Source organism: Rhamphochromis longiceps, linkage group LG13, assembly GCF_057381845.1.
Source record: "Rhamphochromis longiceps isolate RC_006_pf linkage group LG13, R_longiceps_female_GT1.1, whole genome shotgun sequence".
NCBI lineage: Eukaryota > Metazoa > Chordata > Actinopteri > Cichliformes > Cichlidae > Rhamphochromis > Rhamphochromis longiceps.
Window position 1 is genome coordinate 14,738,961 of NC_140569.1, and position 144,179 is coordinate 14,883,139.

A 144,179-nucleotide genomic window follows, 5' to 3' on the forward strand; every position below is an offset into this window, starting at 1 on the left:
ACAGTCGAAAGTTGAGGTTTTTAGCCAGTGTTCTCTGTGATTGAAATTCTCAGTCAGCCATCAATCTGCATTATAGACTGGTTTCCCCTTGTCTGGTGGGGGCTAACTGAAACAGATTGAGACAGCTCTTGCTCACTGCATCACTAATGGCTGGCAATGAAAGACGTCTCTGTGCAGTTGACCCGTATGTGGAACAGGATCACGTCGCAGCTCAGAGCGATGGGGAGAACGCAGCTCAATATAGGGAGTCTCTTCGGCATCACTCACCAGTCAACAGCATCCTCATCCTATTGACTAAATGTTGCCCAGAAATAGAATCTAATCACAGAGTTTGGACAGGCTCTAGTTCTCCTAATGGTCCACCATTAGCTGACTGGAACAAAGCCCAAAGTATAGAGAAATATAACAATATATTTTTGCTGTATGCACTGCATGGCAATAATGGGATCGTTATTATTGCCGTGACACCTGCGCACTCTTCTGTACTTATACTCAACAGCAGAGATCAGAGATGTAGCAAGACTGATTACTCACTCACCTCTGCTTTGAATTCTTCTCATTATTTTCTGTTATTCAAGCCTCCATTAACCCCAAGAAAGGGCCACAGAAAACAGCAGGTAAAATTTGGGGAATATGCATTTTCTCCATTCGGGTGTATTGAATGGATAATACAGGAGCAAAGCCTAAGTGAAACTATTTCCAGCCCATTTTGCAGGCAGGCCACAGCCGGGACTTTACCTGCATGACATAATTGACAGTGAACACAGGCAATCTTGTTAATTGATTACTCAGACCTGCTAATGGAAAATGCAAAGCCTCATTATCTTCCATAAAGCTCCTGTCAGTAACATTTCCTCACAAAGACTGCCAGTGGCAGACCCACTAATGTTTCCAGACTTCCCCCCCAGGGACCCCATACATCACCTTTCAGGCTGTTTTGATTCTGTGCATAATTACCAAGATATAAGATGATTATTAAATCAAATGTTTTATAATGAAATACTATCTGTCACACTGTTGATCAGGAATAAACTTAAGTTACACCCAACCCCCATGCTTGTTTTTATTATTTTGTTGTTCCTTCCTTCTTCTTCTTCTTTTTTTTTGTTTTAATCCAGGTTGAGATGATGATGCGGGGTATTGGCCCCGCTCCCCTCTTGTGCAGGATTCAGCCTCCAGCTCCTCCTCTGATGCATCGTTTGCATCAGTACTTGGGAGCACTTGTCCGCGCGCTGCTGCACCTCCTCACAGTACATTCAACCACTTTACCAGGTGATGACAGACACTCGCTCAAGACTAAAAAAAATGATATGTTTTTAAGTAGGAATCAACGTAGAATGGAGACGCGCCTCGGTCACTGCCTTTTTATCATTTTCTCTGAGTGGATTTGGATCTTTACCCTAACTTCCATCCTGGGCGGAACAAAAGCGGAGGTAAGGTGCATTCCGTCTTGCCAGCTGCCGCTCATTTCCGCAGCATTTCCCCGGGAACTCTCGGCGCTGGATTTGACAAATTTTGGAGAGGCAACAGCTGAAGAGTTTCTTAGATTTACCGAGGGGTCGGTCACCCCCCGAAACGAAAGGCACTACGATGCAGAACTGACCGCGAGCGAAGAAAGTTCGTCCAAAGTACAGCCACGGTTTGGGGGAAATATCTCAAGTTCTCTGCATAAAGGCGCCCCAAGCAGTAACCAGAAACTTTCCCAATCTGAAGTGTCTTCAAGCGTGTCCTCCCCCTTTCTCAGCAATGTAACCGAGAATAACACAGACGATGGGGGAAATAAAATTGGTGATGTGACGGAAAACGAGGACAGGAATGTGACCAGTTGGAGACGTAGTGCGAGGAGCACAGAGACTTGGTCCGGATTCAGACCCGAGGGCGGGGAGGATGCCTCGGTTTCGGACCAGGAGGAGTTTCACCTCACAAGTTCGACATTTGCGCTCACCGAGGACACGGCTCATAACCAGGCGATGGTGCACTGGTCCGGACAAAACAGTAGCGTAAGTAGTTAATGTGCTCCAGATTTACGCACGGACCTCTTTTTGACGCAGTGTGGTCATCATTCATCCACAGGTCTTACGTGGCAGTAAGACTCATTCAGATGCGTCTGAAAAACGCGATGAAAGATTAAAACTGAGAGCTTGCAGACTTTAAAGGAATCAGTCTCTGCCTTTCAACCTCTCCCTTGCTCTCCCTCTCTCTTTTTCTGTCTGTCTCGCGCACGCGCACATACACGGGCACGCACACCCTATTTATGCTGTTGTTTATTGATCGGCTGACTTGGCAGATATGGTAAAGAAAAAGAAAATAATGTTAAGGGGATTATGCCCCATTTGCTCTTTTGTGCGTGTTTCTCCCATTTAGTCACTCACAGAAGCTCATTTTGCTTTTCCCCGTTTTGGTCAGTCACTCATTTGTAAGTTCTCTGCATACATATTATTTGCAAGCTTAAATCAATTAAACTATAATTCTCCTACCACCCATTATATAAGAATGGCTCAGATAAAGTATAGGACGAAAGTTATAATAGCGTAATAATTAAGAATCAATATAATTACAATCATGCAAAGAACCTAAACCTGGAGTCCTTTAGACTAAAAGACAAATTAAGGATAAATGAAGCATGAAATAACATCATAATACAATGACATGCTAAAATAAGGACTTGGAGACAAATGGATTTACAGGTTGAAAGATAACAGAATGCTCAGTGGGGGTTATTCCCTGATATCCAGAGGGACATACTTTCTACAGTTTGGACAGATCCAATTTTCTTGGGTCTGATTGTGGTTCTGAACTTCAAACAACCTACATGGAGGATGTGAGTAAATGTAAAGACACTTAAAACAACAGGGAGCCTTGAGGATGGAAGCTGGTGAAACACTGTCGTGCTTTATAGACAAACAAGTTATTTAATATCTGTAAAATATATATGGAGCTATACCGAGTTCAGCTAAAACCAGAATCACTCAGTGTTCTCTTCTTCTTGTTCTGGTCAATATCACAAGAACCCGGATTTGAATGATTTATAATTGACAAATCAAATTCTCAGCAAGACCACTGAAATACACAGTAGGCTTGTCTAGTCTACTGAGAATTAAGCACAAACTGGGTTTTTGATATGGCAATATTACTCAGCTGAGAGAATTACAATTTTATGGTGTAATATAATGCTATGATCAAAGTCCAACACACTCTCACTAATGTCTTTTGCTTAGGCTTGAACTGTGGAAGCAGAGAGCTAAGATTTTTGGACAGTACATCTCTTGTGGCCCTGAGGCAAAGCAGAAGTATTTTTACCTTGCTTGTCTTTCATGAGTCTCACAAAGTTATTACTCATCAGACTTATTGTATCATTTGGCTGCACGGATGTGCATAATTCTGTGTCATCAGCATAGCTGTGGAAAGTTCCTATTTGAATACATTACCTCAGTATTGCTCTGCTTTGACTTTAGGGCAGTTACACCTATTGGCTTTTTTGCTCATAGTTCTGATAAGGATCCTCTCTCCTCTGCACATAAACACTAGTTAGGATGCCAGAGCCAACTGGTGGTTAGCCGAGTTTAGCAGTAAGCCTGGAAACGGGGGAAACTGTTTCCCCAGCTTATCCAAAAAGTAACTGGTATGATACATCTTGTCTACAACAACAGCAGAATATTTTTGCTTTGTGGGGTGACTAGAGTGATTTCTGAACAGTTTCCCCCCAGTTTGTATTCATTATGCTAAGCTATAAGCCTCACAGCACACAGTTTTCTACCTCTTGCCAGGAAAGTAAATAAGCTTATCATCCGTAATGCAGTATAGTTACAGTATAAGATGGGGAGTATCTTGGGGTACCAAAGATCCAAAAGTCACACAGTAATAAAAAGTGATTAAAGTGCTTTTTTGTGTATTTTTGTCTGCTTTTAATTAATAGTATTAGTTATACTCCAAAACCTATTATTGTATTAAGTCATTTTCAGCAGGATTTGGCACTATCGTCTTCACAGTTGCATGGCGAACTTTCTGCTTCAACAAATTTCCCCCTTATGCAGAATCTCATCTCGCCTACTCACAGTCTAATGTGTTTGTGTGTGTGTGTGTGTGTTACTTGCCACACCCTCTCCCCTTCTTTCTCTCTTTCTCCATGTGTGTAAGTGGAGGCCAGGTGGTCAGTAAGAAAACGTGTACATTTTCCAGCTGGTCTACTTTTTAAAATAAATCTATTTAAAGCAGTAATCTATTTCAAAATGAAGCCTTGTCCTAATTAAACATCTTTGCTTAATCTATTAACACTTACAGTTTAGTCATAAGGGCTTTAATCAGATTCCCTGGAAACAAGAAGACATTTAGTATCACACATCACAGGCCTAAGCAACCTTGTCTTACAGGCTGAATAACACATTTTGTATTATTGACTGTCATACAAAGAAAGAAGAACCGTTTAGGGACCCGTGTAACTCAGTTTGTATGGGAACCTGCTTTGAGAATTTACACAGTTATCACATTATATTTGTCGTCCATGACATTATATTTTTAGTAGTGCTCAAAAATGTAGATATTTGTTTGTTGTGCTTGCTTGAAAACTCTGACATATAATAACTGATGAAGCATTACATCTAAAGAAATTCAGTCAGTTTGTACGGTTTGTTACACACATTGTCCGAGCTTGATGTCGACATGCCTTGATATCTAGTTTTTCTGTCCAGCTCAGGCAGATGCTTTGGTACTTATTTGCTGAAGCCTAGTTGATGGATGGTGCCATTCATTTATCATTTGTCCAATTATCACGGTTCACAAACGAAGCTGCAACATCATTTCAGCTTTTCAATCAACACAAAAAAACAGACAAAATCAAAAGTAGTGCTCAGTCCACGCTGCTAATTCATGTGGTTGTTGTCTGTCACATTTAGCATTTCAATACCAAGGCTGCCTTCATTAGAGTTGAACAATTTAACTGTAGCGGTTAATTAGCAAGCTTCAAGGACTCTATTAAGAAGAAACTGCAATAAATTGAGATATATTTGAATGTTTGCTTCACGGTGAATTGTAGTGTAGCATTAAATAACTTTCAATGGTTTACCTGCATTAGATTATTTCAATAAACTCTTCAGCACTGGGTTTTTGAGTGGAGCCAAGGGCACAACGTGTTTTGCAGGAGGAATTATAACAGCTTAAATATCCACAGGTGAATAGTGTTTGATAAACCATATTTGCGTTAGACTTTGTCGCTCTTTATTTGAACAAACGAGGTGTGTGTATCTCCAACAGGCTGCTTCTTATAGTCTGCTTGCATCTTTTTCAGTGCACTGGGTCTCTTCCAACACGTCCTCCGGATAAACGATTGTGATCAATCTGTTGTTTCAGCCGTCATAGCACAAGTCATCACCATTCCTGGCTTGAGACAGGGACGCTGGAGTAAGACTGTTATCTAATTTTCAGAATTTGCTTTAAAATAGAGCCTTTTAAAACATTAAACACATATTTCAAAGTTTCATTTTGTAGGTTATAAGGGTGCCTAAAGGTAGTGACTCTCTCATTTAACAGCTGTTTTCCAGGGGAGGACTGTCTCTTCTCCTCTGTTCAGTAAAATAGAAAAAGCATCTTAGCTGAGAGCTTAGACTGAATTTTGGAATCTACAATATGGATGGAAAAATTGTGGGTAAGGCTTACAGCAAATATTTCAGGTCACTGGCTTATAGAACATGTATAAATTGGACAAAACGTATACATCCAGAGAGCACAGGTAAACCAGCGATATATAAGGTAAATCAATGAAAACTTGCAGTTTTAGTCACACTATATAAAATACTTATTTTAAAAACATGCTTGCTGTAATTTATAATGGATCTTTTCATGGCAGCCATGTGGAAAATCAGACTGGAATTTTGGTGAGCAGTGTTGCTAAAAGTGCAAGACAGGTGACCAGAAGTTAATCAGGTAAATAATCGGGCATCGTGAGTCCCCATCAACTAAACATTTAACTTCAAATGATGTGGAAAAATCACAAAAACTGTGCGACAGAGGCAGCACTGCAAATTACTTCTGCAGAATATTGCAGGATTGGGCTGTGTGGGTCGCACCCAATTTATCTGAACAAACGATGTGTTAGTTTAATGTTGAACGTTGTAATTTTAGAGGGTATGATGTTCAGGTTGCGTGTTGTCCTTGTGTTCGAATGGCTTCATTCAGGTGCTCTAGTTTCCTCCCACAGTCCAAAGACTAGCAAGGTGAATCGGAAAGTCTAAATTGCCTGCAGGTGTGAAAGTGCTTGTCATTCTGTTTCCCCTGTGAGGCTGTCAAACCTGTCCCAGGTCTTACCCAGGTTACACTGGGATACGATCCAGCATCACATGACCTTGAAAACATCTGTTCCGTTTTATTTTCACTTTATCCAGCTGTTACACAGAAGAAGAAGAATGCAGGATGCACATTGTGTTATTTGTTTTGTGAAGGAAAAAGTTAAAAGCAGAAAATTATTGATAGTATTGTTAGTAGAAAACACATTTCCCCCCCACCCTTCCATATTTTCAAGGTCAGGATAGGGAAGAGTGCTACGACGTCCAGGAAAATTCTCAAACATTTTTGTCCAAAAGAATGCTTAAATTACTAGTAGATAGATAGAGAGGCTCCTAATAAATCTCCCAGTCCTTGAGCTTTTCAGGGGTTAAGACATTTAACGTGGTTCATAACTATTTTATCATGGTCAAGCTTGAAGCCTTCTGTGCATGTAGTGTTGAATTTCTCTGTGCTTCTCTGCTTTGAGCAACCTCGAGGAGAAGCTTCGCAGTTCATGACAATCCATATTTTCAGCTTTCCCATTTTTGTAGAGGGCATCCTCCTCTTCATAGATCACGTTCTTGATAGCTTGGTGCGCAGCTTCTCCTCATCTGCCTCATTGAGTTTTTGGTGAATTGTCTCATCCGCTACTGCGAAACTGGAGGCTGGCCAGGTATGCAGTCAGTCACCAGTTTCATCCGAGTTTTTAGTCGTTTCTATGACTCACTGACTGAATCACAGATAAAATTTTGTCATTCTCCAGTTCCACTTTATGACTGTCTTCTGTGCCCTTGAAAGTCAATATGGGTAAGCATCACTACAGTATCTTTTTAACTGTAATGTTCCTGAGCTGAGTCTTTGTGTATGTTAGGTTTGGGCTATAAGAATGATGAGATGAGCAAGCCATTTGTGTATTCACAGTCAATACAAACATCTGTCCTATAATTCACTTTTATATGTATATAAATCTCTGCTGTTACATGAACAGCGTGAGTCTACCGCACCCCAACTACATAAACCTGAAAACGGAAGATAAGATTTAGGGTTACAGATATATTTAAGTTTGCCAGCACCTGTTTTTTTGAGGATAAATTATCAGTTAAATGGTAAATGGCCTGTATTTATATAGCGCTTTACTAGTCCCTAAGGACCCCAAAGCGCTTTACATATCCAGTCATCCACCCATTCACACACACATTCACACACTGGTGATGGCAAGCTACATTGTAGCCACAGCCACCCTGGGGCGCACTGACAGAGGCGAGGCTGCCGGACACTGGCGCCACCGGGCCCTCTGACCACCACCAGTAGGCAACGGGTGAAGTGTCTCGCCCAAGGACACAACGACCGAGACTGTCCGAGCCGGGGCTCGAACCGGCAACCTTCCGATTACAAGGCGAACTCCCAACTCTTGAGCCACAATCGCCCCCGTTAAAGATGAGGTTATGTGGTTTCAGTCATACTACCAGTGTGAACAAAATGATGTGATTTCCCAAGATAATTAAGGAATCAAAAGCAAAATGTTGATGTTAGAGCACTATGGAGGTATGTAAATTAATACATCAAAATTAAGGCTGGAAACTTCATGCTAATAAAACAAACAAATAAATCTTGAGGGTGCTGAAAAACGTGAAAATCATATCTCTTTCCTTTCTAACTTCCAGGCCTCTTCTTCTCTGTTTTCCCATATATACCATCATCCCGGAGCCACAGCGAGAATACTGTGTTTGCCCAAAGTGCGATATTTTCAGTACAAAGCTGGCCTTACTCAAAGAAAATGCTAATGTATCAGCACCAGGAATATGCAGGATAAAATTGGATGAAATAAGCAGTATATGGTTAAAAAAACTGCTGTGTGGACCTGAAAAAACAGTCAAAAATAAGTGAGACGTGCAAAGTGTTGGAAGGAAAGTAAATAATCATATTTACCAAGATGTTGCATTTTTGGTTTGATGTAAAGGACAGGAAAGGCACAGCAAACATACAATATGCCATGTTTTTAAGAAAATGAGCACACGGGTCAGAAAAAATTCAGAGGTCTTTGGACCTTACCCAAAATTAGCTCATTATTAATAAATGTAATAAAGCAAAAATAATGCTGTCATTCTTTCTTTCTTTAAATCTATACTCATATAAGTCAATGCTAAATTAAATCTTAATGAATAAACAGTGACATGAAAGGGATTTATGACTTCACATCTCCCTGTTGATTAGTTTGACACAATTTCCTGTCCCACTTCTATCAAATGCCATATTGAAGTAATTACAAAAAAAGTGCAGCTTTCTCTGCAGCAAACCCAAATGTGGATCATATTGCTGCTGTTCTGCCATTTTTATTTGTGCTGGGTTCAAAAACTAGTCCGGTCATTAACACCTTTCCACTATTTTATCTCATGTAAATTCTGTCTCTTCAGCAAAGCATCACAAACAGCAAACAGCCTGTTGACATGCTCAGACATCCTCAGACAGCCCACTGACCGACGCAGCCAGAACGGACCTCCACCAGCTCTGCTCACTCCTGGCTGGGATGTGGAGCCCGAGGGGCTTGGTGTAACATTTCGGGAAGGGAAACATCACACACATAAATAAATTAATGAAATACATAATGATAGGAATCGCAACACCATGACTTAGCATAAGACAACCGAAGACAACAAATTCATTTTTCCTGACAATTTATGGCTGTAGTACTGCCTGTACTGCATGGATAAACAGAGAGACTGATTTTTTAAAGCTCAGCACTGCACAGAAACTACTGGCAGGATGAGTTCAGCTCTGCCGAGCCACCAAGCCTTCCTGTGGTGAGGTTCTCTTACGCCTTGAAATCCTGCTGAGTGTGTTTTTTTTTTATTGGCAAGCTGCGTTCCCCTCCTGGGTTTCCTTTCTTCTGCACCGAGTGTGGTCTAACAGAGCAGAAATTCCAAATTCAAATCAGGTAACGATCTTATTCTAGACAAGGATAAAGTTAATTTGCCGGGAACAATGCATAATGAGATGTCAACTCTTTCTTTGTTATTTTTTTCCTTTTTTTTCTTGTCACAGACACATCTTTTTGTTTGCACTTCTTTTTGTTTGCTTAAATACAACTTATGCTGTGCAGGTCCATGCTATTGTTATGTGTGCTCTGGCTGTTTCCACTGTGACTCAGTGTTGTTTCATGAGCAGCTGCTAAAGCTTCAGAATAATTGGAGTACCAGTTGGTAAGCAAAGAGTTGGCCTATTCATTTGCACAGATATCTTCACAATTAATGTTAAAATTACCGCTATATTGTTGAAGTGCTATTTGAGTTGTCGGCTGCTTGGTGTGCCTCAGCGCCTCAGTGCTCCAGCTCAAACACTCTGCCAGTTGGTTGCTGCTGTCAATATTCTTTTGTCGACCATTGCTCAGTTTGCACCTCATTTTGTGGTTCAGAACACTTTCATTTTACAGTGGCCACCTGCATTACTTGTTCATATACCATCTGGCTGCTTCAAGAAAAGCATTTTGGCAAACAGAAGGATCAGCTGTTTTACTTTATTTACGTCAGAGGAAACATATTGAAGAGTCCAGGGAGCTTTTAGGTTTGTCAACACACTGTCAATTTTTTTACCTTTTCACTCAGCACTTCCAAATTTCAAAGTGAGTGCTGAAGATTTAAAGAGAGTTTTGAAAAAAGAAAAAGACAAATCCTCCTCGCACAGCGGGCGTAACTTTTTGGCTGAGTTGGAAACCTACCCACTTGCTGTCTAATCTTGCTTGCATTGATCAGACCCCCTCCTCGTGCACACTGACTCACAAGCTTAGCATGCTGCTGCAACCCAGCTGCTGGACTAGCCTGGGCGTTCATTTATGGTGAAGAAGCAAATGATGCGAGAGCGTAAGCTGAAAGAGTAAGGAAGCCGTTTCAGATGACTTGCCAACCGAGCTTCTACTTCGACACAGTTCCGTTGTCTCGGCAAGAGAAGTCCAATAAAGTCACATACTTGCTGCTCTGCTCAAAAGCCGAAGCTGTAATGTGAAGCTGCACTTAAAATGCTGATTATTTGATGTTTTCTGTCTGCCAGAGGAACAGAGTACTGCCATCAGGCACATCGTAGATGAACTTTATTTCTGCAAGAATGAAAGTAAAATGTGCATCCTTGTTAAAGCAGCGGTCAGAAAGCCTTTACTTAAATTCCCAAGCAGCACATTTACTCCGATTAACACCTTCTTGTATTTATACATCATTCTCATCAGGACACGGATAGTTTATGTTGTGCAAAGTGCTGTTGAGCAGTTACTTCATAATTTATGATTGCAGTGACCTGGAATCCATGGGAAAGCCAACAGCCCTGACTTCAAACAACCTAGCTCCAGCGCAACATCTGCTCTACGAGGAAATGTTGCCTTTGTTAATGAAATGATATAAATTGATGTGGCAGACAAAAGGCTCTGTACATTGTGTGTCTCACTCAGGTGGTATTGAAGTGTATGACGGCATGCCCTCCTGCAGGCTTTTGTTGCCGCGCAGTGTGTCGTAGGGCAATAAACACCCTAATAAAATTAGACAATGCTTTCTTTTTTGAAGGTGTTAAATGATGCTGTTTAATGTGGTAATTTCATAAAGTGAAGTTTCATAATTTCTGCTGTGCTTCCTCTGGGAGCATTGAATTTGCTTGCTAAGCTTTGTTTTTTTTTTCCATTCCTTAAACAGCGTGCACTCTAACATTGTTATCACCTCTGTGGTGTGGATATCTAGGTGTTCTCACATTTCTTCTCCCAATTAGTTTGCCTTATTTGTGAAAATCAGTGCCACCAGTTGTCACACCTTTAAGCGTCATCATTACGCAAAATCTTGATGCCCTATGACAACATGCAGTAATTAAATTTGCTTAAATTGTGTATTTGTGTTAACGGCGGATCGTATGCTTACTTGTGATGCGGATGTGTTACATTTGAGCATGCAGCAGGGAAAAAGGCTTCGACAGTGACCACTTTTTGATGTGTAATATTTGTCTTTATTATTAATATTCCAGTGAGTAACTCCTGTAACAACTGCTTTTATGGAATCATCCATCTGTTTAATTGCTGTGGCGAAATGTGATGACAGTTTTATTGATGAGGCGTCTTAATTCCAACAGCTGATAAGGCCTGATCAGCGGGTTGGTTAGAGTAGGAATGAATTGCAGTGTGCACTCTGTTGCTCATTTCATTTGTCTCAAGTGTTCATCCTTCAGTAACCGAATCCTCACACTGCTTTCTACCACCACACCGCCCCTACCCCTCCGCATACAACGCCTTCATTTCCCACCAGTAATCTCTTCACCCTAAGCTCTTTAAGTCACCATTAAGCCTCCATTCATTCTTATATAATGATCAAATTCATCCCAGGCCATTTACCTTCAAGGTTTAAGATTTACAAAGGATTAAGAGTTGAAAAATCAATTTGCTTGCACTTGGATGTCAAGTAATCCACTTTGGAAACATGCTGGAGTTACTGCAGCCTATGTGCCACACCTTAGCTGCAGGAGTAGGTTGAGGTTGATTTGCAGTGTAAACATGCGTGGTTTGTCTGGTGGTACACGATCTCGATAAGCACTCTGCAAAAGGTTGTGATTATTATTATTAAATCTGTTATTTAGACACTCACCTTACACATCACGCGTGATTCATTCACAAATAAAGAAAAGCAAATGCAAGGTTAGTTCAAGATAAATAAATATAACCTTTTAAAATGTTTCTATTAAATCGGGGAATGTAGTTTCCTAGCTTTTTGCAGCTCTTTCCATTTATTGACAGCAAAGTATTTAAATTCAGTTTTTCCAGTGCAGTATGTGAACAAGAAGTCCAGCTAATGTTAAAATTATTAGCAGTCCTGGGATTGGACATCGTAATTACAGTGTTTAAATTTAATTAAAGAGCATATGCAAGCAAGGAGTTTTTACAGTAGGACAGTAAATACAATCATAGAATGATGCTATCTTTTCTAAGCTTGTTCATGTAAAATATATAAAAAACAATCCCCACTGTGATACACACAATCAAGAGGACTTAAGGTAGATGAAGAAGCTTGCATGTAAACAATATCCCCATAGTCAAGTGCAGACAGATTGCTTAATGATTTTACGACTGCTGAATGAGAAGCAAGATTTGTTTATCTGCAAAAATCCAATTTTTGATTTTGGCTGTCTTGGTCCACGTGGGCCTAAAAACTGATTCCAGCATCCAGCCACTGTTGTAAAAGTATTTATAACAACAGATTCAGTTTTATGACCATGAATGGTTTGAATATTGACTATAGAGCTGATACTTCTTTATCTCCTCCAAGGAGGTTATGTGGTCTATCTGTTACTCAAAAATAATTCAATTCAATTCAGTTTTATTTGTACCAACAACAGTCACCTCAAGGCCACTGATGTTGTGCTTATATACAGTTGTATACAGTTGTTGTTGTTTTTTAAAGCTGGTAAAAACCAAAATGAACCATTCCACCTACCAACCTGCATAAGTCATAAACCTAAATAGAGTCCAGTAACATTATCTATATGGTTATTGTAAAGCTGAAGCTGGTTTACTATTCAGCTATTCACCATTTTTATTTTGTTGTTTGTTAGGTTTATTTATGATCAATTTGCTGTTACTTAATAATAGTTATTATAATGTGAGGGCTTGAGTACATCAAGATCTGCTGCGTTCAGGATCTAGCATTTCAGTTTATTTTTCTTTCATTTATCCATCTGTTAATCTATAGGTGCATTTCTATTATATCCATGGGAAAAAATATTCTTCACCATTTGTTTCTTATTCACCCCCTCTCCCCTTTAAAACAAGGGAAAGGACTGAACCAAAGCCAGAGTACAATATGAGCCAAACAGTGAGTTAGAGAGTTGTTTTACCCCCAGGTAGCTGACACCTTTGTTCAAATTGAAAGGTAAAAATGTGCTAAAACAGATTCTTTTACCATTTTCAGAGGATAAATTACCATGTGGTGTATTCATTAAAAGAAGAGCCTTCATCTGGTGGTTTGAAAAAGCAATTTAATAGCTTCTGTGACATGTTAAGCACCTTTCTGACACAGACATGCCAACAAAGTGAATATTGTATCACTTTATTGACGTGTTAACTGCAGCCATCAAGTTTCACCTTACTTTCAGCATCACTCAGAATACAGGACTCTTTTCCAGCCAGCAGGAAGGTAGATACACATGACATTTTGCTGTAATCCTGGAGTCTTTCCAAGGAAATGCATAAAGCTAATTGCCATACAGAAGAGGGGGTGGGAGTGTAATTTGTCCTAATTTTCAGACTGCTGCAGGTTGTTTTATTGTGTATGACAGTGTCCATGAGGCTATGACTTTTGGAAGGCATAAAGGCCATTTTATTGGAAGACCATAAATCTCTGCAAGCCAGTCTGGACACAAAGTTATAACAAGCTGTGAGGATTATCTTAGAACTACCTCCCATAAAGAGAATTTTTATACATTCAGCACAAGGTAAGAGCAGAGTCAGAGTTTTCTGTCTCAGCCTATGCATAGGGGGAATACAGTCTGGAAAGAAAGTAAAACCGTGAATTTACAATTTACTGCATTAACGGTGTGGTGTTAGGTAGAAGCAGTGGGCTATTGGTAATATTCATAATATATCAGATAATGGGGTTTTCTCTTGGAGAAACATAAATTTGCTGTTTAGAGGTTATATACAGTAATTGCAAATATGATATCTCTGAGAGGATCTTTCATTCAGCTCAGAGTAATTGTGATAAAATATTAACTGATCTGTAGACAGCTAATCAAAGCAAATGATCACTGATTTCAACCCCAGTCATATAATGTCCAAAGTAAACTGCAATCGCATAATAACACAATAATAACAATAACAATATGTACTTGAAAAAAAGTCCAGAATTTGTTGAAAACATAACTACTGTACATGAATTTTGTAGTTTTTTAAAAATATGTAAACCACAGTGGATTTTAATTAAAACAATTGATATGTAACCAAAATGCAGATTTTTAGCTTGATTTATTTGTTAAATTTTTGTTAACGAATCGCAGCCATTTGAATACTTAGTCTTCCATTTGCACAGACTCAAGTAACAGGGACTGGATGACTGCCTGTCTAATGCTATGTTTCCTCCTCTGAGATGCTCTGCCAGGCCTATACTGCAGCCACCTTCAGTTAATGCTTGTTTGTGGCTCTGTCTGTTTTGTACATAATAACTGAAAGCATTCTCTACTGGGTTGAGATCAGGTGACTGACTCGGCTATTGAAAAATGGCCTTGAGAAACTCTTGGGTTGCTTTGTAGTATGCTACAAGTCATTATCCGTTTGCACTGTGAAGCACTACCTGATCAGTTTTGCACTATTTTTCATGATTCATCTTGGTGCTTCTATCAGCAGTCACATCAACAAACACGAGCAGTCCAGTTTCATATGCCCATGCCATAACATTACCATGATCCACCAAATAATGTGGTATGCTTCAGAACAGGAGCTGCTGTTCTCTCCTTCTCTATACTTTTCTCTCCCCATCATTCTAGTACAAGTTCATCTTGGTTTCATTTGTCCAAATATGTTTTTCAGATCTGTGCCTGCTCTTTTAGGTGTTTTCTCAGAAAATCCAATCTGGCCTTCCTGTTCCTGAGTGTAACCAGTGGTTTGCACTTTGATTGTCTAAACCATCTGTATGCCCATTTTTGAAGGCAGGTCTTGATTGTAAACCTCGGCAATAATATGCTTACCTCCTCGAGTGTTCTTGACTTGTTAGATGCTCTGAAGTTGCTTTTCTCCCAAACCTTTTGCTATCTCTCTGTTTATTTTGTTGTTTCAACCTAATTATGGTCTCGCTCGCTTGCTGTGACACGTCTTTGCATCTACAGTATATTTAGGAATTATAAGCATATAGAGAACAAACTTGATTTGACTTCATATTGAATAATTTAGCTTTGAAAAATACTTTTTTTTTTTTTTTTTACAGAAAATATGGTACATGATTCACCTGAAAGTGCACATTTATCAAATAGAGATGAAAAGAATTTGTTTGATTTTAACCTGGTAAATGAGTTCTGTTTGGCCTTTTTATATGCAAAAGTTTAATAAAAAAAGTTAAAAATTCCTGTTAATATGATGAAGTTCTTAGTCATCATAGGGAATGTCACCCCAAATGCTCATAACACTTGATAATTAGAAGGTAGCGGTGAAAAGCTCAACAAGATGCCTCAAAAGGCTTCCCGAGAGAGTTATATGAGCTGCTGGTTTTATGATTCCCTAGTGCACAAAGGGCACTGCTTGAGCAGTTAATTTGCGTAAAGGATGAAGGGCACCATGTGAACTGCTGTTCACGTGGTGCCCTTCATTAGCTCACAATGACTGTTTAGCAGACATTATTTTTATTTCTGCATTTGTTTCTGCTAAATATATATAATTATATGTAAAACCGTTTCTTCACTAAAAAAAAAGTAAAAAAACAAACAAGTAAAGAGCATGTAAACACGCCTTCATGCATCAGTAATTACATGCACATACAAACACACTGGCTTTGATTAAGGTTTGATACGTTCTGAGAAAAGCAGGCAAATGATATTCCACAGCAAGCCGTTTATTAATATTAATTTGAAAGACAGCAGGAAATCTGTAGTTTTTATGTGTTTGGTAAAGCCCTGTGAACTGTAAACCACACATGTAAGTGACATTTTTTATGACTCTCTACAGAATGGATGTCCTATATATTTTTAAGGTCTGCCTTTCTATGCCAAGAATAAATTATAGTGTTTACTGATTTATTCATTTAGTCATTGTTCACCAGTGGTTGCATTTCTTGGTCCTCTACTCTGTCTTAACAATATATAGGTATATAAAACGCAGTATATCATACATATGTGATCAGATTTTTTCCCTTGAGAATATGCACAAGGCTTCATGGCGTACGGGGGTAGTGGGTTGACAAGGCATCACGGTTTTGTTGTGTTTTTAATAAAGCATTGTCTGTCAGGGAGATTAAAAGACACATGCATGGGCGGCTTTTGGTTCGCTATCTGACACTTTGTGGCTGCTATTGAAAACTGATGATACACACCTTCACAGCTGGTAATCTGTTTGATCTGTTTTCTAGGTGATTCTCATGTTGACAAAATACTACGACTTTAACTCTGGCAGAGTAACGGAGAGTTCTTTATGGAGGTAAGATCTCCTCTCTGATATTACGCTCTGTAGTTATACAGCAGGACACATTGATGTTACTGTTATGTTGATGTTAATGTAGTTGCACACTGTTTGGACCCTTGGAGAGATCAGCACAAAAGCATTAACACTGAATCATTAACTTAATGTCATTGTTGTGTCCACAGTGACGCAAGTTACTTTCCTGTCAGTAAAAGGTGAAAGATTTAATTTCGTGTAATAGAAGTTGGTAAAGTCTACACTTTGTCATCAAATGCTGAATCTATCCATTTCCACATATTTATGACAAGCATTTAAATTTTTGTTGTTATTAAAAGAAGTGCCCATTAAAATAAATGTTGACAACAAAGAATTTAATTAAATGGGAGGAACAAAAATTACTGACAGAATAGTTGAAGGATGAAGCTTTAGCTTATCGTGCCTATCCTTTATACAGAGCAAATTTGAAATGGCAATGCTTTTCTAACTCGATTTCATTGAAACAAAAACCAAATGAAAAATAATACATTTGAAACAAATGGTAAACAAGGACAAAAGCGAATGTTTCACAGACAATAGTAATAAGGTTTTACATTTGTTCATCACCTGGTTTTTGGAATTTAAAAAGAGAACTACACAATCTTAATTCCTTGTCATACCTATTCCACAATGGTTACACCTATTTGATTTAACCTTTGAATACAGTTTGGAGGTAGATTATTTTGTGCTTTGTATATTACCAGTGCAGTGTTGAGATGGACTGAATAGTAACATTTTAAGGCATGTAGTTTAATGAATAGTTGCATGGTTGGTTTATGGTTGGTTTTTAAGTCCTGTAGTATTTTTCCCCTGTACCATACGCACTGTATTAGCTCTTGTTTTGAATGTGTTTCTCCACACCTCCACACAGTAAGTAATGCACAGTATGTATAATGATTTTGATTTATGTAAAGTTTTATGTATATTTAGTTTTGGACCTTCATATTTTTACATTGTTTATATTTGCCTAACAAGTGAAAGTTCAATCCCTTTCAACTTTGGGAACATAGATCTGTTTGGGCTTGTGTCAAGAACGGCATCTGTCGTAACAAATCTGCCAAATCTGACATGTGGAGTTACCCGCTGTGGCGACTCCTTTGTGGATAATGGAGCAGCCAAAAGTGGTTTTCATATGAACCTTCCAACATCATTTATATACAATTATCATGCCCGGAAATACATTTTTCTTGCCCTCTTTATACTTATAAATTTACTTTTTTTATTTGCCTGTTACAAAACATCCTCTGCTTTATTTTGCTTTAATTTAGTGATAATATATTTTTTTAATTTCAGCCATTTTCTTTCAGTTTTCTTTCCACTATATTGTTCCAAGTGTTCCTAGGGAAATATAAATTAATCATCAGCAAATGAAGTGAATTTTAACAATTCAGACATGTTACATGTCATTTCTATACAGCATGTTATGTTGGTGTTTAATACAGTCATCAAGAACTGAAGAAACAAAGTGATTTCCTAGTTATTATTATTCTTAGTTCATGAAGTTTTGTGCAACATTTCAGTGCATTCTCTTGCCAGGATATCAAATACTGGTGTTTATCCTCTAAGACATCCTAAATCCACAAGTTTTTTTTGTATTATGCAGTGCAACGGCTATTTTTTACTGAAATGTCACCAACCACCTAAAACCGATATCTATTTTGGTGAAAATAATAGGTATTCAAAATGAAATCTGAAATAGTGCCTTTGTTTTGAGATGAAAAAATGACTTCAAAACCCCATTATTAAGCTTTCAGGCAAATATGTCCTTCATTTGATTTCTAAAACACGACAGAGTGGTAATTAAATGTAAGCATCAATAATAACACAATAATAACACTTATAATACCACTACTAATTAAAAGGAATAATAATATCATGCCCCAGCCACACATGCAACACTGGATTTATTGTTTATTTTAATAATTAAAAAAATCTCCATTCATTTAGCAAATTGCTTCACGACTTCTGCTGTGGTAATTTTCTGCTTCCCTGAAATGCTTAATGATACCATCAGCATCTTAACTAGTAGGTGTTGCGCTGTTCTTCTCTTCTCTCCAGCAAAACCCATTTACTTTGTCCTGTAATTGAATTTTAGGTCAACTGATTATGGGACCACGTATGAAAAGCTCAATGAGAAAGTCGGGACAAAAACCATACTGAGCTACTTGTATGTCAGTCCAAACAACAAGATGAAGGTAAGTGTGAACGTGCATGTCGTGTACGTGGATTCATAAGTCTGTCAGCAGGGTTATTATGATCTTTACCCTACACAGCCCTGCAGGAGTCTGTGCCTTGCGTCTGTTGCACAAGCACTCTTTAAGCCCTGTGGAATGGATGCTGTCATGGTGGGCTGCTGATTCCCCTGTCTCTTGTCTTGTCTTGTCTTAGATCATGTTACTGACCGACCCAGAAGTGGAGAGCAGCTTGCTCATTAGCCTTGACGAGGGGGCGTCCTATCAAAAATACAGCTTAGCCTTTGATATCCTCAGCTTGCTTTTTCACCCCGAGCAGGAAGACTGGATCCTGGCTTACAGCCATGACCAAAAGGTAGAGTGTAGCTGTCAGATGGCATGAAATAGTTGCAATAAAATCTGAAAATGTGACAGAAAAACATCTCCATATGAGAATGTGGGCTGTTGTATACAGATTACTTGCTGCTTTTTATTCTTTTGTTACTTTTACTTGAATGTTCTGCCAGACTGAAGTCACCGTGGGGTCACATTGCAAGTAATCTCTCTATAAAATGATACAGAACATAGGTTGCCTTCATGGTCAGATGCATTCATTTTAATGCCAACGTTAACTCTCATAACATGGTCTTCACAAGCACAGATATCTGCCGCTTCTGCAGCCCTTAACAGGTCATAAGGTGCAGCTACAGACAGCTCTGAATGGATGTGTCCTCAGAAAGCACAGGGGAAAGTTAACAAGTTAGACACGCCCAAACAATGCACAAACTCAGTCACACACAATAGCGAGCATAAACACACACCCTCCATTACTCTGTGTGAGAACCCTGCTGTCTGCTTTACTCAAAACCAGAGGCATCAAACTCGGACTCCCAGCCTGCTATTGGAAGACTTGATTTTCAGAGAGAAAAACAGTCAAGGTCTGAGAAGTGAGATAAATGATGCAGGGAGGAAGATGAAAGCTGAGTTGAGAGCCACAGATGGGTCAAAATAAAGATGCTCCAGACACGTTTGCCTTTAGGTCATTCTGTATGTCTTTGTAAAGCTACATTTCAGTGGTTTTCCTTGTTCCTTTTATCGCAGCTATAGCTGGGTTTCATTTTACATTTATTGATTGCCTGTCATGTCTTTTAAAAGTTGTAAGTACTTAGATAACTCAAAAATGATATTGCCGATCCTTGTAAGGCTGAGAGCTTAAGATGCACGCTGCTCAGTCATTAAGGAGAGATGACAGGCTTTCGGACTGCTTGAACACAAGTAAAATGGCTTTATGGAGAAAAATTACAATGACAGCTACAAGACGGATTTTAAGATGTCAGGTAGGAATCCTGCTGTGTTACTTTAAGAACAAGACGCTGTGGTTTTTAACTCAGAGACCACTTTGTATATCACTTCCCTCTTATTTAAGCCATCACAGTAGATATACACCATTCCCTGTGATAGGTTTGTAGCTTGAACCCATCCGCTGGAACGTTGAAGACAATATAATTACACTGCTAAGCAAGACACAAATAGGCAAAGTTCTTCATGTTACTCGTGCACAGGAGAGACCGGACAGAGCGCCCAGTTGCTCTCGTCCGTTCTCCCGTATCACTGTCCTTTTATTGAGGTTACATGAATATGCATAGGTTCATTAACATATGACGTCTACATACACAAAGAGTACCGTGTGTGTGTGTGTGTGTGTGTGTGTGTGTGTGTGTGTGTGTGTGTGTGTGTGTGTGTGCTACTGCTGATCAAAGGGTCATAAAAGCACACAAGCAAACATCCTTGGTCAGGAAGAGGGTAGACCCCCCCTCATCCTAGATAACACAGTAAGGAAGTCTAGCAGTTCATTTATACACAAAAAGCACTTAAACTAAAACAAATGTAACTACGTTAATCCTACCATAACAATTAAACAAGGTACGAACTTTCCCATGCTCCCAGTGTGGAATGCACACCAGGCCTCTGTAGCCTGTTAAAGATCACACAACTTATCACTACACAATTGATTATACACTTCTAAGCATCTATGGTTAAATATTTCTAAGCATAAATGAGTAAATGTTTCTAAGCATAAATGACAATCAACAATACAACTCTATCACCCTGTTTTATTTTTAAAATCTGGCTTCTAAGGGTTGCTGCATTTTTACATGAACTGGTGGATCTCCGCATAAAGCATGCACTTAGTAGTGCTGTATTTTTTTAAAAAAACAACTAAAAATCTTAATGCCACAAAATTTAAAGATTTGGCAGCTGCTTGGAAAAGAAGTTGGACATAAATCTTGAAATAATCCTTTTGGAGATTCTGAAAAAAAATCATCTTTATACTGTACCTCATGCCGTAGACATTTGATTAATGCCTTCCCATTTTTCAGCTCTATGTCTCCGTTGAGTTTGGAAGAAGATGGCAGCTTGTGCATGACAATGTCGTCCCCAACAGATTCTACTGGTGAGATCAACATCCAGTCATTTGTCATTCTGGTAGAAACATGCTGCATTATTTTCACACAAAATATGTAAATTGAGTTGTGTGCATTTTTAGCACTCTGCTCACAACAGTAGTACAGAGGGGAATGATCAGTCAGCAGCTTGTTTTCAGTAATGACAAAGAAAACAAAACATTAATGTTATCAAGTCAGATTTAAACCTAACATCTAGAGTCTTAAGTGTGCCATTTTTTTTAAAGTTTTAGCTCGGGCCTGCCATTTTTATTTTGTCTTGTAAAGCACTTTGTGGCTTTGTTTTCAAAAGTGCCATGTAAAGCATTTTTTTAAATAAAGTTCTTTGTAGGAAGTGCCTTGGGTTATAGAAAAAACAACATGTTTGCATTTGTCCTTTCAGAAATGGTAAAAATGAATTAAACTTAAAGCCTTTTTCTTTAAATAGCAAATGCCAAGCAAGGTTTCCAGGAAGGCAGAGCTTGGCTTGTATTTATAAATATTTTATATTTGCTTGTCGTTCTTTTTATTTTTTTACATAATGCGCTGTGTCTAGTTTACACACACTTATAAATATTTGATCCACTGAATACAGTCTCCTCATGAAATATTTTTGGCATATTTTTGGATTACCATATTATGTTACAAATCAGGGCTTACCCGAACATTATCCATCAGGTTTTCTTTTTTTTGGTTTCCTTTCTTTCTTTCTTTCTTTCTTTCTTTCTTTCTTTCTTTCTTTCTTTCTTTCTTTCTTTCTTTCTTTCTTTCTTTCTTTCTTTCTTTTTTTGCATGCATGTACCTGATGCATAGAGTCAGGACTGAGGTTGTGTCCTGGGGCTTTTGAGCTTCTCTTAGGAACCGATACAGGGACTATGGTCGCTGATATGTGTTAAATTTATGACAGTTTTTATAGTAGCTGGCTTCACACTCTTCTCTAAATAAATAAATAAATAAAGCCATATTAATCAGGAAGTTTGAAATGACGTACAGTGGAGTGATCTGCAGGTTTTTGTTAGTCTTAAATCATGTTGACAATATTATGGTAAATACAAATCTGTAGGGAAGAGGTAATGACTAAGTAGAATTCAGGGAAAGTCATGAAAAAGGCATTTTAGTGCCTTGTTTAATGATGCTGATATATTTTTATCCTCAAGCCTCATTGCTTATGGTTGTTCAGGAGAAATAGTTAACTTTCTAATTTGTTTTTTCTAGTCAATACAATTAAATGCAGAACGATGGACATCTTTGGGTTAAAGGTACTTCAGTTTGCAGCTAGGTTGGAAAATCTTCATAAGCTAAAACTGCTGCATGAAGTAAGCCCACAGGATTTACTGTGTGTGTGTGAGTTCGGTATTTATTGTGTCAAACTCCCAGCCCACAAGGACTTAAAATACACTAAAAATACAATTTGCAGTGGTGAAGGAGCTTGTCACACAAAAACATTTTATTGCCAACACAGAAATCCTGTCCCATGTTCAGGGCTAAAACACAGCATTATATTAACCAGCCTTCTACAAGAGTAGGTTATAATCCCTTTATAATGATGTGTAAAACATAAAGTAGACTGGATCTTTCCATGTAACCTACATAATGAACTACACCAGTACTGTACAAGGTCTTTCATAATTTTCCTATAGACTATAGGCTATTTTTCACTCATTTTCAGTCCAGTACTTTTAGAGAAATGTTACGTAACACTGACCTAATTATCATCTAAGGATACCAAAAAACTAACTGAAGGGATGAACCAGTCAACTTGACAAATAAACAATTTTATATTGTATCTTTAGGCACTTTGTTACTAAATCCTCTCTCAAACACATTAGTTCCCATTTCTTGAGCTAAATATGTGATACATGTCAAACATAAAGCAGTTTTACAAATGAAATTGTATGTTTGCACCAAGTTGATTGCCAAATTAGCTGAAAAGTTGCCATATCTCGATGTAGTGTGCAGTGTGTACAGGTGTAGTGCAAGGATGGGCCAAACTAATTTGGGCTGGAACTTGTAATCACATAAAATGCATGTGTTTGATACTATTCTACCACTTGTGTTTATTACGAGTGAATACATGCACATGCATAATGTATGAAAACAATACCTGATCTATCACCATTGTGAAGACCATCATAGAGTATTCACTCTCTTAAATACTGACATTCAAATTGTAACTAAATAAATAATATAATAAAAGAAAGAAAGCAAGTTTATCCTCACTGTATGTACTCAATTATCAGTGTTTTCATAGAATTCACATTTAGCCTTTTGTGCATTTTAATACGTTATTCTGATCATTAAAAATTAAAAACAATATTCTTATGGGCAGTCAGAATGGGCTCATTGTAGATGTGGGTGGGCCCTCTCCCATTAGACATTAAAAAATGATGAAATGCAGAATCTATGATCTAGAAAGCATCTGACTGACAACAGCTTAATTTTTCAGCATTAAAATGATCCCAAACACACAGTGAAACACGGTCAGTTATGAGTGGCCTCCCCAGATCCAGCCAAAAAACAGCCAATATTCAAAGAAAAGCTTTAAATGTCCTTCAATAAGCATGGAAAACTATTCAAAAACATTACAAGATAGCTTGCCTAAGAGGGTTCAGGCTGTGGTGAATGTAATCCTACCAAATATTGACTTTCAAGCTTGTTAGAAATGTGTTTTTAGGCAGTTTACCTTATACACTGTAGATCCATGTATGTTTACTGCACCTGTTCCACATCCCCTAGCAAAATATAAAGAAATGAGGGGCAGCTGAACATTTTTGCACAGTAGATTAGTATATAAGTACACATGTTTGACTTTCAAATTCTTTCTTACATGAGACTGCAGCTACTCTTCAGCAGAGAATGTGTTCATAATTTAGGTTTGTACAAGACATCAGCAGATGGTCTTTCTTCACAAATCACCAAAGGTTTGGTGTGAAAATCACTCATAACAGTTGTTTGTTTTAAAAAATAAAAACCAAAAACCAAATAAAGAATTCACCTCACTAACACAGAAGCGTCAATGCAACAAATCCTAGTTTTAAAGATACGTTTGATTTTTTCCCCCCCATCATCTGGAACAGTGAGTGATGCCAAAGGATTAATCAAAAATCTAATTTACAGTGCTCAAATGTGTAAGCACATCCTTTTGTCTTTAAGGAAATACATAAACCCAAATATGCAAGAAAAAAGCATCCCACACTGCTCAGTTTAAGATGATTTACAAAAGCATATGTTAACACTTATCGTGAATTCATGACCTCTTGCATACTGATATGAAAAGTTGAATATGATTTATTTTCTGCTGCTATTTATCATTTGCTTTGCTGTGTTAAAGAAGGACAAGGCTGCCTCTTTATCGGAAAGGCCAGGCTAAAGATACGAAGAATGAAAGCTCTGATATGTAATTATAACATTTGGAATTCAACCAAAATCGCTCAATGCCATTACTTCAATTTCTTTAGCCCATCCTACACCATGATGAAGACATTAACATGATTTGATAATTCACAAATCTTTGCCATTAAAATTCCCTAAATTGTTGCGTTAGATACTATTAATTCAGGTATGTTACTTATAGTTCTGAAGGTTTTAATCAAATATTTTAATCAAATGTGTTTACTCAACCACAAAGCGGTCTATGAATTCCTTAAAGGTCTTGCGTCCTTGCTGTAAAATGCTACCAAAAGGCGTTAGTTATTGGGGAACATAGTGTAACATTGCAGGGGTTATTTAAGACCAAGTGCTGCTGTTCACTGATAGAATTGGATGAAGTATTTGACAGAAAGTCCATTAAAAGAGATGGAGCTGTGAGGCAATTACAGAGTGCTGAGGGAAGCAGGATTGGAGCTTTTTATATTGTAGTTCAGACACAGTATGGAAAATGAGAAGAAAACCCATCTTCTGTCACAACAGCTGCTGTGGTCACTCCAGCCACTCTTCACTTAACCGCTACCGTGAAGAATCTGTAGTGAAAGTGAATAAGATAGCTAAGTATACTTTACAGATAACGAGTGGTACAGGCCAAACGACCCATCAGTGCGCTTACTAAGGAGTTTTCTCAGTTTTCTTTGTTTCTGTTACAGCCTGATTATGTACAAGGCTCCACTTTATTCAAATATATTCAGTGCTTTTTGTCTCGCTATTTTACTAAGCTACTTGATACAAAACACTGAATGTTAAAATTGGGGGACCTACAATGAAAGCCTAATTTAGGGCTTCAGGAGTCCCAAAATAATTTATTAAGGGGATAAAATAAAAATTAAAAAAGAAAGAAAATTCTGTTCTTTAAGTTAAACTAACTTTTAATCCTTTGCAAATGTATGCAAGTCAGTACAATTATATTTATATGTAAATAAGTTATTTCTCAGTTAGCATTAGTTGTTTTCATGCAGTTTATAAAAAAAACCATGAAACATATGCAGCAACTATCAGCACTAGTGGTGACAAAAAATAGTAATACTCCAATTTAAATGTAACAACTTCTTGATTTTGGAACTACTGGGAATAACTGTTTAATACATAACTTAAAGGCGCATGCAGTGTAATGCTTGCTGCTTTATATTTTATTGTCAGTCTGTATTGTAGTAGCTTTGGAGGAATCACACCAAAAAAATCTGATAAAATATAAATAATATAAAAGCTGATATTACTTCTGAACTCTTTAAGTCCTTCATCTCAGACAGCCTGTTGTCTTCTGATTGGCCAACTGGAAGCCTGGGCAGCTCCAGGTGCTTTGGAGCAATATCACATCTGTTTGGCAGCGTGGAGTTTCCAAATACACATATGTGTGTATAAAAGATAGATGTACCCAGCATGTCATTGTTTTCTGTGCTCTGTGTTTTGAAGCCTCATTTTGGCTGCTGCCGTGTTAGTTTTTGGACCCAGAAGAGACCAGATTTAGAGAAGAAAGCAAAAGTTTAACAAACCACCACCACAAACTTACTGGACAGACATGTGTACCTGCTAATTTGTTTTGTATCACACTAGTAAAATACCAGAATTTAACTCTTTAACACTAAAGGGCAAATTTCTAAACCTTCTTGCACAAGCTTTACCACAGCCACAATGTCAGTCAGGTTATTTCATGAAAATGCTCCAGAAGACACTAGCAACAGACAGTGGAGGGCTTGAGTCTGTGACTATAGTGTTCCGCAGGCTGCATCAGCACACATCAGTCAAAGCAGCCACGTCCAGAATCCAGAAGGATGAGTTATAAAGACCCAGTATATATTTGTTATGATGGAGGAGACTACCTCTAAAGACAAAAAACAGTGTATTATGTATTTTCTGTGCCAGGCTGTAAACAAGGTTTTTATTGCTTCTAAGTTGGCCATTTTGCTATAGCAGTCTGTGGGGACTGACTCGCTTCAAGTGGCCTCGGTAGTTTTTTAAACACTTTTGTGTTGGATTCATTTTTCTAGCCTGGAGGTTGTAAACCTTCTAAACAATGTACATTGTTATTTACAACTTTTTAATATTCATGTCAGAGCCAGAATCAAATATGATTAATCAAAAAACCCATTGCTACAAACATGACATGAACATTTTTTCCTGCATCTTCATAGAGATTAAGTAAGCTTATCACAGATTTCTTTTATATAGATTTCTCCATATATTGCTTGTGATTGAAACTTCAGTGTTATATCATACAGTCAGCTGGTAATTAGCTTAACCAGTCTGTTTTGAAGCATAGATGCCCTGCTGCTGTCCTTGTTGCTGCAGATCTTCTCATATACCAGACTGAATTTGAACATGTGAGAGTAGATTGGAGAAATTGCCATTTGTAGTTAAGAACAAGACATTTGTGTTCATCTCTGTTTTTACATTTTGCTCTTGGAATCTCCTCACCAGGAACAGGAGGAGGCAGTGCTCACAAGCAAAGGATGGTAACTCACTACAGGCACCGGAAAGCTGGCCAGTCAGAGCACAGTAGGCTTATAGAGAAGAGGTGGGGCTCAATGAGCCCAGAGCTAATATCACCTTTTTCATGAGGAGGCTTCAGCAAAGCCCATACATCAGACGAAAGTGGGCTTTTAGGCAGCCTGTAGCTCTTATATGTGCTTCAGAGTAAGAAATAAATGAGGAATTCTTCAGACAATGTGAAACGTTCACTTTTCTTAAGGGTCACGGGACAGACACTGATTATAAAACAAAAAGTAATGTTTATCATGATGTTACAGGTCCAGACTGGGCTTGGACAAAGAACAAGGAATGATTCATCTGGAGATCAGCGTCTCTGATGGGCGTGAGTAATAACAACATGTTACCTTGGCAACACAGAAAAAAAAATTGATTTATCACAATTTAGTTTAACAATGTTTTTTTTAATATAATAAATATATATGAATAATTTCATTTAAGTATATTATTATTATAGTGAGAAACAAAGAAAGTAGTCAGTGCTGAAATTCTTCTTCCCATCTGGCTACATGAAGTCTTCATACAGTCGAGCTTATTCATTTTTGAAGGGCTGGGCTGTGACTTGGCGCACTCGGCTTGACTTTCTTGGCCACAATGCAGAGAGGGGGGCACTTCCATAAGGGCCTTGTGTGTTAATGCCCTATCTCTGTAGAGAGTACTTCATTTGGCTGATGTTAACAAACTGGGACAGCTCTCTCTACTTTATCTATTAGTAAGAATATTGGCTTCCAAATTTTTGCTTCTATGCTTCACTTAATACTATGAGCATAGGCACTGCTAAGCTTTTACTGTGGGCTACAGAAGGTTGTTTGTTCCTGTATTATGTTGTCTTTTTAGCACTAATTTCTTGCTTACCCACAGGATCGCAGTACATAACTTGTAAACTTCAGAATTGCTCTGATGGAAACAAGAGCAAACCTTTTCCTGGGTTTATCATCCCTGATTCCCTTGTGGTTCAGGATGAATACGTTTTTATCCAGGTGGGTTTTTATTGTGAGGTCTGGTTTCATTAAAAGACAATTAAATGCTGTAAAACCAATGTGTTCACTCTTGTCTTAATGTACAGTCATGTTTTTCATTAACTAAAAGGGGCCATTATCCTGTGAAGGGATGGGGTAAAAATTAAATTGCAGCGTTGTGTATTACTACAATGCCACTCTGGCATGATGCACAACAACCTAATTAGCAACAAACCCAGAGTTTTGATGGCTGCATAAATTATTTGACCCGAGCTTCGGGCAGTTAGTGTCTTCATTTATGTTTATGGATGTTTACTATGGATAAATGTACTCTATTCTGCTTTTGTAGGTGCCAGTAGGTGGCCAGTCTGTCCATTATGTGTCCTATAAACGAAATGCTTTCTACCCGATGAAGCTTCCCAAGTACACTCTGCCAAAGGTAAGGTAACTGGAAAGGATGCAGTGTTTGATTGAGAAGAACAAGTAACATTAATTTAACTATGAAACATTTATTCCTCTGGGATATTTTGTTCTATGATTATAAGTTTTAGTTGGGTGATTATTTCCAAATACTTTCATCAAGTTTGCTTCCAGTATTATTTACTGACGGATCCATTAAATTGTTTTCTGTGCTTTAATCTCCTGAAAAATGATATAGGATTGCATAATTATGTCTCTGTTTATTTAATAGCATTGCACTGATTTTCAGTTTTCTCATCTATATCTACTTCGCCTAAATTACATTTACTTAAAGCAAATCTGGAGTTCCCGAGGGCTCCCCAAAATGTTCTGAAGCAGAAAATGTCAATTTAGCATCTGCACAAAAATGCACTGACTTCCATTTACTGCAAGCACAGCAGGGTGGCTTAGCAGTTTGAGAGACTGTGTTAGAACAACAGGAGAGATTTAGTTCCTGCAGTGTTGTTTCAATAAATCTATCCATCCTGCCTTGTATTCTGTGACCATTTTTTCTGGGAAGGGCACATCTTGTGCACCATGCTGGATAAGAGATTCAGTAAAATTAAAAGGAGCTTGGCTTCATTTTTAGTGCACAGCGTGAAATGCCTTAGGTCTAATTGCTACAGACCCAGACTGAGTGATGTCAAGAAGTGACAAATTGTTAGCTCGCAGCTTTGTGCACATCGCTAAGCGGATTTACACTTACTTGTTCTTTAAGCCATTTCCTAAGAAACATATTGGCAAATGAGTAGTTAAGTAATCCACACAGAGGCATCCACTCATGAATTCTGCTTATTTAGGACTTACAGATAATCAGCACAGACGATAACCAGGTGGTGGTAGCGATTCAGGACTGGCACCAGAATGATTCCTACAACCTGTACATGTCTGAGTCCAGAGGGCTATTCTTCACCCTGATGCTGGAGGACGTTGTGAGCAGTGGAGGTCCCGAGGGAAATATAATGATAGACCTCTATGAGGTAGGCAGTGAATGTGCTGCAGGGGTGGTGCTTTTATCTGACTACATGGTTTTGTAATATTAGGGCAGTGGCTTTTTTTGTAGTTTCTCCTTTTATATATTTCATATATTTATTATAGTCTGTCTGTCTGTGTGTGTTGACATTAATGCATTACTACTTAAGAATGCTTTATGGAGCACTAATTGAGCTCCTTCAAAATGTTAACCCCAGAGTGTTATTGGAGTATATGGTTTTAATTTTATGTTCCAAATTAAGGTAAATGAAGGTATCATATATGGTTCCTCGTTTTATTTTCTGAACATTTTCTTGACTGGAGTCTTGTCCAGTCACAGGCACAGGCTGCTGTAAGGTGGCAACATTTGCAAAATGTGGCTAAAAATATATACTTTTCTTCAAAGGTCTGAGGTCATTTGAGTTCATACACTGAACTGAGCATGCATATACACACAAATACAGGTTGTGCCCGAACAGAATACTTCAAGTGAAAAAACAGTATTTTTTTGAGTCAATACTGAGCCCACTTTGAAGAAAAACAGTAGCAGTGAAGTATATCTCTACTACAAACAAAAAAATAAATAGCATGGTGAAACCATGTGAAAATCAAGGAAAACTAAATAATTCATAAACATTGAATTACTAAATCAATTTTAGCAGTAATAAAATATAATAACACTATGTAACTGAAGTATAATAAAAATACTATAAGGGTATCAAAAAACCAAAATCACACATTTCACAGCTTGAAAATGACTAAAAGTGGGATAAATGTCTCACTGGATCACTGTATGATGTTATAGGAACTTGTGGCAACATTCAGTGTATTATTCACTACTACTATCCTATATTTATAAGAGTTTTTTTTAATAACACAAATATGGCTCTCTAGATGCATCTGGTGTATGTCTCAAAGTGGACTTATGGAAATATGATCAAATATAGTGCCACCACTTTTAGCCATAAATTCCACTAATTTCTAGAGACAACACCTATCTCAACATTTAGAACAACTATTGAAATACATAATGTAGAAGACTAAAGTCTGAAATACTCCCAGCCACTGCTGATTGGATGCACTTAGACCCCCGGAGAGCAGTCATTTTGGTTTTCTACCTTAGACCCCCGCGGAGTCATCATTTTGCGTTTCTACCTTTAAAAGCCGGAGAGCAGTCAGTCAAATGCTGGAGTCATATGTATATTAGGTTGTTACCTAGGAATTCTGGAGGGAGGGGAGTGGGGGTGAGTGATTGAGGGGGTGGGGGAGTGGAGTGTTTCAGTTTGCCATCTTAGGGAGAAATCAACACATGTCCTTTGTATGTCCTTTGTTGCTGACATTTATTGATGAAAACAGTACAAAAAACCAACCATTTGTACACATATTTACAAATAATGATAAAAAGTGAGTGAGTACATTTCAACATTTTCAGCAATCACTCACAATCCTGGCACTGCCACGGTATCTGTCGTCTGCATTTACCACATGTGTACCTGTAGCAGTGAACACATCGCACAGTGGCCTGATTTTTTTTGCATCTGTGTTTGACCTGACACGTGGCCCTTTTTCCAGGGCTCGGTGTGGAGGGTTGTGTCCGAAGCAACTGTTCTTTTCTTGCCTTCTTCGCAGCTACATGAGAGCGAGCCAACTCCCTTGCAAGCTCCACCAGGAAGTCCACCCGTCTTTCCTTCGTCCCGGTGCATGCTTGATACAGCACATGTGCATTCAGTGCTGCCATGTCAATCATGTTATAAAACACGGCAACTGGCCAGCGCCGTGTTCCTTTGCGGACAGTGTACTCCCGAACCATCTGGTCCATCACATCCACGCCACACTTTGTTTTGTTGTAAAGGGTGACAGTGTTTGGCTTCCTTTTGGTAGTGTTATCAGTCTGAACCACGCTGTGCATGCTGCTAAGAATATAGACTGTCTTCTTCCGTTTGGCCGCATACGCCGTCAGCGTGGCAGCAGAGGTTGAAAACACCTAAGAAATAAGATAAATTGTTATTTCCATAGCCCTTTTACACACAATGAAACACATAAACATAGAACCACAAAAGACCTGCAACATACCTGAGTGGTGAATTCATTGCGATCTGTCTGTCTAGTGGATTGAGGAATTTCCCTGCGAATCTTGTTGACTGTGCCGAGGATGGTGGTTTTCCGTCCAAGAAGTTTTTGCGCAAGTGAAAGCGATGTGAAGAAATTGTCCGTGGTAACATTTCTGCCCTTGTCTAGGAATGGTTCCATCAGCCTCATTACTACATTTTCAGAAAGTCTCTCCCCAGTGGGACGATTGGGGTCCTTGCCAAGATATGGGAAGACATTGCAAATGTACTTGGATTTTAGGTCGCAGGCCACCCAAAACTTGGTTGGTGCACAATCATCTCTATGATTGTGCACCAATCAGAGCACTGGGTGTTTTTTGTACTGGGTATATATATGACACAATCTCACTGTTTTCATCAATAAATGTCAGCAACAAAGGACATACAAAGGACATGTGTTGATTTCTCCCTAAGATGGCAAACTGAAACACTCCACTCCCCCACCCCCTCAATCACTCACCCCCACTCCCCTCCCTCCAGAGTTCCTAGGTAACAACCTAATATACATATGAATGACTAGCCAATTTAGCTTCCACTTCCAGCATTTGACTGCTCTCCGGCTTTTAAAGGTACAACGGTAAAAGCCTGGCAATCCCAGTGAGCATTGCATTCAAATGCACTTTTATCACTATGTGTCACATACATTAGCCTGATGTTTGCTGACTGACTGGGAGACGTTTATATGGTTCCACAACCTCACAGTGAAGCCAGTTTTAACGTCTATTTAAGTTACCAAATGTGGTTCCTTGCCCCAACAGAGGGTTTGCTTGACAGAAAATCAAAAAGTCACAAACTTTCATCACATTCATCAAGTCAAAATGTCAGATATTTACCGAGTGTCACGGTCTGGCTGGGAGACCGTGGGGATGTGGGGAAAGGAGGACCCAAAACGCAGACTCTGCGATGCAAACAGTGCTCTTTATTTACAGTGAAAAGGCTGTAAAAACAATAACTCCCCGTTGCTCCCTCGAACCCCGTGTGCGTGCTTCCCTCCGATATCTGTGCTCGTGCTCCCCGCTGTTGTGTTTCCGCACCCCCGTGCGTGCTGCCTCTCCGGACCACTCCTCCTCCTGTAGGGAAACCAGAGACGCAGCCGTCAACACTAATCTTCGGCGGGCATATACGCACAGCACAGACCTACGCTAACACACACTGACTTGGTAAGATAACTCAATGATCCCGCGTCGGTGGGAGCTCCAAGACTCTCCTAAGTAGCTCCCCCGACGAGCCCTGATCAGCGGCAGGTGTGTGGCTTCGGGTGTGGCCAGTCCCTCCGCAGGGCCACACCCCTCAGGCCTGCAGGTGGCCGAGCTCCATCCTCCAGGCACACCCGCAGACATACACACCCATACCTCGCCTAAACATATGAGTGGGACACAGACTAACACAGCACAGAGAAGGAGAAACGACACCAAAAATACATAATAATAATACACAGGTCCATGACTGCCCAGGGATCCTGGGTCGCCCAGTCCCAGGACCCTGACAGTACCCCCCCTCTAAGGGTCGGCTCCCGACGACCCAAAAACACAAACCAAAAACAGTACAACCAACCCAGGGCGGGCGGCGGGAGGTCCAGGACGGAGGGCAGAACCAAAACAAGCAAAAACCCCCAAAGAAAACAACCCCCCCAAGGTCACAGTCCCAGAGTCCGACCGCGCATCCCGCAGCGGAGCAACAAAAAGAAAAAACGCCACAAAACAGTCTCAGGCGGCCCATCAACATAACAAAAGAGTTCAGGGGGCCTACCTCGAGCCCAACGGCGGCGACGTAGCAGCTCCGGCGGACGGCAGCAAAACAGTTCAGGGGGCCTGCCACGGGTCCGGTGGCAGCGGCGCTGCTCCTCCGGCGGCCTGCCACGGGTCCGGTGGCGGCGGAACGGTTCTGGTGGCCTGCCACGGGTCCGGTGGCGGCGGCGCTGCTCCGGTGAGCAACAGCGAGGCGTGGCACCAGGTCCATGACGCGCCGATCGCTGACGTGGACGCACCGGACGTAGATGGCGAGGAGGCCGCGCTAGACGTGGAGGTCCCTCCGGTCCGCTGATCTCCTCGGCCGGCAGCGAGAGCTCCTCCTCGGCCGGCAGCGAGAGCTCCTCCTCGGCCGGCAGCGAGAGCTCCTCCTCGGCCGGCAGCGAGAGCTCCTCCTCCGGCTCGCTGAGCTCCTCAGCTGGCAGAGCGGGCTCCTCCGGCTCGCCGAGCTCCTGCTCGGGCATGCCGAGCTCCTCCGGCTCGCTGAGCTCCTCAGCTGGCAGAGCGGGCTCCTCCGGCTCGCCGAGCTCCTGCTCGGGCATGCTGAGCTCCACAGCTGGCGATGCGGGCTCCTCCGGCTCACTGAGCTCCTGCTCGGGCATGCCGAGCTCCTCCGGCTCGCTGAGCTCCTCAGCTGGCGGTGCGGGCTCCTCCGGCTCGCTGAGCTCCTCAGCTGGCGGTGCGGGCTCCTCCGGCTCGCTGAGCTCCTGCTCGGGCATGCTGAGCTCCACAGCTGGCGATGCGGGCTCCTCCGGCTCACTGAGCTCCTGCTCGGGCATGCCGAGCTCCTCCTGCTCGCTGAGCTCCTCAGCTGGCGGTGCGGGCTCCTCCGGCTCACTGAGCTCCTGCTCGGGCATGCCGAGCTCCTCCGGCTCGCTGAGCGCCTCAGCTGACGGTGCGGGCTCCTCCGGCTCGCTGAGCTCCTGCTCGGGCATGCTGAGCTCCTGCTGCAGCTGGACGAAGTCTGAGGTTTCCCGAGCTTGCACTACCCCCCGGGCTTTACGCAGGGTGCAAAGGCAGGCGGAAACTCCCTTGAGCTGGCCGAGGTAGGGGTTTCCCTCCAGGATTGCCTCGATGGCGTTTAACCCCACCACTCTTGCCCTTGTGTTGGTGGTGTGAGTTACCCAGTCCATCAGGCGTTGGACGCGGGTGAGGTCGCTCTCTCCGGACAAGGCCGCTGGAGTGGGCAGTGGAATGGAGGCTGCTGCTGGTGGAGAAGATGGCTGAGCGTGTGATGTGGATGGTGAACAGGATGAAACGGTAAGCGGTGAGGTAGATGTCGCGGGGGATGATTCAGCAGGTGACGGCTGGATCACTAGCCGGGCGATAGGCTGAGGTACCGTGACCAGCTGGGCCGCGGGCTGCGCTTTGGCTACCGGCTGGGCAGCTGACTGTATAAACATAGCCCCAGAGTAAACAGTTGAGGTGAGTGACGATGAATTGTCCATATGACTCACCACAGCCGGCTGTTGAGATGTCTGTGGATTTAGCTGCGGTGAGGAACGCTGGCGGCGCGAATGTCGTTTCCGTGTCGGCGTCGGGGCCGGCGTCTCAGGCAGTGAATCCACCAGCTGTCCGAGAGTGGAGGTGGAGGGTGGAAAGTAGGAAGTCCAGGACCACCGCATTAAGGGAGTCCACCAGCCAGGGGAATTTAAAAAGCATCTCCTGCAGCCGCCTCTCCACGGCGTGACGCAAACCTTCCGCAGGCTTCTCCCACCATAAGTCACACATGCGGTACACTTTGTCCATAATTTCCCTCCTGAGCCTCTCCTCGGAGACCGCTGGGTCCATAAGTGGCGGGATCATTCTGTCACGGTCTGGCTGGCAGACCGTGGGGATGTGGGGAAAGGAGGACCCAAAACGCAGACTCTGCGATGCAAACAGTGCTCTTTATTTACAGTGAAAAGGCTGTAAAAACAATAACTCCCCGTTGCTCCCTCGAACCCCGTGTGCGTGCTTCCCTCCGATATCTGTGCTCGTGCTCCCCGCTGTTGTGTTTCCGCACCCCCGTGCGTGCTGCCTCTCCGGACCACTCCTCCTCCTGTAGGGAAACCAGAGACGCAGCCGTCAACACTAACCCTCGGCGGGCATATACGCACAGCACAGACCTACGCTAACACACACTGACTTGGTAAGATAACTCAATGATCCCGCGTCGGTGGGAGCTCCAAGACTCTCCTAAGTAGCTCCCCCGACGAGCCCTGATCAGCGGCAGGTGTGTGGCTTCGGGTGTGGCCAGTCCCTCCGCAGGGCCACACCCCTCAGGCCTGCAGGTGGTCGAGCTCCATCCTCCAGGCACACCCGCAGACATACACACCCATACCTCGCCTAAACATATGAGTGGGACACAGACTAACACAGCACAGAGAAGGAGAAACGACACCAAAAATACATAATAATAATACACAGGTCCATGACTGCCCAGGGATCCTGGGTCGCCCAGTCCCAGGACCCTGACACCGAGTTAGATTTCTTTAATTTGTTTTCTAATTTGGGACTGTATTTGTGTCCTTAAAAAATGATAAAAAATTACATGAAATAACATTAACTTGATGCTGCTTAGGAATGAATTTTTTTTAGATGAATAATCAGAAAAACACTTGAATTTTTTTTTACCCATATACTGAAACTGTTGACTATAAGAGGACTCTGATGGCAACATGGGGAGCGCTAACGGAGACACTATGTGTCTCTAAGAGTACCATACAAAAGTCAAATCACTGGTTTGGGATCTTTCTTGAGCAACATAACAGACTCTGACAAGTAAAGCACCAACAGATGGACAAAAACTTTCATAAGAGTTCTTGTGGATTTTCTGCTGTGTTTTCCTTAAGTGCACTGAGATGTTTTAGATGCCCCTTCTATAATGAAACAGATGTTACACTGCATTCATTCTGCAGCATCTGGGTGCTTCTCTCATATCTACTTTATGGCTGCTTTATCATCTTTTTCATGCAACATTACAGTTTCACAAGAAATCATTTAACAGGTTTAGTCATTAGATAAGGTATCATTCATATACACATTTCGAAAACACAGTCAGTGATGGTGCATTGGCACAGTGCAGAATACTGGCTTTAACTAGTGCCCTGAACATATTATATCTGTGCTGACAGATCTACTACGAGGTTGCAGCAGCTGCACATGTATACATCAGCCTAGATTATCCTCATCCTTAGCCAGCAGTAAAAGCATCATGTTGTTGAAAGCTAAGATAGCCATCAGCAGTAGTTATGCTGCTCTCTGCCCAGAAACACTTAGCTGCAGTGACCAGTAGAAGATATTAAATGGTCATTCATACTTTGACAAAGATTTGTGGAAATGAAAGAGAAATGTGAGCTCAAGTGATAGCTGCAGGTGAGAGTCTGCATCTCTCTGCACATAAATACAAAGAAGAAGACATATCTCAGGGCTGTGCCATATGTTGTTTTGATTTTGCAGAGTCCTACAGATGGTCCAAAATAGTGCTCCATGTCAGGAAAAACTATCACTTTCAGACATCTCTTCCTTTCCAAACTAGGTCTTCAGCTTTACTTAAGTTTGAATAATTTACGGTTATTTTTTTCCTCCCTTTTTTGTTACTTTTCCCCCCACTGCTCTCCTTCTCTCATGTTCTCAGGTTGCCGGGATTAAAGGGGTGTTCCTGTCAAATAAAGTTGTCGAGAACCAAGTGAAAACTTATATCACATACAACAAGGGGAGAGACTGGCGTCTTCTTCAGGCTCCAGCAACCGATCTCCAAGGAAACAAGGTCTATTGTGAACAAGTAAGTGGGCCACTGACAAGAGGTACATTTGGTTATTTGGATTTCCATTATCTGCTTGCAAAAATACCGCAGTGAATCATGCTAGACCATGGTCAAAGTCTGCTGATAACTATGTGCCATAGCAACGCAGTTCTGAATGTGGCAGTAAGTGAAGAGACCTGTTATGATTAGGTTTACCTTCCAGTATTCATTTATATTCAATACATATTACTACAAGTAAAGGGAACATACCATACCTTTCCTTATTTTAAGTCATACTCAAACGTGTAAATGTAATCCCTATGAGCCAAGGCTCAGGCTCCAGACTGCTCTGAGTACTAGGTTCATATTTTCGTCTTATGTGTTGCTCAGTTCCTGGCACAGAACTTAGATGAAGTCAAACATGTATGTACGCACTCTCTCTAGACAGTATTACTACAGCACTGCGTACGCAGTAGGGGTGCAACATTTGCACAAATCTATACGGGACTGGGGAATGACTGCAGGCATGAGCACTTGATCATCGTAAATCACGAACGAAAAATTGTGATGCACTTTCAGGCCACTCTTTACATTAATCCCCTTTAAAAACTCCAGTTTTGCACTCAGATGTTGAATTTTAGAGTGTGTCTGTGTCCCGTAGAGGCTTATATTATTCATGCAACAAGATGTTAGCAGCAGTGGCAACGAATAGGGTGTAAAACACTGGATGATGGAACTACGACATGAGTAAATTCTGTAAATTCAATATAAGTTTTAGTATTATTTCTGTAGTACTGAATGTGCAACATAGACATTTTACTTGCTGCCTAACCTTTGGTGTTTCCTGACATTTTCCTGCTTTTCCATGTCAGTCACATGTTATTATAATATTATGAAGATGATTTAATCATCAAGTTCTAGCTTTAAACATGTGGTGATTAAATGATTTAAAAATCACTGGATTTTATTTTTATTCACGTTTTGCATAGCATCCCAGCATGCTTTGAAAACCAGACTTTACTGTATTGCTCTGTACCATAGATTTTTGGATAGCTTTTTGTTTGTGTGCTAAAATGCAGCACATTATTGCATTTTTGCTTTATTTTTCTTTCTTTTCTTTAAAAAAAAATAAATCAGTACAAAGCTTCACATTGTTTCTTATTCCACCAGGGTAGGTAAAGTCAAATCATAAAAGATAAGGAGCACAAGCATAAGTGGCAGACTTAGTCAACGACAAATTAAAGGAAAATTAAAACTTTTTTTAATTTAGAGAGATTCTAGGCCCATAAATTAAATCTAAAGAGGCACTTAATCCAAAAAGGTCCCACAAACACTTTCTGTCGTCCAAACTGCCTTTTAATCTACCAAGCGTACACTCGTAAGAGATTTATCTCTACTGCTGCATCTCTATCTCTAGCCATTTTCCACTAATTTTGGGAACTGTAATAAGACAATATTTACTAAGCATTACTCACTATGTGAAATAGCATTAGTTGGGACTCATATTGCTTCATAAGCTTTGATTCCACTGGGCTACAGCTGCAACTAAAATGTTTTTTTTTAGTTGTTGTAATTATTTTTGATGCTTGTTGTGTCTTTTTACAACAGACAAAAGCCCAAATATGGGCTTTGAGTTACTCATGTATATAACAATCAAATCTTCACATCATCTCCTGCGCATAGATCTGATCTATATTAACGTTTCATTTTGATTTGGAAAACTAATGTCCTTCGCGTTTCGCAGCCATACTGTTCGTTGCACCTGCACCTTCACGTATCAGAGAATCCTTACACCTCGGGAAACATTGTCAGCAAAGACTCAGCTCCAGGAATCATAATAGCATCAGGTGAGACGATATTTGATTATTTTGCACATCCATACTGTTGTTTACGCTCTGCCTTAATGCTGGTCTTTGCTCACATCCTTCAGCACACAGTCACATCTGGTTTTTTTTAGATGCAATTCCAGCTCTGTCTTTCTTAGCTGACAACAATTTAGAATATAAAAGGAAATCTGTTTGTCCTGCACATCTGTTGCATGTTCTTTAGTGGAACGACTAACAAAAGCACTTTTTTGTTGGTTCTGAATTAACGATCGGATCTGAAAACGTGACATGCTTAAAATAATTGAGATTAAAAATCTTTTGTATTCAGGCGTGGTTGGACCTGAGCTGACCAACGCTAATGTCAGCATCTTCATCACATCTGATGCTGGGAACACCTGGAGAGAGGTACATTACATTAACTGTTAGATTAGGGCTATGGGTACATTTTGTGATATTAGTACCTGTACAATGTCTTCATCTCGATAGGTAGTGCTTTCTGAATGTATTACTCTGTTGAGTATAATCAGGTTTTCCTTTTGAGTCTTTTTATCCATTCAAGAAACCAGTAATGTCTTCCCCATGACTATTCACTGAGTGTAATACGGAACAAAAGTTTTAAAACATATGACTTTAGTGAGCTATTATCTGAACAAAGAAGAAGAGAACAAAACAGGGAATCTGAGCTTTCATTGCCAACTTTCATTCCTCAGTTTTCAGCTGCTGTTGCTGCAGTCACATTTTCAAAAAAAACCCCTACAAAACAAAAAAAACAAAGGCGTGAAGTTTGACAGCCAGCCTTGTGCATATCTGATCTTTAAAACAAATAAAACAAAAGGAGCATTTAGACTTTTTGCCATTGGCTTAAGTCTGAAAAAAATATCAACAATAAGAGCAACGCTCGCTTGATGCTTTCCTTTATTCACACAGCTGAGACTCTTGTGTGTTCCTGCTTGTTCGTTGTATAGGTGTGAACATGCATGTTCTTGTACTTTGTGCAGACTTGAATTTTTCTCTGGAGTTATGAAGTGGAGCTGATTATGTCTGCAGGTTTTTCAGGAAGAGTACAGTGTGTTTTTCCTGAATCAAGGAGGATCTCTGGTGGCCATCCGACACACACCTCTGCCAATTAGACACATATGGTAAGGCTCTCCAAGGACGCACCACATCTTTTTAGAGACTGTATTCAATCTTCAAAACAAGGGAGTTTGGGGGGGGGGGGGGGGGGGGGGGTGGGGGGTTGCTTCCCCTCTGATGCTTTTCATACAGAATTCAACTCTATTTGTGGCTGGTCTGTCTGTGATCCAACCATTGTTCTCTCCCTCAGGCTGAGTTTTGATGAGGGCAGAAACTGGGACAAATATAGCTTCACCTCCTCTCCGCTCTATGTTGATGGGGTGCTGGGGGAGCCTGGAGAGGACACCCTTATAATGACGTAAGATTTGAAGGAACCATGAAGACTCAATGTGTTTCATTTTAGTTAATTACCGTCCTTGCTAATTATATTTTACCCAGATGAAGACTTAGAAGAGTTCACAATATTCTTGATTTTATTTGATATGGATTTTGGGTTTCGTCAGCCAAGATGTAGAAGAAGGGTTTCTCTGCTCCTGCAGAACATGGGTTAGAGTCAGTGTATTGTTATTATTATTATTATTATTATTATTATTATTATCAGTGGAGTTACAGGTTTTTCACATATTTCTTCTCAAATCTACCCCGCATTTGATTAATTTTCTGGCTTTTCTGACTTTTTTGTGTAGAATATTCGGTCACTTCAGTCATCGATCTGAGTGGCAACTCGTCAAGATCGACTTCCGGTCCATTTTCCAACAGCGGTGCACATCTGATGACTATCTGACGTGGCAGTTGCACAATGAGGTAAGGCGGTCTTTCTGCTATTTGACTAATGATAACGCTAAGATTCATCCATTGATTAAAGCCAAGAGAATCACTTTGATTTAGCTGCACAATAAAAGCAAGATGGTAAAAAAGAAACAAAAAAAAGAATTTCTGAAATGTTTATGATGCATTATTAATCACAGGGTGAAGTGTGCATCATGGGAATGAAGAGAATCTTCCAAAAACTGAAAGCAAATGTTCGATGTGTCAAGGCCAGAGATCAGTATATTTCCCAGATGTCAGATTCCTGCCTGTGCACAGAGGCGGATTTTGAGTGGTGAGTTCTCTTCTCTGCAGCTACACTCTTTTCACTTCATTAAATCCAATGCACAACACTTTATCAATCTCCAGAGGCAGAGTCTGTGAAGTAAACCTAAGGCACAACAAGAACAGTATTTGAAAAGATCTATTTTATAATTCACTACTTGTTATTCCTATTTCAGTCATGTTCTTTTGTAAATTTAGGACATAACTTGGTAATAATAATAATAAAAAAAAGTTTCACGAACACAGATGTTTTTCTGCTTCCTAGTATATTGTGCAGTTCATTTATCATGTCACTTTTACCACACGGTGTTACCCAAACTTATATTTATGATAATATGCATCGCAAAAGTATGAAAAATCTCAATTATAAAAAGTTTAAACACCACATGATCACGAGATAAAGAAAAATGTGGGTGCCCAGCCTTCGCAATCACATGAAAGCAGGTTCATTGCTGCATGATTCAAGTGCCCTTGAATAGATTTCCATAATGAATAGCAGTAGTGGTTCACTCTACACTCTATTATTAGCTACTTCTGTATGTCTAACAAGTATTGCTTCGATACTTGTTTATCACTTCAGACTGTCTCATCCTTTCTTTTATCTTTCTCATCTAACCGGTGCTGATTGAGCAGCACAAACTAATATAACACAAGCTTAACACCACTTTATTACTAGATGACTTCTGGCTCCTGAGAGAGTGTTTCCCTGATCATGATGAAAGATTTCTGACAGATCAGTCTTACTGATGAATACTTTGCAGAGGTATTATAATTGTGTGTTTGTGTTAACACAGACAATGCTTTTGCTGCCTCAGAAATTTGATGCAACCCCCCCAAAAACATCAAAACTTCAAATACTGCTTTGCTGTGGGGACTTTTCTCTAGCCCAGAACATTTCTGTTTGAAGGATGCATGTAGTTATTGATTTTTTTATTTTTATTTTTTGGTGTGGGGTTTGGGTATTTTTTTAATATATAAATAAACGATCCGTAATCTTGATAATAGTGTCTTTTTCCCTACTGAAACAGCGACTATGGGTTCGAGAGGCAGATCGATGGCACCTGTGCTCCAGCTTTCTGGTTTGTTCATTCAGCAACATCTAGAGACTGCATCGCAGGGGACAGCTTTCTCAACACCACAGGGTATGCTTGAGTCACTTGTTCATTATGTTTTTGATTTAATTCAAGTTTTATTTGTCAATGCAGTTTACATTGCACAGTAAAGACCATCAATAGTAGAGAGATCAAATATCCCCCACCGAGCTAGCACTTGGTGGCAGTTTTCACAGGATGAGATTTCTGGTAGAACCAGATTGAAATGATGCCAGAAAAACAAGCAGCAGATGCACAAATGTTTTTAGTTAGTTTCAAATCAGCCTTCATGAATCACCAGTTGTTGTGTTAAAATAGTAGTTTTCATACAATGTAATTTCCAAGGTTAAAAACAGATGGAAAACATGCTTGAAAGAGACGTGTGTGGAGTTTAGGTAATTAAAAAGATCAAACCTCTGATTTTCTTACTTCAGATTAAGAGCGAGGCTTGCTTATATTTATTGCCACTATTTAACTGTCAGCCAAAATAAGCCAGCTGTATAGCACAGGCTTCCCACCACACTGAACATCACGTCACATGCTGCTTAAAAACTAGTCATTAAACAAGACTAAACCAGCCAACATATGTGGGAAATATGATTAAAAAAATATCCAGTAATAAATCTGTTTGCATTAATATCTATTCATAACAGGCTAATTAAACTCACCTAATACAGCAGTTAAATATGACAAACAGTCGTATCCACTGTCTACATGGGTTGTGCCTGCTTTTATGCTCATGCCGTGTCTGACAGTCCTTTATTTTAGAAGTCCTCTCTTTTCTTTTACGAATTCTAGATATCACAGAGCTTTGTCTAACAACTGCACCGAGGGAAACCTGTTAAAGTACAGCCCCAGACGACAAAAGTGTCCCAGTCAGGCTCCCAAGGGCCTCCAGCTCTTCACCAATGAGGGAACGCTGGTAGCAACTTTGGGAAAGAATGTCACCTTCTTGGTGTTTCTGGAAGAGGTGCTGAGTTCACTTAAGAAAAAAAAACCCCATGTACTTTACATTATAGGGTGAAGCTTTTAGGGTGCATGCTCTTTTATTGGTGTACTGTATACCAAGATGCTGTCATGAACATATCACAGAGGACCGAGCAGCAGCACATCAAATAAATATGCTGTGACATGATTTACAGCATGATCTCATTCCAGTAGATATTAGAGAAAAAGCACACGGTTGTGTGTCAGCGAGAATGCTGACAAACAACCAAGGTTACAGCGTGAGTGACAGTATTTTCTTTTCTTTTGCAAGGGTCTTGGCTCCATGACAAGTATAACAGTGGACTTTGGTGATGGAACCGCTATATCCTATGTGAATATAAGCTCCATCGACGACGGGGTCAAGCATATCTACAGTAAAGTTGGCATCTACCAAGTTTCTGCTACAGCAAACAACGCTCTGGGCTTTGAAAGGATCGTGCTCTACCTCCATGTCTCCTGTGAGTGGAAAAAAAGTAACTTGTCCTGGATAAGCTCCTGCTAAAGCATACAAAATCATATAATGCATACACTTCCACTTCCATGCTAGATTTATAGGCATCATTCATAATGCAATGCTCATATTAAACCTTAAAAGTTCACATGATTCACACAGTTTTTTTCTGATCTTGGTGTTGTATGATGTCAGTGACATCTTTAATACAATCAGCTCAGGCAATACAGCTCTAGCTCACAGATGCCCCACCCACCTGCTGTTCAAACCTTCTGTTAATTGTTTACATCAGACGAAAGTTGGCTTAAAGGGAGCTAAAACAGCTTGAGGGTCTACACCATGGCCCAGTGTAAGATAAATGAGGATTATTTTGAAATCTGAATCATGCAAAGCCATGTCCAAAAATAAAAATATGGAGCTGGAATATACACGTATATAATACAGCTAACTTTGCACCAGCCTTCAAATAGATCAAAACACTTGGACTTTTGAACCTTTAGAGTGAAAAAGTGGTTTGAAAATGCACTCACGCTCCTTCTGCGGGTTCAGATCGGCTCATTAAAGTAAGACTTCACCGAAAAAAAAAGAAAAAAAGCTTTGAGTGTCATTCATCCAGCGTGGGTGTGAAAGACAGCTGTTTGTTGTCTCCTTGTTGACAGAAAAGAGCGCCACTGGTCAGCTTGAATTTACCTCATTATAACAGATTCCAATAGTGGCACTTTCATGGGTGCAAAAACATCAAAACATCTGCAGACACTTGTCAAACCACTCCTGAAGCGCATTCAGCTCCATCCTGCCTGTCAATGTGTTCCAGGCCGCCATTGTTGTGCCAGAATACTGTGTGATCAAATACGTGGTTTCTCTTGAAATTTGGAGCACCATGAAAGCTTTACGTTTACGCATTTTAACAAAAGGTACGACTTTGGAGTTTCTGTATTTTCCCTCTAAAGGTCAACTCGAGCAGGTCCAGCTTTCTGCTCCGTCAGTGGTCATCAAGAACAAAGCAGTAAACCTTACCACAGTGCTACAGCCCAGTGATGTGGGAACAGTCACTTATTACTGGTGGTTTGATAACAAAACGGAGGTAAGCCATACTTTCTCCTACTAAACCATGCCGCCTGTTTACTGAGCAGCATGATAGATAGTAGACAGTTTCATCTCATCTCATGCCTCTATGCCTTTTTAGCCTGTTGTGACCCTCAGTGGCGCAATGCCCTTCACTTTCTCCAAGGAGGGAACTCACACTGTTACTGTTCAGGCTTCAGTGGGCAACACTGTCCATCAAGATCAAAAGAGGGTATCAGTTTATGGTATGTATCTTTTTTATGTTACCATCATTTTCTTCACCTAATGCACTTAAGTAGCCATTCGATAATTGTTTTGCCTCTAGAAATTGAGAGTGAATAACTTGAAAACTTTATGGCTTCTGACAGCACAAAAAAAAGGGTTCAGTGATGCTTCTTTCAGCCACATCTCGTGCCATTCATGAGTGAAGGACGCTGGCTGTGTTGCAGTAGAAATTGTTTAGTTTAGTAACTACAGTTTTGATCATGTGAAAGCTCTGTAGGGGTTATGAGATGTGCCAGAAAACATAAAAGCATTGCTGCAGTGTTTCTATGATCCAAGTTTAAGCCTGGGTAAGCAAGTGAGACCAGTTCATTAAGTAAGAACTGTTCTTACTTAATGAACTTAATTCTATTTTTAATGACTTGGGGGCATTTACTTCAGGCTCCAGATGTTTTGCCTGTTGTTTCTGGAATTACAATTACTTTTACAAAGATATTCATTTTTTACAGACAATCAACTTTATGAATTTTGGTTGTTTCTGTGTTTTATTTTTATTTTTATTGCTTGCAATTAACAATGTGTGTATAGTTTTGAATGTGTATGTGCTACTAAATTATGCAACTTATGATTGCACTGTTGTCTTTCTTGGCCAGGACACTGCTATTTTTTTCTAGTATAAATGAAGGTAATTATAAATAATGACAGAGCATTTCTTTAAATTTCGTTCACTTTTTATGCTAGTTTGCAAAGTTAATTGTACCACATATGGAACTGGCACATGAACAGGACCCATCACTCAACTTTAAATGCATGCATTTTCTTCTGCTTATCCAATTAAAGTTTCGAGCCTATCCCAGCCATCACAGGGTGAAAGGCAGGGTGTAACCTGGACAGGCCACCAGAATATCGCAAAGCTAACACAGAGAGGACCAACCATTCACACTCACACCTGTGGCCAATTTTACAAAGAATTTCCAATCAACATGCATGTCATGAGCTGTGGGGGGAAATTATACCTGGAGTGTACTTATGGAGGCAAAAGGCAAACATGCAAACACCACACAGACACACAGTGGATTCAAACTGAGGCCCTTCTTGCTAAACAGCAGTGTTAACCACTGCACCTCTGTGCCACCCTCACCATAAACAATAAAAATACATGTAACACAGACAAAGACAGCAGAAACTCTGCACAGAATTTCTATTTATTTTCTTTTTGATATAAATTGTTTACTAACATTTAAAAAGATGTAAATTTTAATGAAAATACCAATTTTTGAGGAGTCCTGGGGCTGCTCTTTGAATCTAATAAAACACTTAGCGCTATAGCAGATCTCCAGTGTGAAGCAGTTCATTTTACATTCTGCCAGTAGTACAATCAATACATTTTATCACTGGCACTCCGACTGTCTTTTCTTGTAGCAGCTAATAAACAAAGTTGAGGATTTAGCTGCAGCTAATGATGCATGCACAGGAATAAACAATGTATTCTAAAATGAAATAAGAAGGTCACCAGACCAAAAAATATATGCAAGAAACGACACTTTTGCCAGTCAGTGTAAGGGTTATTTGAAGTGTGTGAAGTGGATAATTGTTTAAAGAGTTTTTTTTTTCATGAAGTAAGAAGATTTCTGCCTATATTTCAGATTATTTCCGCTCACACGTGTTGGCATTTTCATCTAATTTGGATGAGCTGAACCCCGGGGTGTCTGAGTGGAGAGAGGACATCGCCAGAGTTGTGAAAAACTGCATGGTTCAGGTCAGTTTTTCAGCTGCTGGTGTTATAAAGGCTGTAACATGAGTAGGAATAAACTAAACTTCAGAAATCTCATTTAGATTCTGGCAATTAGCAGCTTTACACTAGTGTGGAGGAGGGAAAAAAACTCTAGTCACTGTCTAGTGAGCTGATAACACTTAAGATTTTGGTTACGCTACATTTGTAATGTATGCATGTGATCTTGTCAAGTGTTTCACTCCAATAGCTGCAGTGTCTTTAACCTCAGTAGCTGTGTAATTAGTCGTTTCGCTCTGAACGCTGACATAGCGCATCACTCGAAATCATTATTACGAGCGCAAGCTTTCAACTGAACATGTCAAAACACTAAAGGGCAGTAAAAGTGCTGCTATGACACTTGCCTTTTGCCTCTGTGAAGAAGAGAATGACGGTGAGAGAACACCACAACCTCTAGTAAAAAAGAGCCACACTGTGGTTAAATGTGCCTGGTTTTCTCTTTCAGACACTGTGGGGATGTCATCAAAGCAGCGGGTTATGTAAAAGACCTGGATACTGAGCTCTATATATATCCGACAGTAGCCCTCAGTATGAAACATTCACTTTGACCTTCTGTCTTGTCAGATATGACCACAGTTTGCACCAAGAAACTGACAGCAGACCTCTGGTTACGGCACAAATGCACTAAAAGCTCTGGCCTTTACCAAAGACTGTCATATTGAACTTGCATGTTTAACTTGATTCATGCATTATACCTCGACAGTGACTGGTGCTTAGGCAAATGATATATGAAGCAGAAAGCAGAAAGAATTTACTCGTTAATACAGATGACCCCCAAGGATCGTATTTCAGGGCCGTAGTGCACACTATCACCTCAAAGTGTGTCAGTTCAAAAACCTTTTTTAATGAGGTTTTGTTGTTATTATAAAAGGTCACTGGAATCAGTGAGGATCAGCTCCTGGTCACAGTGCTTCCAGGGCTACCAACTACAGCAGAGATTTTCATTGTACCTGAGAAGAGGCCAAGTGACAGAGCCATGGATGAAAAGTGGGCACACCTGGATCAGGTACTGTCTCATAAATCACTATAACGGTCCTTGACAGATACTCAGTACACTTTGGTTTTCTGTAATCCACAAAAGAAAATAAATAAATACAAGAAGTTGAGGAGTTAAGAGACCATCTCAGGAGAGAACATCTCAGGAGAATGCCTCCTTTCCTTCAGAGTGTCATACAGGATTGTTGAGCTATCAGTATAAGCTAAGTATTAAAAACATATCTTTCTATCACTGCAGCTGTCTAGCAGGCAGGAGAGGACCCAAAAGTAGCACTCTAAAAACACCACATAAACTCACTGACTGGACTGAGGACATAAATACACATGAGGTAACAAGAGGACAGGCCACAGGTGTGAACACAGGTGACACTAATCTAGACAAATGAGACAAGGGAAGCAAAACTGAATGTGTTAGGAGACTATTGAAGTAAAACAGGAAGTAAGATAACCACAGAGACAAAACTAAGACTCACAGGCTTGACACCGGGACCGGGGACAAGACAGACTGAGGCTGAATCACAAAACTCTTGATAAACTAGAAAATAACATTCGGAAACCAGACATCATTATCTCCTGCTTTCAAAAAATACAAACCCAGACGAAAACTCAGAACAGTTTCTGTCACCACAGGGTTGCATCTTGCTTTGCAGATACACAGAACATTGTATTTACCATACCATAGTCTTAAGCTAAAGGATAAAAATGAAAGTGGTCTGCAATTTTTTTTTTCACCACACTGCCTCCTGCATTGATTTTTTCCCCCCCTGAGAAACTCTTTGCATAAATTTCAGTTTCTCATATATTGCTGCAATCATCCCTAATTATCTAAGATTCTTTCTCCAATTTCCGATTGATGTGGAGCATCAAGCTGTTTTTAGAGTCCTTGGTTATATGTATTGGAGAAGTGTTTTAAGGAGAGTTACATCTTAACTTCCCTTTCTCTCTGTTTGTCCACAGTACTGGAAGTATGTGTGCGCTGAAATGAAATTGTATTTGCACAAATTCCCCCTCTCTTATCTCTGACTACTGACTATTATTTCCTGTTTCCAGTTTTTCTTTTCTTTTATGTGTTTGACAGACAGAGTCTGTTATGCGAGAGACTACCTAATTATTATCCAATTATTTTATGCTTTTCTTTATTACTTCTTAAAATGTCTTCTGCCTTCTTTGGTGCCACAGTTTCCCTTTTTTTTTCCATTCCAATCATCAACTTGGGGAGACTTGAAACTTGTTCTGGCAAGACAATACATCAAAATGAGCATAATGTCTGCTCTTATTTTTGTCAGAGTTACATTATAGTTGCATAGTAACACAGTTTTAAGTGCAGCTTGACTTGGAAAGTCTGCACTCCATCACCACCTAACATTAAGGTTAACTCTGACAAAAATAAATGCAGACGTGATGCTCATTGTGATGGATTACCGAAGTCAGCCAAGTTTAAAGTCTCTGAAAATGCATTTTCATACCATTGTGAAATGAATGGATGCCACTGGCTGCTTGGTGGTGAGGAAAAATATGATGTTATGCCTTGGAAAAGGTCAGCCGTAATGAGGACTGTACATTTTTTGTGGTAATTGGGCTAAAGCATGCACAAACTCTGGTGTAGTCCATCAAGTGAGAACTCAGTGAATAAGAGGAATGTGTTCCATATAGGCTCATTGTTATTATTATATAGACCCCATAGGCTCTTTTCTTACACGAGCCAATCTTTCAGTAGCGTCTCAATAGTCTGTCCTCATGCACTTTCTTGTTTTTTGAGTATACCCCTATTTAATCAGTATTTCTCTTCCTTATCACGCATATTATTTCACAGAACCTCCAAACTGATTTTAAATCTGTATCACTAAACTGTTAATTATTTCAGTGTTTCCACTGATTCATATTGTATTTCAGGCACTCCTAAAATGTAATACTTTATGTCAACACTAGAGGGCAATGCCTTCCCGTGTAAAAGCACTGCTGCATCCATCAGCGCACTGAAATAACACTCAGAGTATCTCAGAATGTGTAATTGGACTGACAGTCACCTCTGTGAAGTTTTGAGACTTGCATAAACCTTTGGGTAACGATAACAACTTTATTTTAAGCCGCCCGGGCTTCGTGGTTGTTATTTTCTTGCTGTGAAATAATATTCCTGGAAATGTATCGTGCATCATGTTCGGAAAAGCTATCAAATAGGTAAACAAAGCAATAAAACAGAGATGTTTTTTTAAAGCTAGACAAGCTCATTTATTCATAACGGAAGAGACTACAATGTATCACAAGTAAACATAATTTTGCTGGCTCACAGTCAGTCTTGAACTACGTTAATAGGTATTTAATTACATTGATGCATCATATAATTGGCACCATCGAGAAAGGAGACAATCTGGGGCAGGCGGCTGGGATTGGGAATTAAAGAGATGTATTTATCTAAAGCCTGTCTGATTACCTGGCAGAACCTCACAGACAATAGGGTAATAAATCTTCAGTTCACTGTTCTCATCTCCAGTGAATGACTTGCAATGTGGAGGCACTGAGTGAGCGCCAACACATACACATGTGCATCGATGAGTGCATGTGTGGAGGAGCTTATTAAAATGTGTAATAGATTTACTGACCCTGATATGCCACTAGAACAAAAAGTAATTATTCATACTGTGTAGAGCGGTCTAATTTTAACCAGTGGAAAGATTTTAGAAAGAGCGAGATGGAATTAGTGAGGCATGGCTAAGGACTCAAATGGGCACTGGGAAGGCATTTTGGTCTCTTGCTAAATGACTGCTTCATCAAGGTGTGAAAAGCAGGGGAACTTGAGTCTCTTCAGGGAGAAAAATTAAAACAGCAATTTTAAGATATTAGAACACACTTTGATTTCCAATAATGTTGCCTCACTGAACCTATAAATGGGCAAATCACATTCCCTTTAAAAGGAAGCATGACAAGGAAATAGTTTGAAAAACTCCCCGCTGTGATGGAAATGGCAGAAGATTATTTTTTAATGTCGCTGCCACACCATAAGCAGAACACCTGGTTACCTGATAAGGTTTTTCCCCCACCATTAAAGCCTGTTAGGTTTCAGTGCAGCAGGTTTGGTTTTCCCTGTGTCACATCACCATTTGCTCCTCTTTAGAAGGAAGCAAAAACTCTGATCCATAATTCAAGCTGTTGGATGGAATGGCTGTGGTTGAAATATTGATGACTGTGAAATATTCCTATACAGCTGCCGCTAACTGAGCCTTCTCCGCTCTGCCACTTCTCGTCATAGCTTTCTCAGGTTCTGCTAAGTGCTCTGAACCAAGACCTCATCCAGTTCACACTCAAACCGGGGGTGCAGGTAAACGTGTACGCCACACGGCTGTCTCCAGGTGAGCCTGCTGCGTCTGTCACACACCTACCTGAACAAATGGCAGGCAGTCTGATCCATTTTTGTTAGAGATGTGTTCCAGACCCCATTTCTGGGGTCGTGTTGGGGCCAGACTGTGTGCGGTTCTTCTAGTTTGAGGCTGAAAATGAGATCTACATGTGAACGAGCTTTCAGCTTTTCAAATGCTTATGTAATTTGTCATATTGTTGTATTCGTTTTCCATGTTCTCTCTGTTTATACTGCGCTGACTGATATTTAACAGAATTGCTCATTTTCTCCATCTTTCTGCTTCAAAGCTCCTCTCGTGGACAGCAGTGATAGTGGCCACAGCGGCACGGCGGTCATCATGCTGGTGTCAGTTGTCCTGATGGGCCTGGCTGCCTTTGTTATATATAAATTTAAAAGGTACAAAATACTTGGGTGACAGAGCACAGTCAGAGAAAGATAAGTTAGGCGGAGTCATAAAAATAAGCCCTCTGATTTGCAGACGCATCCATGAAGTTGTCTGCGATAAAATACGTTATTGCTTTGTTTGTTTGTGTGTATTCGCACGGCCCTATTTAGGGTTGCTCCCATTATCTAGAAGCAAGCACCTAACTGCCGAACTCCTAAAACTTTCCAGAAGTATTCAGACTCCATATATCTCTGAGTTATGGACATCCACGACACAATAATAGCTTGAGAAATAAGACAATTCCCCTCTGTCTCAATCTGCAGAATATTACAGGGAATGACAGGCTAATCAATTCTCCCAGAGCGCTGAATGGGTGTCAGAGTCCTGCAGTTATCAATATTCATCTATCTGACAATGTGAGGGTTGACCTTTCGGAAATGCTAAACACAGCTATCCAAGGTGAGGCATACTCTGCAGAATGGCAGGAAAGGTTGAGAAGATGAATCCTGAGACAACACACATTATACAGTGAGGGACATACAGTAAATAGCATCCTCTGCTGGAGGTAATCCCATGCCAATCACAGGGGGATGGTTTTGTTCGTCAGTAGTTTGTGGAATTTTACTCATTATAAAGCAAACACTGCTGAACTTTATGGATAGTAATTACTACATTAAGAAATCAACTTGGAGTTCTTAAGCTCCCCCAAATGTCACAGCACCAGCTGCAGCACAAAAACACAAGGGGGTGAATCTGAAATTAGAAATGCAAGATGTTAGTTTTAAGCAGAATTGGGGATGCATCTGAGGGGATGAAAAATTGATTGAAAAGTGAGGTGAACAATACGAAAAGTGAGAGAGCAATGCCCAGTGGAATGCAAAATGCCCTAGTTTCCAGCTTTCAAGCAATCCTCTCCCATCCTTAACAGTTAAAAATAGTGCGTGACACATTATGCCTAGTGAAGGCATTAGTGAAACAGACCTGATGGCAGGTTTCCATTAACTTGCTTCCCTTTCCCCACCTTGTGCACGACCTGCAGGAAGATCCCAGGCATGAACACATACACGGCAGAGCAGCCTGACAAAGAACAAGAGGTCATCCCGTCAGTGACCTCCATAGCCGTCCCAAACCCTGAGGGGGACAAGCTGACCGCACTGGATCACGTGGATGTACAGCTGGACTCAAAAAGCAGAGGTGTGTAGCGCTTTGTTAAAGCTACAGGCTTTATTCAGCTTGTATCAGTTTTTTAAGCAACAAAATAGGTGTCATCTTCCCAGGCAGCCAAGCCGGCGGTGTACTTGTCACTAAAACTGCATAATTACTTACCTGATAGAATTGAGGTAACTGGAATTTTATTTGTAGTGCTAAGAGCAATAACAAAATGACATTTAGAAGATTTGTTTCTTTTCTGGGACATTATCGCCATTAATTTGGAGATCCCACAGAAAGCACTGTCAACAGTTTTTTAAATTTTTTTTATTCAGAATGAACTATAAAACACGGTTTACAGCAGTGTCTGTGAAGAAGCCAAAAAGGGCACACTTACTTTACGGGCTATAATTGAAGGGAGCAAATGTAGATAATGAGTTCAAAGAGGATTATCCTGGTGGAATCTTCTGGACAATCATGGCAGGAGCGAAAGTGAGAGTTACTTAAAGTGGAAATTCACAGAGAAACTGAAATAATGAAACTGTGCAACATAAATCTGGTATTTCTTGTTGACTAGTACGCTCTTCCATTAAGAATCATAGTTTTGAACATGTACATTGACAAACGCATGATGCTACACCTGATACATTTTTATTGTATGATTCCCAGAAGACGTCTTGTTTGATACTGTATGTAGCAGTGTCTTCAGTAAAGATGAACCAAATGTTTGGCAAAAAAAATGACTAGCCACGTGCTAGGAAATCAGAAAGCTATATCTTAATCGCGACATGCTAAAACTGTGTTCACTGAAAGGCATCGTGTCTTTATTTGTAAATAATAAATATTTGAAACATTAAAGAAAATTGTCGCAGTCAGGAGCACTGGCCACAAGTTAAAGCTCGCTGACTTGATATTCGCTTACTATTAAGTGCCAATTCTATTTTTCCTCCCCGTGTATTGTCAGACGAGTTGCCAAGACAGAGTTATTATTTTGTGTTATGTATTTATGTATTTGCCAGCCTGACTTTGGCACAGTGAGGTATTAGCACGCACAGGTAAGCGAAGCACAACCAAGTGTGAGCTAAAGTGATGAGAATGTCTCGGTGAATTATTTGACCCAATAAAATAATTAGTACAGCTGCAAAGAAGCAGAGTGGTGAAAGCATTTTCATCAAGAAATATATATGAAGTTCCGGTTGATTTACCTCCACGCGTAGCTAAACAATCGACCCATCCAAGATAAATGTGTTTGCCTGCAAAAATACACCCTCATGCAAATAGCATACATAAAATTCCTCCCGTGTCGCTTTCCTTTCTTCTCCCTCGCCAGGCTACCTGCCATCTCACACAGACATCAAGCTCTCTGATGAAGCACCCCATGTGTTTTAATGTTGAGAGTCTATGACCGACTCGAAAGCAATACATCTTCTTTGGCAGTTACTTCCAGCAAGCTATGAAACCACGGTCACAATGAATGGTCTCGAGTGTTTTGCTACCCATGCATGGATGGACCAGTTCACACTGTGCTGCCTAATCCCTCTGAGGAGACTGTACAGATTTATACTTGCTTCTTGAAAAGGAACACTTTTTGACTGAAATACTTGTATTTTTGCAAGGACACTGATCTTTTTATGTAAATAATGTACATCCATAATGGAAGAAGTCTCAGCTGGTTACAGCTGCGCCTGCCCAAATATGAAAATATCAAATGGGAGTGATGTGTAATCATATCTCAAAATATTCTACCGTTTCTGTTTTTGGACTTGTGTTTGTGGAGTTTACTTTATTTAACTATGTGGAAATAGCTTATCTGAGTAAGACAGTGAGGGAAGCAGATTCATTAAGCTCTGTACAATCAGTAAATCTTATCAGGAGATTCTCATCAAATGAAAGCTTGCAATATCCAGGAGATGAAGGAGAGCTCCTAGTCCCAGATCTGTGTATTCCATCAAACCTGCCTCTGTGCCGCTCAAAATGTTATAATATGTGTCATAACAAAAATAAGAACAGAAGATTACAGTAGATGGGTATGCACAGCAGATGAACATCTGAGCAATCCCTCTTGTCTAGTAGACTCAAATAAGTCATTTTGGTGACAATGAAGGCAGCGGAATGAATGCTAACATCATAAATGTTACCCTGCTTTAACGCGAACAACACATTAGTGCTCTAAATCATTGTTTTGGGCTATTATTGCAACGGTAGTCTTATATTTGATTGTCATATGGTCAACTTTAACTGTTGCACAAAACAGTGACTTTTACACTTTGTATTTATTCATTGCCAGAAGCATTTCTGGTGTATTCGGGTTTCTATACAGAGAACAAAATGTAAATTTTCAGAATAATAACACTGCAGCAGACACTCACTGTAATGCAGTAAAAAGCGCTAAATTTACACTTTAGTTATTAGATCAAGGTTTATTTTCAGTTTGTCGCCTCCTTGACACAATTATTACTTACTTTTCATATTTTTCTTTGAACTGCTGGTACTGTGAAGGATGTGGTGCCTTTTTATAGGAAAAGAGTGAAACTGTGGATTTTTGGATTATTGTAATTCACTTTTTATTTACTCTGGACTGTTTATGATATTAAGATGATACCGACATCTACACATAGCATTTCCTCGGTTTACTGCAATGCACGGGAGCCTGCAGTCTGTTTAAGGTTTACCCCCAAGGACTCGGCGGACAAAAGCCTGCAGATTTGTTCATCTCGTTCGCTGCAAGGGACACAGAGATAGAGAAGACATATCTCCTGTCAACAAGGCTCAGCCTACGCACACTGCTTTGGTCAGCTGCTGTCTCTTTGGGATAAGTACTAAAGTTCTTCTTCATCAAACTTTTCTTTTTAAGTGTTGTCAGCATCATATGTCAGTAAGACAAATTGACTAGAGGCTTCTCCATACTTCTTCCCTCCAATCCTCCAATTGAGCCTGAAGCATAAATAAACTCGTCTTCAGACAAACTCTCATCTCTCCACATGGTCATCTGAAGATTTTTTTTTTCTTTGTGCTTGTTATTTATTTAACAACTATTTTTTGTTAAGTCCGAATAATTAACCTGTGAATACGATTGTGAACATATTTGCATGACCTTTTTTTTCTATTTCAAGCTACCTAAATATGTCTTAGGTAAAAAAAAAAGAAAAGAAATGTTAACAATGTGAACTGGAAAATGTTATGTTTCTCAACGGGCTAGACTAATCATTCATTATAAGTGATGTGATTATTCAGTGGGTTGTTACTGTGTTTTTCATTTGATCTTGCAGAAGTAACCATAATTACATAAATAATAAAGAAGAAACACAAAAGGATTGCAGTGTGGCTGCTATATTTCTGCTGTTTAAACCACGTAGTTAACTCGCAGGCTATGCAAAGTCAATCAGCAAGGCTCATGAGGAGCAAAAGTAAGGCTCTACCCTAGCCGACTGTGAGTCTATCACAAATTGGTACTTTTGATTGATAGGCACGCTCACATTGTAGAATTAGTTGCTTCTTCTTCTTTGTCTCTTAACAAGTGTTGCTTAGCATGCCTGAAGTTTCAGTGCAGCCATTTGCATAATACAATGGGGCAGAGCGAGAGGACAATGAAAAGCACCAAGTAGCCTGGAGTGATTCTAATGGGATAGTTCCTTGGCTCTCCCACTGTGCAACAAATTAATTATCCCCTCTCCAGGAAATCAACACACACACACACAAAATCAACAAGGAAGATTTTCCCAGTCTGGGTAGCACCTTGAATGAAAAATGTCCCACAACAATAACCCACAGCAATATTGTGTTAGCCACAGTGTGAAATTGATGAGCATGTTTCCTTTCATTGAGTGCTACATTACAGTGTCTGGCTGCAGCGAATCATCCATTAGTGATTGTCACCGTTCAATTTGATTGTGCACTGCCGAACATCCCAGGGCAGTTAGAGAAAGGCCTTGGTGTTAATTCAGACTGAGAGCAGGAGCGAGAATAAGACTCTCGGGGCGTTGATGGCTGTTGGAGTGATGAAGATTGGTGTGCGATATGAAGCCGTTGAAGTGGCAAACAAAATGCAAAACACAGAAACAAGGTCCTGGTTGCTGCAGCTTTGTGTGTGAAGACATATTTCAGCCAATCAACCACAGTGTTTTATGCTCCAATCTCACTGTCTTTCACATTTCTTTTGTAACTCAGAGAAGAAATCATACTAATACCCCCGTACTAACATCTGCTTTTCATCACTTGACCACAGCCGTAGTAATTGTTCCCATTAAAAAGAAACCAGCTATAACTGGCAACTTGAATGATAGAGTGTTAGAGGTAAAATGAAGCTCAGTCTAAATGTCAGATGGGAATCTTCACATGGGTGTTATCACACTTCTGCCCATTAAATCTGACTTCAGAGCCTCTGTGGGATCATTAAAAGTGCTGTGGTGAGCCTGATACACTGGCTGCTACATGGCACCTGTGTTTCAGATAAGGCTGTGGTAGTGCTGTTAAAGAGAAGCTTCTCGAACCCTTTGGTTTTTAGGTTTGTGTCATGACAACCCCAACATTTTTTGTAAGCACTGCGAGCCATTTCTTAATCTTACATGTTCCACTGTTAGGCTTACTGTGGGTGTATGCATAATACAAAACATAATTCCATATAAAAATACATTTATTTTGAACAATTTCAAAATGGCAATTTGTTCACAGTAAGAAATGTGATTCCAAACAAGACGATTTTATATAATCGACAAAAAGGAACAATATCATAGAAGTTTCATGTTTCATGCACAACTCTGGGCAAATGCACAACTAGACTATAAGACAAGGTGTTTAATAGTTTGTTTAATGTGTCAAGTAAAGTTTAAAATCACAATGATATATATTTATATATATATATATTTATATATACAGTACTGGCTCACCCCAATAAAAGTCTTTTATAGTCTTATCACAGATAATTAGGGCATGCTACTGTAAAAAAAAAAAAAAACAAACGAAAAAAAAAAACCCCCAATGAAATTAAAAAAGTGGACATACATCTTGCTGTGAGACTTAAAATCAAGGAAAGACACAACTGCCTGCTCAGTGGGCTGCCTTAACGACAATGTATGACGATGCTAGTGTACAGATTTAAATTCCATCTTATTCTATGTACATGTTGTCGATATTTCCCCTTGTAAGGCCAGACTTTCATGATGTTGTATACCATATTCTGAGAAACAGTCATTGAAAGCACCATGTTATCTAACAGAGCAGAAACATACATCCCTGTCTTATACTCTTTACCAACAGTCACATATGTATGCATAAGCATTATATCTACAACTCAAAGACCTCTAGTTTTAGGATGGTAACGTTTAGCTTGAGCATAAAGTTTAAGAGGTTAATAGAATAAATTATATGATTTAAAAAAAAAAATCAAACAATCTATTATATTTTTGTCTTATATTATAGTCACACTCAGGAAAACAGTGACGTGAGCCAAAATTACTGAGACTGTGTACAATGATGATCTTGTCACCTGAAATGATTGTTTCAAAGACAGGGACCAGGTTTGCAACCACTCGCAGTCAGTTGCCTTTGGTGGATGAAGACAGCAATAAAACGGTCAGTCTGCTTTCAGTTTGAATGTAGCTGGCTCTACATACACAGAAATTCACATCAAACGGAAATTCACACAAACTATTTACAGAGTTCAGCCAGAACCTCATAGATCTGAAACAGAATTTCCTCCACAAATAATGACATCATTGCTGCAAAATGACAGAGATGGTCAGCAACCTTGCTTTCATATAGAGATATAACCAGAATACAACTTGTTGGCAACCAGTTGAGTCATGTCTCCTATTTCAAAGAGATGCGCCGCAGATGAGTTGTGCTCATTGGTGCAGACTGACTCAGATTGATTGCATTGTGTTGCAATCTATGTTTATAAATGAGACTGCAGTTTTATGCAAACCTTTGCTAACCTGTCTGAAGGTGACTGCACTCAGTCTGAGTCAGGCCATGATTGTTTAGAGACAAAGGTTGAAGGTGTTGCATGCTCAACTTCTGCTTCTTATTTGCAATTGGTCGCCAAATGCAAAAAAAATCTGATGCAATCACAAGGCCACCACCCATTTTTCATAGTCATAATGGGGTTGCAGTGCTAGTTTTATACTAGTGCAACTGAGCTATTATGAAGGAAGAGCAGAATGTAATCTGCCCCATCATGCAAGTCTTTGTTGGATGGGTTGACTATCCATTAAAGCTGTGTCCGCACAACAAGTGATTCTCAGCAGTGCTGTGACCAGAGACCACAAAGTCAACCTCAAGTGACTATAGATCAAAAAAACTGCTAACAAAGCAAAGTGGACAAGTCCAAGATAAACTTTTCTCAAAATTGAGGCAATCGATTGAAGTGACTACCAGAGAGATGCTGGTGATTGACTTACAACCTGGTAATCAATACAGAGCATAACCGAGGCAACCAGAGCCTGGAATGATCGCTAGCAACCAACTGTTGGTTTCAGATGCATGAATTGCTCCCTGTGTGGACACGGCTCTTCAGGATGTAATAAAGAGGAAAAAGTAAACAAAAAGTATGAATAAAGTAAAATATTGTAATTGACAGAGTTGATCATTTTTAGTCAAATTAGTATGATAGAGATAAATATGAATGCAGCAGAACCTTTTTATTAGATGGAATCAGTATTTTCCAGCCTTGTTTAGTAGTATTCTAATATTCCCACAGGGCTGTCTCCTTACGACAACCACTGAGAAATCAATGTCGAGTTTACAAACTATAGTAAAGCCTATCCATCCTCTCTCTAGTACTAACCTCTCCATTAATAATATCCTCCTTCTTATTAACATTATACCCATATATTCCTAACACTGTTTTCTCTAGAAGGGCACCTACCAAAGCTTCCGGGGTATTTGTTTTCTAGTGCCCGGCCATGTATTTCCCAAATACTATACAAAAGGAGTAAAACAATATTTAAAGCAGCACAACATCATCTGAGTATTCATAATATTAATAATGTTCATATTAGCAATGTAGGATCCATGGCATGTGGTAAAGAGCGAGGGAGTCTTGACGCCACTTACTTTTTGCTTGTTGCTGCACTTATTAACACATTTCAGCATTAACTGTCCCCAAACTAGAGGCCCTGTAGTCTGGCTCAGTGGATTCATCTTTATCATCTGGTATTGTAAACTAGATGCTTATTCTATCCACATGAATAAAAAAAAACATGTCTCGGAACGATAGCAGCTATTGGCATGAAAACAAAGAAGGAAAAAAAAGACCAGTAAATAAAACTATTTCAGCACAATTGAAACACAACAATCAGTACTTACTCTGTAACAGAGCTCATGTCTTAGACATTAGTACAGTTAGGAAATTCCCTTGTAACAATTCTCTCCATATTTCTGCCAATTCCACCTGAAAAAAAGAAGAAGAGGTGAACAAATTATTAAACTGAGTAAATAAAATAGCAGGGGACTGCTGTGGCATGATTTGGTTTTTTTGTGTTTTTTAATTAAATGGCTTGTAGAGGCTTTTATATTTAATTGCATCATTCATGCATTTTGCCTGAAACACACTAAAAGAACATGGCTTATCCAAGCACGGCTGAGCTGGTGATGACGGTAGGCTGATAAGATACAATCGCCGTGACAAGTGCGGTCATTCAGATCGTGCAGACACTGGCTTATTCGAAAGTTGAACTTCAGCGTCTCAAACATCTCAGTTCAATAAATTCAGCCATTTGTATAGAGCAGCCTGAACCTAATTTCATGTTCATTCTCATAAGTAATAACCTGCAATAAATTCATTAAGGTGGAGACCTGGCTGTCAGTTCAGATTTACAAAAGACATACAGATTTTTTTTAGCTTTAAATTAATCTTATAAGAGGGATGTTTTAAGAGTAAAACTTGTGTAGCCTGCAGCAAATTGAGTATTTAATATAAAAGATAAAATGAGCTTTAAAATTGAGATCGGAATTCTAGTGCTTTTTAAAATGAACCAGAAACAGTAACTGTATATTAACTAAAGGGAGCTCTTTCACCTCTATAAAGCTAAAAGCACAGCTCAAAGAAATGAGCAGAACACTTGATTGTCACAGTATAACACAGTTGGTTAAACATCAAGTTTATCAGTCTGTTCAGTTAGGAAGCATAAACTATTGTAAATCCATTTCACCTGCTTTGGTAACAGTGAAAGTGACAACAGGTTCACTGGAGAGGCAACAACAAGACAGCTGCTAAAAAAGGAATGTTTCTGCAGGAGGTGGTCACAGACAGTTGCTCTCTCCTTATCCCCCCCGACTGATTTTTCTCTTATTTTGCTTTTTATTAGTGTCCTTGTCACTACTGGTAGCATGAAACAATACCTGCAGCCCATTCAGGCTGCACAGGTAGCTGCCCCAGGATGGCGCATCCATACATGCCATCACAAAAACTTTGGTGTATGTCTAAGGACAGTCTCAAGATTGTGGACATGATACCAAAAGACTGGCTAATACATGCAGAGAGGTGGACAAGACCGAAGAAGGGCATCAACCAAGAAGCAGGATCGGCCTCTGCTCCTGTGTGTGTGGAGAAACAGGGGGAGCACTGCCAGAGCCTTACAGAATGACCTCTAGTGGGCTCATTGTGCATATTTCTGACCAAACTGTCAGGAACAGACTACGGGAGACTGGGATGAAGGACTGAAGTCCTTTAGTGGGACCTGTGCTCACAGCCCACCACCGTGCAGCTTGGCTGGCATACGCCAAAGAATGCAAAAATTGGCAGTATCCACCTCTGATCCCCTGTTGGCTTCACAGATGAAAGCAGGTTCGCTCTGACAATGAGTCAAAGAGTCTGGAGACACCATGGGAAACTTTATGATGTCTGAAACATCATCCGGCATTACAAGTTTTCGCGTGGGTCAGTGATGATCTTATCCTTATCCTTGCAAGGTCATACAGACCTGCATACACAGACTGCTGTTTGGTACCAGGAGGGAATCCTCAGAACTTTTGTCAGACCCTATGCCGGTCTACATTGCTCTCATGTGTCCAGAGGGCATTTAAGGCAGTGATACACTGACTGGCTCTCATATTACCAGGCCAGGGCTGATGATTTTGGTTACAATTGATGTCGTTGCATCATTTTGTTTGCAACAAATTATAGATTATACATCAGTAAATAGTTACAACTTAGATATGTCATTCATCAAGATGTGGTGTTTGACTTAAGCGTTTCATGGATTTTTTTTGAGCAGTATACTTATTTCCTTCTGTCTGGATGGCTGCTGTAAAGAGACAGAAATGAGTTAATATGTTTTCAGACATGTTAACTTCCATTTCTATATCAAATGATTCTTATTCTAGTTAGGTTTTGTTTCAAATCTAGATGGTTCTATTTTATTTCAGACCAATACATAACAAACATTACTAATGAAGCTGCAATGAACCATTTTTGTGGTTGCTTTGGAAAGCAAAAATAATTAATATACAGATCTGTTCAGATTTATGTGGCCAATTGTTTTTCAGTAAACATGTTACTTTGCACAACCAGTTGTTACAAAATAACACGATCCCCTCTTTCAGCTCTGTGTTTGGTCTCCTATAAAGTTTTTATAGCTGCAAAATGTCTCAGTATTTTTGCCATCTAACTTTTAATCTTGACTACTTGCTGTTTGGTGCTGAGCTGCTGGTGTTTTTAGAGCTTTTCACAATAACAGTGGACTCAACATGCTAGTTGCAGATTGCATAGCTAAGGTTAAGTCCACTGTAAAGCCCTGCAAAGCTGAGGGGAGCTGCAGAGTCAGAGGTTAATTCTCTGTAGGTTCATCAATAAGAACACCTTTCAAGCTGTCCTGTCACATTGCCTTTTGACACACTATTATTAGAAAACAACTCAGAATCGATTTAAGGATGTCACTTAAGAGTAACCATCAATGGAGCACATGCAGGATACACCCGAGACTGATAGCTGTGACCAATTATGTAGCCGAATGAGAGGTGCTCTTCAAAAGTTACTGCTTCAGTGTTTTGTCTCTTTGACCAAGAGATGACATTTGATACTCCTACACTGAGTCTAGTGAATTCAGGTGTAATTTTTGGAGGTTACATGCAGTACAAGCCTCATCCTCCTTTCAAAAACAGTTTCCTTTTTCCACATACAGCATCAATTTTGTACGTACAAATGCTAATCAGAGAATTCTAACTTGTCTTCCTTAGTTGATTGCTAGGAAGACTGGTCCTGACAACTTCCTGTCTTGTATAATGTATCATACATGAATCCCCTTTCCAGCATAATTAATCCCCATTTCAACTCAACTGTAATTTTCTACGGAGCCCATATGAGCTGTCATTTTAATCATTTAGTATTAACATATATCAAATGAAAGTCCTTAACTAAGCTGCCAAAAAAATGTTCATTTAAGTTTGTCAGATACTGCTTGAAACATTCAAATCTTCCTTTTAACCTTCATGAATTCTGACTGTAATTTTACTTAATAGCTTCAGCGGCATTGTGACAGCTACCAGTGATAAGAGATTCTTCTTCGTTTTAAAGCATGTAAGGATATTTGGACTAAAGTGAGGACACATAAAATCACTGAACCCACACATTAATTAAATTAAACTCTCTAAGGAAATATTTCCCACTGGCTGGTGGAAGACCTGCCTTACAAGACATGGAAGGTTCAGTACTGTATAACAAATGTGCTCTATTTATTCCACATTTTTAAAAAGAGTTCACAAAATTGTGTAGGTAAATCATCGATGGCAATACTCAAAACAGATGAACAATCATATTAATCCTGCAGTAAGCTGAACAGCGACTTGGACTAACAGATGGTAGACTTTATAACGTTCCTGTAAAATAGTGAAAACCGAATACAGCAGACTCAGCTTTCTGGGAACATTTATATCTCAGCCAGAATTGGAATACATGAAAATCAAACCAAGCTGATGAGTACTAATGAAATCTTTAAGCAGCAGGTTGTAAATTCATTTAGCATAGCGAGCCACAGATTAAAGGCCCCATGCTGCTCTGCCCTTTTCTAAATAAACACTCTCGAAAGCAACTAAAAAGGAGTCAATTTGTTTCAGATCAGCAAGGACTTGGTTGAAACAGCTGAGAAATGAAGAACAGCCAAAGTGCTGAGTGACCAGAAAAAAGGCCTGCAGCCCACATGTCTGTGTCAGGAGCACTGCAATGCTAGTTTTGTCAAACAGTCCACACCGTCTGCAGGGACTGAATAGTTCTCATCTAAAAGACATCACAGCGGATGTCAAGCATAGCAATCAAAAAGTTAACTTGTCATGGTGATATCTGGTTTCTGTGCAGATGCTGCAGTTGTGCTCGGGCTGTGCAAATTGCAAAAATATGACACACAGCATTGATAAAGACGTCGCAGCACCTCAGACACGCACTGAATTCTAATGTATTTTTGAGTAGTTTCACTAAAAAAATAAAAAACATGCCATTTTAAATAAGAGCAAAAAGAACATCCTCGTATTTTGAGTCTACGCTATATTAAATTTCAGATTTATTCAAATGCTCAGTGATGTTTTTTAGGGCAATAAAAAGTTAATCAGCATCTGTCTTTTACAATAACATTCAGCCTTTAAACCCCGTATTAATAAAATACATATTATTACATTAAAAAATAATCACAGTAGGTTCTCATATACTCTTAATGTGGGCCTGAAATAAAAGCTTGCATCATGATACACTGTCTCTTCAATGATTGAAAGCAACAAAGTACATTCGTGGGGAACTTATACTGTACTTGACTATTTGACATTTATACTATATGTTTACACACTATGTTTTAACATAAAGTAGGTCCAGCATTTTATTGAAATATATGATCTAACATGTTAATACAGTATGTAAGGCAGAAACAGAGCTTGCACAATTGGAACAAGCTTGAAAGTGAATATTTGACCTGATCATCTTTAACTCTCTTAGCAGCATTCTTGTAATTTCTTTAAGTAGTCTTCAGGAATAGTTCTCCAGGGTTCTTGAAGGACTTTCAAAGCTCTTATTTGGATGTTGGCTGCCTTTTGTTCCTGTTCTCTATCAAGATGATCCCAAAATCCTTCAATAATGTTGAGATCTGGACTCTGAGGAGGCCAATCTGTGACTGCTACTATTTCAATTTGTGCTTTTTCTATCCTGTAGACACTCACTGTTGTACCTCACTTCTGACCTCCTCCATTCATATTGATTATGATTTGAACAGAAAACTTCAAATGTGGACTGATTACTCCATGAGACCAGTTTCCTCAACTTTTTTTAAGGATACACTGCACAGATCGCTGCAATCTGCCAGGTTTTTAGCTAATAGCACCATAAGAATCACCTTGTTGTTGCAAAAAGTAATATTTTGTGTTTTTCAATCTATATTGTTAACATTTTTCATACAAATTACATTTTTTGACAGGCTAACAAAGTGCCAAACAATACAATTTAAAATTGGTTCTTTGTTAGGTTTTCTGTGATGTGTAGATACAACACTGTTAATTCTGTAAGCCAAGAGCCTTTTTAAGGTTAAATGATTTATACCTCAGTGTTAAGTGGTTCATAAAAATACTCTGAAAATGGTCAGGTACAAGAGCTGCACTGAAAATAAGTAAAAAAAGCAACCAATGTCAAAAGAAAAACTTTGAAAGACCTTCAGAAAGCCTGGAGAATTATTGCTCCTGACCATTAAAAAAAATTAGACATAGCATGGGTACTTGGAAGCAACATATATAGAAAAGAGGGATGCCTCACAACTTTTGCACAGTAGTGCAGCCTCATTAGAATGTAGATTTTATGTCACTACTCCATTAGTAATAATTACAGCACATTTTTCAACAACACAGTCACAGTTTGCCTGCAGTAAAGGCATTTTGAAAGGATTACCTATGTTCCTCGCCTCCAGCTCTTTTTCCATGAGTTCTTTCTGGGAGGGAAACTCACTGAGCTTGACCTTGGACATGGTGTCATTCTGACCGACTGTGCTTATCACTTCTGAATCCTTCTCATGGCTGTCCTCAGTCTGAACGTGGACCCAAGGGATTTTCCTAAGAGACAGCAGAGCAATAAAGATGATTAGCTTTTGATTATCAAGTGAGTTCAACAGTATTTACTTCGTTATCTCAGTAAACATACCTTTTGAACTTGTAGATGAAGAATGCAGCTAAACCAACAAACACCACGATGAGCAGCATCAGCATGGCCGACCCACTGGGAAGTGAGTTTGAGTCCACAAGTGGTGCTGAAAGCCAAACACCATAAATGAGCACCAAACTTTTTACATAATATGTGTTAAACTCATTACTTTTTCCTAAACCATGTCCTATTCCAAGGATATTACTTCATTACCCAATGTCATGAAGAGCATATCCCTACATGTTATCCCCTCAGGGCATAAAAAGCACCTTTAGGAGGTCCACTGCTTCTCTCCAGGGTTCATACTGCATGCAGCAGTAGCTTATGCATAGTCATGGCTTTATAAATGCTGAGATGCAATATTCAAAGTATTTCCTCTCACTGCCCATCTTTCTCCCCGTCACAGAGAAGCCTATGAAGTCTTTGACCTTTCCCGATCATTTTAAAGGCAACCCAGACCTTTGTATGCAGACACAAATGAAGACAGATCCATTGGTGGATGAAAAGGGTAAAGACACGCGAGGTGATCGACACGTTTTTACGATATGCTAATGACCCGGTGACCCTGTGAATTTCCCGTGCATATCAAACACCTGCTTTGTCAATCATGTGATTGATTGGCTGACTTCAAAGAGAGCTACTGTCTCATAGCCTCAGGTGCAAAACTGGCACTCTGTGAAGGATATTTAAATCCTGTGATATACAGCATTGTCCGTCTCTCAGGAAACACTTTGTCTTTGCCTTGCTTTATTTTTTCAGAGCGTTGTTAAAATTCAATGTCAAACCAGTCTAACGAAGACACATCTTATCTAATGCTCTGTGGATCTGTAGACATGCTGTATTAATCTGCCGTAAAATAAGCCTAGGGCCTGTTTGAGTGTTTTGTTTTCACATATCTCTAAAAGGGTTTCAATGTAACGACTGCTGAAAACTTACCCAGAGTTTGCTGAGTCATGTACACAATAATGCGAATGTCAGCTTTCAGTTCAAACTGGATCAGGCCTTGGTTCAGTGCAGTGACAAAAATATTTGATATCTGTCACAGGATTTTAACAAAAACACACAGAAAACACAAAGGTTTACATTAAAATTTCATGAACAAGCAAGACATTTTTGGAAAAGAAAAGATTGATACAATAATTAGCTCAGCTTAGCATAATGGCCGGTGGCGCCATTGACTGGCTCTCTCCATTGTTCAAAGATTCGCCCGATAATTAACACATTTCAGTGCATTTGTCTTGCGTTTTGCACTTACTTTGTTTGAGTCCTAGCAAAATAAGCAGTCTGCGGATCTTTTGTGAGCTCAAAAGCTTTTGCTCAAGATCATTTAACAAAAAGAAATAAAAATCAACTATTCTGACAAAAAGACAGGAGCCTGAGATGGAAGTGGCAGAACTGAAGATGTTAAGAGTTTTACTGAGGATGTAGTGAAGGAGGACGTGCAAGTGCTTTTGTGACAGAGGAGGATGCTAGGGATACGCTAAAAGAAGAAGAAGGAAAACAGAAGAAATAAATACCAACTATGGAAACATGCCATATGAACAAACAGTCTTATTATCCTATTAACAGCCTTTAGGTCCTCTTAAATATCTAGCATAAATATAAATACAATGTATCTTTAATGTCCAGGAAACAGCAGCTCTACATAAAAGCTGACATGATCTACATTATTGTGGCTCTTACCATCTCAAGAGCCGCTTCGCTCCCACTCTTGTGCTCAGTAGATGTCTGCTCATCAGGCAGAATAAAGAGCTCTGCTGTAGTTGGAAGCCCTGGATACAGAGATACCAGCAGCTGATCTTCATGAATCCCAGACACCTGCAGTGACGCGAAAACACGACAGCCAGGTATGGCTTTACTCTGAAGGCTAAATTCACACTAAATAATGTGTCTCCTAAACAAAATAAAAGAAGAACACATGGGTTACAAAACATCATGACTGCTGTGTCATTTTAGCGCACCCGTATAAAATAGTAATGACCCTGAAAGCCATTGGTGTTCGCTGTCAACTGCAGGAAAGATCTCTTAGGAACTGATGTACCTGTGATAGAGCTGTCCGCACCACACGGCCTATGTCCTCCCTCCATTCGGGGATGTCAGGATTGTGCTCATCAAGCGCTGGCGAAAACGACAACAGCAGTGACCTGAAGAACTCTGGAAAAAAGGTGAAGTGATGTCTGTTAGAATATTAACGCTACTTCTAGTTTAGGTTTTGATTAATCTGATGTGCAGTTTTGTCCTTTTTCATTTGGCAACATCTGCCTTGAAGTTAATTGCTCCTCGAGATTTCGTGTTCGCATACCGTGACATTTTATTCATTAGATTAAGTCCACGTTGACATCAACGTGGCGAAGCTTGCAGCGCTGACCGAGAGGCATCACACTTTCCCTGAGATAGCATATTGCATATTCATGTAACAGGCATCTCTCCAATTAAAGTGCTTTGAAGACTGTCTCCCCCACTCACCTTTAACAGTTGTAACTTTTGAATCCTGCATTACAGTGCTCCCAGAAGCAACCTGGACCGTGACCTTGCTTTTTCCTTCGCTCTGAAATGTGTGTGAGATGCTTCCCTCCAAGGTTATAATGGGCTGGATTTCAAAAGGAAAAACACAGAGAAATGCACAGAAAAAGCTGCATCCTCATGGCTGAATATAGAACACTACGTATATCTACTGTATAATGAGGGGATGCTGCGCTGAACACAATCAATCTCAGGCAAATATAATCAACCATCCAAGCTGGATCCTCCAGAATGGCACAGGGCAGTCACATACTGTCACTTTTTCCATGATTTGTGGGGAGATCTGTGTAGATTTACACTTTCAGATTACAAACAAGAGCACAAAGACATCAAGGGAGGAGTGGGAAGATGGGGAAAAAAGCAGCAGTAAAAAGGATAAATGCCTTGTGTGTATAGAAGAATGGTGGGAGGAGGTGGAGGAGGAGAAGCGTCTCACCTCAGAGCTGTTGTCAAACCACCAGAAGAAGGTCAATGTTCTGGTGTGGCTCGGCCAAACCACTGCAGTCAGATTAGCCTCCTTCCCTCTGACGGCTACAATGGGAGCGGAGAGATACACCCGCTCTAGTGGACCTGCGGCGATGACAAATACGCCATCATATATCCATACATGCATCGAATGAATGCAGCCAGCAAGAAAAGTATTATTGTGATCGCAGTTGATGTACATTTAGCTTCAGGTGTGTGCTTTTGCATTTTCCAAGGTTAAAATGCATAAAAGTAGTAAAACCATGACTGAAATGCAATTCAGCGGGAACGTGACTATCCATGAAAGAAAAGAGGTTTATGCTATCTGCACAGCCTCAGGAATCAGTAATGATGTTTCTTATTCACATACTGGTGATGTGTAAAAACAGTGTGCTGCTGTCAGATCCTTGGCTGTTTTCTGCAGTAGCTGTCACGCGGTAACTCCCAGTCGTTCTGTAGATGTGCTTGATGCCATCATCCGCCCTGCTCAGGTTAGAGTACGTGATCTTGATGCCATCTCCAAAGTCTAGCTGGATGCTGGTCCTCAGCGAGTCTCCCTGTGGACAGATGGTATTACATAGCATCTGTCATCATGGCTTAGGTCAGGATACTTTCACTTGGACCACATGCAAGGGAAGAACGATCAGTCTGCCGCTGAAGTGCTGGAGCTGAGATGTCATATAGGCTGTGTCATAAAAACTTTGAAGGTGAATATGAATGGAAAAAGACAGAAATTCAGCAGAGAAAACAAGCAGAAATGTGAAAAGAGAGACGCAGAGGCAAAAAAGGTCATGAAAGAGTCCCAAAGTAAGATGGAGGAGTTTATAATCTGGTGTCATTTTTCCAGCTGATCACTCAAAAACAGACACATTGCCATCACCAAAGTGTTTTTCATACAAATTACAGAAACTTTAACAACAAACTTTTGGTTTTATTACTCAGGCTTTGAGCTATCTGTAGTGAGATGCCACGCTGAAACAAAAGATCAAATAAACTTCATTTGTGGTGATCAAAGCTATGAAAAATTGCACTTTAAAAACATTCAGCAACACCCTGTCAGGCATTTCAGAAGAATCTAGTTCCAATTAAATTAGTTAACAATAAGATCTCAGGACTAACTTCTTCCTTAACTAACCTCAAATTGTTTCTTTTTCTTACATTTAATGAACTTACAAAGAGGTGCAAATCTATGTTATGTTAAAAGAGGTAAATTTGAGTGGAACAGGGAACAAGGAAAAACAATGTTTGAGGTGATATTTCATAAATACATCCATTTTTCAGGCTAAAGGTTGTTTTTTTTGATAACCTTCGAGTTAAAGCCGTTCAAGTTTTTGGGCAATCTATGTAAATCCTACAAGGTACACACATTGCATTCAGATCTGGTTTTTGGTGCAGTAATGTGCTGCTGTGAATATATTAGTCATAAATACATCAACGTTGTATATATTAGTATTTTGAATATCACACTTTTCTCTTTTCTGCATTTGTCTTTTGAAAAAATCAATACATATTTCCCAGAAGAGAAGTCTTACAAAATATTCCTGAGAATAATTTGAGATTTCAGATTACTTTTAAATGAGGTTGATAACTACCATCATCATTTCCAGTTCCATCCATTTTTGTAACTGCTTATCCAATTCTGGGTAGTGGAGGAGGGGGCTTAAATCGACGTTCTTCTCTTTGGGTTAGGGTTAGGAAAATGAAACAATGAACACCTCGGAAGAAATTAAGAAACCGTCTTCCTTCCTTTTATGTGGTCTTTTCTATCACTGGCTATTATATTCTTTTTTTCTCTCTCCTCCAAAATGAATCTCAGTCGTGCCTCATGGAGAACTGGATGATGATTCCTCGTAGGCTCCCAGTTCCCGCCGAGCGAGCCAGACCGATGGACGACATCTGGAATCTGATGCTGTTTTCTGGCAGACGATGACGACATCAGCTCAAATAGCTTCTTCAATCTCTTAAACTCATCTGAACTGATGCAGATCCTATTGCCTTTCACATCATGATATTGTAACATGCAGCTTTCCCAGCCCCTCCGTTTTTTGCTTTGTTTATCTTTTTAAACAAGCTTATATACGTTTCCTTTCTGGAATCAACTGTACATCAGTTGTTCTATTTTCTGTCCTCTCTGTTGCATAATTTACTATTAATTATGTTTTGTAAGGTGACCTTGATTGTCAGCGCCATTTAGTAAAGTTTTTTATTATTACAATCAACTCTGAAACCAGTTTTCACATTTTTCTTTTACATCTTTTACGTCCCTAATTATTTCAGATCATTTATGCTAGCCTGTAGGCCATCATTAATTGAGAATAACATCCTTTGTAAATGTGTCCATCTCCAGCAAGGCACATTGTTTCTTACAGGTTTTAATAGGAGGTTCAGTTTGTCACCATAAATTATATTTAAACAACAAAATATAGTAGCTGAAAAAGAGGACATAGCATGTCTGATTTAATGGGCACTTGAGCAGATCTTTTCTTTAAAATTTGCTCCTACCACCTCCTACCACACACAAATGGAAAAGTATTCAACATAACATCCTCACTTCTATATAACAGCAAGAGAAAAGTAAATGAGTCATTCATTTAGCTTAGGAATTAGGAAAAAAAAAAGCAGGAGAGCACTAGCCTGGGTTTGGTTCATTATGCAATATCTGCTTCTTCTTACACTGCAGTGACTTTTAGGTGTAATAACTCACCTCATTGAGGGAGACCATAAAAGTAACGTTGCTTCCAACAGGGGAACTGAGCTCTCCCTGACTGGTAGACAGCTGGAGGCCCCGGGGTGCTCTGGGATGACACGGCTGCCTCCTGGGCGAGTACACATTCCTCCCTGCCTCCTTACAATTATTGGACAAAACCTTCCGATACCTTTTGAGCATAGAGTAAGTAAAGAGCATTGTCACATCGCATAACAGAACCCAGCATTAGATACATGTTTTACCAGTTTTCAAAAAACATAAAGACTTAACTGTTAAGTGCCAGTAAATTTTCATAGAGCTCACAGCTATTTACAAAAAGAGGGGAAAAAAATGTTTTTCCCAAAAGATTTTTTTTCTTTGTTCACCACTATCACATTTATTTTTTATTTATTTCTGCTTGGAAGATGCTCCTCAGTTTTATTTCTGCAATTTAGTGCAGGAAAATAGCACCCAGCAACAGCACATACTGTGCATTTGGCAGGCTGAAATACAGACCTCTATGAGCACACTTAATTTTGTCAGTTTCCTGAATGTAAAAAAGCTTCATAACCAAAAACCTGTTTTGAATTATTATACATTATGAATTATTATATATTTTAGAATTGGGAAATAATGCAGATTGGGCCCTCCGAGCCCTATTTCTCAACCAATAGGAAGTAAACTATTATTTTCTGTTTATGTACTACACAACATGACAAAAAAGGTGTAATGGGATATTGTTTTGTGATGGACTGAACACTGGGGGCCACTTACCCTGTGCTGTTTAGGAAGCTTTGGCTGGTGCTGCAGCTTTTAGCCGCACCGTTTGGATTAAACCAAAAAGCAGGGGAGCAATTCCCATCTGCCTGGCGCTCCCATCCATAATCACTGCCAAAGCAAAGCAAAACAAAACAAAGCAAAAAAAACTTCATGAAATGATAAACACTGCTACTCAGAGTAATCTAGCTATCCACGCTTTTGTAGTGGGGCAAATGCTTTGCATTTGGAGCTTCATGGCATATTTTAAGACCATAACTAGAGACATGATTGTCAGACATGTGGGATCAAACAGAATTCCAGACAGATGGATAAAAGATATTTAAAATTCATTTAACGATCCATTATTAATTGAATTCTAATAAGTCACTTGACATTATGCAAATCACAGCAGCGCGATGAAAAGTTCTTAACTCCGATCCATATTTTTCAAACTATAATTATATCCGATGAACAGAGTCATATTGGTTATTCTGTAAATATGCCGTGTAAGAGGGATATTAAGCCTTATGAAGTTCTGCAAACTGATACTTTTGTTCTTTTATTACAGCCCTAATTACACACAACTGAATTAGATGTTCAAAGTAGAGAGGCTGTTTGGTAAACATGTGATGAAAGAAATTAAGAGTCACTGGGGATAAAAAAAAAAGTGAGTTACAATATATTCCCTGCTAGGAACACTGAATACAAGCCATTACCATTCGAAATCATAAGCTGTGCAGGGGCATGGCTCTGAGGAATAGATCCTGGAATAGTCTTGGGCCAGCATGCAACGGTTGCCTGGCCTGCGCTTCATATAGATCTGCTTCTCACCCATCACACAGAGCTCTCCCTATATCGCAAAGAAGGAAAGAAAAAAAGCTTGTCTTCTTTTTCACAAGTCTGAAAGAAACAAATGTGCAAACACGCGCTCGAATCGTTAATAAATCAGAAGTGATTAATAATCCTGTTACCTTGTTGTGCAGGTACCATGTCTGATAATCTCCATCCATGCATCTCCTGCTAAAGAGGCCTTTGTAGTCAATCTTAATCAGTTGCCACTCTGACCGATGGCTGAAGTGCCCAAAGAAACTGAAAGATGATGCATAAGAAAAGCAAGATTATCTTGAGACATAGACACGCAGTTTTCTGATATCATATTCAGCACCTGCAATCTGAAGTCTGTCATTAATGTTAACAGGCAACATAAAATTCCTCTTGATTAGAAGTCTAAGTTAATCAGTTGAACCTTTCCTTGTTTATATCAACACAAGAGTTAATTCTTCAGATTTGATATTGTTCTATTCCTCTTGGACGCTACCCATGTGTCTCCTTACGTGATAATATGATTGTCAGACTCTGGCTCCATTAAAACTCCATCCACATACAGAGGAGCCAAGGAGAAGCTGTGGCGGTCCCATTTCTTTCCTTCATCTAGACTGATCCTGCGTAAAGGAAGACAACAACTGTCAGTGGACGAATACAGGTTACAGAAACAAAAAGCAAGAACAAAGAAATATGATAAAATATGATAAAAGATTTGAGTTCATTTAGCTTTTGCCGCGGGTGAAAAATGAAGCACCTTGAATTCTCTTCAATGTGAAAAATTATCTTGACAACAGACTGAACAATAGAACAAATGTTCCTTGGCCCAGGTAGATTTTTGAAGGTGACAACAGAAAAGAGAGATATGACTCAGGTTGTAACATTAGAAATAGATTTGGGGGGTTTCAAATCACCTCTCTCGGAGCTTAATCACATTTGACAGGGCTGTAGTGTGCAGGGACATCAAAGTAGATAGTGTTACAGAGCTCCCACAATATGAGGGACTTATGAGGGCATTCTGAGTCTCATATTTCCACCCTGCTCTACTCCTCATTTACATAAAAGCACTCAAACCATCATATCCAACTACGAGTACAAAGCTGTAACAGACTCTCTTCCGCTGGAAATGACTCTGACGGTTCTGAAGCTGCAGCACCGATACAATAATCATGCAAACTTGGCCCATCAGCATTTTAAAACATTAAATATAATCATATGCAGCACCCCCCCCCCCAAACAAAATTGCACTCGTGTAATTTCCCACTACAACCCCAACACCTACAGTTTCTATCTACAGTATTTATGGGATTAGAGATTACTGAAGAAGCTTATACCTACCATAAGTGTCGAATTGGCGCCGCTGCTTGCAATACCGCCAACAAAGCTCCTCCATTGTCAAGAAACCAAACGTTGTACTCTTCATCAAAAATCTGAATCGTAAATTTGAAAAAGAGACACATTTGCTCATTTTATTAGGCAGCACCATTCTTTAAGGTAACCATGCAAAGCGTGTCATGGATGTCACCTGTCTCCAGCTATTTCCTGCGTCAGATGTTATAAACATCCCAAGGTTGGCGGAGGACAGCTGTGTTCCAATATTCCCTGAGTCCAAAAACATGCATAATTTCAGTCAGCATTTACATAGCAAAGACTCACTATAGCTCATAACTCACCTATGTGCACAATCAGCTGATAGAAATCACTCAGAAGCTATGTACGTTCTCATTTTCCACTGCAGGAAAATGACAGTTTACGATTTAGCCTGATCTAATCATCTCACCTGAAATATCAGATTTAGCCTGAGAAGTTTTCATATTTGACTTCAATGACATAAAGAGGGCACTGTGTGATTAATTGTGTGTTAGCTGAACTGCTACAATGTATTTACCTGAAAAACAATGAATAGCTACAATACTGTGCAAAAGTCTTGAGCCATGGCTCATTGCTTTATATTTGGCTGCAGAGGATACGGGACTGTCTTGCAATTTTTATAGGGGTCTTCAGCGATAGTTCTCCAGGCTGTCTGAAGGTATTTCATAGATTTCCTTTGGACATTGGCTGCAATCGTTCTCCTTTTCAGTCCAGTTTTTGTGCCTGACCATTTTCAGCAATAAAACAAATATCTTACCCAAAACATGAACCACCGTTGTGTCTCCACATCAGTGGAAGCAAGGAACCAATTTTAAACTATTATCGTTAGCAATTTTGTCACAATATCATGCAATTTATTCTGAGTTCTTTAGTTGAATCTACAAAAAATGTCAAAGATAACACATTTTGACAGGTATAAAGTAGTAAATGAAAAAGGGAGAAAAGCCTGAGGTTTGTCAAAATTACACGACACCTGAATGGGTCTGGATAGCAATGACACTTACCAGTGAAATTGAGTGATATGAAGTTTTTGTTTCAAATTCCTCTCATCTCCTCAAATTCTCAATATTATCAACATGTATGGAGGAGGTCAGGAGAGAGGTACTACACTGAGTGTCTTATACTAATCTGTAAAACATGGTGGAGACTCTGTAATGGTTTACCACAGCATTGAGGATCTTCTCAAAACTGATGAAATTATGAACACAGAAAAGTACACATTTCAATTCACCATGCAACACCATCCGCAAAGTGTCTGGAAAACAACGGCTTCATTTTTCAGCATGACAGTGATCCCAAACACACTGTCATTATAAAAAAAACATACCTGGGTAAAAAACAGACCGTGGAATACCATCAGCCATGGATTGGCCTCCCTAAATCTTAGGCCTCAACATTAGTGAAGCCATGTGGGATCATCTTGACAGAGAATGGAACAAAAGGCAGCCAACGTCCAAAGAAGAAACCTGGAGGAGAATTCCTCTATAATACTTAAGGAAATGATAAGGAAGCTTGCCTAACAGAGCTCAGACTTTGTTGAAGTTCAAATCAACTACTGACTTTCAAGCTCAAATGAACTGTACAAACTCTGTGCTTCTATATTTAATTTCCATATAAATGTGCACATGTTTCAGTTCTCCAGTGCATCTATCTCCTATTTTTCTATCAAATTATTTAAAAAATGAGAGGAGACTCAAGCCTTTTGCACAGCACCTTAAATTCATGTCCTAATGTAACTCTACCTGTAGCCACAATGATTCCTGGAACAGACTTTTTGCTGGTGATTGGTCCGGATGTGTAAGGATTCTCTGACATCTCCAGTTGAAGATGCAGTGAGCAAAATGGCTGTCAACAAAACGGATTCAAATACAGCACAAGTTGAAACAATATATATCTCAGATCTTAACAGCAGCAATTATAATTAGTTCGGCTTTCAAACTATTCTTCCCGTTGAGCGAAAAGTGTTAACATTTTCAGACACCATTTATAAAACAAAGATACTTTGTTCCTCTCATCTCCTCTGCTAGGAGAAAAAAAAAGAAATGGCTGAGGGGACACAGAGGGCATTTGAATTGTTTCATTCTAAAGCAAACAAGGCATGTAATTAAAATTCCCCAAGATGCACTGATAAAAATGGCAAAATTGATTCAAATCATTTCACTCATCTCCCCGAATAAAGCGTACCGAAAAACATCAATAAGGCTTTTCATACGGCTGAAGTTGGAGGAGGGGGTCAGGAAACAGAAGAGAGCATAGTGGTCATTTGTAAGACACACAGAAAGACTATAGCCTGCTATTAATTGAGGAATGTACATGATTTTAAATGGTCTCTGAAGAACATATTGACTGGATTAGGTGAACATCATACCTGCTGAAAAACACCACAGCCACATAATGTAATTCAGTGCAATCTAACTTTCATTAGTCCTGTTTGACTACAGTTTCAGAGGTTAATGGAAAGTCTAGACCCCTAAAATGTAATGCAATGACACTCTGTGACTTAAACTGATAATAAGAATATTCCAACAAAGCATCTTTTCAGTCATTTAGGGGACTAAAAAGACAAGTTGATGCTGAGGCTGGCACCTGGCCTGGTGCAAAAATGGCTTCGTCTCCAAGAACATCCAAAACACAGCTGATGAGGCTGAAACATTTGAGGAATGTTTCATGTCATAGGCTTAATTTTGCATGAATAAGAGCATTCATTCACTCCTGCCCAAAGGCTCAAGCTCACCAGAATGCAGTGAAGGTTATTTCCAGCCACATCAGTGGCAGGAGCTGGCAGCAAGGACCATGTTTGCCCCTTGTTGTATGTGATGAAAGTCTTTATGTAATTATCCACCAGTTTGTTGGCAAGATACATGCCATTTATCCCCTCAACCTAAGAAGGAAAACAACAAAAATGCATTCATTACTGTCAAAGCCCTTTTCACTTCTAGTTTAGAAAATCAATCTATAATTATTGACTCGTCTTTTGAACCTCAGTGGAAGCAGGCTGAAAATACATGGCACTGTAAAAAAAACAACTCTATGAAAGGATATTTCATGTTTTGAAAAATGTTCTTTAAAAGTACAGCATCATGAGCAAAATATGTAAAGTTTTATTGTTAATAATTCAAAACAGCTTTAAATAGTTTACTGTGTAACGATGCACCATATTTTAGTAGCTGTTCAGACAAAATATACTGCCAACAAAATTCTGATTTTTCATTATAAAAATGTATTATTAGGATTAATGTTAATGGATTAAAACCTACTATATAACGACAGCTTCATAAATTAACAGTTCTCCAGCACAGTAACAGGAAAGGGAGTAAGTGGTGGAGTGCCAACATCAGTCCATAAACAAGGCTAACTACACACCTTATAAAAGTCCACTAGTAGATTACCCGCAGGTCCTCTGCTGGTTCTCAGGTTCTCTAATGAAAGGATAAAGTAGACCCCGGGAGAGTCTGAGATATACAGGCTGTAAGTGTTGTTCTGATTCCACTCTTGGACAGCAGCAAATACCTGCTTCTCATCTGTGCTGATAATATGCATGTCCTGTAGTAGGATGTGTGCGAGAGAAAAATGGACAGATGGAAAGACAGAATGGGTGAGAATGACAGATGCAGGCAAACAAACACAAAATAGTCTCAGAAGAGATGGCATTAAAAGGCTTAAATGTGACATTTCTTCATAAAAGTCATGTGACCTAACTCTTAAAACAAAAAGCAACAAAGGTGATTTGAAACAATAACAATATCTTTTCTTTTTCCTAAATATCAGACACTTTTAGGAGTTGTTATTTCTGTTGCTCACCTTTGGCAGACAATATTTAGGTAATTTCATCCGCTTGAATGATTCTCTCATGTAGGAGACAAAGTAGCTGGCTCGTCCTGACTTGGTTACCTTTGCAATGAAGGCAGAAAAGCTTTGTCACTCTGTAATCAGATCACATGCACTGTATATACCCCTGTGTCAAGAAGATACATCATATTTGAAAGTTACTTTTTCACAGTAATACAAAAAGAAAAGAAATTTAGTTCAGTGGAATTTATTTGCACATTCCCATTATAGCCGTTGCTGTTGGTATGATTTTCTCCTACATAGAAAAGCCTATGTAGACCATCAGACAAATGAAAACCAAACTGAGATGGGAGGTGTTTACAAGACATACAGTACAGTGAAAAAGGTGCAGAAAGTAAAGTGAAAGTCGTTTTCATCAGTAGCTAAAATGCCGTAAAAAAAAAGGAAAAAAATCCCTTTACTGTGGCCATCGTTTTCTTTTAAAACAGCACTCTCCTAGGCTTGCAAACACTTTTTCAAGGTACAAGGTTATTCAAAGCATGTTGCCGAACATGTCAAACATTGCTCCTATGGATTCTCTTTCATTGGGGATTATATCTCTTTGTATAATCCTGGACCAAACCATCTCCTAGTGGAAATTGTGAAAAAATGCAATGGTACACTTACTTGTTTTTTTTTTTTGCTGTTTTTTCAGTAGGCAGCATATGTACTCAGCAGGGTTGTCAAAAAAATAGCACGTGCATGCTAATTGATACTAATAATTACTATCAGGTTACATACTCCTTTAATGCAGTATTGATATCAATAGTGTCACCTATGCCTCCTTCAGGTGACATAGAGCTTCACACAGCCCCTCCCCTCACTAGCAGCTAAACACATGAATAGCATAACAAACTTGGGAAAGCATCTGAAAGACTGATGTCCCACTCTTCAGTAGGTCAGTGAAGCTCCTGTTCCAACAGCACTTTATTATTGAACAGTTATCATAAATTTGAACTTGTTAACAGATCTTAACGTCAGCTGTTTAGCTAACACTAGTTACCCACATCAATAAGCTAGCAGCTAGCAGCTATGGTCAACAGTAAAACAATGCTTAAAACCTTATCTTTAGCAAACCTCATCAGTTCTGCCTATCTGTAACAGGATAGCAATTATTTGTGTCTGAAAAACTCGTGTTTCTGTAAAAGTCCCAGACTGAAGCTGGGAAACAGATAGAAAGAGTAGCAGTCTAGCTCTGACTGACAATAAAAACATGATTCTAAATCACCTGAAAGACGTAAAATAAACAGGTTTGAAGCTGAATACATCTGCATAAAGCACTATTTTTAAAAATAAAAATAGTAACATCTGCATATGTAAAAAATATAAATATATAATAAAAATATTTTTCTGGGTATCGAATTTTAAATTCAACCTCTCTCTGATTATATGTTTAAGTTTGCCATAATGCTACAAATTGAATCTGGAGCCAATCAAAAGCCTCCTCGACTGTACTATACGACACACAGATATCAAACAAATTATAGTACCTAATATTTTGTACAGCAATGCATGAGAGTTGGACAGCACCCCGCTCTGTTGTGAAAAGAGGGCATGCCTAGACTTCTATCGAAGGTGGTATATGAACACTGCTTTCCAGAGTGTTGAAAGCAGACAAAAATTAAGCACAACAGAAATTACTGTCATTATCTCAATTAGTCTAAAGCTAAGAGGCACTGAAAATTGTGCTGGCTTTATCTACAGTGTTTCTTGGAGATCTTAATGCACTACCACTTTCCCTTCCACTTACAGGCAGGGCAACACTACTTGATTGCTTATTTTCTAATCAACTAGAAGGATGGTGTTTGTCCCCCAACAAACTACATTAGGACCCTAATGGAATAATCTATCGAAAATCAATGAGCTGCATTTTCCCAGGCCACATTTTTGAGGATGTTGCACTTGGCTGTTCCTTCCCTCCCAAGAGACTTTGGAGGTGTTGAAGACTGCTTATTTCGTTGTAGCCCAATCGATAACCTCATTACTCTTTGTCAAGTTAAATCCAACTGCCCCAAACAATGAAAGTCACAAGAAAGTCATCTGTGCCACCAGATCTCCGTGTAGACACTCCCTGTATGTCCAGTTATTTTCACCAGCATCTTCCTCGTGTCTGCCTCAGCCTTGACGGTCAATCTCATCTCAGCTAAATGCAATTTGGGCTTTTTATTGAATCACCATTTCTGAATCACACTGTGATTTTTTTTTTCATACAGTTTCATTCTTACACTGTAGCCATTCCAATCAAGTCAGTGGATTAAATGTGTTGAAAGTGAAACTAGGTCACTGCTAGCATTGCTGCTGCAACATCATATCATATCAAAAGATTAAATCTGTGAATAAATAAATTAAAATGAACAGAAAATATTTAGGGGTGTTTATTTAAAATGAAAGCAGCCACAGAAAAGTAGTATAATTTGATTTTTTTATTTTCCCCAAATTTAGTTAGTACAGTCAAGGATGACCAAAATGCATCAAGCCTGACCAGCAAGAGAAAATTGCATAGCTGTGGATGGAAATCAATGACAGTGGAGGGCATTTGAAAATTAAATTTTCTAATAATGACCCTGACTGTGGCTGTCTAATTGGAGTCAAAGTCAGAGTGAATGATAATACGGACACCAACCTGTCTATTCACAGTTCCTTTTTCAGGCATGGAGTATGTCTGTGTGGAAACTCAAAGACTGAGCGTGCCTTGACATGAACGAGACAAAACATAATCAAAACACACATCGGGCCAGTGGGGAACAGGTGTGTTGGAGAAAGCTATTACATGGGTTTTGATGGAAAAGGATGAATTGGGTGCACATGAGAGCAAAATAAAAACAAACGACAATGAAAAAAAGAAAAAGAAAATCAAAAATCACATAGACAGCAACCTTTGCATGAAAAGATGCCGACGACTGGCTTAGTTTAATCGATGAAAGTAATCTATTACTATGCAAACCTGTGTGAAAACGTATTCATCCTGTACGACGAGTGAGTTGGTGTCTACGTGTCCAGGGAAGAGGTACTGTCTGTTGCCTTCTGTGCATCGCTGGGCTCTGCACTTCACATACTGAGCACCTGGAAAGAGACAAAAGGAAATCAATCAGAAGTTGATTACAACCATTTATCTTCAAACAGTACTTTGTATGCAGTGGAGCTGCTATACAGTATGTAAATCCAAAATCCACTCCAAGTTCATCGCTCTGGAACAATTTTCAGCTTGTGTAACAGTCAAACACTGACACTAGTCACCAAATACTTTTAAAATCCAAATTAGATTCAAGACTATTAGAGTCAAAGCTCTGGCAGCGTTACACGACAAAGTAAATTTCAAGATGTTATTGTGCCAGACAAGGAGAGGTTGTATGGTAATTCTGATACACATTTTCTCACCACAGGAGGAATATGAGCATCATTTCTAATGCAGGAGATTCCTTTAATTGGTTTGACAGAATAGACCACGCTGTTTAGAAAGGGGAAGCTGAGGTTTGTCTATGAAACTCAGGGGGGAGATTAACGAGAAGAAACATCCATCAGCCCACTAAAATTCTCCGTTTTTGTCAGGAGACACCTATTCTGCTTTACTAGACTTCAGGGACCAATCTGAACAGAAGAACAGGTCTCATCTTGCCCGTGACCTCGCTCTAAATGAGAGGCAAGGGGTCCTGTGGGTCTTGCTACTGCAGCAAACTGGAGTGCAGTACTCACGGCCTTTTCCGATGCGCGTCTCAATGTGGACCACATCTGATTCTCTGTCTAGCCCCATTACCGCCCTTGAAAGAAGAAGAGGAGGAGAAAATAAAGAGGAGCGGAAAAAGGTTGGTGGGCAAGAAAAGGAAAAAAATGCTCAGATGGACATCACTATTCTGTGAAACCCATAACAATATGTTTTTATTTCCTGTAGATCGGTCAATGTACGATCTGTGCCACCAGCGGCAATTAATCTCAATTCACCAACAACAAAGGAAACGGCAAAAGAAGAGTAGTATGGCATGGCGGGGGCTTGGCAAAACATCCCCCATTCCCATAAACACATACCATGGCAAATGTGTGTTTTTACAAAATTGTAGGAGGCTCCGGCCTTATTTTGAAAAATAACTATTTGGCATAATGTGCATGAAGAAATAGTATTCAAGTGGACAAATAATGCAGTGTTTCGAGTGCTGCTTCACCCGCTGCGCTCTTCTTATTTATCAAACATCTAACTGTTCATGCATGTGGAGAGGATGTCCTCCAACCAATGTCCTTTCTTTCCCAGCAAAAAACCCACTGGGTTTGACACATACTATGACAAACAGGGATAAACGGCCTCACATCAATATTCACTGCCTTGTGCCCGCACAGTCAAGATTACTAAATGACAGCGACAACAAAAACAGCATGTCATGTTTGTGCTATGGACAAAGAAACATATTCCTTCAGGTCTACGTGACGTGGATATAATCAGTTTCGAGCTCGACTGCTGTGTGTGAGATCTGCTTTTGACTAGAGGTCACAGGATCCCTCTAAGACTATAGAGTCGTGAACACTCTGATGATGCAAATTGCAATCACTGTACAGAAGGAGTTAAAAAGAAATACGGGGGTCGACATAATCATACCAGTAGAATCTGCCTGGCATCACGTTGTCATGAACAAGCTGCCATTTTCTCCCAAAGTCCACCGAACTGTACAGCTGCAAGACAAAAACAGGCTGATCTTCATCACGCGTAAAATTTTCAGGAATAAGATGTTACTGAGCATCGAACATTATTTTATTCCCACTTTAAGTTTCATTGTGGATTCACTCAGAAGATACCTTGCTGTCATGACTATAGGCGAGTATCCAGTTCTCCTGCGCGGGATGGAAGAGCAGGCTCAGGATGTTGAAGTTAATGGGATGCTTTTCAAAGCTCGCCCCTTCATCTGAACTGATGAGAACAGCGCTCTCTACTTCTGGGTCACTAAGCACCATTATCTAAAGTACAAAGGGCCAGATGATGTGTATTTATACACACACACACACACATATACATGTATGTGTAGGTGAGAGAGAGAGAGAGAACAACATTTAAAAAAAAATAATAATAAATTTCACGCCAGGAAGATGTAATAAGCAACAGGTAAATGCTAACCTTCTGTTTGTTGGTAGGGCAGACGTAGAGGTAACTTAAAACTGTCCTTGAACCCACTTTGTCGTTGAGTTTGGTGTAGGTGCTCCCATAATCAGTGGATCTGGACACAAACAAAAAACATTTCATGTCTGATGAAAAAAATCCATTAGAGACAAATTTGAAAGCCCCATAGCAGAGTGTTGGGATGTTTTAGCCCATTAACTGCAAATCACTTATTCTTTAGAAGACTCCAGAGTATACCATACTTTTTTCGATTGATTTTCTACCATTCGGGCAGCCTTTTGCTTTAAGGGATGAAAATCTACTTGCACAGTCTACATTCATGCTAATGTAGGTTTTGTTGCTCCTGCAAAGTGCTGCGTTAAAAAACACTGCTACACTAAAAACTGCCATTCATTGCAGCTCAGATTATAAAAGGACTAAATGTGTAATGTAATCAGAGGGTGGTGTTTGGCTGAAAAGCAGGGCTTTCAAGTAGTAACTGTAGAGCTAATTTTTACAGAAATATGCTGGATAAAAAGATAAAATTAATCACTGCTAAAAGTAACCCCACGGTGCTTTTAGCAAGTAGTGAGCGGGCGTCTATTTTGTTTGTTTGTATCTTAGGCTTCAGGCAGCCACGCCAAGTATTTTGAGTGGTAAGTAGCAAAACCCAGCTTTGAAAGCAAGATGCTGAGTCACATACAAATTTGCACAGCAGTGTACATGCATATAAATAAATATTAATAAAAGTTAAAGCTTTGAAGTCAGCTTTAATTTAATTTGCTCTAACTAGCTGCAACATCTGCCTATTATTTTTGAAAATACAATTTCAGTATTTATATAAATATTTCCAAAACTTTAATTTGCTCTCCAGACTGTGGAGTCTAAATTGCAGATAACTTGGCAACTCATCACTTGTGTTCCAAGGGGGAAGCTACGTTTTAATTACTCTACAATTGCGCTCACTAGCCACTTCATTAGTTACACCTGTTCAGCTGCTCGTTAAAGCAAATATCTAATCAGCCGATCAAGTCAGTGCATTTAGGTGTGAAGAGATGTTCACACTGAGCATCAGAATTGGGGAGAAATTTGATTTAAGTAACTTTGAATGGAGCATGGCTGTTAGTGCCAGCTGGTCTGAATATTTAAAAAATTGAGAGTACTTGGGTATTCCCATGGTATGGTCAGAATTTGGGGTAAACAACATGAAAGCATGGATTCATCCTACCTTGTATCAATGCTTCAAGCTTCTGATGGTGTAATGGTGTCAGGGATACTTTCTTGGCACACTTTGGGCCCCCTAGTACCAATTGGCAATCATTTAAACACCACAGTCTACCTGAGTATTGTCGCTGACCAGCAGAGTGGCAGAACTCAAATTATTTCAAACTGGTTTCCTGAACATAAAAAAATGGCTTCCATAGTCTCCAGATCTTAATCCAGTACAGCACCTTTGGGATGTGGCAGAAGTCTGCATCAAATGTGTGAGCTTATCATGTCAGTATGGACCACAATCTCTGAGGAGTGTTTCCAGTAGAATTAAGGCAGGAAAAGTCTGTTTTTTCTTTGGCCCTTTGTTAAGATCAACTTTTGTTTAAGCATCAAAACTTATCAAAGGTTTTTAACAGCATTTAGGACAGGTGAAGAAGACAGCCAAGTCATTTTTGAGGCCTCCCTGGCTAGCAGTTGAAGGATTTGTATGCATGTGATAGAGGATTTTCCTGATTTTCCTTCTTAAATACTGCCAACTTCTTCCTGTATCACAATGTGAAGAAAGAATCTTAGAAAAGCTTCCTTGTAACTTTGGAATTTTCACTCCACCTTCAACCCTAAAAGGTCCAAATAGCTCATCCTTAATTATAGCAGCTCTTACCAGGACCCCTTTTCCACCTCCACCTCCGCCCGGTGCACTTTGTGTTTAGTAATCCAGCCACGGACACATCCGTCTGCTCCAAAAACAGTCACTGTCATTTCATCTTGTTCTTGTTCAGCCAGAACTGGAGGGGTTACCCACATTCTTCTGCATTTAATTTGTGCCATTTTTAACAAAACACTTCATTATTTGTTAGTCACTCAAAGAGGTTTTGCAAACATCTAAAAGTCACTGCATGGTTTTTGATATTTCCCTGTTATTTAAATCTCGTCATGGGCTACCTGAGATAATTAATTTGTCCAGTAATTATGAACACCTTAATAAACAGTGTGAATCAATTTAGCCTGCTCCCTCTCATATTACAGAAACATCACCTGAAAATGATAAACAGCAACAAGCTTTTAGGCTTATATGTTTTGGAGTTGAATAGTGTGCATAGAAATTATTATATGATGAATACTAACCTGCCAAGTGATTGTGCATGCAGTGTAGTTATATGAAGAATGATATGTAATTTAGCAACAATCGTGTAGCTTGAGGACTCACATGCACAGAAACAAGTATGCAAGAGACAGGATATGTATTATCACTGCTGACAAACATGCTATTAGTAGGCAATACAAATGCATGCTGCATGAAAGCTGTAAAAACAAGAAGGAACAGCTGAAATACAAAAAAGGTGCAGTGAAGGATGACATCAGCTAGTGAAGGTGAAGCCACTGTCGAAGCAAATTAATACATTTGGCTCAATGATTAGTTTGCCAATAAAGTGAAAGCAAGGCTAGTGTATGACATCACACTGCTGATTCTATTGATCAGCTACTGGTTCCAATAAAGCCAAAGGAAAGAGCAGACAACACTATTCACATAGGATTTGTATTGTCAGGGGAGCTTTATGTGACTTAGACATTTACCCAAAACACGGCATGTAAACTGTTGATTTGCTTGAATTGAATAACATGTCTGCTAGCCAGCTACAAAACTAATGTTACTATAGACTGCCAAATAACTACATTTGAGCTTGCATTTTGTATGAGTGGGTGTCCATGCTGTGTGGCAGAATTGATACCTGAGTTTGCATGCAAAAAGCAACGAAACATAAAGAGGCAAAACACAGGTGCACAGAAAAAAGACAGACATCACTGTGATGTCTCCATGCATTCGATTATTATGCCATGGCACTTCTGTATGAGGTAGATATTTTGCTGTGGACTAAATTACAGACATGTTACATCTAAAAAGGATTAAGATTATAGATTACTAGGAAATATTGCTATAGTAAAGAAACACAAGATTGCTAACTAAAGTCACTGCAACATATTTTTTAAAAGCTAGTTGTGCAAATATTTAAAAGAAATACCCATACCTTATAGGACATTTCTTGAACAAAGTTGTTTGGCCTCAGGAATACACATAACGTACAATATTGTGCAAAAGACTTTAGCACAGCCTAATTCCTTTACATTTTTACCCAGACTTTCTTGTATTTGTTAAAGTGTTCTTGAGCAATAGTTCTCAAAGCTTTCTGAATTTATTTTAAAGTTAATTTAAACTGGACATTGGCTGCTTTTTCACTGATTCTCGTCTTTGTAACTGACAGTTTACAGTGTAGCTTTTGTTTTGTTTTTGTTTGTTAAGCCTCTTAATACTGATCTATCAATCATTCAAATAAAAAAAAGGTGTTGCATCAGACAGCTTCGCAGAAAAAACTGTTTTAAATTGTATCTTTAGGCACTTTGTTACAAGCAGCCTGTTCCATAAACACATGATTTGTTCCCATTTCTTTAGCTGAATCTACAAACAATGGCAAAGATAACACAGTTTGACAGGCGTTAAATAGTATTTTTGCACCAACAAGGTGATTTGCAAAGAGCTCTTAGCTGAAAATCTTGACATGCTGTGCAGTGTTTCCTCAAGAAAATTGAGGAAACTGGAGAAATGGAGGACAAAGGAAAAGTGCCAGGTCTACAAAACTATCTACAGCAGAGAAAGAGTATCTAAAAGCAAAAATCCAACAAAGACCTGACACAGGACATGAAGAGGTACTAATATGAGTGTTTTATAGTAGTCTTTAAACATGGTGGACACTGTCACGGTTTAGGTCTGCATTTCAGCCACTGTTTGTTCAAGATCTGTTCAAAATTAATGTTATAATTAACATATAGTATTCTATATAGTATTGCTGGCAAACAAACACACTGCCAATGCAGTAAAGGCATACCTGGATAGAAGAACACACAATGGAACACTATCAGTTATGGATTATCCTACCGAGATAGCGGACCTCAACATTGTTCAAGCAGTGTGGGTTAAAGAGCAAACTTCAGGCAACATTCAAAGAAGAGCTTTGAATGACTTTCAGAAAGTCTGGAAAACTATTCCTGAGGAATACTTGAAGAAATAACAAGAAAACTCGCCTAAGGGATTTTTTTTTGAAAATGTGTGTTGAAGAATGAAGATAGTCATACTGAAATATGAACTTTTACAAACTTTGTAGATTGGTGCAAACTCTGCTTCTTCCTAATACTGAATTTCTATATATGCATGTGCACATTTCAATAAACCGCTGAACCTATTTTTCCATTTTCCTAGCAAAATAGAAAGAAATGAGGTGTGACTCAAGACTGCTAGCCAAGACTGTACTTTGGTGAATAATATCAAATGTTAGAAAATTATTTTTATGAGAAAATTCCACAAGATACATTTAGCGTTTTGGGGATTTTATCAGGAAATTTGTCATCGCTGTAAGATGGTGTATATTTCACACCGGGGCTAATTTGAAGACTCGCGCGTTCGAAATCATTAAGGAAAGCTCACACTTTAAAGCTTTTTGACAACCAACAAGATAACATGAACGTCAAAAGAAGGAATATGATTTATGAGAGCCAAGTCTGGCAGATTTCTGCAGTGAAAAGTTGGGATAATAATCAGGCAGTTCTCACAGAAATCTGCAACAGAAATAATTTAACTCTGACAAAGACATCATGCAGACTAAACATCAATTCCCTGCATGTCAAACAAGTCTCTGCAAGCTGATTTAAACGATACACTGACATGTAATAAAACCAGGTACGGAATCAATTAATGAAGTCCAGGTATGTAATGGAAAATGTTAATCAGTAAATATAGAATATGCTCTTTGTTGTTGAAGGGCTAAATCATCCAGCATGACTACAGTCCTTGAATACAACATTATTCTGCGTAATGGACACATTGCAAGCTTACAGTATAAGAGTAATAACTCTCCTTTCATACTGTTTGTACATTGAAGGCTGTGAGGAAGGAATTTTGAAGACTTCCTTTCAAGTGCTGTGATGAAATCCCCTTTCATATAGCTTTTAATCTTAAATTAGAGCCAGAATTGCCTTTTATTCTCTGTGCTTTCAACTGATTTAGATATTTAGTTTCATCCTCTTTCATTAGGTTTTCTTTTCAGTAGGGAAAACTTAAAGTGCTCACATTATGCTTTTTGAGTTTCTCCTCTAACCCTTTAGTCTGTTACATGGCATTTTTTTGTAAATGTAAAAGGTTTTCAAAGTAAGAGAGGACAAATGTAGTTATTCCCTCCCATGGAAAATAGTGCTTCTGAACGGTTTGAAACACTTGTAGTTCAGGATTTTCTTCTCTTACTTATCTGTGCCACTACACAGCAGACTGTTATACTGCCCACATGGAGGCAAGTTTGGCACACCCTCAAACAAAATGGACAAAACACTCTGAATTATCTGTTGCTGCTGAACACATGCATACCCAACAATGCAAGAAATAAAAAGTCACTGGATTACTTTTATTTTGGTGGCAATCTCCCCGCAACAATAAGAAAATCCTTATAAGTGCTAGCACTGTGCACAGCTAGTGTGGTTAACATTATTGTTTTATGCATTTGTTTCTCTGCAAATCTCTTTGCACTTGCATGTTGTACTTTGCTGAATTCCCAATAAAGCTACAGAATGCACATAAAACAGTGACACGAACACAGCCAATTTAGACCAACGCACAACATTACTTTGAAGCAATTTTTTAACCTGCTACTCGGTGCATCTAAAAAATTGTAGCAGCAAGCTACAAATAGCAGTGATGCTGTGTTTTTTTTAATTTACATGTAAATTTATTGGTTAATACCAGTCAAATAAAGCTTAAGCTAAACCTTTTTGTTAACAGGCGACAGTTTTACATGTAACCCAGTGTTACCTTGCTTTGGACTAGCTAACTGACCAATCAGACCAATCCTTCCTGAAAGGTAGTTTAAAAGGAACAGGAGCTAAAGCAGAGTGTATAAAAATAATCTATGTTTAATTGATCCTTGTGGGGAAATTCCTCTCTGTATTTAACCCATTCACGCAGTAAAGTGGTGGGCAGCCATTGGGCTGTAGAACAGGGAGTAGTGTGTAAGGACAGTACCTTGCTCAGGGGTACCACAGGGTAGCCGTTCAGTGGATTCAAACCCCCGACCTTCCGATCATGGGGCCACCACTCTACCTACTGAGCTATCCCCGCTCTATGAGTATGAGTATCCCAGTACAGCCTGAGAAAAGCAGTGTTTTCTTTTAATATTAAAAATTTAATGAGACAGATTTTAAAATAAATGTAAATAACAACCAGCTGTATTTAAACGCAATCAGAAATTTAGATCTGTTGCATGTAAAGACACTTGCACAAAACTGCTATCCACAAAAAGGGGCAGATGTGTTCATCATCTTGGTTCTCATATTTCTCCTCAGCACAAACGGCCAAACCAAGCTTCAGTTTTACCTGAGTGCCTCCAAATGTAATTTCACTGTATAATTGGATAGACACCCAGTGTCTGCTATCATTGTCTGTGCATTAACTTGAATCGTTCCGTTTGCTGTTGACATTGTTTTCAAAGCCTTACCCTAAACGCATTTGTATTTGTGCTTAAGTACTGCTTTCAGCTGGCATATCGCTCTTTGATTGCAGTGGTGGAAGTAAGCCTCTTAAACGATGTTACTATATTGTGATGTTTCTTGGGCAGGAGCGGCAGGCGTCTCAAAACACAAAAGGCACTTGATGCGTGTTTAGATGGCTTCTGTAAGTCATCCGTTGATCCGAACACTGCGTCTTGCCACCAACAGAGGCCTGCAGCTGTAGTCATAAATCATTTATTGTGTTATCACAGAAATCATTTACTCCCTTTTCTTTTCATAACATTCAAATCTCTGCTTTTCTAATACTCATACTAAGAACCTTTGTGCATCCCCGGAGGAACACTCTAATTTACTCGTGGTGCCATTGTTAAGCAGACACCTTGATGATGGAAGACCTCCTGTACACAATATGGGATTTCAAAATGTGTCAAGTCGGGTGTAAATCTTAGTGCCGCCTCTGGTGAAACAGATATTAATTTGAAACTCTATGCTTGGGGGACTGATGGTCTCTTTTTCACGTGTATTTCAGAATGAAATGAGTTCTCTGCAGGCTATGGCAGAGGTGAGAGAAAAGGCATATCAGAGGCTGGATTGGGCTCTATGGTATAATCCTTAATGAATTCCATTCTTATTTATGACCTGACAGGGCACTGTAACTCACCTCTCAATACATACTGAATGAAATTACTACGGCTATATAGCAGCAATTGCATGTCAATTGCTTCTGAAACAAAAGGTTACAGATGACAATCAATCAAAAACTCCATCACAAAGTTTCTAGGTCAGAGGAAAAGCACCACAGATCCAAACAGAGAATCCCTCAGATCATTCTTAAGGTTTATCTTTCAGAAATAGTCCTGCTGATGATGGACAGAAAATAGGTTGGGCCTTCTTTAAAAGGTTGTTGTGGTGCTAGTTGTGTTATTTATAGAACTCCAGCAAGCAAAAAGAGGATGGTACTTCAAGATGCTTTATTAAAACATACTTCATATTGGCTTCGAGTGAAACTTGATTGTTCGTATCCTAGCAAGGGAGAACACTATAAATCATGCTTACAGTATCCAGCACTCGATGAATATATTATTGTTGTTGTTCTTGGCTTGTGATTTTGCATTTTTATAAAATTCCTGCAGTGATACCGCAACCTTAATATTGGTATGCAAAGGAAAAGATAGCAGAGATTAAAAAAGGAAAACTTACCTCCAGAGTGAGCTCTCGGTAACACCCCCCAGATTGAAGTCATAGAGTTTAGTCAAGATCAGGATCACCTGCAACGTAACCACAACAGACATATTTAATTACAAGTCAAGATCTGCATTAAAAACCTTTGGCTCGGCAGCGCACATTATCTGTCTCCACCTAATGACTTGGAATAAATACAACATGTCCGCTACTTTTCTTTGCTAATAAATATCAGGCTCATACAGTATGTTAGCCCAATGACAAGTGATCCTCATGTTGTCAGGAAATGTCAGTCGACTAGTGGCAGGATCTGAAAAAAGAAATCCATGAAGGCTGTCAAGAGTTGTGTCTGTATCTCATGTGGAATGATACCTACATGACAGAAAACTCTGAACATAATTGTTCAGTGAACAATGAAAAGAAATGCAGTCAGTGGCTGCAATGCACCATCCTCTCTCATTTCCTTTTTTTTTAAACTTCAGCTTTGCTTTTACCTTCAAAACATTTAAGTACCTTGGCTGCAAAAGCACCAACAAATCTCAAATGCTGATGTTACATGTTGTTATTTTACTCTTTTTACTCATTGGAAGACGTCCAGTTCCAGTTTAGGTGGAACATTTGTTCTCTGGGGATGGTTGGACAATGTGTTTCTGGGGAAACAAAAATGCGGCCCATAAAAGCCTGTCAAGGCACAGAGGGCAGAGTGAAATGGTGTGCAAACGCATTATTGTCACTCCAATGGCATTATAAATGACTTCCCGTGGGGATGCTCATAACTCAGGATAGAAAGAGGGGTAGGGTAGAGAGCTTGGGGTGCTGTATGAATTGTGGGAGAAGGAATGGTAGATAATTACAATCAAAGACTAGAAAGATGACATAATATTGTGATTTTATTTAAAAAAAGCCATGAAAGATAGGTCAAAAGCTCAATTACAGTGAGTTTAAACGTATTAACCTTATGGGACCCATGGAACGACTCATTAAACCGTAAAAAGCCACACAAGACTCAGAGGAACAATGACACGTATCTAAGTCTGCTTTGAAAATGTTAAAACCCAATTGACCCACAATTTAGCCATCAAATGGCCACTGTGCATGGCTGGGACTATCTGCATTGCAGGTTAATTAACCAATCACACAGTGAGATAAGCATTTGCATAACTAAATGCACCATGTCTGCAAGGTCCAACGCTGGAGTCAGAATCAATTTGGAGCGCAGACTTAGTTAAATGGCTGTGATGTTAGTCCTAATTGCCTGCTTTGAAAAATAGATACAAGAGGAAAAACTGAGCCAAACTGTTGATCGTTTGTCTCTTCAGTTCTCTTTTGCTAACAACAATGAATCTGTGTCACGGGATATTATAAATACTACGAGGTAAATTGAATCTGGATTTGATTTTATCAGTGTCAGAACTAGAGCAGTTCATTCTTAACCACCGGCATTCAAACATCCAGCACAGCAAACGAATCGAGTGAACAACGATTAGATGTTCACAGTTTCGTGGGTTTCAATCATTTCTGCTGTCTTGCACGTGAATTCCAAATGAACCAAATGTACATAAATGTAGCTGGTGATGTAAAATAACCTTGATAAAAATAGCCCCAAATGGCAAAACTTGATAACGAAAAGCCTCTCTGCACCCAAGCTGTAATTGCCATTAGGAGCTCTCCCTTAACTGTTGTCAACGTGTTTGTGTGGTTGGCTCATTAACAAAAGCTGACCCACTGAAATGGGTCAGTGAAGATCTACCTCAGGGACCAACAGACTAGTGAGGCAGCTGACTGTTTGGATGATTTGTCCCTAAGTGGATACATCAAGAGTATATCACTGTAGACTGCACGTTCCCACATCTTCAGCGTTATTGATAGGCTGTGCATCTGTGACTCAAGTCAATAGGGAGCAACTACTATACATGCAAATGCCGAGACCAGTAGGGACAGCACATGACTTGCACACCAGATGTGTGACTTAAAGTATGAGAATGAAGGTGCATTAAACACGAAATTCTGCGAGTTTGTGGTGCAGCCTTGCATTTATGTAAATACCAGGAACAAACAAACACAAAATGGCTTCCAGAATTATTTTGAGCCTTCTAGGTAAATACAATTCTCCATGCATATCATTGCTCACTTGCATACATGAAATTAAGTAAGGACCCTGGAAGGCCAAAAGCAGTGCATTTATTCATGTTTATGTTTTATTGATGTGAGCAAAGAGAGCTTTGCCCCGGGAAAGTCAACCAATCATTTTTCAGATTGGCTCTCACCCTCCGAGGAGTTGGGTTTAGTCATCCTTTTATCCTAACATTCTATTCTTGTCGCAGTTTTTTCCTTCTTTGCTTCCTCTTTTCTTTCTTTCGTTCAATCTCACCTCATTTGTTTCTTTCTTCCTTATAGAACAGACTCTCCAATTACTTTCTTTATTTTTAATCCAGCATTTTTCGTTTGGCGACAGAGGAAAAAGAAAACATTAAAAGGCACACACAGACAGGTCGTTTTTGCCAAAGATTTGAACTCTTAGATGACTGAGTAAACAGCCTCCATGGCAACAAGTGTTAAAAGCCATAATTTAATTGTGATTATTTTTTTTAGCTTAATTCAAAAGACTTAGCAGCGAACAGATCCACCAGAGTTTTTCCTGCCTAATGGTTTAGTCACTCTAAAATAGAAATAGGTCAGAAACCTCATTTCAACTTGGAAAAATCAGTGGGTTACTTTGTGATTTCGTTCAGTTTTTTTGCTGTCAGAAGCCGATTGCATGTAGTAGCAGCCAGCTGTTTGCTCAGACGTTGAGCGTGCAACACCGTCAACCTCTGGGTTGGGTGACCGTTTTTGATTACAAGGTGACGATCATGGCCTGACTCAGATGTACTGCAATGACTTTCAGACAGATTAGTGAAGGTTTGGAAATAGCTCACATGATGCAATCAATCTTAGTAATGCACGGATAAGCTCAACTCGTCTGCAAAGCATCTCTTTGCAATGGAGCACTCAACTCAACTAACTACTTGAGTCGATTGTTTAGATATTTTTTGTTTATATTCCTACATAAAAGCAAGGTTACTGAGTGTCTTTGTAATTTTTGCTGATCCTGCAGCCATCCTGCAGCAACTATGTCACTATTTGTGGAGCGATTTCTGAAGTTTCACAACTATGAGGTTCTTGGTGGAGTCTGAATGTGAGGAGTGTCTGTGAATGTCAATATCTGTGTCTGTAGATGGCAACAGACTTAACGCTCCCAACTTAACCACATTCAATCTCAAACTTAAAGCAGACTGATAGCAGACTGACTCTGTCCTACCACGTTATTGCCTGAATCAGAAAAGGTTCGAAGACAGCAATGTACTGCGAGTGTTCACAGACCTGGTCCTCATCTCATCAGATCAAAAGTTAATTTTCCGCAATTGAAATAATGCATCTTTGGATGCCACCAAAAATTTCTCTGCTCAGGAAAAACCCTGCCTACGCATTCAACTTGCACATCTGTGCAGGCCAGACAGCATATGCAATGACAGCCTGTGGACTGAATCATGTCTCTACAAATTCCATATCAATCCAACTTTTGTTTTAAGCGAAATGGTCAAATTTGAATGTGCTTCAGTGGGACATGAGAGGCATCTGAACATAGTTGGTGGGCAGAATATTTTCTACACAACTCGCAATTTAGGTATGAATCATCTCTTTGTACTGTACTGAAAAATGGCTATTAATAAAATAAAATAAAATAGACTGTTGCTGCACATCAACACAGTTATTTTGTGATTTCTAGCACCAAGCTTCAAATGGAACCTGTTGCTTATTCAGCCCCAAGTAAAGCATAATTAGGCTGGCACCCCTCAAATATTGTTTCTGCCTAATTGGGTAGTCAAGGGAAGCAAAGGAACCCTTACTCTAAACATCACACCTCCAGACTGTTATTTTTCTGCTCAGGAGTAACACATCGCGGGAAGTAGAAACAATCTTTAGAAATGCGAGAAATGAATCCACTTTCATGTGGATCTGGTGCTGTTTTTGAACATAACTAGAGGGGACAACAAGGAGCTAAATTAATTTCCAAGGGACCCCCAAAGTTGATACCAGTGAGTGATGTAAGGTTCATTGTAATAACTCAGCTAGCGGCTGATGCTCACCGAAGCACTGACATATCTCTATTTTGTTACTTACCTTTAGCCTCTGCAAAGTTCACTGCTACAATGACACACATTTACATTTTCATGAATACACATAAGCTTTGTATATTGTACTGCAGGGTAAACATTCATACAGTGAGCGAGCCATCTCCTGGGAGTGACCCCCGTCTATCTGAGCCACAAACGTCTAACAACTCACTGGAATATTTCAACACTAATGGAATTATTTTCATGCATTAGATATTTTATTTTAAAACCAAAATATGCCACCTCTCTCTGACAGCTGTCAGGAGGTCAGTTTTGTGATCTCCCAAAAGAGTAAAAGTGGTTTTTGAATCCATCAAGTGACTGAGTAAGACATAATCTGACAAGCCTTGCCTTAACTGGCATGCAAGTAGATACATGTGTACAGTCTTCTCTAAGAGCTTTTCATGTGTCCAGCTGTAATAAGTAATATGACAGTGCAGACTTGAGAAGCGTCAGACTGGGTTTGAGGTCGTTTAGGAATGACGTCAACGTTGGAGAGTTTGGTGATTTTTTTCCTTTTTTTTCACTCATTTTTTCACTCGTCTCTTTCGCCTCAGTCCAACCGGTCGAGGCAGATGGCTGCCGTCGCTGAGCTTTGCTCCGCCTGAGGTTTGCTCTGCCTGAGGTTTCTTCCTGTTAAAACTGGATTTTTCCCCCCACACTGACACAAAGTGCTTGTCATAGGGAATAATCGGGTTTCTCTCTTTCTATGTAATATTTTACCCTACAATGTCAAGAGCCATGATTTCATTTGACTTCCTGATTTGGCTATTACTCACCATTTTTACCTTATTTTGTGCTCAACAAAGTGTGTGTCATTGAAGATTTTCAACTTAAATATTTCATTCATTAAGTGTTTTAGGTGATTTTTTTGAGCAAGGGAAGAATATTTTCATAGAACAACAACACATAGAGATTTATAACAAGTATCAGCTCAGTGTCCAACACCACGCAACTTTTCTGTTTTGTTTCACAGCTCTCAAAGCACCGTTTTTGGCAGCAGTGGGCAGCTGTTTACAGTGAAAAACCTCCAACACACTCCTGCACAGCAGCTCAGCAGCAAGCAAAAGATAGAAACAGTTAGTGCTTAGCTTTTTCACAAGCAACAGATAGAAACAGTTAGTGCTTAGCTTTTTCACAAGCAAATAGATAGATATATGCCTTTATGCTAAAAATGTATTAGTATCGTTGTAGTTTTAAGTCTCATGTTGTAGTTGTTTGAACCAGGTGGTGCTGGTCCCAAAAATTCTGGATCATTCAAGCCATAGCAGAAAGGTTACTCCAGCAAAATAGACGACATGCAAAGAGAGAAATCCAAGAAAGGTGAGAACTGGTGAAAAAAATCACTGGTTGACAACAAATATAAAATAAGCTGTATCATAATGAAAAGCCTGATCTATTGTTGCTGACTGAGAACACCCTCGTCATTCTGATTTTGAACTGATGCCCTCAGGTCGATGTTCTAGGAAGCCTCGAGCTAGTAAAATGCTTTATAAGGGAATCATTTGTGCCAAAAACAATAAGTATACTGAACAACAAGATACTGCAGTGTATTTCGGTTATACTGAAGTTTTATGTATGTACTATATATGTATGAAAGTGTGCTGATAATTATCAGTATTTTTCTTAATTATAAATTGATTTGTGACTGATGTGAACAATAAGGGTACTCTATTGTATTCTATTCTAGTCTGTTCTATTCTATTATTTCTGCAAATGGAGCCTGGGTAAGCTATGCCTAGCTTTTACAAAATCCCATTCAGCATTTACATAATTTCATACCCGTGTCACCCCATCCACAGGCACTCTCTATGCTCTTTCAAATAAGAAGCAATGGAAGTGGTTTGAAAGAGGTGAAAAATGTACAACACCTTGGGGTGAGCCATATCTAACCAATATTGATGATCCGCAGAGACCCCCTAATGCATTCAGGCTATTATCAAACACCAAAAGCTGGTGAATACAGCAAGCTGGAACTCTCTGCTCTACCTAACTCCACTCCATTCCTGTTCAGGCAAATGCAATCTTGAAGACATAAAAATAAAGTCTGTTTCATTTGTTGTTAAGCTCATTAGATTCTCAACTTCATTAAGGAAATAAAGACAAAAGCCAAGGGCAACAAAGAGTAATTTGAGTAATTTGACAAAGACTGCTTTCTTTAAGTCAACTACCTAATTAATATCCTTGATCTCCTACCTACACTGAGCACATTTCAGGTTTGCTGCAGACTATCGCTTTTAACATTCATCTCCTGTGCTTTGTGGGGGGGAAAGACCTCCATCAAAGCACAAGAAAAAATATTGCTGTTTTGTGTCTTTTGTTGAGCCAAATGGGACTACCAGTGTAGTTGTAGTAAGTCATCCGTGTATCAAAATGAGCTCATCTCTTTTGTTCCACAACAGATTCAACAAAGTAGTCATAAAACGTTTTCCTTTTTTTTTTGGCTAAGATTAAAGATTAATATATTCATGCATCCATTAGAAATTATCTGATGCAAACACCTGCAGAGAAAAGAAATACAGTATTGGTTGCAAATTTGCATAAATTTCTTTAAGGCTTGACAGCAATGAGGGCAAAATCAAGATGCACTGCAAGTGGGTGGAGGGAAGAAAAACACAACATCTTGATTGTGGCTCTGGGAGGACATCTCCAAAGTAGAGCACTTAGTAGAGACAAATGTCTTTTAAGAAAAATTGTGAGGTCCAAGAGAGGCCTTACTCTGTCCTCATCTTAATTGTGCACCAAATTGATTGTTTGTACTTTTGTGGGGGAAAACATACTCCAGGGGATGATGCTTTCATCAAGTAAACCCCCGCAAAATGTCCCTTGTGCATTAGTCTGCTGTTTCTATGTTTGCTTATCCACTAGACTTTTGAGCTTTGGTCATGTAACCCTGATGCTTCGAGCTTGAGAGGTTTCACCAATCAATTCAGTCCATTAAGAAGGGGGAAATGAATGAAATGGGCAGAATATAAAAGGGTTTCACTTCAATGCAGCTCTATTGTGAGGAGATTTTGTGAACATGTTGTACTTTTTTTCTTGCTAACAACAATACACAATAAACTGTGCTGTTTGTCCTTAATAAGATAAAAGGTTGTGATAGATCTGCTTCAATCTTTTTTTTAAAAAGAAAGTTTGGGGTAAGAAGTCATTGAAATACGTTTAATGGACTGGATATGAAAATATAAACTGTCATGGTTTTTTCTTCCTTATGTTTGATGTTGTTATGCCACGATGCACTGTGGTTTCCTCTAAAAAGGTGGAAAACAAGGAACACAGCATTCAAGGACAGATTTGATTGCAATTTTAGAAGTCATTTAAATGTTTCGACACGTTTAACAAAGTTTTAGTCCCATCCCATGCAATCTAAAATTAATTTGATGCATTGTAAGTGGTGTAGAGAGCCAAAAAAAAAAAAAAAAAAACCCTGATATTTGCATTTTTCTCTTACAGGGTTTTGGCATGTGCTTCTCTTGATTGCTCAGATTTAGAGTTCATAGGTTGAAGGTACAGTTGCATGTTGTCTGTGCATTATCATCTTATTCATTAAGCCACAGAAAACAACCAAGTCTGACGATTAATATGATTATTAGATGAAATATGGTAATATAAAATGTAATACTAAATGAAAAGTTCCCCCAAAATCAAAACTACTATTTTCATTTTGGAGAACTTTGTACAGTCTAATGCCATCTAGGCATTTCTTCCAGTGTCTTCTGTTCTCTCACAGCTTTGGCTCCTAATGGCTCAGCTTCTGCCTGGAGGGGTCTGAGCTAGAGCCAAAGGCGGTAGTTAGTCCAAATTGAGATTTTGGAAGAGAGAAGCCCTCCACCTAAAATGACCCCCTTCACTGCCAAAAGTGCTGAGACTCAGCTCGTGAGCTAAATGTGTCCCACATATAATTTTGTCTTTCTTCCCCTCTTGCTTATTTGCATTTTTCATAATGCAAAGAGAGTAAACTGGTAAACATTAGTTTTAATAAAAATTAAATGCATACACTACGCGTTTTCTTTGCCAATGATACTTTTTAAGGAATAAAGTCCTGCCAAGATCATGTTTGATAGGAAAGTTCTTTTCCAGAAAGTAATGTGCTATGTTCCTCTTTTTCTTCTTTCCTATTTTTTTTTGCCTGTACAAATACTGTACCGAAGTGCTTGTAATACAGTACAGTACAAATATAGTTTGAGCTGTTTAGTTGTAAATATCTTGTGTTAATTTGGCTTATATTTACCCTGACAAAAAGTTGTAAATACAGTCTAGCAAATCAGGCCCTTCTCCTCATTATTATGATAAAGACTGACAGGGGGATGAGCTCGGTGGGTTTCAGCGCCAAATGTTGTTTCCAGTTCATTTGAGAATAATTATGTTAATAAAACAAAAGATCAACCCGTTGCTCTTTTTTAAAAATTGCATCCATATTCAGCCGTGGAGTGTAACACTCGAGGTAAGCCAAAACAGTTTCTTCCGTAGAGAAAACTTCGGGTGTTTTACAATAATTTCTTTTTAGTATTGGCTCGTGAATCTGGATGTTCAAAGCGCAGGACTTTGACACCAGAGACTGGGCTTTTCTGATAGACAATACAAACAGTTTGAAACCCCCTAATCATAGCCATAGTCTCTGATAACTGTTAACAGAGTAAACAAGTGAGATATTCAAATCACTGGTGATTTGACTGGTGGTTTTTCTAAAACTAAAATCCAAGAACAGCATTTTTTCCTAACATCAAAACTAACAAGGAGCTGCCTGTTTATCACCACGCAAAGGTTTTAGCATGCTTTGATTGCAACATGTAGATATTTTGTACATATTTTGTACATTGTAAGAAAAGAATGAATTGTGTGGTCAATGTATTGTCATTTCAAAGTGTCAACATTTTGTGAGCTGACAGATAGGTTAACAATTCTTCTCATGCTGGTGACTAAAACCATGTGATGTGTATTATTTCTGTTTCAAAGCACACTACCAATTTATAAATAAACATAAGGTTCAACATAGTGGCAGTTTTGCCTATTATGTTGGCCATGTATAAATGCATCCATCCAGTCATTTTCTTCCTCATATGCAAGGTTACAGTGGGTTGTCACAGGAGAGAGTTAGTTTGTTGCAGGAATAATGCTTTATTTACAGTACTGTGATTGTGTCCACATGCTGAGGTATTTGCCTACAGAGAGGCTATAGAGAAAGGTTTTCAGCCAATGCAAATGTGCTCCCCTTCAGTCCTCCAGAATCCCAAGTGCACTTTGCTGAATGTGGATGCCACTGTGCATTTGTTGAAAGTTTATGATTTGACAGGAAAGAGACCCACGGTGTAGTTCAGCAAGAAGGAGAGAAGTGCCAAAATCCCAATCAAAGATCAAAAAATACAGTATGAAAACTACAGACAGCAGCTGCAGTGAGCAGCTCCTTTTTTTTTTTTTTTTTCACTGTTTTTAACACACTGCTTCACTTCAGCTCTTTCTATATGATAACTTTGCTCTTCTCTGTGGCTAGCTGATGGACCAAAAAAAACACCACAACCAAGAGTAGCCCACAGGCTTGATTCTGCCTCCATCTGAGTATAGATGTTCTCTGCAGGTAGATGGGCAGTCCACAGTTACCAGCAGACTGCAAATGTGCTACCACCTGTGAGCCATAATTTCACCACAACACAACAGCCTTCAGCCACACATCTATGGCCAATTTAGAATCTCCAGTTAACCTATAATGCATATCTCTGGACTGTTGTAGACAATGCCACAGGCACAGAGAGAGCATGCAAACTCCACACAGAAAAGCCTGAGCTAGCCAATTCAAACCAAAGACCTATTGTTACATTCTCAACTACTTTTCTTGTTGCTGCAGCAAGAGTAGAGCTACATACAACCAATATAATAAAATTTCCATTACTTCTGGGCGGCAAATTAAGCCATTAAAAGAAGCAAAAAAAAAGACAGAAATGGATAGGATTATAAATTAAAGATGGTCATTTAAACATTCTGAACAGCACTGTTTAATTATAAGTGTGTGTCAAAATCATCGTAAAAAATCAGGGCTTACAAGTTGTTTGCTTTGGCTTCAGAGGATGTGAAATGATCACCATAGTAAAGCTAGAACATAATTAGATTTTATTTAGCTATTAAAATAATTTAGTCTCATTCACAGACATTTATAATGATGGCAGTTCAAATGTGTTCAAATACAATCATTAACTCACATAAATGATGTGTAGATCCTGTCAAGTCTTGTCACCATTTCTGCCATTATTTTGATCCATATTTATTTGCCCATTTATACAGCTTCCGAATTTGACAATAAGTCACTTTTTTTTGTTGGTTTTTTTCTTTGCAAAAGCAAGGCGTCATTTAAAATGATTTGTTACAGGAAACCAATTGAGAGAGTACTCTGTTTTCTAAATGTGTCATTTTGTGTTTGGAAGTTTTCCATCATCTCCATTGATTGCACAGTGTGTGTGGCGCTCAAGGGTTGGGTCCTTTGCATCTCGCTTGATCGGGAAAAAAACGTTTTCCTCCTGCAACTAATGCATTCCTGTCACTGTAACCAGCCAAGTCAAGCTATTATTTAAGCTGAGTGCCACCTGAGCAATCCCAGTCATCTTTAAACGTGACAGTACCGTCTGTGTTTCTTCTGGTAATTGCAAATCCCAGCAATTCCCAACACACAGTTTGATCAAACTTGTTTTGTGTATCAAGAAGAATAAAACTGAAAACTAAATTAGCCTTGACCTTTAGACATACAAAGTTTTAAAAAGGCACAGTTTGTGTTAGCTCGGTCTCTATGTTAATTAATAAATTTGTCTCCCAATCTGAATATCAATTTTATGATTTTCTCCAATCAGAAAACGCATAAATTTGCTTTTATAACCTAATCACAGTTATATCTACCTCACTGCAGTTATTAAAGCTAATTAATCACATGCAAACCTGTCAAGTATGATTCTGCACCCGCTTTGTCTCTTTGATTAAAGCTGAAAAATAAAACGTGTGCATGTGTTAGTCTTGCACAAATAACGAGAGAGCGAGGTCAAATCAAGTAATGACAGTGTGCTTGAACATACAACTGATGGCAGGCCTTTATTTGCTGCTTAAAATGCACTTTGTGAGGCAAATTTAAATTCTGAGTGCTGAGGAAGTGCTGAGAGGATATGTTGATGTGATGCATTATGGTCCCTGAGCACAAATGATTCATGAAAAAAAAAGGGGGCACACATTCATGTCATTTGTGGAGTAAAAACTGGGATTTCAATGAATTATTACTACATCGAGGTAGAGACTTGTAGCCTGTGCGCTATAAAATAAACTGAGACAAAAGGAAATAACAATGCGAATGCTGCCTTTTTCTCCAGAAATGTTTAAAAATTGCCCATCCAACCCTGAGAAATTGTAAGGGTTTTTTTTTTTGTTTTTTTTGTTTGTTTTTTTTTGTGTGTGCCAAATATCAATCTGCCTCTAATAGAGGGCAGAGCTCCAACCACAGCCATAATCATAGATGTTCTGAAGTATGGGGATGGTTAGGTGCTTAAAAAGGCCTTGATCTTTACTTGAGAGCCATTTTCTATCATTAACATTAGCTAACATACCTGTTTGCAGCTAGAGAACACTTTTGATTGCAAGGCAACTGCACAAGTTACCTGGTAGAAGGCGACCAGTCTCCGAACAGTGGTGGTCTGCAATCACTAAGTAGTGAATGTGAATTTCTGTTTAATGTGAATTTCTGTGTATCCAGACAACAACAACTTTGCAACAGAGGACAATTTAAGAATATTTTTTTGCCTTATTTATCCCAATTAATCACCATATTATCACAAGTGATTGCTGACTGACTCCATTATATTGCTGTTTTTTTTATTGCACCATCTTGACACACCAAAATCACTCTGAAAACAGCAGCCAGCTGCAAGTGATCCGGATCCAATCCTTTGTGTTTAAAGCAACCATTTTAAAGATAATGAGCTTGCACGTTCATTGCACACGCTGGCAATAATTTTGATCATGCCGTAGTATCCAACCACCGTTTTCCATGGTGTGACTACAGCATAAGTAACATAGCTGTTTTAGCTAACATAGCTTTGTTGGCTAATGTGCCTGTCACAGCAGACCAAGAGTTACATACACACTCATTAAACACCATTAACCTATAATGCATATCTCTGGACAGTTGGAGACAATGCCAAAGGGCACAGAAAGAGCATGCAAACTCCACACAGAACAGTAACAGAAATGTGCTATCCAAAATAACAAGTTTTAAAAAGGGAAAAAACAACAACAAAACATTTTTACAGATGATAATACTCCTGAAAATCTTTTCATTGTCACTGCAATTTAATGCTATCTTTCAGTAATTGTTATGAGTTGTTACGGACATGCTTTGCATTTATAATTACTGTGGATTTATCTCACCCAGCCTAAGTTGTCCATGGAGATTGCTTTTTTGACTAAATTTGGACTAAACGACTGTCATGATCTTTAAAAAGAGAACCCTTTATGTCTAAAGTTGGTTTAAAGGTAAAAGATCAAAAGTAATTTGTTTCAGTCTATTGCTGGACTTGAATTCATGTTTATCCTCCTGAACATTTTCTGTTGATTAGAGGTCACATTTTAACATTGTTTAGAAATTTGGCAAAGTCATCTTCAGTATGTTTTCAATGGGTTTTTGCTGGGTTGAACAGTAGCACAAGCACTTCTATGCTGATAATTTGATTCAAGCCATCAAAGCAGTCCTCTGCACAGGCTGGCAAAGTACTTGTATGCAGGTATACTAAGAGAAGCTAAATTAAATATTTTTTACCTTGCAAAATGTCATGATGTCTCTCTGGATTTATACTATCCAGTGTCATTTCAGCTCTCTACCGATCTGGAATGAGTTTTATTCCCTTTGTTAATACAAATTAAACCTAGGGATGTGTAATAAGTCAGCTAGATGACTGCTAAGTGGTTGTGGCCATCACTCAACAGGAAAATAAGATGTGGTTAATGTGATTTTAAAAAAAGATTCTCAAATGAAAATAATGTAGGGCTTTTTTTCTTGACAATTTTTAACTTGGTGCATTAAATTGTGTTCAATTTCGCCTTTTTTCCCCCATTTATGTTTTCCTTGTACTCTTTTAGAGTAGTTACTTAGTCTAAGTGTTACTCATATTTAATCACTAGTTCCAGGAACATTCTCACAATATTCTTTTTTACAACACAGCAGCACATTTTCTATGCAATAATGCAGAGGATGGCATCAGAGGAAAATGGAATATGGTCAATAGCTCATAAATGTGGCATTATTAACCGGTCTTAATACCATGGGAAATAGCTGGACTTGGATCTAATTACCTTTTATTTATAGCTCCACAACAACAATCTCCAATAAACTAGAAGCTCTGTGCCATCAGTACGAGTAAACCATAAACCATAGTAACCAGGTAACTGTGTCACACGCTCTGGTCACAACCAGTGGCTCGGTATTTCAGTGGGAACTAGACGGGTCTCTTTTTACACAGCCAACAAGACTGGTGCAGTTTCTATCACCATCTTACAATCACATCAGTGGACAGCACACCCCTAAAGACTTGAGACGGGCGGGATTAATGAACAGCCGTGTGGTGTTGACACCTCAAGGGACAAGCAGGTAAAGGACAAAAACGGCTGTTCGAAAAACTCTTTTATGTTGAATTTTATTCTCTCTTTTTTGTGCATTTTAAAACTCTAAATATACCATCTATGTTAAAATCAATTAGTAGGAAAAAAATGAAAAAAGAGACATAATTGAAAGAAAATATTAAGTACAAATTAAAGATTGAAGTGCTGCCAATATTATAATACAAAGTGTACCACAGGAGGGAAATAATTTGTACTTAAATGTGAGAACAACAGACAACTTTGATTTTCATCAAACGTTCAATGGATCAAAATCCCCTTAGCTAGCAATCGGGGGCAGGATGATGAAAAGTTCATGAAAAACAGGCCTTTTATCTGTCTCTTTGAGTGAGTATCGTAATGTTTTTTTTAATAGAGGAATTTTGCATGAAACTAGAACTGCAAAAGCAGAAAAGTTCTCTTGTTTGTGTACAATAGGAAAGTGAAATGTTGCAAGTTATGAGAAAATTTTAAAAGACACATTATAACTTTCCTCTTTATTTTATCTGAGAACCTCACCAGTGGCGGCTTTTTAATACACTTTTCATCATACTGTAACAGCACCAAACTCCAGTCAAACTCCCCTGTGAATTGGGAACCCATTACATTTGATTTTATGGATCAAGGAGCTCCCATGCAACCAGCTTTGGCATGTTAAATGGAATGGCTGTCTATCTAATGAACCAGTTTTAAACACGCGTGTCCCCAAGGGCCATGCCATTTCCTCCTTTTTATTGTCTATTTATTCTGATAAGATTATGTGCAACAATAACGGCCTTTCTCTGGTTAGGCATGCGTACAGCATGACTCAGGAGGCCAGTCTGATTCCCAATCAGCCGCTGCAATGGACGATGATGTTACAGAGCTGACAGATTGACTTGAGCCTTGCCACCTCACAAGAAACAATCCCCCCCCCCCCCCCCCCCAAAAAGAATTAATAAATAAATAAATAAAATAAGAGCTTAACAAGTCCAAAGGTGCCCAGTGGGATTTATAAAGAGCATGGCCCGTCCTAAAGCAAGTTTTTAACAGTAGCTTCATAGAGATGACCAGCTCCTTATTGTCATGGTATATATTTACTTTATTTACAATGACACACAGTATAATTTCTGAAGCAAATGCTCAGACGAAGTGAAGTCAATAAAGATACTCATTACTGTCTGCAGCTTCAACACAGTGTCCTAGTTTGGTCAGCTATCTGTGAGGAGCTTGGTCAATCAGGAGACTAAAATCATTTGGCTGCCAATAACTCCATGATCACCAGCTGGCTTGCACACTAAGACTTTTGCCTTCAGTGGGGTAGAGAGGGGGCTCTCTGCATCCCTTGAGTGTAGGATGTGGTGCAATGGCTGTTTAGAAAGATTACCAATAGCTTGAACACCCATGTGAGGAGAAGACTGAAATATTGATTTGCCATATAGGACCATCAACAGCCAAGTGTATTTATTAGTGTTTTTAATTAGTTTATTTTCTGTTTTTATGGCACACATCATTACAAATCATGAATCTTTTTTATCACCATCCCCATTCACATTCAGCACAGACTTAAGGAGTAAGAAACATGCACAGCCAATCGATACATGTAGCTAAGAACCATTCATTTCAAAGGGAATTAGTACATGTTTTATTCCCATGGTCGACTCCAATCAATGTTATCTCTCCTAAAATCAGAGACCAGAGAGCTATGACTTAGGCTTTGATGTCTCAGACAATCACTGAAATCTAATAATAGTTGAGAGACTGATTTGTGGACAGATTTTGGGGTTTTATGCAATAAAATTCTTTATCAAATCTGTACTCTGAGGATACCCCGCTGGAGTTTTCACCATCACCTTCTACATCTTTTTCATTTTACTCCCTGTGGAATTTTACATCTTGGTCAGATCACAGGCAAAGTCTTGAGGTGAATATTTGATAGAACTACCCCACACCACAGAAATGAAGTAATTTTCCTTCAAATGTCCCTGTAAGATTGGATTTATTATCAGTCATTTACATCTAATATAGCCTGAGCTATAACATCTAGTCATAAAATGCCATCAATCTAAACTCTACTGTTTCAGTCGTACTTTTGGGACCATGGAAAGGAGTTCAGACTGTATAAATCTCAAATGTTGACAGCTGCAGTGACAACCCCATCAGCGATAATCCAGTGAACAGTGTCCTGCAGTAGCAAAGGCCATCGTTGGTGAAGACATCTCAGACCAGAAGCATATTTCACATAGCAATCCATGAATCAACGTTATTATTAGTTATATTTCAGGACCTTCTTCAATGACCAACGTCTGTGATGCCTCTTATGTTATGACATACACCACAAAAGAAATTGCACCAGATAAGAAAACGCTTATCAGGAACATGCAAAATAATATAATTCACCAAGTGAAATATGTCTGCATTTTGGGATAACACATGAATATTTGCATTTTTTCTGGGACACAGGGATCTTTAGATGTGGTCTCAGACTAATGTTTCAGCCGCACACCCGTTTGCCCAGCAGACTAAGGTGACTCAAATTACCTGAAGTAAAAAATGCAGAGCAGCTCATTTCTTTTGAACAAGGCTGTTTGTAGTTTAAAGATCTTTGTTCCTGATAAATGCTGCCAGTTGAAAACATTTTTGCATGGTGGATATGTAAAGAGAGATAAAATCTCCATGGCTTTGTCTTTGTTATGGTAAAAAAAAAAGTGCATGTGCATTTAGCTGTGGTGTAGGTGTGTGTGTGCATTTGTGCGTCTATGTGCACGTTTGTGAGGATGTGGATGTGTGTGTTTGTAAGGGTGTGTGACTGTGATGCGGGCAATCTGGATGTTTACTGCAATGTCTTGTCATCCATTTAAATTGTGCATAGTCCCATCAAGACGTGTTGAAGTGCATCATACTGCAATACAGTATTTAGACGGGCAATTGAACAAGTATCAGCTAAGTGTGAGTAAATGTCAGTGACAAAAGCATGTTCAACTTGCCAAAAATGTCAGATAGTGTCTCATCAGCATCACATAAAGGGCCAGGTTGGACACAATCCTTTTTAATTGTAGCTACTACACCTTCCTGGAAGGCATTACTTGATTATTTCATAAATTATTAATGTGTTTTGATTGCTGCCAAACAGCCTGCACCTTCCCACGGCACTGTCACATCAAATTTACCTAAGGGGTTAACTGTTATTTTAAAGTTCAGGTGGCGAACAGTTTGTTGAGATAACCGATTCCATTACTGTTTGAAAAAACACGAGGGAATCCTCCAAGTGCACACTTATATCCATCTGGCGTCCAAGCAAACAGGCGCGCAATGCGCAAACACTAATAATCTCTTTATAGGTAATAAAAGAAAACACAATTGTGGTTAAATGCTCCAAGTTAAATGCTTTGTTAGAGTGGAATTTATTTGCAGGAACGAATTCTTTTTGTGCGCACGGAATCAGCTGTGCGTAAAAATGTGACAGATTGATGCGCATCGACTGAATAATAAAAACGTCTATATCAGGTAGAAACAAAGTTAAATATCACCAGTGTGTGGGGCATTTTTATGTTCTTTACACCTTTAAAAATATGATAAAGTGTATTTTTGTAAAACTGAAACTTACGCTGCTGTTGTGCCCGGACCAGTGCACCATAGCCTGGTTGTGTGCCGAGTCTCCCGACAGAGCAAAAGTAGAAGTGTCCAGGTGAGGTTCGTTCTGTCTCGGGTTTGACACTCTTGCTTCCTCTCCGCTGCGCCGATACTCGGGTCTTGCGCTGGAAACACCTTGGACAGTTTGCACGAATCTCTCTCTTGAATACGCTTCTCCACTTATACTCCTATCCACGTTTTCGTTGTATGTTGCGCCCACACTCCTCTTTGCCTTCTTTCTTCCGGCAGAAAATGTATTTTCTAACATTATATTCGCTTTGAATCGTCCTTCTTTGTCCTCGAAAATGTTATCATACTTTTTATCGGGAATGTTGAGACCGCTGCTATAGTTTGTTTTGATGTCGATCGGTGCCTCATTTCCACTCTGTGTTTCATTCCACACTTGCTGACCATGGTTTCGTTTCAAAGCCCCGGCTGTGTTTGTTTCATACGCGCTAAAAACTTTCGTGTTATTGTCGATTTTCAGTGAGACTTTGATTTCCGCCGATTTTCTGGCCACACGTGCGTCCAGTGGCGTTACATCCAGTCGATAAAATCTGTCGAGTTTTGTGGAAAAACTTATTTCCGCGCGAGCCACAAACTTGGGGTGAAAGGGGCAGAGCAACACCAAAGCCAAAAGAGAAAACCCCCAAAATGACCAAAGTGCCATTGTGGTCTTCCAAACTGACAGTCCACCAGTGGGGGGGAAATACAGAGAGCGGCAGAGCTGTTCAACTTCTAAAATATTCAAGGCATCATCTTTATGAGCAAGAAGCCATTCAGGAGACCCGCTCACGTCCAAGAATTTGTCAAAGTGAGGGACCAGTTTGGGAGGCGCTGCGCATCAGACAAACGCACCGACGGTGAGTGACTGCGGGAACGGTTGGAGCTCATTGTTCATGAGGACGTTTGAAGAAAGAAAACATTTATAACGCTGTAATCACCCGAAATCATTTCGAAATTATTCCACAATTCTATTGTGTTTTATTCAGTAACATCTTAGACTCTTTATGTTGCCTAAACCTGTGCAATTTGTCCAAAACAGAGCTTGAATGACTCAGAGCTGTTGACAGCAAAAGTAATTTGTGCTTTGCAGTACCCTGTTCATTCTGTGGCAACGTTTTGCCTTTGAAATGGCAGGGAAAAAAAACATCATTTGCTTGCATCAATCAACACCGGATTCACTTGTCAAATGTGCACGCGCGAGAGTAAGGGTGCGTTTGGGGGAAATTCAGATGGACTTTCTGATAAACATCCATGACTGATATCATTCTAAAATGCATTGCAGCAGAGATTCGGAATTATCTACCTTTCTTTGTCTGTTGACACTGTAACTTTTTTTTTCCAATTACGCCACAGACACGGTGTGCCTCAGGCCTTCTACTGCACAACAGCCCAGGATAGAAGAAGAGCTTTGAAGTCATATAATGATATGTTTGGCACCATCTTCATGACTTGTGTTCCCACTGAGGCAAGAAGGATCAAGTAGCTCTTTCAATCTTAGCACTTCGACAGTTTTTATTATTCCGTCATTTTTAGAGTGTACATTTGAAAACTGAGTTTCCTCCAAATCAATATGCAATTTAAAAGGTATTAGTTTCAATTAGTGCAGCTAAATGAATCCCGAAAAGGCAATTCCAACTTCCTGCTGACTGAGCTGTCTGTCAGTTCTTGAAATTGTGTGTCAATATTTTAAAAAGTACTCCTGAAATACTTGTTTGTGCTATTTTGAGTGCATAAGTGCATTCACAGTTGCACAAGCAAGCCTAAAAGTACACACTGTGACGTCACCCTTAGCTTTGATCTCTGCATTTTGAAACCTTAACATTAGGATTTTGGCTGGCACCATATTTGATTTTTAAGCCAGAAGTTACATTATATGGATGAAAGGATGGAGTGATAAGTTGTGCTATTTAGGAAGGTTTCCTAGTAACCTACATTTGAGTGGTGAAACACACATTGGCTAATTAGTCCTAAAGTAATAGACTAATAAAAGGTGTATCTCCATGTTGGTCTTGTTTCTGCATCATCATCATAATGTTGTTGCAGCATCAGCACTGCAATTGACCAATCATGTTGTTGTGATGTCAGAGCTTTGCTATGTGGTAAAGACATGTATGTTTCAACCAAGTTTCATGCTGGTCCCATACATGCCAACCTTCCAGATTTTTCGGGGAGAATCATGAATTTCAGTGCCCCTCCCGAAAATCTCCTGGAGTCACCATTCTCCCAAATTTCTATTGATTTTTCACCCGGACAACAAAATTGAAAAACCATATCGTAGAATTCATAGCGCGGCCCAGCCAATTCCAGTTTCCAACAATGGCGGCAGCTACTTAGTTTTAATATTACTCTTATTACTCTTTCTGGGTCGCAAAATAAACTTTTAATATATTTTCAGGCGAGAAATCGATTTGGATGAGATTAAAGTTATTAGATCAGGTTAGATTAAATTTAACTTTATTAATCTCTTGGGAGGGTTCCTCCGGGATTTTCACACAGCCGAATAAACATTAAACAGAAAACTGATTAAACAGAAGTGTGAGATGGTCGAGAATTTATGCTAGCGTCCGGTTATATTTTTGACAGCAAGGAGCAGACGGCAGAGTTTCACTCCACCGAGAGAGCTCGTGACGTAATTCTGAAGGCTAGACCGTCCAATTCCACAGTCGCTCACTTCCGGCCTGCCCGGCTTTCAGAGGACCCGGCCCACAGACCGCGGAGGTCCTCAGGAGGATGCAGCCTCTGAATTTGGATGCCCCCGCTGTTTCTGGCCAGCCAATAATAACGATGACATTTAACTTATTTTATCTGATAAATAAAAACTGTAAAATTCAAGTTTTTTGTATACATATACATATATATATATGTATACCACCCCCCACCCCCAACAGCCCTTTTCAATGTCTCCCTAATTCTGAGGTCTCAAGGTTGGCAAGTATGGTTGGCTCCATGTTGGTTTTAAATAGCATTAGCTACTCTTAAATAGCATTAGCTAACTTCATGGCTAATGCTAACTGAACTGCTAACTGAACTGGTTAATCCTGGACCATCATTGTTATAGTGATGCAGGAGTAGGGCTGCACGATTAATTGTTAGAAAATTGCGATCTCGATTCATACTTATGTGCGATCTCATTTCCAAATGACAACGATTTAAAAAAAAAAAAAAGACGACGACGAACGCTACACAGTGCCGTCCCGCAACTATTTTTCTATTGTTGCACTACCTGCTCTATACATGCAGCGTCGAGCAACGGTGGAGACGGAATTTCAAGCAGTACAACATTTTGCGGCAACAACAAAACGTGAGACATTTGTTGTTTTTATGTTTATTTATTGTTTTTATGTTCAGTCTCAACTGTTACGAAGTTGATGTGCAGTTAATAAGTGCAATAAATATTTATACTGGAAAAGTAAATCGTGAGAGAATCGTGATCTCAATTCTAAGCCAAAAAATCGTGATTCTCATTTTATGCAAAATCGTGCAGCCCTATGCAGGAGTCACACCAACAAAGGGATATCACATTGTAAAAATGCTGGATTTAAAATCTGAAGTACCGTGTTTATGTATGTCCAAACTATTGTGTGTGTGTGTGTTTTTTAACAGACTTTTATATATGCCTTTTATTTCTGTAAATTTGGCCACTTTAACATGGAAGTCTATGGGGAGCAAGCTTCAAACAAGCACCCAGAGAAATGCAGTTTTCAGGGGTTGTCCCTTGGCCTACACATGCAGCACATCAGTTCTGATAACAGTCATGCTGAACATGGAACTGATCTCTTCTTCCTTTCAGCGGTTGCAATTTTGGAAATTGTAGGGTCTTGACCTTTCAGCATAAAGCATGTTGAATGTTGTTGGCACTTTATAAGTAGACCTGGATTGAATTGAATTGAAACAAAACAGAAAGAAAGGGCTGACCAACCAAATGTCAGCCAGTAGCAAAGGAGATCGTCAGTGCTATCTAGGCAATTAATGGTGGCATTTTTCATCAGCTATTAATGTTACATGTCTTAATAGCTGTCTTTGGTGTAGAAGAATTTAGTACTACATTTTTGATGAGAGGATCAAAAATATGACAGCTGTGGTGATAATCACAGTCTGATTCTTCTGTCTTCATTTTTGATAAGTGAACAGTTTGCATCATTCAATTTGAAATAACACCATCTTGTTGGAATTTGCGCACTATGTTAATAAATATGCATATACACAGTGCACTACATGGAAGCGTAGTCCACAGATGTATTCAAATGGAGACACAGTGATAGGCCTATGTTTACATCTGCTGCCAGACAGCTGCCCAAAGGATAACAATAAAGAGAAGTATTTTCATCTTTTCCAAGGACGACAAGCACAGCACAAAAGCAGTAACCAGATATGTTTTTGTATGTTACTTACATTTTGAGATAAAGTGAGAGCAATAATACCCGTCAAGGTTAAAAAAAAATCCATGAGATGCTTAAAAATGGATCCCACGGTTGCATGAACATGAAAAATAGAGAAAAAAGCCAACTGTCCCATCTTATTCTTCATTTGATAGTGAACAAAGTACTTCAGAACAAGTAAAATCAAATCATAACGATTTTCAGATTTCATATTCAGGAATGCAGCCTTTTACTCTACTGTTACAACTCTCAGCAGCAAAATCATGCATCTGCTCAGCTGTAAAACATAGTGGAATTGGGGGTTGAGAAAATTTACAGCCCTTGAAAACTGTGCAGCAAGAACAACCGCAAAACAATTCGCTAGAAGGACTGACGTCGACATGAGTTCAGTGCTGAGAACAGCACCTTCGGATCATGCACACATTCACAGACAGTGCAGTGAAAACAGCAATCAGAAGGTAAGCCGGCAGTCCCATCCGCCTCAGAGGGCTCAATTCTTGGTCATCAGCTTTTGGCACGGCTGTACAAACAAATTGAGATTCATACAAGTGAGTACTCAGGGCAGCAGGTGCTACTGTTGCATCTCCACAGCACGCCAGACAGCTAACTCTCTCTACAGGCCATTCCCGCCAGAACGCCCCTGCAATGAGGGGGTAATTGGACTGATCACACTCTGTTTACCCATTATGCTGCTAAAATGAAGTGGGTTGTTCCCAAACACACTGTGACAGGCCAGGGAGGGAGGAGGAGCCTCCTCTATCAATGACACATCTTTTAATCTATACTAACCTTGGGCAGGGAGCATTGTGCGAATTCGCTGTTTGCCTCATTGTGCACGTTCATGTGTGCGTCTGTGTAAGACAGAGAGGAAGAAAGAGGAAGAGGCGAGCATTTGTACTTTTATGAAGAAGTATCAGGGGGAGAGTTTTTAATGTGTCTGTGCCCTACATCCTGTGTGTGCTTTCACTATGACAAGGAATATTGCATATCTTCCTGGGTGGAGAACATCTCAAATTCTGCATAAAACTTAGCTACAGTGAAAGAGAATAGGCAAAAAGAGAGATGAGAGGACAAGACTGAAAACTGTGTACATCGGTGGAGCTCATTTAATTTTATATGCTCCCCTCCCCAGTGTAGATCATTAGCAAGATTATCAGATGTAATCATCTCATTTCTCTTGGCACATAACTCTGACAATCCTTGCAAACGGTACCATCCTCTCTCCTGTTTCAACCGAAGACAGGGAGCAAACTCTAAAGCTTTCAGGACAAAATCCCATTTGTGCATCCGCTGTCTGCATCCCAAGCTTGTTAGTTCCAACACTTCAGTGATCCCGGCGGAGCAGATGCACAGGCAGTAGCAGGAACCATAATGGCCATCACCCAGACAGCTCACACTCGCATGCAAGAGATGAACAGCAAGGTGCACTCCCCACACTGCCCATGCCATTAAAAAGGGAAACTTTCTTTTATTGCAGATGGCAAAACACTTATTTTGTACCTCCTTCATCGTCTAGATGAAATAAAAGGGATTTTAAAATCACAGTGGGAGTAGTAGTTTAGGACAGTTTGCCACTGCTATAAACTGGCCCTGTCACTGAAAACGGGCCTCAATGGTGAATCACTGTATTACTATTATCGCTTTGACATATTTGTTCTTGGGCCTCTTTCCTGTACATGATGAACACAGGGAGCAGCTTGGCAGGATATCAATACAATTTACTTGATCTCTTAAAGCTGTAGTTCATCTGTCACGCACAGCGGTGATGTTTTACTTTCAGCAGAAATGTGTTGGGTCAGTTATTGGCGTTACTCCTTTAGCTAGATACATTTACATAATGCATCATCATTGCAGTTCATTTCCAATTAATCACAACTTAGATTGACATCAGTTTGGCTATTGTGCCTCCCTGTCTTGATCAAATTGTATCTCGGAACACTGGGATAAAAAGATGTCTGATTATTTATCAGTCAGGTTTTAAACCAGTAGCTCTTATGATCCCCACAATACTGCCCAAAAGTCCTGAGCTACCCCTTCATTTCTTTATAGTTTGTTAGGAAAATGGGACATAGGTGCAACAACTTTTGAAACATTTTTAAACTCATGTGGAAATACAGCATTTAAGGCAAGAAGAGATAATATATTTATAAGAAAGTTGAAAACCAATATTTGGTATGACCATCTTTGCTCTTCAACACAATGTGACAAACATGTTTGCAACAGGCTGCTTGTATAAAAATGATAAAGGTTTTGCTGCACAATGTTTTTAAAAAGCAAAATCAATTGCACTACACAGTAGTCCTGAAATATAGGAAACGTTTTTAAATTCATTCTTTAGGAAAACTGAAAAATGTAAAATGTTTATTTTACATTTTTCAGTGTCATTTTTTCTTGTATTAGCAAATTACCATGATAAATATAAGTTGAATCAATTAGGAAAGACTGCATTCTCAATTATATATTTAAAAAAAACTAAAGGATTATTTAAAATCTGAGCACCTGACTTCTTTTTAGATCGTTGTAAAAATGTCGAAAAAAAATACCATGCCTTTGTTTCTTAATAGAACTAAGTTTGAATGTTGCATCAATATTGGTAAATTCATGCTAGAAATTAACATATTTAACTGGGAAGGCATGTGACTTTCTGCCAACCACGTGTCGGATTAACAACTTTCAAGATGTAAGAGAAAATACATGAATAAATTATTGAATCAGCTTAATCACTTTGGGGAGAATCTGTGTATGAACAGAGGCTCTCAGTAATGTTTCCGAATACTTCTTTTTGCCTAATTATGTCACCATACTCTTCAAGGCCTTTATAAAATATGACCAAAAACATAATCAGATAATTATAAAGTTGGTCTGTTCATTCTTATTAAACATGTTTGTTTATTGCCACTGGAGAGTGAACACCATCTGTTATCAAAGAGAAATTCTTTGACCCACACTGTAAATACCTGATCCTTCTCCTACAGAAAAGCCAGCCATTTTCTGCAGATACTGTTCTACTTGATCAAATTAACATGTGAATTCTTTTAAATCGTAGCACACTTGTTACCAGTTTAGTTTGAAGTTGATAACAACTGGCATAGGGAGTGACCTCATATTACGTAGTCACTTTATTGGGTACACCTGCTCAATCACATGGCAGCAAGTCAATGCTTTCAAGCATGTGAACAATGTGGACGAAAACAGCTGCTCAAATAACCTCTGGTTGCAACCAAGGTATGCAAAAGGGTCTCTCGAAGCCACAACCCATCAAACCTTAAGCTACAGCTGCAGAAGACCACACCAGGTGTGAACCCTGTCAGCTAAGAACAGGAAACATGGGCTCAGCAAAAAATTGGAAAATAGCAAAAAAACATCGTCTGGTCTGGTAAAATCATGGATCCATCCTGCCTGTAACAACGTCAGTATCAACAGTGGTGGTGTAACTGCACGGGGGGAATTTTTTGGCAGACTTTGGAGCATATAGTTAAAAAAAACAAGAACAAAAGGGGGAAAAAAGCTCTAAAAAGCAGCCAGGAGATTTACATCAGCCTACAACTATGTGATGCTATCATGTCAATATGTACCAAAATCTTAGGAACGCTTCCAGCGTGTTGTGAAATTGATGCCATGAAGGATTAAGGCAGTTCTGAAGGCAAAAGGGTGTGAAATCCAGTATTAGTGAAGTGGCCTTAACACAGTGACGGTGGTTGTATTAGGCATAATTGCAGTACAGTATGCTGAATAAATCAGATGAATCTGTGATCATTATGCTCATCCACTACTATTAGTTTTTGTGTACTTGGCACATTGCAGTCAATGTGCAGCTCATTTCATTTTCATATATAATTTTCATCTGGACTCAAATTTAATTCTATGCTCTTGAGCTTTAGGTCATCTTTATGTAGGCAAATAAACTGCTTATGAAATCAGACCATATTTATATGCATATATATATATTTAGATGTATAAATACCGAAATCATTTCATATTCTTATTTAGGTGAGTTCAAATATGATTAAATACCAACAGGATAAGATAAGATTAGATTAGACTATAGAAGCGATAAAACCTACTTGACACTGAGTTCATCCAAATCCATTCCCCACCTTGCTAGTATCACGATGATGTTAAGACAGATTTATCACAGTGGTATACCATAGCAAATTAAAATGAACCAGTACGTGTTGTGACTGACAACTGATTAAAATAAATAAATATCTAAGTAGCTATCCCATCTCCCCTGCTCCAGCATCATAAACAAGTAATGGTTGTATCAGTTTACTGTCGTGTCATATTTTACGCTGACAAGAAAGAGGCCAAGGGAAAGAAATGTCTTCCCCATTATGGATTTCGTCCTACATTTACACATCAGCTATGTGGGCTAACTTGGACTTTTAGTGGGTTTCCTTTAGGCTTTCCTCACAGGCTGAAAGGAAAGTCAATACTGCTTAAACCCCTCTGCAACTTTTGTGAGATTTTTTTTTTAAATGAGCACTTTAGAACTCGGCCAAAGGTGATGCGTTCTCTGCTCCCGTACTTTTTTTGGGGGGTCTATTGGCAGGCAATTGCTTACCACCAACCACACTTTTTCTCCCACCACACATACACAAGCGCACACACATTTCTCCTTTTTGTCTCCCTGTGTTTCTTGGTTTCTCTGTCTTCCTTTCAAGTACATTCCCACCCCCCTACCCCAACCCATTCGCTCTCGGTCTATGTGTCTCCACTTGCACTTCCTCACTTCTTTCCCATCTCACTCCTTTTGAAGTCTGAGACAGCTCGAAATCCTACGCGGTTCTTTTTTGGACAGCCAAGGGGAAATGGCTCAGAAAGATGGGCTCAAGTTCGATTACAGCTGTTAATCAAAAATCTACACTGCCCAGCATGGCGTGATGTGAGAAATGATTTTGGTTTTCATCTGTAGAGGCCATTGTATGTTACATGCACAGAGCCATATGAAAATATCTTGTGCATCACTGCACATACAAAAATGTGCAAAAAAATGTACTAGGATAACACAAAATATAAACACTTTTGAAGATATGCAAGGGAGGACACAGGAAAAAAGAAATCTATGATCAAGCAGCTGAGGATCAGTACAGCTCATTCTGCTCACATGCAAAATACAGTTCAGCAGGTCTGAGAGTATGTGCTGTTTGTTTTATTGAAATGAAGGATTCTCTGTATGTGCGTATCTTCATCCTGTCCACTTCACCCTGGAAGTTATTATTATATTCTGGGTCTTTATATTTTGGCTAAAATCTATTTTTTTTATGTTTTCCGACAGATGCACCTTGTGAGCATTCTAGATAGACATATGCATTATACCCCATGGCATCAGGGATGATAAACATTATGACAGAATCTAAATTTTGTCACTCTGAATCTAGCTCCATCAGAGAGACTTCAGGACAGACTTTCCTTTGCCTTATGTGGAGAAATAACCGTCATAGAATCAATATTTGAACTGGCCAGTATAGACTCTGGAACAGGGATGATGGTAGCATGGAAACAGAGACAGCTTAACTATGAATGGACAAGGAATCAGATGACCAAAGACCAGGAGCAGATTCAGCAACAGGGAATACAGAATTGATTAAATAGTGGTTGATCTTTGGCTGGCTGAACTGAACAGATTTAAAAAAGGACACATCATGACCTCTACAGTACTAACCAGCAGAATCTCTAGAGAGGCTGGGGGGCTGATGAGCTGGGCAGTTGTAAGAGGGAGGAGCTGAGTGATAATAAAGGCAAGGAGCTTTGTGGCTACAAGGTACAGCTGTGATGTGACCTACAATTTCATCTCCAGGTATTGCCAGCAGATGGTTACCGGAGAACCTAAGGGCAGGATTAGGCTGGAAACAGACAGGTTTAGTGCCAGACTGGACAGTTACTGATAATTCAGCCAAGACCCAAGGCTTGTAAAATGTGAAAAACAGCTTCTTTTGTTAAAAAATCATTAAGAAATGTGCAGTATTGTGTGATTCATAAAATAGTACCCAAAAGAGAAGTTTCAGTTGACGTGGACCATGTGTTCATTGTACCAGTTAAATTTAACTTAAATCCAAAAGGTGATAAAACAACAAAAGGAAAAAAATGTATTTTCTGTAATGCTTTACAAAATAATCACATTACATTTTTCGGTAATGTTGTAATGTAACACATTACTGTACTAAATTCAATAATTACATTACAGTTACAATTATGTTGTTACTTGGTAGTGATGTGTCGGCTGTAGCCATGAAGTTTATACAGTTAACTGGTTATTATGAGACGGTGTGTTTCAGGTGATTTTATCGAGTAACAACAAAACAATGTAACAAGTAGTGTAACAAATTACTTTTCCCAGCGAGTAATTAAGTAATGTACTGCATTACATTTACGAAAAAATAATGAGTAATGTGTAATACATTACTTTTCTTTGGTAACACTACCACTGCACAGAATGCAGGGGAAAACTATGGGATACAAAAATAGTGTGAGGTGGACTGACACGTGAGACACGGGAAAATCTGTTTGTTAAGTCTGAAGTCACTGGGAGTTTCTGGGTCCAAACACTCTTCCAAACTCAGAGGCACTACTGAGTATTAAAAATCATCCAAATTCTTTCAGCTTCACAACAATGATCAGTGTTGCTGTTGCAGAATCCATGAAAGTCTAGTTTCCACTAAAAGATATTAATAATAATAATAATAATGGAGTGGATTTATATAGCGCTTTTCAAGGCACACAAAGCGCTTTACAATACCTCTATTCATTCACTCTCACATTCACACACTGTTGGAGGCAAGCTACGGTTGTAGCCACAGCTGCCCTGGGGCAGACTGACAGAAGCGAGGCTGCCATATCGCGCCATCGGCCCCTCTGGCCATATCAAATTCAAATTCAAATTTTATTTGTCACGTACACAGTCATACACAGTACGATATGTAGTGAAATGCTTGGACAACTGCTCGTGACCTAAAGAAAACAAAAAAGGAAAAGGCTATGAATAAGAAAGGAAATAAATATGAAAAGGGTAAATTTAACTAGGAAGGAATAAAATATAAATTAAGGTTAAAAATGAAATAACTGTACAACACAAATTAGAATGAAGGGTAAATTTAACTGGGAAGAATAAGATAAAGATAAATATATAAATTAAAGTTGAAAATAAAATAACTGTACAACAAAATACACAATACACAATATAGAACTATATAAGAATGTATGAAGAAATCTAAATATAAATAAATATATACACAATAACAGCAGCTGTACAAGTATTAACCGGAAATGAAGAATATAGTGACCAGTGTTGTGCAAAACCAAAGTCCAGAAAGTCCAGTGTGTGTGTAAGAACCATATGTGTGGGTCAGTACTGTGTGGTGGTGTGATTGAGAGACCGTATCGCCTGCGGGAAGAAGCTCCTCCTCAGTCTCTCTGTGTTGGTCTTCAGGGAGCGGAATCGCTTTCCTGACCTCAACAGAGAGAACAGTCTGTTGTTGGGATGGCTGAGGTCCTTCACGATCTTCCTGGCCTTGGTCCAGCACCGCCTGCTGTAGATTGAGTGCAGGTCAGGGAGCTCGGAGCGGATGGTGCGCTCAGCTGACCGCACAACCCTCTGTAGAGCTCGTCTGTCCTGCATGGTGCTGTTCCCGAACCAGGTTAAGATGTTTCCCGCCAGGATGCTCTCTATGGTGCACGAGTAAAAGTTCCTGAGCACCTTGGAGGGCAGTTGGAAGTCTCTCAAGCGTCTGAGGTGGTAGAGACGCTGTCGGGCCTTTTTCACCACGGTGTTGATGTGACAGGACCATGACAGGTCCTGCGTGATGTGAACTCCGAGGTATTTGAAGCTGTCCACTCTCTCCACTGGGCACTCGTTGATGACGGGGGTCTGGTAGTTCCTCTCCTGCTTAGTGCTGAAGTCCACTATCAGCTCCTTTGTCTTACTGACGTTTAGAAGGAGGTTGTTCCTCTGGCACCAGTTCTCCAGATTCCTAATCTCCTTCAGGTAGGCCGTCTCGTTGTTATCAGAGATCAGGCCCACCACGACGGTGTCGTCAGCAAACTTGATGATGGTGGTGGAGCTGGTAGTGGCCACACAGTCATATGTGTACAAAGAGTACAGCAGGGGGCTCAGAACACACCCCTGGGGGGCTCCAGTGCTGAGAGTGGTGGAGGCTGAGACATGTCCGCCCATCCTTACTGCCTGTGGTCTGCCAGTTAGGAAGTTGGAGATCCACTGACACATAGATGAGCTGAGTCCCAGATGCTCCAGCTTGGTGGTGAGTGTGGAGGGAATTATGGTGTTAAATGCAGAGCTGTAGTCTATGAAGAGCATTTTAACATAATTCCCCCTTCTAGTGTCCAAGTGTCCAAGTGAGTGAGTGATGTTATAATATTATATAATATTATACCATATATATATATACCATAAAATATATATACCATATATATATATACCATAAAACTGGAAACCATAGCTGTAGTTTGAACGTGAAAAGTTGGGCTAGCTGATGATGCTGTGATTCCTGGTGGCTAGCTATGAAGCGATGGTTAAGTTCATAGAAACACATTAGCATGATGCAGAATCAGGGTTATGGAAACGAGGGTTCAGGCATTGTAGATAATATTTTGTAAGACACACTTCAAAGGTGATGTTGAAAACTGGATTGTAGTTCATGCTAACAATTAGCCGATTCCTCATTCGGTAATGACATGCCTGCATGTTTAAATCCACATTTATATATTACTAATTCACACTCAACAAATGGTAAAGCCACAGTGTTAACCTAAAATATATATAATTAGCTTATTTTTGAGTACATATATAAATCACTCATAGGTTTTTGTTTTTTGATGAATGACGAAATCTTTCTACATCCAATCTTTCACATCCACACTTACAGCCAATTTAACATCAGTGATTAGCTTTATATGGATGTGACGTGGGTGGAAACCAATAAAGACATTCCCCAGACGATCAGCAGGTTCCAGCCACTTCGCTACTGTGCCACCCGTGAACTTTTCAATTTTCTTATTTTGCAGCTGTGTCTATCAATGCAATCACTAGTGATTCTAAGGGTTATTTGAAAAATTTCTCATTTGGAAAAGTAATTACGTGGCATTACTTAACATCAAAAGTATTTAGTTTTATCACTTTCTTTCTTCCCTCAGTACAACTCAGTCAAAGAATCTTCAAACAGCATTTTAAAACTGCTGAAATAGGAAAAGAGTGCAACAAAAAGCAACAAATCTACAATAGGTATTGTAGGAGGTATTTACTGATTCCAGGCAGCCTTTATAGTCCCACAGACACACCCACCAACTCTGAACAAAATTTACTTTTATCTTTCAAATAGGGGAGAACGGGGATAGTTGTAACATTTTTTACATTTCTGTCTGTAAATTGGAGCTCTTTTAAGGTAGTGGATTCAAAATGTAATGCAAAGTATTTACATGTCTCTGCTATTAAATAGTACAGCTATTTTCTCTGCAGCACAATTACTCATTGCATGGTATGGTCTCAAACACAAAGAGTAAAATGTTACAACCAACCCCATAGCCTGCGTTAGTTGTAACATATCCTGGGGTGAAATGCAACACAATGAAAAACATTAACATGTAATCTTTTTTTATTCAGCACATGAATAAATGAATGCCATTTATGTAGCTATGTGTGTGTGTGACAGAATGCAGAAATCTAGCTTTTGAACATATTCCAACCCCCCAAAAAAGACAAATTATGGAGTTTTCTGCAACTGAATATTTCATTAATTTTGGTTGGTCTTCCTTGAGTTTGGCTTCAGTGGTTCAGTGGGCATTGTAACCTACAACTCTTGCACCAACTTTTGAACATAACAATGAAGCACCAGCATCGCAATTCCATTACTTTTTTTCATGGCTTACCTTGGTGTGGTTTGCAAAGTGCTTCAGAAAGATGAGGAAATCTGTTTCTTGCACCCATCCGGATTTATTTCCACTACCAGTACTTCCTACTGGTCCATCTCTGACAAAGTGGTCTGTATAATGTTTGTGTGGGAACACAAACAGTAGAGGAATTGTGTTGCCAATGGCATTAACCGCATATACAAAGGTGACCAGTGAACCTCTCTCTGCTGATGTCGTTGCCCCAACTTGTTTAATATAAGTTAAAGTAATAGTGTGGTAAGTTGTAACATTTGCAATATTGTTACAACTAACCCAGACTGTTGCTGTTACAACTGACCCAGACTCCTATAGCCATGAACTAGCTAAGATTGCAGCCAACGGCTAAAACATTAGCACTAAAGACCTACACAGAATATATCCCCACAGACATACAAAAAACATAATTTAAGTTTGATGAGTTTAACTGCAAAGCAGATAATGCTATTAGAAATTGAAATAAAGTAGAAAAACTTACTTTTTGGCATACAAATTACTTTTTTTCTTATTAAATTGTCCGTGTTTGACAAAATGTGCTGATTTTTCACATGTGATAGAAGAACTGAATTGGGCATGTACAGGATGAATCACATCATCCTGTACATCATCCTGTACCGGCCCACCGGGCTTGTCATTTTTCGTTTTTATGGGCCGATGGGGTTTTATTTCTTTCTTTTTTTTTACGATATAAATGAATTGTGGTGGATTGGCCAGTTGGTCATGATCGACTCTGGGCTTGACCAGTTACAGCAAAGGAGGTTGAACTTTACAGTTGAGGTGAAAAGGAACGCGATTTCATAACTATTTCAGCTAGAAAGTTGCTAATTCAATCATGAAACTGATCAATGATCAGCTGATCGGCTTTTCTCTCTGCGCCAGAAAGAGGGAACCAGCAGATGTCGCGCTAAACAACAGCAGCACGTTTAAGCTTGATCAGCTGTCGGTAGAATTTATTTAATGTTCATTTCTAGTATCAGCTGATGTTTGTTGGAGCCACAGCTGTAAAGCTGCTGGTCATGATATCGGTTTGGATATGTGGTAAGGGGGAAACATGAAGATGAAACCAGGAGATGTCCTTACTGAATCATCAGAGCTGAACAGGTGATGGAGAAACAGGTTTACATTTTAGGTGACATGAATGAGTTGAAGGGAAGTTGAAGGGAAGAAATGAACCGTTTCTGAGAGCCAAATAACACCAGGATCCATACTTTTCTTTCTTATTCTCATTTAAAATGTCTAGCTTTTAAGAAATATTTATCTGAATCTTACAACCAAAGTTTTCATCTTATGTAAAATGTATAGAAATACATTATTGTATTCAGTAAATATTAAGTCTAGTAAATATTCCAAACATTTTACATTTGACCTGCAGAATTTGGTACAGCGTCTACACTGCATAAAGTTTACAAAACGTCCAATTAAAAATAAAGACCTCATTTGAAGTCATTACTAGAAGGAGTATTGAAACTCTAAAAGCAGCATCAGACAGCAAATTCAACTAGAAAGTGCATTTCCTGGAGTAAACACACTGGGATTATTACAAGCTGCTGTTTGCTAGAAGCAGTAGTGGGTTTCCAGCCTTTAAGCATACTGAAGTAGAAGAACATGAAAGTTTTGCAGAATGAAAACAAATGCAACTGTTTATCAAGAACAGAAAAACTGACAAAATTTTAAATTTACGTTTTCTCCTAAAACATTATGAAATATTGTTGGGTCACTGAAGGTCTCTAATGCACTGGACACCTGACCTTGGTTTAAAATAGATAATGCATTCAAGAGTTATTGCAATTCGGATGAAATTGGCTCACCTACAAAACTGTGTTATTCAGTTATATAAAAACAGTAACTTATATTGTTTATAAATGTAAGAATCGAGATAATCACACTTATCTAAATATGGTATATGTCAAGAATACATTGTATACACTGTAGAATAGGAAATAAAGTTTTGTGAATATTTTCATATTTAAAAGTGGACATGGACTATCATTGTCTGCAGAATTGAACAAATCCTTTGACCAAACAGTTAGTCTTCCTGGAGTTAGTCAGCTAATGTTAGCTGACTAACTCCAGGAAGACAGGGTGTCGTTGTGTTTTTTGGTTTGTCCATTTGTTTGTGTCTTTTTTCTCTTTAAATCAATGTGTTCCCACAATGTCTAATTTATGTCGTCACATAGAATAGAATAGAATAGAATAGAATAGAATAGAATAGAATAGAATTCAACTTTATTGTCATTGCACATGCACAGGTACAGGGCAACGAAATGCAGTTTGCATCCATCCAGAAGTGCTTTAGTGATATAGATATATTACAATATATATTAGCAATAATATAGATATGTGAGTATATTACAGAAATGGGTCTATTATGGTATGTTATAATGTACACGGTATGAAGTATGTTGTGAATATTCTATAACTATAAGTATGTACAGGCTGTAGTGAGTACAAGCTATGTACAGGATATGGACAGGATATAAATATGAAAAACTATACAGAATATGAAATAAATAACTTTACAGAATCTGGGATATACAGCTATACAGAAATGGGAACTATGCAAGTTGTAAACAGTTGTAGGATTAAAGATTATCGAATGTACAGAATGATTATTTACACAGAGCTATACAGTAGTGCAGTTAAGATAAGTGAGGGTGTAGATAGTTTCTACAGAGGCTATATAAAGTGCTAGTGGTTGTGAGTGGTGGTTCAGTCCATGTTATTATTGTGTTTGAGGGTACAGTTGTCCATTGTGGGTGTGTGTATGTTCAGTCCATGAGTTTAACGTGGGTCAGATGTCAGGAGGCAGAGTTCAGGAGTCTGACAGCTGTGGGGAAGAAGCTGTTCCGGTACCTGGTGGTCTTAGTCCGGAGGCTCCTGTGGCGCCTCCCAGAGGGCAGGAGGGTGAAGAGTCCATGTGATGGGTGACTGGGGTCTTTGATGATTTTCCCAGCCCTTTTCAGACACCGCTTCCTGTAGATGTCTTTTATGGCAGGAAGTGGTGCTCCGGCGATGCGCTGGGCAGTTTTCACGACCCTCTGCAACGCCTTCCGGTCCGAGGCAGAGCAGTTCCCGTACCAGACTGTTATACAGTTGGTCAGGATGCTCTCGATGGTGCAGCGATAGAAGTTCACCAGGATGTCTGAGGACAGGTGGTTCTTCCTCAGAGTCCTCAAGAAGAAGAGGCGCTGGTGAGCCTTCTTGACCAGCTTGGAGCAGTTGGTCGTCCAGGTGAGATCCTCGGAGATGTGGACTCCCAGGAACTTGAAGCTGCTCACACGCTCCACAGCCGTCCCCTTAATGTGGATGGGTGGATGTGGGTCAGCATTCCTCCTGTAGTCCACGATGAGCTCCTTGGTCTTCTCGGTGTTAAGCAGCAGGTTGTTTCTGTCGCACCACTCAGCCAGACGATCCACCTCCTCCCTGTAGGCGGCCTCATCGTTGTCACTGATGAGGCCAATCACTGTGGTGTCATCTGCAAACTTAATGATGGTGTTGGAACCATCAGCAGGTCTGCAGTCGTGGGTGAAGAGGGAGTAGAGGAAAGGGCTCATCACACAGCCTTGTGGTACACCGGTGTTCATTGTGATGGTAGATGAGCAGCGGTTATCCAGCCGGACATGTTGGGGGCGGTTGGTCAGGAAGTCCAGTAACCATTTGCAGATGAGGGAACTGATACCCAGGTCTGTCAGTTTCCTGATGAGTTGTGAGGGGTGGATTGTATTGAATGCTGAACTGAAGTCTATAAACAGCATTCTGGCGTAGGTGTTGTTGTTGTCCAGGTGTGAGAGGACAGAGTGCATTGCGATGGAGACTGCATCCTCTGTGCTCCTGTTCCGGCGGTATGCGAATTGGTGGGGGTCCAGGGTGGGGGGGAGACAGGATTTGAAGTGTGCTAGGACCAGTCGCTCTAAGCACTTAGTGATGATGGGGGTGAGTGCTACTGGGCGGTAATCATTGAGGCAAGATGGGTTGGAGTTTTTGGGTATCGGGACGATGGAGGTGGATTTGAAGCAGGCCGGTACCACAGCGTGGGCCAAGGACAGATTGAATATGTCTGTGAGCACTCCTGCAAGCTCCCCAGAACACGCTCTGAGAACACGCCCGGGGATGCCATCAGGGCCTGCAGCCTTGTGGACATTGATCCTGCTCAGCACCGCTCCTACATCGGTGGGGGAGAGAGTCATAGGTTGGTGGTCTGGCGTCATGTCTGCTTTGGTTGTGGTTGTGGGGTTCCCTCGCTCAAAACGAGCATAAAAGTTGTTGAGCTCGTTGAGGAAGGAGACATCAGAGGATGCGGGGGAGGGTTTGGTGGTCCTGTAGTCTGTGATGGTCTGGAGTCCTTGCCACATGCGTCGGGGGTTGGAGTTGGAGAAGTGTTCTTCTACCTTCTTTTTGTAATGGTGTTTGGCTTTTTTGATGCCCTTCTTTAGATTAGCCCTGGCTGTACTGTAGGCGTGTGCACATCATAGTTAATGCAAAATATACCAATAAACCAGTTCTTAAATAAAAACTAAAATAAGACTAGTGCTTTTTTGACAGGTGACTGGGTTCTGCACCATGTTATATTTATTTGTGTTTGTTTATTTGTTCTTTCTATTTTCTGTAGGTGAATCTGGCAACACTGAATATACAATAAATAATAGGGTAAACATTTAATTTAGCAAATATATGAAAGATCTGTAATAATCAGTGTATCAAGAAAAAAAATAAAGTACTAGTATTTGACGAGTACATAATAAAAGGCCTAACTATCACTGTCAGTGAAAACTACCTGGAACTCCAGTAGTGGTTGCTACTAGCAACAGGATTTTTCACTTATACTGATTTTCTGAATGAATGATTACTAGTAACATTACAGGTGCACCAACTTTAATTTTTCTTTGAGCCTTGAAAATGTGTCTTAGCCATTCTCAGTATATGTCACTGTGCGACCTGTTTTCGACCCTATTGCAGCAGCAGTGTTGTCATGTTGATGAACTATTTCAGCACATAGCAAACATGCTCAAGATGAATAATTTATCAGGATGTGAACATGATTACTGCCAATACTAAAGCACAGTTACAAATACGTACATTCAAAGAAAAACAAAGCAAAACAAAAAAAACAGTTTTTGAGCATCCCATCTTATTGGACTGTCATGGGAAACAATGGAACAATACAGATATTAAAAGACGTCTGTGTTCATTGACTAGCATCTGCTTTTGCTTCTTGTGTCATTATACCAACTGCCATTCTTAATAGTGACTTTTTACTTTTTCTTTACTCTTCTTGCAATTGGAATACTGAGCTGTCATATTTATAGGCTCTGCTGCAAGTCCCATAATAAAAACATGCAGATAAAGAGAGTGAGAATAAACTGTCTCACTTCTCACAGTACAAATGCAAACTGTACCTAGAGAGCTAGTCTAGAGTAGAGCAGACAACCAATTATAAAGCTAGCCTCAATAAAGGCTGAAATGTTGAAACAAATGAAATAAGATAAGATAAGATAAGATAACCTTTATTAGTCCCACACGTGGGAAATTTGTTTTGTCACAGCAGGAAGTGGACAGTGCAAAAGTTATGACGCAAAAATTAGAATACAATAAGAATAAATACAGTACACAGCTGTACAGAATAGAATAAAATAATATACTATATACAGTAGAATAAAATAGAATAAAAATATACAATAAGATAAAAATAGAATACGAATGCTATATACAACTGAGTAAAAATACAACGATGCCAGAAAAGATTATTGCACTTAGTGTTATTGCACATGTGTGGATGTGTGTGTTTGTTCAGTTAAAGTCTTTGTTGTGGAGTCTGACAGCAGTGGGGAGGAAAGACCTGCGAAATCTCTCCGTCCCACACCGTGGGTGCCGCAGTCTCCCACTGAAGGAGCTGCTCAGTGCTGTCACAGTCTGCTGCATGGGGTGGGAGACGTTGTCCAAATAAATAGACATTAGATATGCTCAGAAAAAAAGTTATTTTGTTTTATTGCAAAGTATAATATTGCATTAAAACATGTCCTTGCTAAAATGTTAGAAATGCTGTTTAAACGATCTGAAAAGTACTGGACCAACATTATATGACTAATAGCAGCATGTGAATTTCCTTAAATATATAGTTTGTGTGTGTATTTCTGTTTTGTGGGGCTGTTTAAATGTTTTGCAGGCTCCTGAGTTCACAACGAGGGAAATCTCAGCGCTACAGTGTGAAGCTGAAAAACACATTTAGGTCCATAAGCTTATAGATAGCATTAAATAGCATTGCCTGTTTAGTGGTTCTATAGAGTTGTTGTCTGCACATTTGACCAACAAGCAAAAGATCCCTCGTTTGATGCTAGGAGATGACACAAATCACTTTGGACTTGTGTGAGGAAGGCTATGTGTATAAGAAAAATAGAAACCTGTCATATCAATCGTGCAGAGCTGAGATGAAGCATTTTAGGAATTATACATCTAATTTAATCTATCTAATTTTCATACATAGTCCGCCATTCTATGTTAGTTTGTCCAAAAGTAATTCGACAAATGAAAATAATTGAAAAAATATCAATTATTATTTTTTAATTTGGGGTGAAAATCCTTTGCAGTCAATGACTGTCTGAAGTCTATAATCCATGGATATCACCAAATGCTACATTTATTCCCTTGAGAAGCTCTATACGGCCTTTTCTGCAGCCACCTTCACTTGCTGCTTGTTTGTGGGTCTTTCTGCCTTCGGGTTTATATTTAATAACAAAAAAAGCATGCTCTATCAGGCTGCAGTCAGGTGACTGACTTGGTGACTTTGCTAATGTGAAGCCCCGACCGATCAGTTTTTTGCTGCATTTGCCTGAATCTGAGAAGAGTATAGCCCTGTACACTTAAGCATTCATCCTACTACTTCTATCAGCAGTCACATCATCAATAAGCATTAGGGGTCTGACTTCACTGGCAGCCTTACATGCCCATGCAATAATATTACTTCCACCATATTTGACAAATGATGTGGTATGTTTTGGATCATGAGCTTTTTCTTTCCATCTCCATACTTTTCTCTTCCTATCATTTTGATAAAAGTTTCTCTTGGTTTCATCTGTGCAAAGATTTATTTCAGAACTGTACATGCTCTTTAAGATTGTGTTCTTGAATGTAACCAATGGTTTCCACCTTGTTAATACACCTCTCCTCTTCTGCAGGTTCTTGATTTGGACAGATATTTTCACAGCCAAGGAATGAATTCTGTGATTGTCCACTTTGTTGTCTTCAATGATCTTCCTGGCCTTTTGGTGTATCTGACTGGCTGGTGCAATACTTCTTTTTAACAATGCGCCAGATTGTTGATTTTGCTGCTTCTAAAGGTTTTTTCTCTTTAATAGGTTTGTTATGTTCTTTCAGTCTAATGATGGCCCCTGCCACTTCATCACCAGCAGCATCAACTGCTGCAAGTTCAGCAGTTGGAATCAACTCCAGATCTTTTATCTGCTTAATATGTCAAAGAATAATGAGGGAACTAGACTCACCAGGCCGTTTAACTGCTTGTCCAATTACTTTTGAGTCTGTAAAAATTGGTGCCTGTGCATAAGAATGTCTATAATTCCCAAAATTGTTAATGTTGTTTATTGAACCCCTTAAATTAAAGCTGAAAGTCTGCACTTCAATGACATATTGATCGTTTTAATTAAAATCTACTGTGGTAGTGTACAGAGGCAAAAATTGTGTCATTTTAAAAAATTATTTAAGGACCTAATTGCACTTTATTTCTCATGTATTTTGGAGCTGAAATAACAATAATAACAGCCACACAGGATCGTTTTAGACAAAAGCATGCTTGGCAGCATTTTAAGACAAATACTTTTTTCTTTTTCTTTTTTCTTTTTAGAATGAAACTGCTTCCATGCACAACGCAAGTTCTTAAAGGAATTAGTGGAAGTCCTTGACAGGCTGATATTGCACCTTGATTTTTACACATCCACCACCTTTGGGATGAAGTGAACTGTAGACTGGTACCAAATATCACCAACCTCACTCATGCTCTTATGGATTAAATATGAACAAATCCTCACAGCCTGAGTTTAAAATCTTGTGGAAAGCCTTCTCAGAGAGAATGTGAGGCTGTTTTGAGAGCATGTTAATTGTTTCTAGAATGAAAAGCAGTCACATACATATATACAGCATATACAAACACAGGTGTGTGGGGGGGTGCATATGCATTTGTCTGTGTGTGTGATGTTCTTGGGTTAATTTGTTTTTCCATTTGTGTCTCAGGAAATGTAATTGCTGCTTGGATTATGCTCAAAGCAATGTTTTACCACTGAAAGAATTGCTATGCTGTCGCACAAAGCACAGGACTTTCACAGCATATACAAGGTCTGAGTTATAAAAACAACTTCTTTTTTCTGTCCACTGTTTTTTTTTTCAATGTTTAGTCAAGACTGAAACCACATTGACTTGCATAAGAAAATAAATAAATTATTTAACTTCATTTAGCAGATTCACTCAGTGTAAGTATTTTGCACCTTGGCAGATGCATTCGTTGATTGCAGTGGTATTATATTCATTTTTTACATATGTATAATTATATACATATGTAAAAAAAAATACACTGACTAGCATGGTGTTTTTTTAAATTGTACAATATTTTGTAATTTATTTTAAAATAACATCACTATTAGAATTTTAAAAACACTTTGCGTTTGTAAATGTAGTTTAAGGTAAAGGCCATGTCTTGTTCTAGGTTATTCCATTGTAAGAGAGCTTGTACACTCTTGAGATTCCTTCCCAGGGGTTTCAGCCCCGCCCCCCACCCCCACCCCTCATGCCTTGCCTTAGGTGACCTCAACAGTTGACATGATGGTAAGGTGGGGCAATGTCATCACCAGGGACAAGGTGTGAGCAGTATATACTGCTCAACAGGACGCATGTACTGTAGCTTATTAGTCTCAGTCTTTTCTAAGATAAGATAAGATAAAACTTTATTAATCCCTCGGGTGGGTTCCTCTGGGAAATTCAGTTTCCAAAAAAAGCACAGCACCGACAGAAGTTACAGAGTTACAGAATATTATATATATATATATACACATATATAAATACAAAGACATATATAGATAAAATATACAAAGGGGATAAATAGAATAAATAGGAATAAAATAAAAATAAAAATACAAGTGAATTGCACATTTCAAGTATGAAGTCTATTGCACCGTTGACTATGATATATGATTCTATGATATATTTCCAGCATAATGACTTAAGTAATCTATTTGACTTAAGTTGATTTACCTATAATTTATAAAGCTGACAAGTGGTTCTAATGGATGAAATCTTTCAGAGTCCATTTAATTAATATTTGATTCCAGTGCATTTTATTCATTTAAGTGACAAATGTAATGATGTATCGCTATTTGAAGTCGATGCAAAAATATATATTTGGATAGTACATATTTTATTTATTTAGTATTTTTTATTCATCAAAATGCCATAGTTACTTGAATATCTCAATATCTTAGAATGAAAAGCTGGATAACCATGTATCACCCTCCACCTCTACTGGCTAATATGAGTAAAAGGTGGTCCTACAATTACATTTATAATCCTGTCTGTGTGTAATGATACTGCTTATCATTACTGCTTATCAAAAGTTTGGTTATCAAGGGGAATTCATAGACAGTGAGCAGCATTTCTCTGGCTGAAAATAATTTGTTGATGTCAGACGACCAGTTCTCAAGGTAAAAGAGAGTTCAGCCTGGCACTAGCAAAGTAAACCTCAGATTATAATAAAATAACACTGAAGGATATCACTCGCCAAAACCTGTCTTCTCACACAAATCTTAGTACATTAACAAATTAAATGTTCCAGGAAGGAACCAACATTATAGTTCAAACATTATGCCCTAACAATTTTAAACTGGTGAATTAAAAACAAAGAAACGTTTCTGTGCGGTTGCTAAAAAGGAGAAAATAAGCAAACGCCTTTTTTTAACCAAGATTTTATCACATTTCTGGCCAAACATCTTGGATTTTAGAATACAAGTCTATCAAAAAGGAATGGTGGTGTGCAAAGCAGACCTGAGAAGAAGACCTACAGATGTACACAAATATGATGTCAAGTGAGTAACACTGTTAACCCATTTGAGCTGGATGAGTAAACAGGCACAAGTATTTGTTAATGCTTTCCAATTATTTTGTAATTATTTTTACAGCTTGTTGTGCTGCCCCGTGTGGCTAAATAATCATTTTGTGCAAGTTTAAGAATGTATTCATTTTAAGTTTCCAATGCAAGAACATTTTTCTCATTTATTTAGTTGCATTCTATTACTGTGTTTCAAGTTTCCCTGTTCCGATCAGCTTTTTTGTAATCAACATTTTACATCCTCACCGTGTACTGTATGAAACTAAAACACTTTATACTGTAACACACTTTGTCTTCTGCCTGAAGCATTAAAGACAACTCCATTAGAGACCTATTTGGATGCAATTCTTTGCATTGCTTGTGTTGAATTTAAAACTCAACTATAATACTCGTATGAAAAAACTCATGAATAAATGGAGGATCACATTTAATTTGGTGTTTTACAAAAGTGCCAACACTGTCATTGCAAACTACTGGAGCAAAAAGAATTGGTTGTGCAGAGTTGTTCGGGCTGAGAGTGCAAACATGGTATAAGAGTCTGGTGGGCATTCATAATTTCCAAAGTTTAAACTGTCTCCTGTAGGGCCAGAGGCTGAGTCTTATCGGGGATGACACGACTTTTACTCTCTGGATCCCCCGACTGCTCACTGTTATTAACTCTAATGCTTAACATTTTTTTTACTCACTATTGAGAGGAAAACCCACCAGTTATGCTGCATAGTGGTTACAAAGCATGGATATTTGCAACAAGGGTATATGTTCATACCCATTACACGATCACTCGTCATCACAGCAGATCTGATGGAAGTGCTGTGATAGAAGTGAGCATTGTGAGGGGGCAACTTATGGCTGCAGTGTTTCACGCTGCTTTCTCCCTCCCTTGTGGGACAGAAGCTTAAAGCTTGAATCAAAGGATCTTCCCCCTGCGTCCCGGCTCTTCTGTGCTGCTCTCCCTCTCTGTTGGGTGGCTTTCACCACAATGAGATGGAAATGTGACACAGTTAGGTGGGACTCCTGCCTGGGCCTGTACTGAGGAGTAGAGGTGTGTGTGACATATTTCCAGCGACTCCTAGCTGCTCCCAGAACAGCTGCTGAGGACTGTTATGACAGCTTTCCACTGAGAGCACAGGAATCCATCTTCTCTCCACGACACTTCTATTCCAGTTCAGTCACTCTCATTTTTCCTTTTTCCACAGTTTTTGCAATGCTGTCATTCAAGCAACCTAGATTAGGTTTGGGGTGAGCTGAAAAAGTGGCGGAAAACATTACTTTTCTTTTCTTTCCTGTTTTTTTCTTTTTTTTGAATAACACTTGGCAGGTGTAATTACTCAGTTCTGCAAAACGCATTTCCTGAATGCTCACGCTACCTAATGACAGATATTAGAAAAGCATCCTTTGATCTTGTATTGTCTCTAACCATCCTTTCATGAGACTTTTGACAGCGTTATCAAATCAGAGATAATGCCTTTGGACAAATCAGGGATCAGATGGAGACATAAAAGGCAAAACAAAACTCTGTTTCCTTGTTTCTTTTTAGTTTGTGCCATCGTACAGTATTTAATTTAATATACTGGGTTAAAAATACATATTTTGTACTTTCTATGAACTCTAGAAAGGTAGAGAGGCATGCAGATGAGTTCCAAATGGTTCACCTACGCTGAATAATTTCAAAACAGGCACCTGTTTATCCTGGCTTTGCTCTGCAATACCAGCAGGAAACCAGAAGGAGACACGTTTTCTGAACAGCAGCTTATGCATAAAGCTCTGCTGCCAGACACAAAATGTAAAAGTAAAAATTAAAATCCTCAAAAAAAGTCTAGAAAACAAAGAGAATAGGATTTTGCCTGTGTTGCCTGTGAGTCATTCAGAGGCGGCAAAGCAAATTTTTAGTTCTTTTAATAATCTCTCTGAAACAGATGCCATTCATGTTCCGCGGATATTGTCTAGCTGTGGGTTAAAGGCTGTAATATTCATGGGATGTTGCTTATATATGAGTGCAGATGAGCGAAGAAGTAGGCAGCAAAGCAGTGAACCGCAGGGCAGTGAGGCAGGCTCACAGCCAGAGAGTGAACAGAGTGAAGATTTGTTTTCAATCAGGGGAAGAAACTTGACTCAAAAGTTTGACATGGCAACCAGTGGCATACACACACAAACCATATTAATGTACTGCAGTTTTATATGAGTCCATTTTAGAACCATAGCAATGAGGAGCAACGTCGGAGGGGTAATGAAAAAAAAAGTTGTGACCATTATAAGTAAGTCAAAAGCAATTACACTAATCATGCAAAAGGTTTCCACTTGCCTAATATTGTGTTGGCTCCCCTTTGCTGCCAAAGCAGCCCTGACCACTCGAGACATGGACTCCACCAGACCTCTGATGGTGTGCTGTGGTATCTGGCACCAAAATGTTGGTAAAAGAGCCTTTAAGTGCTATAAGTTGTGAGGTGTGGCCTCCAAGGATCAGACTAGTTTGTCCAGCACATCCCACAGATGCACCACTGGATTGAAATCTGGAGAAATTTCAGGATGGAGAACACCGGAAACTTGCTGTACCCCTCAAACCATTCCTGAAACTTTTTTGCTTTGTGCAGGATACAGTTATCCCATTGAAAAAGGGCATGGGGATATCTTTCAATGAACATGGTCTGGTTCACCATCACTCCTTCCTTGGACCGTGTTTGATAGATACTGACCACTGCAAACTGGGAATACCCCACAAGAACAGTTTTGGAGATGCTCTAGCTTCTAGCCATCATAATTTTCCCTCGTCAGACTCCCTTAAATTCTTGCCCTTGCCCATTTTTCCTGCTTATATCTCGACAACTTTGAAAACTAGATGTTCACTTGCTCCCTAATAAATCCCACCCACTAATAAATGCCTCGATGAAAAGATAATTAGTATTATTTACAGTGCATTTTGGTCCCATCCTGCAACAGATTGGACAAAAAAAGCAATATTGTGTTTTAAAAGTCAACTTAAAACTATCAACAGTAAATAAGAGCAAGGTTGAGCAATAAAACAACTGCACAGCTTCCTAGGAGCGTGTTATTGTTTAATACTGGAATGTTAATATATTTAGCCTGCTAATATCTAGATATTTCTCTTGCTAACAAATTTTATGGCGCTCCTCAGAACCTCTTCCCAACCTTTTCTTGTTCCTTATATAAATTAGACAGCACCCAATTCAATTTTATTGCTTGGCGGAAACGAATTCCCCATAACTCTGCAAATAAAACAGAACAAGTCTTGTTCAGTCGTTTTGTATTATTAAATATACAGTAATATAAAAAAACGTTTTTACTGTTAGAGCTGGAGTGAGAAGACTTTTGTTTTATCCTCAGGGGATAGTGAACAACAATAAAATAGAAATAATGTTAATGTGTTATAATGCTCTAAAACCTTCTTGTAAAAGCTTTACATAAATGCATTATGCTAAAGTTTCATTTGTCGACTTGTCGATTTGGTTACTTGTTGTTACCGTAATGGATTGTATAAGGGGGGAGAAACTTCAGTGAAGGCGCATATGTGTCCCAGGTTTACGTGCTACACTGCTAGTTACGTTTATTGAATGTAATCTATAAATCCTGCTTAAATACAGATGGCAAGAGCTGTGACTGCTGATTGTAGCACATATTTTCATGTGACACATAGTAGCATGCATATAAATGATTGTAGCTTGTGCAGTGGAAAGAATCCGGTGAGTATGCATGGAAATGTGGCTTGTGGTGAATTTTGCTGGACAGAAAGCACTCTTTCTTCTTGGATAAAGAAAGATAAAGGTTACACTGGAGAGCAATTTGTGCTGTGCAGAGAACCAAATTAAAATGTGGTTTTGGGTGACCTTGCGGTCAGGTGAGCATGAGGCAATACTTAGGCAGCTGATTCTAAATACTGCTCGAGCAGGGGCAGATCAGACTCTGTCTAAAGCCTTTCTAAGCTCCAAACTCTCAAATCACCACTTCTCAACCAGCAGACCACAGTGCGTGGCCTCTCTGGCTCTTTTTGGCTTATGTGTATGTATTTCTGCCACTTTGTTCTGAGCTTTTATGCCTCACACCATTAGCAAGCCACCTCATTCTCCCCCTTTCTTTCTCACCCTCTCCCACTGTTTCCTGCACACGCCAGCAGGATTTAGATACCCTATGTATTATGGATGGGAAAAATAAACAGAATGCGCCAGCCATTTATATGACACACTTGTGAGATCACAGGACAGGAGCGATTAGAGTGGTCAAATAAAGCTTCAGTGGGGGATGGAAGAAAGAGGGAAAAAATACTGAGATAGAGCCTGTCTTTTAAATCTTCTTCATTTTTTCTGACGCTTCCCTCCGCATGTCGTCTAGTAACCAATTACATTAAGCCACCACTCCCATTCGTACTGGAGGTCTATTAAAGTGGGCCTTAATGTAATAGAGGACTTATGTATGTGTTGTTGAGATAATTATTCCTCTCATTGAGGGCGATTGCACCTTCATCAAGCACAGCCAGGCTCGAAGGACCTCCCTATGCACAAGTATATTAAAACAGCAGCACATATGACGCTGTCATGCTCTACACCATTATGCTTAAGAGAATAATCCTATCCAGAATTAGAAGGGGTAACTTTACTATTGAGTGGTCTCCAATCTAATGAGTCTGCTAGTCTGTAATATTTAAAAATCATTTAGGCTGTCGATTATGTTGGCTTGGCTTCTCTCCTTGAGGCAGTGTAAGACAGGTGTAAAAATAATGTAGACGCGCATACTCCATCAGCAGAAATGACTCTAATTAGAGCTGCAAGCAGAGATGATAAAGCTCTTGCACATGGCATAGCACAATGTGATATAAAAGGGTTTAAATCAGGACATTTAAATATTACACCAGAACCTGTTTAAGACTTGTATACACTTAAAAACAACTTAAATTGGGCCCTTTTTTAATTTTTTTTTTTTACATTTTGTTGGTTATATCACTTGCAGAGAACAAAACGCAAACTTTTTGTTGTCCATAGTACATTCACATTACAACAATGTTTACAATGCTAAACAATAACATTTTGCTTAGGTGCAATTCAGGATTTTAGCATCGATCTGCATGCTGGCGATTGGGGGTGTTATGGAAATCTTTTTTTTTTCTGTGCTCAAAGTTTCCGGTTTGGTTATGTTGGATAAATCACATTTGTAGATTCTAGTTGCCTCACTCTCTCTTTTTCTGTTGGGCAATGAGAGACATTTGGAAACAAGCTGTTACATATTCTGTGCACAGATTATGATTTCAATTTTTTTTTTCACATTTTTCATTTTATTAAGATGAAGCTACAAAAAATAATAGACACTCTTAAACTCAATGGATTTAGGCATGTAGACCTGCTGAAGTTCAAACCGAGTATCAGAATGTAGAAGAAAGGTGACTTGGAACATGAAACGATTGTTGATTCCAGTTGAGCCGATGGGAGGATTTCAACAACTGATAATTTACTGGGACTTTCCCACACAACCATCTCTAGTTAGTTATATCCAGTAGGCAGCCACTCCTGTCAGCTATAAACAGGAAATGGAGGTTACATTGGAAAAACATTTTTCTGGTCTGATGAATCCCAATTTCTGCTGCAACATTCAAATGGTAGGGTATGGTAGGGATATTTTCCTTAGGAGCCCTCAGTAGCACCTGAACATCATTTAAGCACTACAGCCTACATGAGTATTGTTGCTGACCATGTTCATCCTTGTATGACCACACCCATCTCCTGATAGCCATTTCCAGCAGGATAAAGTGCCATGTATTTCGGTAGTTTGTTTATTTAGGACAGTGCATGTTAATGAACATAAATGTAAAAAAAATTTTACATGAATGTAAACATACCAGATTATAGCCAAGGGCTAATTTCCATCTGTTGTTGAACATGGCAGTGACTTCCCTTTACTCAAAGCCTCCACAGTCACCAGATCTCAATCCAACACAACACTTTTGGGATTTGATGGAACAGGAGATTCACATCATGGATGTGCAGTGGACAAATCTCTAACAACTTACTGAAGCTATCATGGGAATACAGACCAAAAGCTCTGAACACTGTTTCCAGTAACATGTTAAATTTATGCCATGAAGAATTAAGGCAGTTTTAAAAGCAAAAGGGCGTCCAACTGGGTGAGGTGTAACAAAAAAAAAGTTTCTGGTGAGTAAATATTGAAATATTGTTCGCAATCTCACTACATATTGAATATTTAGTGAGATTCTGGATAAGACACTGGTCATAAATACTGTGAAAGCAGAGCATTTATGACCAGTGTCATTATTACAATTTGTTTAGCTTCCAATTCTCTGGATTTTTTTATCAGTATTGTTTTTAGCAAACAAAACACTTGTTGTATTGTATCATGTTCTATGAAGAAATGTAGCTTATGCTGGACTTTCTCTTTCCTTATGTTTATGGATTACGAGAGCTCGAGTTGTCTCATTACATGAATGCACGTAAACATGAAGCTGAACAAGGCTGTAGTTGCAGGAAAATATGTCATAGCTTTATATCCAGCATATAGTTGGCTTGTAGTAAAAAAACACAGATCATGGAAATTTGGGAAGAAAAAAAAAAAGTTTGTCAGATTTGTACTTTTTCACCCTGTTGCTAAAGCTTAGTTGGAAAGTTTGCCAGGTCAGCCTACTGCTGCCTAAGGTAATCTATTATGAGCAGCAGATGCAATATAATTATAGAAGTCTCAGCACTTCATTTGTTAGCCTTGATACTGTACACAGTTCAGCCAGCAATATTTTTTTTTAAATAATTTGTAGTGACACACCATCAAAAACAGCAAAGAGACTGACAAATTAAACAGAGCACCTCTACAAGAGGCACACAAAAACACCTTTCATATCATGTTCAAAAGTTCATAATATCAAAGGGCATTGGCTGATGATAAGATACCCAGGAAATGTGAAGGCCTGCAGAGAAAATTACACCTATCCCAACAGCAATATCTTGGCCAAAATGAAAGTGATAAGTGTGTAACCTAGGTGGAAATAAAGCTATGAATATATCAGTGTGTTGGGGTGCAATTTTTCTGATTGTCCAAGTGAATCTAAAGCTTGTGCTTCCACCATTATTGATATATATAGAAAAAGACACGTATGACCTCGATTTGCTAGATATGGGTACAGTGTGATGGATCAGACAAGACAAAACAACAATCAGCAAGATGCCACTGCTGCTGCTGCAAAGTCTATACTCTTTGTGAAAGTCTGCAGCTCCTCTGTATCTCAGTAGACACTTCATCTGGTATCACAGACTCTGTTGTCACTTTACTGGTTTGCCGAAAAGGAAATTCGACTGCTGTTCCATCCTAGAGTATCAGACAGGAATCACACTGTGTTTAAAAAAATACAAAATGTTCTAGTTTGTGCGTTTGAGTGTGTGTGCCCTTCATACAGTAAATATGAACAAAACCTGGAAATAGCCAGGTAATTTGCCATCATCATGTTGAAAATTTAAAACACTTCTTCCACAACCCCACTGCTTTCACCAGTTTAATTTCACATCACACTCGTGAAGGGACCAAAAGAAGTACAAGTGGACAAATTGCCTATTTTCTTCTGTATCTCACCTACTTATGCCCTCCAATTATACGAAGGATCAAGATTATCCTGCACACAAATGTTCATTTTGACTGAGACACGGAACCATTTTTATAAGTACCAAGTGCAGTGTTTCCTGTCAGCGGTATGACAAATAGCACTCAGGGGTCTTCAGATGCACCAACTTTCCAAAGTTGGATAAAGATGAATTCAAGTTCTCATTTATGCATAATTCATTATCATTATTCTTTCTATCCTGTCAGTCGGCAATGTGTTTGAGTTCAAGGGCAAAGATGAAATGATAGTACAAAGGGGTTGGATAACTCAGTGGTAAAATGGCATTATATCTCTTCCTTAATGTTTAATCAACGCTGTCACTGAGCCCACACAAGGCTCAGTCAGACTACTCAATTTCAATGACTCTGCCGTGTGTGTGTGTTTGTGTCAGCGCACAGAATTGTGTATGTGACCAGCTTAGAAGCTAACATTCTTTCTGAAATGTCCTAGAAACTTTTCCTGCCATCACTGTGTTTCCAGTGCAGAATGAGAGCTGAAAATCACCAATTAAAATGTCAATGCTAAAACCAGCAGTCAGGACAATGACAGACTTTCATCACACTGATGCAGTGTGCTCCACATACATATTTCATAATTGCTTTACCAGTTAAATTAATGAATTTCCTCCTTTCATCTAAAGCAACTTCGACCAAACCTGGTCATCACATTAATGTGACTGTGAAACTGGACCAGTGAAAACTTTCATTATTACAATTGGCTGAAAACACTGCATCCTTCTATTAAGAACTGCTTGCCACTTTCAGAGGCTTTTAATTGTGTGCAGCAGAGGCTAACAAAATCTTGTGAAATAAGAAGATGAACAAGATCTCAGAGCTTTTCAAGCAAAACCTTTTAAAAATGTTGTTTACACCCATTTATCATAGTAAACACCACAGCTCACTGACAGCTTTGTTTTTATCCTTCTTCTAGTTTTGGCTTAAACTTCAATAATTTTCAAAAATAACAAGCCTGCAACAGGAAATTCACTCTTTATTTTGAAACTGGAACAGAAATGGTTAACTATGCTCTGGAAAAAAGTCAGGACGTTGATTTTTTTTTTCACAGATGTAGATGGAACAATAATAACGATGACGTGATTAGATTTAGATTTTAGATTATTGCGGTACAATACTCCATACACCAGGAGTTGACAGCAAATTTGATGCCATCGCATTTGATTTTGCGCTATTTTGCATTAGTAGTTAAGTTGCAACTGTTGGCAACAGTGCAGGGTATAAAGAGTAGCTGCATAGTGGTAGAGATTGGGTTGGAAGGGATTTTTTTTCCACTGCTTCTTAGTCGCATTGCATGGATGCTTCCATCCAGAATCCCTGGGATCAAGACTGAATGAGAGTTGCAATGGTTGGTTGGTTGGTTTGCAGAGCACTGAACAAAAGGCGTTCATAAGGTGGTTGAGAAAACTGACACCGCGCCTCATCTGGAAGACTTCAGTCTTGTTCATGTCATCCTTCAGCATGATCGAGAACTCAGAACAATGCAAAAACATAGTAATAAAAATTGCAATATGTACTCACATTTGTGTTTGTGGTGGGATGTTACAACTGAGGAGGAACATGAAGGGAGTGACGTAAGCTAACTACGCTCTGAGATGAAGACAGATGTGAGAAGACAGTCGGGACAGACGAGGAGAGGAAGGAGAGAGGTTAGATTTAAAGGGAAGGACTGCTCAGTGATGTTTGATAAACTTCAAATTTAAAGTTTACATGTGATGTTAGAATTTTAATTATATATTGGACAGATTATGTGTTTTGATAAATTCTGTATTCTGTAATTCCTGATCACAGTCTGAACACAAAGGAAATCTACTGAAGCTCACATTAGAAATTACTGCTTGAGTTGTTAGTATTTTCCCAATACTGAGCCACAACAGCAGATCTTATATTCTTTCACTGCTTGTATCCTATATAACATATTCAAACTAAGTACATTCCTTGGAGTTAGAATTTAGATTCGAATAATATTTGTATTCATATGTACTAAAATGCTATTATTATGATAATATAGCAGAAGATTCAGTTATTTTTGCACAAAAAGTATTAGTAGAATTGGCCTCCAAGGAGCTACTTTTATTTTCTTACTCTGAGTACATTTCAGAGCCTGTACTTTTTCACTTTTACTTGAGTGAAAAAGCTGCTTCAGCACTTCAGCTTTTAGCGGAGTATTTTTTTTTTTAAACCCAGGTATCTGTACTTCTACTTAATACAGAAAGTCTGCACTGGTACTTTTACCACCTCTGATCACCCACATAGTGTAAATCTTCTATATGCATAGTTTCTTTACTCAGAAAGGACTTGTTCAGGGGATTCCACTTCTATAACTGGCTGCCCCTCCACATAGGCCAACCCAGGCAATAGTCATTGGTAATGACTGCACCAGTCAAGACTGCTAGTCCCTTGGACCTGGACCTTTAAGCAAGACACAAAAAAATGATGTATGAATCAAACCCGGTTACCAAAGGCCACAATTTATTCAATTTATTTGTTGTGTACTGCTGGAGAAGCTTTTTTATTGGTTTAAAACTACATTTGGGGTGGTGACCTAGCATTGAAATCACAATGGAACCACAGAAAATGCAAAACTTGTCACATGACAATGCATCCACCATTATCAAAGTGTTTCATCCTTTATGTTTGAACTTATTGTCTTATACGTGATAGTTTTTACCAACCAAAGATGTTCTGGATTTTGGCTCTTGAATTTTGTTTACTCTTGTATATGAAGACAATCAAGATGTAGTATGCTGTGAGCTCAATTCTTTCAATATAGAGGTTGTTGCTGTCTCCAAAATCAGACTGTGCCAGTGGTGATTTGGCCATCTCCTTACCCAATTTAGCTTTTATACTCAGATCAATAATAATAATAAAAAATAATAAGAAGAGGACTGGTAAACTGCAAATATCAGGATATTTTACATTAGAATCTAGTAGTGTGCAATATTGCAAATTTTAGTATCGATTCTGGAATGTAAATGTGCCTGTTTATAAAGCACTATAAAACACAATTAAAGTTCAGGATGGGCCACCTGCGGAACTTAGAGGATAGAAACAAAGTATCCATCCTGTCACAATAGTATCAATCCAATAACAATACCAGCATTGGTATCGATACTATCAATTACTGGATCGATCTGCCAGCCTCTAGTAGAATCCATCCCCACATCTTTCATTTAGTTTGGCAGCTTGTTAAGAAGTTTTGTAAGGCTAGTTGGTGAACTCATTGCTGGCAAATCCCATTCAGATACAATACCACTCTCTTCTCTCTGTGTTTACTTCAACTTGGAGAACTATTTTATTTTTTTTATAAAAAGTTGTTGAAATGGTAAAAGCTTGCTAGCGGAACATATCACATATGCAAATGCACCATCAGCTTCTTTCTTATAAATGATGAATGATCTTCACTTATTTAGTACTTTTTAAGTTCTTCACAGCTCTTTACAGTGTAACTCTCATTACACACTAACAGCAGCAGAGTGGCCATGCCTGTAGTTAGAAGTAACTTGAGGTTAAGTGCCTTGTCCTCACAACAAACCCACTCTACCACCTGAACCACATTACATAATAACTGTCTGCAAACCACTGTCTGTCGAATAGTTTGTATTCCAGCAGACGAAGGTCAAACAAAAGTGAATGGTTAGATTGGCAATAATTTTAAAAGCTTCCTCCATTTTCACCCACCGTCCCCTTAAAGGTCAACATTTTTTAAATGAGTGACACAGCAGAAACTTACCTTGCTTATCCAAATTTACCAATGTAGAACCTGATGCAAAATAATTTGCATTAGTTTAAATCT

General features: G+C 39.2%; 3 protein-coding genes across 3 annotated transcripts; 1 reads left to right on the forward strand and 2 right to left on the reverse strand.

Moving 5' to 3' along the window:
• The first annotated feature begins 1,205 nt into the window (after positions 1-1,205).
• Positions 1,206-55,698, forward strand: LOC146655516 (VPS10 domain-containing receptor SorCS1-like). The gene is made up of 27 exons (XM_085427920.1): positions 1,206-2,000; positions 16,329-16,396; positions 18,510-18,609; positions 18,803-18,961; positions 20,967-21,040; positions 27,206-27,270; positions 27,807-27,925; positions 28,254-28,343; positions 29,164-29,343; positions 36,811-36,957; positions 38,663-38,765; positions 39,073-39,149; positions 39,792-39,883; positions 40,069-40,176; positions 40,505-40,622; positions 40,787-40,920; positions 41,939-42,052; positions 42,800-42,971; positions 43,260-43,446; positions 44,390-44,523; positions 44,626-44,749; positions 46,373-46,485; positions 47,390-47,524; positions 50,762-50,861; positions 51,157-51,265; positions 52,294-52,448; positions 53,734-55,698. The coding sequence occupies exons 1-27, from the start codon at positions 1,311-1,313 to the stop codon at positions 53,790-53,792; spliced, it is 3,726 nt and encodes a 1,241-aa protein (XP_085284046.1). The 5' UTR covers positions 1,206-1,310; the 3' UTR covers positions 53,793-55,698.
• On the reverse strand, positions 33,080-35,043 carry LOC146655517 (uncharacterized). The gene has a single exon (XM_085428797.1). The coding sequence runs from the start codon at positions 34,814-34,816 to the stop codon at positions 33,080-33,082; it is 1,737 nt and encodes a 578-aa protein (XP_085284923.1). The 5' UTR covers positions 34,817-35,043.
• Positions 55,699-58,517: 2,819 nt separating the features above from the next.
• Positions 58,518-109,078, reverse strand: LOC146655518 (VPS10 domain-containing receptor SorCS3-like). The gene is made up of 27 exons (XM_085427303.1): positions 108,348-109,078; positions 91,002-91,069; positions 83,061-83,160; positions 82,745-82,903; positions 82,548-82,621; positions 81,656-81,720; positions 80,907-81,025; positions 77,936-78,025; positions 77,498-77,677; positions 76,869-77,015; positions 75,877-75,979; positions 74,289-74,365; positions 74,102-74,193; positions 73,276-73,383; positions 72,913-73,030; positions 72,658-72,791; positions 71,957-72,070; positions 71,201-71,372; positions 68,867-69,053; positions 68,468-68,601; positions 67,975-68,098; positions 67,550-67,662; positions 67,192-67,326; positions 66,445-66,544; positions 65,509-65,614; positions 65,260-65,420; positions 58,518-59,793 (listed from the first exon to the last, which is right to left on the reverse strand). The coding sequence occupies exons 1-27, from the start codon at positions 109,041-109,043 to the stop codon at positions 59,729-59,731; spliced, it is 3,741 nt and encodes a 1,246-aa protein (XP_085283429.1). The 5' UTR covers positions 109,044-109,078; the 3' UTR covers positions 58,518-59,728.
• Between the last annotated feature and the right edge of the window lie 35,101 nt (positions 109,079-144,179).

What these genes read in the sequence shown, in the direction of transcription:
- LOC146655518 (XM_085427303.1), bottom strand. Translation starts at nt 109,043, where the DNA reads ATGGCACTTTGGTCATTTTGGGGGTTTTCTCTTTTGGCTTTGGTGTTG. An exon ending in ATGCCAGGCAGATTCTACTG is followed by an intron (nt 81,721 to 82,547) that starts GTATGATTATGT and finishes TCTTCTTTCAAG; the next exon opens with GGCGGTAATGGGGCTAGACA. An exon ending in TACTAGTGGACTTTTATAAG is followed by an intron (nt 77,016 to 77,497) that starts GTGTGTAGTTAG and finishes TTTCCTTCTTAG; the next exon opens with GTTGAGGGGATAAATGGCAT.
- LOC146655517 (XM_085428797.1), bottom strand. Translation starts at nt 34,816, where the DNA reads ATGCGGTGGTCCTGGACTTCCTACTTTCCACCCTCCACCTCCACTCTC.
- LOC146655516 (XM_085427920.1), top strand. Translation starts at nt 1,311, where the DNA reads ATGTTTTTAAGTAGGAATCAACGTAGAATGGAGACGCGCCTCGGTCAC. An exon ending in GGTCCGGACAAAACAGTAGC is followed by an intron (nt 2,001 to 16,328) that starts GTAAGTAGTTAA and finishes TCTGTTTTCTAG; the next exon opens with GTGATTCTCATGTTGACAAA. An exon ending in TAATGATAGACCTCTATGAG is followed by an intron (nt 29,344 to 36,810) that starts GTAGGCAGTGAA and finishes TCATGTTCTCAG; the next exon opens with GTTGCCGGGATTAAAGGGGT.